Source organism: Chaetodon trifascialis, chromosome 13 (genome assembly GCF_039877785.1).
Source record: "Chaetodon trifascialis isolate fChaTrf1 chromosome 13, fChaTrf1.hap1, whole genome shotgun sequence".
Lineage (NCBI taxonomy): Eukaryota > Metazoa > Chordata > Actinopteri > Chaetodontiformes > Chaetodontidae > Chaetodon > Chaetodon trifascialis.
In genome coordinates, this window is record NC_092068.1 from 22213565 (window position 1) to 22322736 (window position 109172).

A 109172-nucleotide genomic window follows, 5' to 3' on the forward strand; every position below is an offset into this window, starting at 1 on the left:
ATCGTCTTATACATGAAAAGTATCACCCTTATTTGTATAAAATTAATAAAATTAACCATTTCAGAGTATCTCTGGATGAAGACCAAAGCAATTTCTCTTACAGGAAGGTTGTTGTATTTGTGTGTTGTTTGAGTATTTTGTCTCATATGAATATGCCCACTTTCATATATATTTTACACATCATTGTACTTTCTTTTTCCTTCTGATAATTTTAGTACTGCACATTAAGAATATAACATCAGAAAATATGTATGCAAATGGAGATAATCACATGAGACAGAATGGAAAAGCATCGTATGTCCATACACAAGGCAATGGCTGGACATTAAAATAATCTGTTTAGTGTAAAAATACGATAAAAGTGGCTTCCCCAAAAACTGTGTGTACTTACAGTATGCAAACGTGTGTGTGTGTGTGTGTGTGTGTGTGTGTGTGTGTGTGTGTGTGTGTGTGTGTGTGTGTGTGTGTGTGTGTGTGTGTGTGTGTGTGTGTGTGTGTGGTTATGCCAGCTGTATGTGTGGGGACTGACTGAGAAACTCTGAGTTTCCCTTGGGGTGAGGTGGAGCCTCCTCCACAGTCTGTAAAATGTCTGAGGGGCCGGCAGGTCCCTGGGACAGGAAGTTGAAATGTTCTTCCGCTGGCTCTAGTTTGCACTCGCTAATGAAGAGTTCGGCTCCATCCCAGTTGCTGAGGACGCCGTGGGCGTTGCCACGTTCGCTACTGTTGCTGCTGCTGCTGTTGTTGAGCGCTGAGGAGAGACCAGTGGCACGGTTGGTCAAAGGCTGGCTGAGATTGTGCACGGAGACGGATTTCCCGAGACCACCTCCCCAGTCTGAAGGCGTTCCGTCCGGGCTAGATGAGAGAAGCAACAGGGGGTTGACCTCCAGGCTCATGTGCCTCCTCCAGACCCCCTCAGATTTCAAGCTAGGCTTCCCCCGCAGCTGCACGCTCCCCTGGGCAGGGCCTGCCTCACTGTCCCCTTCCTGGTCAGCGTCCTCACTGGATCCCACAACTACAGAGGGACCCAAGCCGCCCTCATCCACGGCCACTTCACCTGTCATATCATCTGGGACGGGGTCAGCGGGGCATCGGTGGTGGGAGGGGTGCACCATGGGGGGCAGCCGGAGGGTGAAACTGCCTGTTGAGGCAGGTGGGGGCGGCAGGTCAGGGAAATGTGCTCTTTTGGAGGTACCATTAGGGGTGACCAAAGTTGGGTAGGGGCTGTCAGGAGGCAGCAGGGGCGATGGGGAGAGGGAGGCTGTGGACGGGGGGTAGGATGGAGGAGCTGAGTCTGGGGGGCCGTCATCATCGGCCGGTGCCAGGATGAGGCGCAGGCCTCGCGGGTTGGCGCTAAGAGAATGGCGTATGCCCCTGCTGTTATCTCCTCCGCCTCCAGCTGGATCGCCTCCCTGAGGAGAAGGGCCGTCCCTGCTGATGATGGAGGTCTGGTAGTCCGAGTTGTGGTGCTGGTGGTTGTCCAGCTCGAACAAAGGCAGGGACGAGAGGGTGAGTGCTGAGGGGCCTTTCTGCAGGACTTGGCGGTAAACGTCCAGCAAAGAGTCCAACTTTGATTCAATGGAAGTTACCTGCAACCAAAAGAAGACAATGAGCCAGTGAGAAGAGGCGAAAGGAGAGCGAGACCGAGCGAGAGACTGAAGCTTAAAGGTCCGGTGTATGTTTCTACGGTAGCCCAGGACAGACAAACCAAACTCTGACTCTAATTCCCAACTCACTGGTATTGATCACCAGCCCAAATCATCTCCCTGCAGATATATCTTTAACATTGCTGGACAATGAAATGCTGCAGTTCTAAAGAAAAGTGCTGATGTAGTTTCTTTTCTCTTTTCCTTAACTCACCTGTCTCTCCACTTTACACACACGTCCCAGCATGCTCATGCCCTCCAGCGAATCTCCATCTGGGTGCAGTTTGTCCCTCACTTTCTTATCCACAGGAATCTGACCTTTTCCCAGGATCTGATCCACCCTGATACACACATACATACTGGTGTTAACATACGAGAAAATAATGATGATGCAACATTAGTGGGCACCCAAGCCTCATTTCAGGTTATCCCAAGTCAGGCAACAAACCTAAAGCAGCAGCAGGGTGTTAAGATTAGGGTTAGTAAAACACATGACACGGCTGCATAACTGCTCTTATATGAAAACTCTGTATCTTTCATGGGTTTCATGGAATTTCACAAATGAAAACAAACATGCACCAAAAGAAAAAGAAAAATCACAAGTCATGAGGAGAAAGAGCGCAATCACAAGTCATTTATGAGCACTACATCTCAAAATCAGGCATAGAAACGCAAAGTAAACATCATCCTGTTGCTGTCGGCTGAAAACATCTCAAGCTTGAAACTGCATTTCTGAGTTTAAAGAAAACCATCAGAGCAAGTCTTCAAAAAACCCACACAGGATTATCCTTCATCTTAAAATACCAGCACAAACATAGAAATTCTCATTATGTTTGAAGACATTTTAAACCAAGTGAGATGCTACGTGCATCTCCTTAACACTGCAATAATGATGAATTAGTGAAGTTAATAAAGTTTGCACATCCCTAACATGCGTCTATTAAGGAGAGGCTAACAGCCAGGAACACCACACACACATTATTCTGCCTTATCTACCACAAAACAGGTGAATTAACAAGTGCACACAAGTTAGCAACGTTCACACGCAATGACGTTTCCCTTTTCTGTTGATGGGAAAAGGAAACTGAGGACGGGATCTAGAGTCACAAACGGGGGTGATATGCTGGGGCTTGTGTGTGTACACGTTAGGCCACATTTGAATTAAGTCCAAACGTTTGTGTGTCAGACCTGGTTAATGAAAACCTCACCAGATGAGCGGAGATCAACGCGTTAGAGTGATTCAAATGTCTAATGCGCTGTCTCCGTCCATCTGGTGCCATACAAGTTAACAGATTTCACAGTCAGTCGGGGACTGTTGGGAGGGACGTCGTGGACACCACAGGGGCAGCTAGTGGGATTCTACTGCAGGTAAAACTGAAATGAAGTGAAACGAAAGTAACCCAGATCCAGGAAGCTTCCTCCTGTGGTTGGTGTAATAATAGTGCAGGGCAGGAGAGGACATGTTCCTGGCTCGGCTACTCAGGCTGGGACCAGAGCCCACTGCACTGGCCAGTCTGGAGACAGGAGAAAGACTGGGTCAGATACTCTCTCTCTCTCACACACTCACACACTCACACACACACACACACACACACACACACACACACACACACACACACACACACACACACACACTAAAGCATGAAGCACAGCTGTACAAATGAACAAATCCATTCTGATACCAACTGACCATAAATAACGCCGACATGTAGATAAACACAGAGGATGTGAAGGAAAAGTAAACATCTCACAGACCCGAAAGGCTGATTCTGATAATGGTCACGCTTTGTTTTCTAATACATATTTTCAATTTGATCACGTATTGAGTCTTAATCCCACATTTATATTCATGTCAAGGCAGAAGAGTTTATAAAACAGCAATTAGACTGTGATGAGTCACAGTCGATGGTACAGATTTCCTCTCATTTAATGAAATCATACAAAATCAAAGCATCAGTATTTTCTTGTTATAACACTGGCCCTCAGGTTTGCTTCTCTGTTTCTATTCTCAGGGAGAAAACCTGTGAAAATGCAATATTCATAAAGATGACCGACATTTTCAAACTCTAATGGCCGAGCTGAGGTTCTTTAAATGCATCACTCAGGTGTTCTGTGTGTATCTACAGCCTCTGACACACGTCATACCAACACTCAGACACAGAAAACGAGCACTGTGTTATCCCCCCGGACGGCACCAGCACCGCTTCTCATTCCGCACGGCAAACACTAGATGGCAGTCAATACCAAGAGCTAAAACAACCCTGCTTTTAACAAACACGCCTTGAAAATGTGAAAGTCCCAGTCCAAAACTGCATCAGTCAAATGCTTCAGATTTGCTTTCACAAAAAGACTTTTGGTAGAAGAACGGAAAGCCTCTATATGCGTCTTAAAGCTGCAGACGGCTGGACGATCAATCATGCATCTAACATGATAAATGGAGTTTTAGGAGTTCAAATAAATTTTGGATTGGAGCTTTTACATAAAGTTAGTGCTGAGTAGCTTGTCTTTTGTCTACAGTCACCTTCAGTATGTTATCTGACAACATCTTCCAGTCAGATGAGGTCCTCAAGGTGCCCAAATCAAGATTATCTCACAGTTCCCAGAGTGAAATTCATGAATATGTGTTAGATTACCTTCCACCAATTAAAGGATCACTTAAAAAATGTGGTAGAAAAAGTGACCGATGCTTGTTTCTTAACGCACATCACTGAAGCTGAGTGCATCAGTTTTTTATCAAAAACTTGAGATTTATCTTTTTTTCTTGAAATCTTTGTCGATAATCCATTGCTTGAGCTCCTTGATGACCTCTACAGTCAGACCTGAGTCAAACAGCCAGTTTGATCATTTTTTTATGTTTAAACTTACCACATATTGCCTCAGATTCAGTAAACCCCACCTCTCTGAAAGCAGACTAAAACTATTAAAATATCACTTCCTGGCACTTTCAACCAATTTTGTCCAAATACAGAAGGCAAGTGCGCTGAAATGAAAGCCTCTCTATTAAATTTATATGGGCGACTCATGTGAGTAATTTTCTGATAGACGGAAAAGTGAATGCACGCTGCTTGACCCAGGTGTGACATCATCGAGGTTTGGTTATGTTAGCGAGGAAGCAGGTGGCGAGCGGATCGGGACAGGGGAGGTCTAACCCCGGCGCAGACTGTTTCCTCCGGGCTTGGCTGTAATATAAATGCAGAGAGGGAGAGGAAAAGGTCTTGACGCGGCTGCTGAAAGGCCTCGGAGGGGGACCCACTACAGTGTCTAGTCTGGGAGAGAGAGGGGGACACATATACATATACAGTACAAACACACAGACTGGGTCAAAAAGACAGAGGTGGAAGTGAGATCAAGGTCAAAGTCGGTTACATTCATTTCAAAGGATTATCTGTAGAGCTATGGCCTCTGTAGAACGAGCAGGAACAGCAGCAACATTGGCTGCAACATCCAAATATGCAAGTCGTTGGTAAAGAATAAAACCTCTTAAAGGAGCTTATAATTAACAAATAATAAATATGAAGATAAGAGCAAGTAAAGAAGGGGCAGAACATTACCCAAGTGCATACAGAACGATGATTTTCAGACAAACCAGTTCTGTGGGATTTTGCTTTTTAAAAGTGTGTGTGTGTGTGTGTGTGTGTGTGTGTGTGTGTGTGTGTGTGTGTGTGTGTGTGTGTGTGTGTGTGTGTGTGTGTGTGTCTCCAGTGCGTCCTGACCTGGTCTGAAGGCTCTTGATGCGACAGAGCATGTCCAGGTGTCCTGCAGAGTACTGCTCTATGACATCCTTCACGTCGTACGGACGCAGTGTCTCCTTAAACTTCTTTTTTGCCACGTGGAACTTCATGATCCTACACACACACACACACACACACACACACACACACACACACACACACACACACACAAACAAACAAACAAACAGACACACACACGAAGACAAACACAAACAAAGCAAAAAGAGTGAGAGAGACGGCCAGGGAGAGGGATGCTGAATTAAGTCACAGGAGGCTTGAAAAATAAGGATGCAATCACTGCAAATAACCACTAGATGGCAGCAGCAACTATGGGAACTCCAGGGGACAATCCTCGACAGTTTCACTTGTTGATCTTTCCATTATAAAGGAAACATTATCAAAATCTCAAATGCCTCGAGGAGTGTCTAGCGGGAAACTAAAGTTCCCTGCTTCTCTTGTCAAATCCATAACAACCAAAATTAATGTCTCTGAAACTTGAGCGTAATCCTCTGTCTCCTCCTGTTTGGTGAGCAGAGCCACTGCTGGGCGAATAATATTGATACAGGTAAGGGGATCTAGGTACTCGGTGCATCTGGATTCCCTGGTGGCTCCTGCTTTTCTCCAGTTGCCTGTTTTTCTCACTGTCGAAATGGAAACAACGGTGACAGATGACCCTCTGTAATAACAGTCCTGACAGCGAAGGGGGTGTCCAGCCCTCAACCCGACACCCTGGGAAAGCCCTGGGCCCTGGCTGCCCGCGGAGGAGGCGTGCTGGGTGTGCAGGCGAGCCGCGATAGGGTGGCAGTGTGGATCTTTGTGTGTGTGAGAGAGAGTGTGGAGACACAGAGGGGCTGGTGATGGACGGGTTTTGACTGATCAGCTCAGTTCCTATGCAGGTTAAAGTCTCATCATGTTGCATCTAAACCAGCAAATATGATAATATATATATCTTATATAGAAATACGTTAAAGACACAACGTGTTTGTGAAAAAATGTACGACTTAGTAACAGATGTGTAAGCGTATATTGCCAGCGTTTCACTCTGAGTGTGCAGATGGGACAGCTTATTTATAGAAAATAATTTGTGGTCCATATGGGCAACATCTGTTCATGTGTTGAGAATATTAGTGTTACATTAAGATTTAAATGCATGTCAGTCCATATATTAGTCTCTTTAATAATCTATCTTGAGTAGAATCAAGGCCGGATCAATTCTGTGTCAGACAGGTGATTTAAGTGTGGAAGAGGAAGAAAAATGGAGAGCGAATTTAAAAAAAGTGAGATCAGAAAAGGGAACATTTTCAATAACTGCTCATTTTCTCAGGAGACTCAGGAGCTAATGCCATTAATGAAGGAGGATCAGTAGGTGCAAGACAGCAGATCACAGTGACCTTGGCTTCCATCTTGCATTACAATTTCCAACCTTTCATATGTGACGCAGCACTGTCCTTCACGCTGCTGAATCCAGGAAAACAGCTGATATCTGTCTCTTCACTACATGAGAACGGTCAAAATCAGTAAAAAAAAAAAAATCAGGAAGGCATCTGAACTCTTATTAAGCTGCAGAACATTACAGCAACTGGGCACCAAAATCAATTTTCTCAGCAGCCTGTAATTTTCTGATGGAAAACCTGCGTTCCTGAACGGTTGAAGTGACCATTTTTACGCTGAAAAATACGCCGAGGGTGAAAAGAAGCGGTGGAGTGAGAGAATCAGTTGGCGCCAGTTGGATAAACATTCACTCACGGGGTGCCGGTGCCAGTGTAAGAGAGCAGGGTGTGCTGAAACACCTACACACACATTCGTTCACACACACACACACACACACACACACACACACACACACAAAACAACAAACTGTGCAGGGCTGCTCGAAACCCCCCGCAGACAAACCCTGAAGCCCAGCGGCAGGTCATATGGATAAAGACAGAGAGAGAAAGCTTGAACCAAACATCATGTGAATCCTGCTCTCATGGGTGAAGGTGTGTTTTTTACATGTACGGTGCAGCGAAGACAGACAGGTCTGTGTTTGTGCATGGATTCAGTTCACTCCCTGGAAACTGTAGAGCGAGGGGATGGATGAGGACTGAGGGGTGTCAAGCTAAAAAACTACAAACAAAACCCCAAAAAAACAGCCATAATGTGGGATGAGCTGCAACTTGTTTGGATGCATGAAACCAAACTAAAAAAGCAGGAATACACTGGTGGACCGCTCACACAGTGAAATGAAGTCGAGTCCTGCACACTGAATCATTCATGAACTTTCTGATCAATAGAAACAGATCATAAACAGCCTGTACAGAAGGACGGACGGCCGATACGTGAGACGTGATGCGACTTCAAGATTGAATCACGCATACGATACAAAAACAAGCATCAGAAAGGGAGGAGGCAGCAATCAACAGATTGTCAATAGGTAGCTACAGCTGATCAGAACTGACCCAGGAGAGGAGGACGGGCTTCGATCGTGACAAAAATGTGTCGCTCTGAGACATTCAGTCCATGGTGATTGAAAATAAAATATTCTGAAACAAAGTATAAATACTGAGAGATAAAGGGATAGTTTGACATTTTGGGAAATGTGCTTGTTTGTACGGTTAATATGAATCAACAGCCAGTTAGCGTAGCTTAGCTTACAGTAGCTTAGAAATGGGAGACAGCTGGGGCAGCTCTGTGAAAAGGAAACAAAACACACCCATCAGGACGTCTAAAACTCACTAATTAACACGCCAGGAAGTCACAGCTCATGAGTAAGAAATAGTCTGGTCACCATTTCCGCTTGTTTCTAGTGTTTATGCTAAGCTAAGCTAACCAGCTGCTAGCGGCAGCTGTGTAATATTTACCGCACAGACATCCCTTTAAGAAGGAGGCAACAAATGATCAGGATCAGGAAAACGGGCCCCGACTGACGGCAGGTCCTGACGTCGTTTCAGGACGATAGTTTTCAGTTAAAAGCTTATTTTTGAGCGCAAACTGCGACTAACTCCCCCTTCTGTGTCGTCTCAGTAATAGTATTTCTTTCATGCATTCATATGAAACAAAGAGTACGATTCTCCCAGTGAGAAACTGGGATTCAAGTGTGCAAATGTTGTTGGTCTTTTTCACAGTGAATCCTCCATCACCGCTCCTCAGACGTTTCTAAGATTCTGGCGATTTCCAGGTGTTTTGGAAAAGAGCATCAGCTGAAAGGCCCGAAATGTAAAGTGCAACTGGATCTCACCTGACAGCTCTGATGACAGCCTTGAGGGGAGCCGATAGGTCCTCCACCGTGACATCACAATGGCAGCCTCTCTCATCAAAGGAGTCCTCTGTGGTCATGCCCGTGTCCACTGAGGAGACAGACCGCCGTTTCATCAATAAATGTAGCCCCATGAAAAATCATTTCCAGTCTTTTAACTCGTAAAACACTCCGTGCGTAGCAGGTCCTGACAGGAGTCTTCAAGAATTCTTCAAACTGATACTATTTTGGCTTTTAGGAGGTGAAAATTTATGCCCTGCTTGGATGGGATCTTTGGGAATGAGCAGCGTTTTGCCAGCTCAGCTATGTAAGGTGAGAGAAGAGGGTATATATATCCTTAATACTGCCAATAATTATGAGAGTGGAAGACACGGACAGAAAGACAGACGCAGGAAAAAGAGACAGAGGACCTGAAAAGCATAGGGGAAGAGGCAGAGAGCGTGTGAATAATGATAGAGAGGTTATGAAATCAGCTCAAATAAATGATACGGGGGAATAAGAGGAGAAACAGGAGTGCTATTAAAACAGCCAGCAATCTCATTTATTACTGTAGTGCAGGAGTTTCTGGGAAATGTGAGGCAACACGCTGTTGCACATGTACTGTGTGCAGGTACACTATTTTAGGTCATAACAATGAATTCATGCTCCCTTCAAAGTGCAAAAAGCAAGAAAGTAAGTAAGTGTGTAACTCGAGTCTGTTAAGAGTTTTCCTAAAATGAAACACATCCACCTGGATAATGAACATAAACGTATGACAATTCGTCAAATATACACAAGCAAAAACTGCAGGAGCTGGGCTTCACTGAAGAAGCTGATGTGTGACATCTCGTACTTCTGTGCACCAATCAGAATTCACTACATCATCAGATCAGTCAAACCTGATCAAACCACACCTGCACAGTCCCAGTGAAGCAGATGCTCTGCGTCTGTTCTAAACTCTGGTTGTTCCATTTTCAGCCCTGAATATTGAAATTCTCAGAGAATCAGTTAAGATTTGAAGTTTTTGGAGGCTTTAAAGATTTATTATCTGAGCTCTTGTGATTGTTTTTATGAATTCTTGTTATTGATTGACTGTCGGTCGTCTGACTCCAGGCTATAGTTTCTTTCTGTGGTGTTTTCTTGTACACTGGTTGTATTGATTCTGTGTGTAAATCTTCTCTAAATTAGAGTTCTCGATTAATACTTAAACATAGATTTTCTCTGCCTGTCTGAGAAGCTCCACGTTGTCCGAACAAATCACAACCTGTATATAATCTGAAACTTGTTCCAGCTCTTCAATGAATGAGAAATATTCAAACCCAAGACAGATTTTTTTTTCCATTAAATGCACCTTTAGATCAAATGGAAATATTCTAATCAACTTGTTTAGATGATCATGCACAATTTTGTGCAGCCTGACACATGAAACCTTAAGGATCTCCACTTGAATATACAATAAATTTCTATGCATTTGCACAAAGGCTGGCTGCACAGCATGTGTCTGTGATGACTGGCTCACTGTTCAGTTTATGAGATTAAATAAAGCTGCTGTATGTAGGGTATAAAATGGCAAACTGTGCTGAAAAGGGTCATTCGCCAAACGCTGCGTTGAGCTGTTGCCATTTACAGTAAGACCGACGTACACACACTGCGTGTCTCACCATCTGGGACAGCAGAGCGAGTCTGACTCTTCAACCTCAGCGACGGCCTAAAGCGGGTCCGGTCGTTGAAGCTCCAGCTCTTCTGCACTTTGGCCGGGCTCCCGCCCATCAGCTCGGCGCCTCCCACCACCTCGTTGCCAGGGGAACAGCGTTGGCGGTCGCTGATGGACGTCTGCCTGCTCTTCATGCTCTGACCCCGAGGACTCGCCATCCGGACCCGCTCCTTAAAACTCAACTTCTGACTGCAGGGAGGGAAATAAGGAGAGGAGAGGGAGGCAAAGAGAGGGGGGTGAAGGGAAACAGAGGGAGCAAGAGTAATGGCAGTGAGGAAGAGCAGGGGAGGGAAGAGGAGAGGGGCAATCGGGGTAAGTGAGTTAAGGATGGAGTGTGTGGCAGAGGTCGGGGGTTGATGGAGAGACAGACACAAGGAGAGAGAAAAAAGGGATGCTGTCAACACCTATTTCCCCTCGGAGAGTGAGGAGAGTTCAGAGCGCAGACACAGGGCAGTGTTCTGTCTCTTCCTTCAGCCCAAACATCATCCATCCAGCTGACATGCCCAAAACACCCGAACACAGCCAGACTGCCCGCCAAGCCACCACGACTAACCTCCAGAGCTGGATCCTGAAGCGCCGCAAGCCTCAGCCCGTCGCCTGATAATCTACTCACGGATTCTCTCTCCAAAACAGAGTTAATGAGATCTTTAAAGGCGATACCTCGAGCACGGTAACATTAATACATCACCACCACGTTCGTTTTGAGACTACCTTAAACAAATGAGACCATTATTGAGAGAAGCCTCAACGTGGAGTTTTCCATTGCTAGATTTTCCTTTTCTTTTCTTTTTTGAGTTTTTGTACTCAAGAGCAAAGGAGCTAAATCTTTCCGGGACTGTGGCTGCAAACCACTTCCAGCATGTGAATCAGTGCAGATTATGAAATCCAAAGAGCCGAAGATCCAACAGGAAGCGACAAGGTTGATCAAAAATGTGGTTTGAATCTGTTTTAGTCTCAATTGTTCACTGCATATATCTGCGGATTGAAGTATAAATACTACTGTATTACGATAAAAATCACAGAATTAATCTTATCATTGTCGATCTGTGTCTTCCTCTATCACTGGATTTTCTTCAGCTTCAACACATAAGACATAATGTCAGCCGCTTTATAACAGCGGGAAAGAAAAAAGCTTTTATCCGCATGATGTTTGGACGTTTTCAGCGCGGTTGGTGGGGACGCAGTACGTTCTCATTCACTGACACTCGCTGCAGTAAACCATTATGTTGCCGAGGCAAATAGACCAGCATGCAATGCAGCAGACCAAAGAAAGAGAGATGCAGGGTTCCAACATATTTTCCATGCCACAGTTTCACATTTTTAGCGTGTATATTTCAAAACCTTTAAAGACCTTGTGTGTTATTTCTGTTCATTTGCTGATTTCCCACCTACACCTGAGCAGAAACCTTGTTTCCAGCACATAGTTATACATTTTCTCCAGTGTTCAGGGCAGTAGATACTGAAACAAGCACAAATCCTTTCTTTAAAACAGCAGATAAGGCTGAACACATCTTAATAATACTTTTATTACCATTCTTTGCAGCTCTTATGGATAAAAATGACTGAAAAGAGAAGCAGTGATGCACTGAGCATGCGACAAAGCTTACAACCCAAATCTGTATTCTGACATGTGCATGACTATGGTATATGCTGTCAGGGCATCATTTACGGTAAACTGGGTCCAGCCCCATGATTGCTCATTTTATTTCAACCCCTTTGGACTACAGCCGATAGAAACTCCTCAAAATGACCAACGTCTGCTCCCATGAATGTAGAGAAACAAAAGATACTCATGTGGCTGGACTCAGAACAGTTTCTGGGCAGGGTGGGGACATTTTAGGTGGGCTAGGAGGCACAAATGAATAAAAAAATATATATAAAATAAAGGGGAATTTGGACTTTGTAGCTTTTTATTTTTTGCTGGTGCCAATCCATAAATTGGTAGTAGACTCTGCCTTTTAAAGCTGAGTCTACTTTCAGAGTGTAGATACCATTTTCGGTGGAATTCCCCTTTAATTTCTAACATGGGAACAAAGTCTTTGCTTGCATTCGACAGGCAGCAGGCAGCAGCTCTCGTCCTTCGTGGGATAAACGGGATTGAGGAGGGAGGTAAGAAGGAAGTTAAGTTTGTTTTCTTTGTTCTCCTCCATGCTATTAGTCAGTCATTCCCACAGGTAAATGTTGCTAAGGGCAGGGCAGAGAGGATGCTGGGTAGTACTGTAGGTACCTCCTATATTTCCGCGTATACCTTCTGAAGAGCCTCCCATTACTGAGACCCTTACTAGAGCGAAGGAGGGAGAGACGGATGGAGGAGGGGATGGAGAGGAGAGGAGGAAGGACATTAAAAGAGGAGTTCAGCAGAGGAAGGAGAAGAGAAATTCTCTGCTGTCAATATTGATGCAAAGTAAACACACAGAGAAAGGACAGGGGACATATTTCAGGGGAGGATGGGAATGAGTGGGCGGGGATGTGCTGGAAGGTAAACCCACCTGAACTCTCCGACACGCTTCATAATGGTGCCATCACACTAAAGGTTAGGTCCGTTTAAAGCATCGCTCCTGCTCGTGTCCAACCTGGACTCTATTCTTTCCAACAAATTTGACCAAACGAGAAACTATTTACATTTTCTCGACCGGGTTTGCCTCAAATGTCTCGACTACGCCTGCGGTGTTGTGTAAAGTAGCGCCTGACAAAAAGCTAAAGCTGTCTGGCCAACGCGACGCTAAAAATCAGGCTGCGTTCACATTCAATTTGGTGTTGTTTAAATCAGCTCTGGTGTGTTTCCCAGCTCAGTCTGGCTTGCTTAGTTTGGTGCGAATGCTGTTATTTGAGCCCTGCGGTGGATTAAACAGCACTCTTACCAACACAAACACATGTACAGTAAGTGCAGCATAATTTGGAATAAAGCCTGTCTGATTTTCCCATAAGGCAGCAGGCGAAGCCCGCTCAGGTTTGAACACGCCCTCAGCTGATGACAAACAGTGTCCAGGTTGAAAGAAGCGCGAGAAAAAGTGCGAATCATTTGTTTATTACTGCTGATATTGATCGCTCACTCAGTTTACCCTTTTCCTACCACATCACTGGGCTTGAACTAAACTGTACCAGAAGGTGCAAACACACACACACCTGCCTGCACATAAGCTCCACATTAAAGCCCCATTATCCTTTATTCCATGTTGCCTCTCACTGCCAATATCCAGCACGCACTCAGCATGATGCCCACTGTGGCACTTTGCGGTGCACCAAATGTTTACTACTGCTGGTGTTTACAAGTCTGCTTAAACGAAAACCGCCACCCGTTTACCACGGCACCCACCGCCGCCGAGCAGCCGACAGTCTGTAAAACCACTAATAACACGCAGGGCTGTGTGTTCTCGTGGTGGAGGGGAACACACAGAAAAGAAACGGTGCCATAAAAGAGGGCATAATTATGGTTTCACGAGTGCAAATTGGACTGGCCGTAAGAAAAGTTTCTAAGAAAGGAAAGGCTAATTAAATGCAGGCCTTTAAACAGAAGGATTTCTGGGGGATGAATGCTGTCGTGGATGCGACAAAGCCTAATTAAATGCTGTTTTGTTTAAGGATGAGAAGCATGTTTGTTTGTGTGTTTGACTGAGAGAATAAACTTATGCTTTATGTGTGTGTATGTGTGTGTGTGGTGGTCTTAAGTTTAAATGCCTCAGAGGCTGCTGACTCAATATAAGGCCCCCGAATGTTTCCAAAGAAGTGCTGCACTGTAAAAACTATACTAGCATAATTAAACTCACAAATCTCTGTCTTCTTCCCCTCTCTGAAATCCCCTATCTCCCCTCCCCTCCCCTCCCCCTCCTCCCCCTTTTTCAACTTCGCTCTGTCTCTCCTAGACTTGTGTTTGATGAGTTATATAAATACCATCCCAATGGAAAAAGTGCGTCATGGTACAGACATGGTACAGACTCCTGTCTTGGAGCTGCGCACACACACACGCACACGCGTGCGCACACACACGCTGAACAAAGACAGAGGAGCCCATCACCCTTCCCTGCCTGAGAGTCAAGTGCAGAGGCAGTGGAAGGAAAAGGATGGAGACGCGCAGGGAAAGCTGGAAAAGTGAGGTCAGGGAGTGTGAAATAAAGAAAGGAGAAGAAAGGCGGGAAGGACTGCACATCGCACCTTTGCAAGAGGTCATCTAAAAGCAGCTGTTCTAGTTCTTCATCGCTCAGTCTACTTAATCAATAACTACTTGAGCAGAGCAGCTGGGAGAACGTATTAGAAACCACTAAGCAACTCCTGAACACACCTCATTACTACTATTCATTTTATATGTGATCGCACTGCAGCGTACCAATGAATCAATATTTCCCAACCCTGTGATGGCGTCTTCAATCGATCCTCAGTATAGAATCACTAATCATTCACTGTCACCTGGTGAATCTGTAACCAAACAATGAACTAAAACAATTGATTAAACAAGCCCACAAATCAGATACGAGCAGTTTGAAAGATGTTATGAAAACATGTAATTTAATCATGAAGGCATCACATGTGGAGTGTGTGTGTGGGTGTGTGTGTGTGTGTGTGTGGGTGTGTGTGTCTTTGGAGGAATAAGCTGAAAGTCGTACAAACCTGTTAGTGGTCTCGCCCTGCTCTTTCCTTCAAGGGTTAGTGGGATAAAGAGGTGGAGACAAAGGGAGAGAAATCAGTATTCCAGCAGATTTAAACAGCATTGTACAGACGTTTCTAGTCATGGATATGGGAGGCATCAAGCCAAAAGGAAACAAAGAGAGAGACTTCAGAGAGGTTAATTATGTCCAAGCACATGCAAGCTATGGCCGTGCACAGTGAGGGTTAAGCGTCCAGATCAGAATGGGAAGAACCTAAAAGTTAGTGAACCGCTGAACTTGAAGAAATGCCACAACTGAATTTTGTTTGGAGCTGAATTACGTCAGCATTTAATGAGCTTTAAAGCAGATAAAAACCTGAATGAACACCATGCCGTATCAGTGTGAAATGCTTATTATCGCTGAGTTTGTTTTCTCTTCCCGCACATTTCACTTCCAGTGTGCCATTCAGCAAGGCATTTGACTGTCTGAGGGGTGTCACTGAGCATGCGCGCTAAGCAAACAGTCCCTGATTGGGGAAAAAGAAGGTACGCTCATGAAAGGGTGGCTGTGAAGCTGCAGAACAGTGAGTCATACGGTGGGAAAAAAAAGAGTTGAAGCTGCACTGATGAAGATGAGCTGAGGAGGAAGAGGAGGAGGAGGGCTGAGCAGCAGCAGCCATGTTTGTAAGCCTGTAAGTTGTTACCTACTTGGCGGGGCTGCAGGTATGCAACGCCTTCAAATGAGGCTTCCAGGTAGCAATGGAAACCGAGTTCTCATCAGCAGCATAACTACGCCAGACACACTACGTGCAGAGTCGACAGGACAGATCAAATAATGATAAATGAAACGATTAACGGGGTAAAGTGTGGGAGGACAAAGGAGGTGAGGGAGGAACGTATAAGTCGGGTAGGAAGTGAGAGAAGGAAGGTGAGGAGGGAAGAAAGAAAAAGCTGATTAGTTTTTGTTGGGTAATGTTGATGCATTGTGGACGGGGGGTTGTCGGAGGGTGCGGGGGGCTGTGATGGTGGTGGTGGTGCTGGTGGTGGTGGAGGTGGGGATACATGCCTGAGGGGGGGGAGGGCGCTTTGGTAGTGGTGCCAGGTGGCTCTGAGGTAGGGACGAGCACCGTCGGTGGAGTACAGACGCCAAGCCGCCTGGGTGGAGGAGGGAGCAGAGATGGACGGGACGCGCACACATTCACATGTACACACACGCACGAACACACGAACGTGACACAGAGGGGCAATGGCACAGAAATGGTGAGGAGACAGGGAGTGAGATATGTGTGAACATGTAACATACACAAGGCGTTTTAGGAGGTGTAGCCGGCTGGCAGCCATATCGGAGGTCCTCAGCGTGGAGGTGAAGATCTTTGCTTATCAAAGTTAGCTTCTTTTAAGAATGGCCACCATCTATCCCAAAGATTAACCGAAAGGTCGCTCACCTGCGTCGCTCTGGAAGGCAAAGACAGCTTATTTTGACTTTAAATTTAAATCTAAAAACCGGCCAAACGCTCAGCGACTATGAGCAAGTTAAAGGCTGGCTGTGACGGATGAGTTACATTTAGCAAATAGAACCCAGATGGACTTATTAGTCATGTTTGCTTTGCTAAACGGACTTGCCGATCCAGTTATGTGGCAAATGATATCTGAAGCTTGACTGAGTGCAGCATGCAACTCCAGTGTGCTTGCTGAGTGTCTGCATTACAGACATGTATGACCTGCATGTACAGTCTGAGCAGTAATCCTCACTGGGAAACAAATGTACCAGTTGTTCTGCAGAAATGCATTTTTACAGGTTGCTTCCTTCACATTCAACCGGCTGACTGAACCTCCTCAATGGCGCCAGGTGTGGTTACAAGACTTATGACACGACTGGAAAGCCTTCATAAAAACGCTTCAGACAGACAGGGTGGGAAATGAGCACCAGCCACCTGCCAAACGCTGGTCAATTCTGGCTGCTGGATGTTCGGCTGCTCTAAAGGCTGCTTTGAAGTCATTTGGAGATGCAGTCTTGTTCTAAAAATACAGTCAGTCGGCTAAATAGTTATCGCAGCAGGTGAAATTAAGAATTGACCAGCTTCTGAGGCTTGAAGACAGTGGTAATATCCTGCCCTGCACACACACGCACAACACACAGTGGCTTAAAGCAGGGAGAGCTGTGTGAGATGGGGCGGTGAAGTGACACACAGAACAGTAATGTCATCCACACATTTAAAACATCAAAGCTGCTTCCAAGTTTCCTTTTACCTGTTGGGGAAAATGTTATGAGCTTGGCGGAGAGCAGACAGTGACCAGGTGCTTGACACAAAGCCAGTAAAACAGAAACAAGCTCGACACAGCAGCAGCCCCGGCTCCTCGAAATTACCTCTAAATACAGCTCGTGGGGAGCAGGAAATACGTGTGATGGAAACGCAACAACGGCCGAGTTATGCTTTCTGTTAACTGCTGTTAACAAACCTGCCAAGTCACAAAATGTTGATACTGAACGAATTTTGATTTGTTTGGTGCCAAAACAGGCAATCGTACACTCTGCACTCGTAGCGACTGCAGCATTATTCATCTTTTTATGGTTATGTTAAGGCTTGGCAGCACTTGGTCAAGGTCAGGGAAAGATCACGGTCTGTTTTATTACAGAGGACGGCAGCAGTGACTGTGAACAGTGTTTTTTATTAACATTTAACAGAAATCACAATTTTTCCCTAATTTAACCACAGCGCTTTGTCGCTTCACCATGGACTTAACCTCAGTGAAGCTACATCAGACATGTTAGCTGGAAAACTAGCAGCAGACGTTGACAAGACAGAAACTGCGTGCTTTGCTTTGGGTTACTCTCTGCTGGCTCAGACAGCTCAGCGCTGACAGTGTTGGCTGTAGTGCGCTGACAATTAAAAAATAAAATTTTTATACTAAAACTGTGCAAAATTCCCCAAATTCCTGAGCTTAACATCGCTTGGAAATTTAGCGACCCTTTGCAACCCTTCCTGCAACACACACAGCACTAATTGCTCCCTTAGTGGGTTACTTAGGATCACTTGGGATCCAACTGGTCTTTGTCAAGAAAAACAACTGATGCATATTGATAACAGGAAGGACAGGAAAAACAGGATTTAAGAATGGAGGAATTACTCACATAAATATGCATGAAAATATGTTAGAAATTTCATCTGGGAATGCAGACAAACCTTAAATAAATCCTCAGTTTAACCGAATCAACTGAAGCGCCAGTGAACACCCCCATACTGTCCTCATCATAAACCACTGTTTTATAATGCAGGCATGTCCATCATTAAGAAAGACGAGTGGGGACAAAGCAGCTTTGACTTACGCAGATTTGTAAGTTCGTCAGCAGGAAGCTGCCTTCAAACAGAAACTGTGGCGAGTTTAATGACCCTGCGAGCTATGATGCGTCACTTCAACACATGATTTAAAAATGTAAATATACTCATAATAATTTCCATTTACTGTAACAGCCTGTGATGAACAGCATACCCAGACCGTTAAGACAAACAGTGAAGTTTATGGCATCCATTATTTACACCCTGCATTGACTTTTCCGTTGGTGCAGTTCAAGCTGCGTATTTGCTTTAAAAGTTAACGAGGATCGCCTGATTGCTCCATTACACAACAGCCGCGTTGGACTATGGGATATCGAGGGCGGGAAAACAGCTTCTTGGCTAGCTTTGTTTGAAAAGGGCCAGGCCTTGCCAGCCAGCTGTGACATTTTTCAGCAAAGATCTGGACTTTAAATCTGATTGGCTGCTTGTGTTGTTCGCCCCAAGACGCCTTCAGCAGCAGCAGCTGGTAGAGCAGATACTATACATCCCCATATTTGGACAATTAGGTTAGTCGGTGTTACATCATCATAACTGATAGAAATGATGGGAAAATCTAAAACAGTGAAGCTCAGATTGCAGAAATTTGGATTTTCTTTAAGGACAAAAAATAAAATAACACAGCAGGAGCTTCATTTGGTGGAAAAACTCAGAAAGTAGGTCAAGGTAGTTCATAACGTAGAGGAAGGGGAACACACACGCACACACAGAGAAACAGACACTCTCAGAGACACACACATGCATGCAAACACTGAGAAACACACACTTGTGGGCACACACACACACACACACACACACACACTCCACAGCAGGTATTTATTGTTCATTAGAAAGTGATGCAGCTGGTCTTGTCTATTACAATGAGTGACGGTTTGGAGGAGCGTCGGCCCGGGGAATGATCGCCATGGAAACGGCTCATAAATCCCAGCAGTGTGTGTTGCTGTTGGACCTCAGAGACGACAGCACGCCTCACACACCGTTAGTCATCATCAGCTACACGCCCTGACAGCCCGGAGAAGGGCGAAACACACACGCACACATATTAAATACTTAATGAAACACCTTCACTCTGATAGGAGGAGAGATGGTGAACACACACACACACACACACACACACACACACACACACACACACACACACACACACACACAGTTCAACATCATCCCAAGACACACGTCAAAGGGGTAAAGAGCGCTCTTACTCAGACACACAGACATGAAGCGCACACACAAAAAGCTGCAGACAAAAGGTGAGACAGCTCCCTGCGCTCACACCGATCCTCAGCTGCTGCTACAAAAAAAAAATCAGTGGAGGTGAAGTGTGTTCGTTCGTTCTCTGCATGTGTGTGTGCGTGTGTGTCTACCTGGATGAGGCTGGCAGCTGGGTTCCTCCTCTTTTCAAAGTGCTTCTGTCGATGCTGCTCTTGAACTTTCAGAGCAAAACCTGACCCTAGGATGCCCTACACACAGAAACACACACGCACGCACACACAGAGTTTAAAGCAGAGTGTTAGCGTTAGCTTTCTGGAGCTGTGAGGACCTGACAGTCATCAGCGTCGGAAAGCGCTTGACTCACAGCCGGCAGGGCGAAGAAGGAGATCCCCAGCAGAGCAAAGCCGGCTGATAACAACCGTCCCGTCCACGTCTGCGGGGTCTTGTCGCCGTAGCCGATTGTTGTCAGGGTGATCTGAAGGGTCAGAGGTCAACACTCAGGTAACCAGAGCTTTATCTGAAATCTGTCCCTTGCTCACTCTTCCAATACTCCCTGTATAACAGACAACTAAATCACTTCCTGTACGAATCACTGGCAGGTGAAAACGTTGCATTGCATGCAGACACTCGTATGAAATGGCAGACAGTGAATAGACAGGGAGTCAGACACAGCCCAGGTTTTTAACACTGACACAGCAGCACAAACCAGCTGTCTCCTTTATATTCCTCAAACATAAAATAGGTGTGCTCTGTGCACTGACTGCCTCCTCCTGGGTGTTGTCTCTTCAATTTGAAGCTCACGCAAAGCTTCAGAGGTTTTTCTGAGCGAATCTTGTGCACGGCTGGATGAGTATCTTGCAGCTGTCCATGGCCTCGTGCTACATTCAGCAAATTAAAATTTTTGCTCCACAAATTGCCTGACTGTGGCGGTCAGACGGAAAAAAAAGAGGTAAGAAGAAAGGAGAGAGCTGAGATTACAACGTCCAGTATTTTTTGTTATGTGCTGAGACGTCCGATGCAGCCACAGTGGATTTTCTGATAAGTTTGCTAACCTTGAATACTTTCACCAGCTAAAGATAAAACTGTAGCTTGGTGATCTTGTGAATGCCGGGGAGTCATGATGAATCAGTCAGCTTTTGTCACTGGCACCACATTTAATGAGTTTTCAAACCCATGCCTCAAAAGCATTTAGAAGCTTTTGGCAATCATAATCAAATACACGAATAGAAGTCCTGAATCTGTTGAAGTGTGACTGTGTGCCACTAAATCAGCGTCTAAAGGATGAAGTAAACAGAATAAAAGACGCACAAATGTGTAGAAAATTGCAGCTTAAGAAGATTAACGTCAGTGTTGACTCGCACGTCTTTTAAGTTTATGTTTCAAATCGCCACCTTGCCACAAAAATGATCTAACTCCTTCTTATCTCTACCAGAGAGAAAGATGCCCCGAAGCCACGATCGCGGCTGCAACCGTGTCTGAGTGTCATCCCCACAACGGGCCAGTCTCACCTGGCAGCAGGAGAAAATTGACTTTATTGATTGGGCTGTTTCTTGTTCGTGTGTCGTCTGTTTCCGCGTTCTCGGGGCATAATGGGTTTTAGATTTAGGAGGAAACAGTGCAGTGCAGCCAGCAGAGTGTGACTTCAAAGGTCCTCCTGTTGGGTTTTGTATTGCAGGTGTCATTAAGGTCACACAGGAACTGTAAATAGAAATATATCACTGCTGACATAAAAACAGCACAGCTCCAGCTCTGCTGCTGTCTCTGCTTTTTGGGTTAAAGGGAGCATTCTGACTATACTGGATGAGAAAACTTACTCACTTCGTTTGTACTTGTTTTAAGTGACGTGATGCAGTGCAGGATGCATTCATTTAGCCGACATTAGTTTAGTGACTTTCAAACACAGTCGAGGCAGTTATCACCAGCGCAATGTGATTTCATTTAGAAGTTTTAAAGGTGTTTAGCATGCTCGAGTGTATCTGTGCATAACGTGTGTGTGCGTGTGTGTGTGCACTCACCGTGCCCCACCACAGAGCGTCGGCGTAGGTGGCGAAGTCCTTGTTGAATTCTTTCTCCACCAGATAGACCAAGAAGGAGGAGAAGATCAGCACCAGGAACCCAATATACCAGGCTGTCACCAGCTCCTGGAAGAGACACACACGCACACACACACACACACATTCTATTTCATAAACAAAGAGTTATACTTCACACAGTTTCAAGGATTTTTTTTGCCACTTTACCTTCTAACTTTATAGTAACAGAGAGAAAAAACACCCTCATTATCTGTTTGGGATGTAAATGGAGCAAACTGAGTCAAATGGCTACCAGCATACATTACATAATATACTATTTTAAGCAGTGAACACGTGCATGTAGTGAACTCACGATCACCTCATATTGCACATATTTCCAGTCAGTCATCTTCTATCACACCTAGTAGTTGTTGTAATTTACATTTTAATTGCTAATTTATGATATTTTATTACTTACATTCATTTGAAGAAGGTGATCCCACTGTGGGCGTGTCTCTATGCACACAGTCTGACTCTGTTCTTGGATTTTAATTCTGCTTTTCTTTGCTGGATCTGTCTCCTGCTTGCTGCTGTAACAGCTGACTTTTCCTGACACTTTTAATTTGTCCCCGAAACAATGCTGCTGACTGACAGGTGATCGTTTCAGGAGAAGCACAGCAGCTCTGTCCGACCACGACGTCAAACATCTGAAGTTCAGGAGAGGAGAAACCGTCCTACCTTACTGTGTGCATAAACTACAGATCCCAGCAGCTTCCAGGTCCCCCCCCTGCGGTCCATGCGCACCATGCGCAGGATCTGAAGGAAGCGGAGGCTACGCAGCGCAGAGGTGGCGAAGATGTTACCCTGGCTACCGGCTGAAACCACAGCAACCGAGGCGATGAGAACGATGATGTCTGGGGAGTAAAAGAGTGGGAATTAAAGGTCACGGGTTCCACAATATTAGCAGCAGGAACTGTGGTTGGCTCCCCGACGTTCCAGAGCCATCCAGTCTTCCATCCATCACCTTTAAAACAACTATCGATTGACTACAAGCTGCTTGTTTGCTTTTCTACGTCTATTCGTCTTCTTCTGTCATTCTGTCCACAACCCTAAAATTCCCCACTCTTCTCTTCTCTTATTTCCCAGCAGGCTGACTTCCTCGCTGCTGGAGCACCGTAAGGATGATGGAGAACCGCTGTCATGTAAATGTGTGTGATAGCAGCGGCTGGACACTGAAGAGGAAGTTTTATCTACTTTCAGCAAATAACAGCATTACATGAGAATATTAAAAATGACTCTGTAAGGTGCAGCAGATGTTGTACTTTAACAACAACTTTAACAGGATGATAATGTGAATATCCAACAAAAAGACATGTTTCTGTCAAAATTGTTGCAAAAAAGTGTATTTTTCTTGATTTTTAATCTAAACCTGAAGTATTTTTGTGTAAATAGTGACATGATGCCATTTAGGAAACAAATGCAATAAATCTGTTTGCAGTGTGAAAGGCTTCATTGATAAACTCAACAGTAAAATAGCGACAACAACATCTATTTTTCATCCAGACATCACAGACACACACACGCGCGCACACACCTACCGATGACACAGAACGGCTTCCTGGCGAAGCGGAGGCGCCCCTGCCAGCCTCGGTAGCGGCAGCAGCAGCCGGCGCTCCATATCCTGATGATGTACTCCAGACCAAACACTACAATCATCACAAACTCCTGCAGGACACACACGGAAAAACTCGCAGACTTAAACCTCTAAACGCTACAAATGCAAACAATGCAGACAGTCAGAGCAAAGGGTCGAGGAAGCCAGTTAGGTTTGTCGCAGTGAGCTGTAAAATAAGAAAAACCTGCATTCACAGGAAGAGTCTGACATTTTAGGGAAACACACTGAAACACTGTCTGCAGTGTCACATCAGAATAACCAGCTTCTGGCCGTAGCTTCATATTTAATTGGCAGATATTAAAAGTGGTATCGATCTCCCCTGGCCCTTTGCCTCAGAGGTGGCAGTTCGATCCCTGTCTTTGAGCTAGAGAGCGAACCCTACTGATGGGCAGCTCCGCCGCCATCGCTGTGTGAATGAGAGCTCGTACCGCAAAGCACTTTGTTCATTAAGGTAGAAAAGTGCTTTATAACTGCAGTCAATTCATTTCTATCCATCATTGCACAAATGAAACCAAAACTCCCACCGTCTGCCTTTTGACCCGGTGCTGTGTGTTCATGCCGGGCCCCTCTGCATCACTCAGACAAATGAACAAGCGTCTCTGCATTCGGTCCCTGTGATTGGCTCTGCTGTTTTGGAGTGATGGCGGCAGCTATGGAGTTGGCTGAGAACAGATTTATTAATCACCATGCCATCAGATTTATATTCAACCTCACTCAGGCCTTGCTGCACATGCATGAACCAAAATAGGAAGTGTGCTTGGAAATGCCCACACAGTCCAAGACCTGCAACGCTGCACTAGTTGTTGTGTTTGCATGATTAAAATAGATCCTCTCAGCCAGCTCTCAGCGACGAAGTGAAGCAGTTTTATTTCCCAAAATGTCAAACTATTCCCTTCGAGCGTCGCCCAAATTGCAAGGAATAAAAATCCTTCTCTCTCCACAAACAATGGCCACATTAGTGCGGATAATTCACAGACCTTTGCAGATTACTTTGGAATGACTGCACCAAAAAAAAGTCCCTATGACAATGGATGACTGCGTGCTCTGTGCATTACCCACAGCAAGTCAGATCGTTTTTGTTCATTGCTTTCAGCAAAACAAACAAAATGCATTTCCTCTTTTCTTTGGGTGGAGGCAGAAATTCAGAGACGAATGTCTCAAAACCTGCACAAATGAAGACTAAACTGTCTTCAAGGCTGAGACTAGAGGTGAGGAAACTGTGATGAGACCCTGTGATGTCTCCATTTGTTTGCGCTTCATTGTTTTTTTTTTTGTTTTTGTTGTTTTGCTCTGACTGATGCTGATTGGTGTCTGAGTCACAGACTGTTAACTTATATTGTAACGATGTGATTTTGACTGTGTGTAGCAAGAGACCAACCATTACAGTTCATGACAGTGCTGAGAATGCACAATGAGCATCTCTTATGCAGATATGAGCGTCACTGAGCCTCATACACACACACACACACACACACACACACACACACACACGTACGTACGCACGCACGCACGCACGCACGCACGCACGCACGCACGCACGCACGCACGCACGCACGCACACACACACACTTGACAATGTTAATTTAACCATTTGACACCCTCACAATTTGTCACTGTCGAGTAATATGAACGTGATAAGGTCTCCCTGGGAGACGCCTCCTGATCGAGCAGGCTTGTGTGAACATGTGTGCTCGTGCATGAAGGTGTGTGTCTGTGTGTGTGTGAGAGTGTGTGTGTGTGTGTCCTACCAGGATGAGCAGGCAGTGTGAGGAGAATTCCTGGTGGGCAGGGATGGTGGAAAACACAGAGAGAACAAGACATCCAAACACCAGTGTGAACCTGCGGAGACAAAACAAAACAAGACACACACGCACGCACGCACGCACGCGCACGCACGCACGCACGCACGCACACACGCACGCACGCACACACACACACACACATACACACACACACACAGAATTGCTTAAGTGAACCTGCAGGCTACAGAAGGATGCGATGACTCTACGTTAAGCAGGATCAGAGCTGTTAGGAGCATCATCAGGACCAGGACGAGCACCGTTAAAGCTGCAGGAAGCTGCTGTTACTGCGGCCATTCAGCTGATTCACACACTGTATGAATGGACTGAAGGCAAACAAATCCTCCTCACAGGAACATGAGTTGAACAAGCAGTTGACACAGAGCTGCAGGCGATGATAACAGTGTGTGTGTGCGCGTGTTATTCACTTAAAGCTGAAGAGGGAAGATTCATTCCTTTAAAGCAGTAATCTGCAGCTTTCTTGGCAGCCTTGTGCTCACTGCTGCCATGTTTTTAGCGCCCTTTCTGCCTGGCAACAGCCGTCTTCAGGTTGCCTTTCCGTCCAACCCTTTCTTTCTTTTGAACGCGATTTCTCAGGAACGTGTTCAATAAATTCTTCACAAACATTAATTTAGACTCAAGGACGAGCTGCTAAAACTCGTATTTGGCCATAACTCAAAAATTCATTTGATAATCTGGACAAAATTCCAAACAAATGTCTCAGAGGATAAACTGATGAAGTGAGGGTGCTTCGTATCCAAAAGGTCAAAGGTCAACTTCACTCTGACATCATAATGTTCTACAAACGCCATTATTCATCAGTATAACTTGGTGCCACTAATCCTGAAACTGTGCTGATTGGACAGATCGTCTGGTGGGTTGAAGATGTGCGTGAAGAGTCCATGTTTCACCGTTTGTTTGCCTCTCTGCAGAAACATCCATATTTGCAGCACTGCAGTCACCAAAAGCTCATTAGTTTTGCTGATACTGAGCTTCAGGTGACTGTCGTTGCACCATGTGATGAAGCTCTCTATCAGTCCTGTGCAGCCGTGAGGCAGAATACCATCATTTGGCAAAAGATTTCATATCCAAAGCAACTTACAGGTCTTATTCAGGGTCTTTCTTTAAGAGCCTACAAATACTCATCAACCCAATAAAACCAGCAGAGTGGCAACAGCCTGCAGCCAACACTTTTCTGTGATCTGCTCTTGCTGCTCCTGCATTTCATAAAGGGTCAGTTCACTTAGATTACGTCACATTTATCTCTGTCTATCGGAGCTTTTAGCTTTGGTTTTATTTGTCGAGGTTTTTAGATATCGATGGACACAACAGAGGCGAATGGAGCTCGACATATTACATATAAAGAAGAAGAAACATCATAATTGCTGTTAACAGTTTTCACTACTTCCTGTGTCAGGGTGCAGAACAGAGCCGATATCTCAAATCCTGGAAACGTCCAACCTAAACTACCATTGCTGCATACCAGAGGAGGTAAGTGAGAAGATATGCACTTTGTGATCGAAGTTTCAATGAACTGCAGGCACGACACTTCTCGTAACACTGCAAATGGTATCAGGATTAAAGCAGAAGTTCGGAGCTACGATAACGCTGATGCACTCACTATGAAATGTTTGGAGAGCCCTCAGAGCTCTCCTCATTGACTGACCCAAAGTACCCCACCTCTGCTGCCCGCGAGGAGACCACTCAGTTCCTTCTAAGTCATATGGTAACTTGGTTAATGAGCAAGTACAAATTAAAATTCATGAGGAAGCTTCCAGGCAACACATGAACTGGATAGCAGCCCCAGCCTGCTGTTCTCTCTCTCTCGACTGTTTTTTTTAAAGATGCCATCTGTCTTTCTGATATTTACTGTTTTCTCATCTCCGCAGACCTTTGAGTGTTTGTTGTCTGTGTACAGAATGTGCTCCAGCCTCGTCCCCCTTTCATTTCCTTTCCTTTCCTTTCCTTTCCTTTCCTTTCCTTTCCTTTCCTTTCCTTTCCTTTCCTTTCCTTTCCTTTCCTTTCCTTTCCCCTGTCTGTCTTACTTTCTCTTTAGTTTTGTCTCTCCTTCTACCTCCCTTTTTTTCATCCCCTCTCCCTGCTTCGGCTCGCCTCCTCCTCTCTCTGGACTCCCTCACCATCACTGTCTTATTTGCTCTCCCGTATGATTAATGCTGCCATTTATTTTCCACGGGATCCACGACGAATATGAAAGGTGGAGGTGTGTGTGCGTATGTGTATGAAGAGTGTGTGTACCTGCGGCTGCGGAGGAGGACTGATGGTTCCTGACATCCAGCCCACATCTGCCTCTGACACTGGCTCCCTCTCTAATAGCTCTTTACTGTCATGCAGATAGACGTTCAGCACGGAGGGCGGATTTATAAACAGCATCCAGTTGCGGGAGTGAAGTTTGTGTGCGCACAACCACTTATCCTAACAAATAACCCCTTCACTCACATTTAAACAACTTCTCAACATGCACTCCCGGAACAAGCGACTAAGTGGACCTTGAGCAGGGACTGTTTTGTCCACTGCTGTTTGCAGAGTCAAGAATTAACCGTCAAGCTCAACTTTTGACTATTTTGTGCTTTTTTTCTTGATGTGAACATTGAAAAGAAACTACTTTTGCAAAAGCAGCGTGGTCCGTTCGAGGCCGTCTTTATTTATAGGTTTGTCTTTGTCCATTTAAAGCTCTGCCGTGCCTCCCCCTGACTTAATTACGGCTGTTCCGGTCCATGCACATGATGCATTTTGACATACGAAGAAGAAACGGAGGATAGCGTACCGGCAGGTGAGGCCACGAGCCACGCCGTGAGTGCAACTGAGGGACGTGCTACCATCCACATGGTCACAGTGGGCAGTGAAAAAAGCCTGCATCTTCAAGCCAGGGAATGAATGTTTTTCCCTGCTCACACATCTGTGAGTGGCTTTATCTCTCAGGTTTCAGCGTATTTAAACAATCAAAAGATTACTGGCTTCCCACCTTCGAGTGTGGCAATTCAGATCAGGTGTAAACACTGATGTGGTCAGGCAACACGTCCTACAAACTCAGGGCTTCTCTTCTGTGTGAAGAGAAATATGCATCCACTAGCACAAGTGTTGCACTGGTATCATGTAGTGGGGAAAACTAGGCTATATTACTGTCTCTTGTCCTATTCGTCAGTTGTTGTTGGGAGTTGTAGTTCTAAGTGTGTCCTGTCCTACTCAATCCGAATACAAAAGAACTACATTTCTGGGTAAACGTTCCCGCCTTTGCTGATCTGTGCCGGGAAACCGCAACTTCTGTATCATTTTTGTGACAAACCAACCGCAACAACTAAGAATAACAAGAAGACTCAAGCAAAATGAAGAGGTATTTTTCTGTAGTTTCTACCTCGGTAGGTCAGGACAATGAGGATAAAAGGCGGTATTTTGGGGAAAATAGTACTACTACAACATTTACGGTGTCTGACGCTGAATCTTCGTCACTCGTCACTTCTTCATTGGACCGGTCTGTCTCCTCAGATACAAAAATGAATCGATTCAACCCTCATCAGTATCAAATTAATTTAGCCTATAAACACGTTAACTAACTGTCCGACTGTGTGTGCTACTACATTTTTCTTTGTGCTACTAAAATTTTTAACTTACTAGTACTAGTGCTACCACCTAAAAAAGTAAGTGTACAGCCCTGAAACTACTTCTTTTTATGCATAATCAATCCGTCCCTCATAATGCAAGAACCCCACAAATGCCATCCTGATACATGCATGCGAATTTTTTTTTTCTGTGATCCGACTGAAGCTCGACTGGAACCGATCTCAGAATACCTTATTTTTCGGTGCATATGTGGGCACTGAACAATGTTCAAACTCACACTGCTATTCTATCATTTTCCAAAAAGCACTGCTGGATTTAGGCTGAACTACCAGTGCGAAAGGGCCCATGGAGGGGGTTTACAGGCTTTGGTGTTGTAGCAGTAAAAAGCAGAATATCAACTACTTCCTTCCATGGAAAGAAAAAGTCTGCGACTCCTCAAGAACAAAGCAGAGTTCACGGATCGTGTGGATAACAGGCATTAAACCAAAAGCTGCGCAGTGAGGCTCTCGCATGTCTGCCAATCAGAAACCGTCCAGATTTACAGCTTTAGCTGGAAACACAACTTCAAATGTGCCTGTGGAGTCAGTGTAATTGTTAAGCTGAGTGAACAAACTTATTCAAGAGTGTAATGAAATGGTGAAAACAGAACTGGCAATAAAAATTGATTTATAAGGTAAATTTTGCAGCAAACTGAATTTTCCTGACTTTTCTGTCCAACCTACAAACAGCAGTCTTTTATGCGGTGAAATTAAAAAGCTCAGCTGAAAGGAAATCACTCTATTATGTGAGTGTGCATACAATTGTGAAGTTAATCATATTTGGAAAAAAGGTTTTTTTCTCAAGGTCTGATAATAAAACGTCCAAGTATCTTTTTTTAATTTCACTATTCACACTGTGGCAATTTGAGGCCTTGAGTGAAGGAATAAATAGTGGAAGAATACAAACCGAGCACAAAAGTGTGCACCTGAATGTGGGCAATGAAAAGAGCGGAGCGTTACTCCGGCGTGTCCATTCATGTGAATTGTGAATGAATGGCCTCTGCAGCTTCCATTCAGAATCTACACGTATAACTGCAAACACAGATTTTCTTTAACAGCAGTAACAACACAGGCTGCTGTGACTTTGTGTCACATTCAAAATTACATTTACTATGGCAGCATTTTCCCCTCTGAGGGAGCAACGCGCAATCGCCTGCCACAGTGGAGTGGTGGTCATCGAAGTGGATAAGACGTATTTTTACCCATTAAATCATTCCAGCATGCATTCAGCATATTATCAATATCACTTCATGCACTCCACATTTTTTCCTTGCTGAGTATCAATTGATGATGGAATTACTCAGCGGGTGCAAACAGGCAAAAAGAAGCTGCTATTGACTGACGGGAGCACGATGACACAAGTGATCAATAACGCGTCCACATGGATCAGTCCCTCGGCGAATTAACCACTTGATCAGTCATTCACAGAGGCGAGCTGCTGACACCAACAGCTGTGTGGTCATGTGTGAGGAAGATGAGGGCGTGAGGGCGTGGATCTAATGCAGCACTGTGCATCAAACACAGTTTTTAGATGGAAACAGCAATAATACTGAGCTCACTAATTAACACCTTTGATTTGTTCTCAAACCTTAACTGGTCATTTCTGAGGTGAGTTTGGTCATGTGCTGGAACTATTTCTCGGCAAACAACAGAGCTGTGCAGTGATTTCACGCAGCAACGTGACGTAAACAACCAGCGGACTCACTGCACAGACGCCTGGGGGGACAGTTCTTCTTCTTCTTTCTGTTTGTGTGTAGATAAAATAAACAACGTGCTAATTGATTCAGAGGTGCTGGAGGTTTGCAGACAGGCTAGCTGTTTCCACCTGCTTCCAGTCTTTATGCTAAGCTAAGTTAATGGTGCTAGACTCCATCCAAAGCACAGACATGGGGGTGGGATTTATGCTCTTATCTAACTCTGAACAAAAAGGCAAGAAAGCCATTTTGCACATTAACAATAGTGACTTTAAGTGTAAATTTTAAATCCATAAATCATGTGAAATGCTTATGATGGAACATGGATCTGTAGAATTTCTTGTCTATGCACGTTCATTTTAGAAAGCATGAGCGGAAACTAAAACTTCCCCAGAAGATGGGAAATCAGTTTCCAAACTTCAACAGAAACGGAAAATATTTCTTATTTTCAGGGCTTAATATTCATGTGGGCTCCTTCTTAAGTGCTCCCCTCCAAATGCCAGTTAATTGCTTTTATTAAATATCTCAGCTGAGTGTTCGCCCGCTCTGTCGTCTGGATGTCAAACCAACTTCTGGCAAAACTGGTGCTTGACGTCCTCAGCGGACTCTGGACGAGATGCAGGTGTAAGAGTGTCCCGCTTTGTTGCAAACGGCAGAGACAAACTGCCTCTGACTTTATGCTGATGGACGACCCAAGGACCCACAGACAAAACCATATACAGCCAAAAGGCTGCACGACTCCTCTGAAAAAAAGACGGCTGAAAAGCCTGAAGTGTGTGTGTGTGTGTGTGTGTGTGTGTGTGTGCGTGTGTGTGTGTCCAGCTCCCTGGAGATTTGCAGCCTGGGCTCATAAGACTCACATAGAAGCAGACAGAGGCAGCAGGTGCACGGCTCACTGAAAATGGAGCGATTCCAACTTACAGAAATTGGAAAAGTGTTCCTTCTTGGACCGTAATAAAACCGCCCGTTTTAAGTGTTTTATTTAGCAATTTTTTCAAACAAATGTGTGAAAATGTGTCAAAATTCATTGTGAGGGTGGTTGGTCTGACCACTGATGTGCATGCATGTCCTCTGAATGTCAGCTTGTGTTGCTCTTGTGGACGACGGTGGACAACACGATGGACACATGTGGACGGTTTGAGGAGAAAAGGTCGGTCTTAATCAATAAATCCTACAGAAGGGACGTGACTTCAACATCCACTGAAGCGTCCTCTTCACCAGAGCGTGGCCCATGAAATCATCAGATCTGTGTGAGCGATGAGGAGGCTGTGACCTTCCTCAGATTAATACATGAAGCAAACATAAAGGCCTCATCTCCATTACGTTACATTGATTTCCACTGTCTGACACTCGACTGCCGCTCTTCTAATTACACCGTTGCATCTTGACTGGTTAATTAGTGCCATCTCAAACTCACATGAGTTCACTCTTTTTTCTTATTCACACTAAATTTGAATGAAAACTGGAGGAGGAACAGTGAGGACACACACACACAATACTACGCTGCTGAAAATGCTGACCTCAGCACTGTCAAAACAACGTATGCGACAGTCTGTGTGCAACAGTTACAAATGCAAAATTAGCAAAATTTGGGGAGAGAAAACACTGCGACAAAAACAAACCAAAGAGTGAGTCTTGTTTACACTGTCAGGCGTAATAAACAAATAAATAAACACACATGCAGCCAATTAAACACATCTTCAAAGAGAGTATTTGACTTTACTTCTTCGTGTTGATAATAAATTGCCTCTCAGACGACTCGTCAAAGTGGAAGATGACTTAAATCATCGGACTTTCGGCAGAATGTGTGACTGTGTGTGTGTGTGTGTGTGACTGCACATCCACTCCTCTGCGGATCTAAACTGTGTAAGTGTGTACTGTAGCATGCACATGTAAATATGTTTATGATAAAAAGGAGGAACACTATAAAAGGGTGCACGTGTTCTCTGTGTTTATATGAAATAAGCATCTGAGAGTGGGGAGGAGAAAAAGTGTGTGTGCGTGTGCGTGTGTGCGTGTGTGCGTGTGTGTGTGTGTGACAGATTGGGTACACGAGAGGTCAGGGTTTTCCACACAATGCAGTCTGGTATCATTATCTATTTCCTTCTTTCTTTCTGTGCCAACCGTGCATACCCTTTCAATCAAGACGGAGGGAGGGAACGGAAACAGAGAGCGAAAAACTGAAAGAGAAAAAGAGAAACTGAGAGAGTCAGTGAGTAAATGTCTCGTCGTGTCAATGCAACAGAACAAAAGAAATGATGGAGGATACAAAAGGAGAGAGGAGGCTCTGAAAAGAGAAGGAGCAGCAGCAGAGACCTCCACGCTGGCACAGAGATGTGCTCATACTCTGCAGCTTCACATTAGGGTCCGGGTCCACCTCGACCCAGCCCAAGAAGCCCATCAGACAAGTGTCTGTACCAAAGTGTGAAGCACAGATCATCATAAACAAATCCTCATATACTATCTAATTATAACTTTTAATTATTAAGGCAGGAAATGTGCAAATGTGGTGGGAAAGCAGGCGGTTCTCATGAGGGTCGAGGTCCCCTTTGAACTCACTGCTGGTGGAAGCAGAAGTAGCAAATACTCTAAAATACTCTTTTACAAGTATAAGTCCTGCATGCAAGATTTCTCTCAAGTAAAAGTACAAGCAGCAGAACATACTTAAAGTATTACAGTAAAAGTACTTGGTGGAGTGGCCACCTGCAGAAAGTTCATTTATTATATGAAGTATCTGATGGGAGTATTATTACCAATGCTTTAACACATAAGAAGTATTTTAATGTCACAGCTGGTGAGATGGAGCACATTTGAACACATTTTTCTACTTGATGCTTTTATGAATTGATCATGTTTTGGTTGTAAAATGTTAAGTGCAGCTATAAGGTGGCATAAAGAACTCAAGTGAAGTAAAAGCCCCTTTGAATTGTACTTAATTACAGTATTGAGTGAATGTACTTGGTTGAACATGACTGAATGTTACAGGAGAGGCGAGTTCAGCAGGTTCTCCTGGATGAAAGCAGCGGAGCAGAGGTTGTAACGTGAAGACAAACACTGAGCTTAGCTATAAATAACGCTTCTCCTTCTAGGAAAGGCTCAGCATAAAGAAAATAAAACAAGGGAAAGAAAGAAGAAGCATCAGAAGAAGAGCGAGATCAAGAAAGAGATGACAAGCTGAGAGAGCGCACCGAGCACAGTCGGACTCCTTTCAAGTTTCTCTTTGGAGTTTCTCTCATGACGACAGCTTTCACCGCATCGATCGTGCTTTTAGGTTTTAATCAGTGGCTGTTGTGTGTGTGAGAGAGTGGGCACAAGCACTGTGCTATCTATCTGGGATCTTTTCTGGCATAGACCGACCCTCTAGGGACCAGCAGGCTGCATGTTATCTCTGAGGTCCTGGTCCGGGTTCGGATCAGGTTAAGGTTAGGGTATTCATAATGTAAACGTATCAGGACTGTTGCCACAATAATCCGTATATACTGTGATTTTGTTGGTCTGTTCTGAGCAGCGACGTCTATTGCATGTCTGTCTGTCCGTCCCTGGAGAGGGACCCCTCCTCTGTGACCCATTTTTCCCCATTAAAAAGGCTTTTTTGAGGGGAACCAATCCAGAGGGTGTCGTGCACCCCACAGATTTCTGACTTTGGTTAAAGCTAGGCTTAGGGTTAAGCTGTCCACAGTGAATGGAAGTCAATGCAATGTCCTAACAAGGGTGTGTGTGTGTGTGTGTGTGTGTGTGTGTGTGTGTGTGTGTGTGTGTGTGTGTGTGTGTGTGTGTGTGTGTGTGTGTGTGCCTCTCATTCTGTCACATCTTGATTTGCAGACGTATTTGATTCAAGAAGGAGGGTTGAGTGAAAGCACACTGGTAGATAAAGAGAAGAGAAGGAGAGAGGATAAAAAGGGGTGAGATGGGGGGGTGAGAGGGATGGAGGGATGGAGCCAGGTCGACTCCCTGCCAGCAGTCTATTAGTTAATCCTTGTGTTTATCCAGTCGAGTGCAGTATCTTACCTGATGACGGCAGCGATAAAGCATACGGTTTTATTTCTAAGCAACTACTTGACCAAACAGACCCGGGCCAAGGACACAGCGCTGCACAGGCCAGCTCTCTCTGCTCGCTCCTCAGAGGGTTTTCTCCACCAATAGAAACGCTCAACTATAATAACAGTCATTCTTGAATTCACCTCAGAAGCTTCAAAGAGCCGGGCCGGCTGGAGGTGGAAGGAATTTAATGCCTTGCTTTGGGCAGCTTCAGAGAGGCGAATCTGTGCTGATGCGAAGGCTTGAGCCGCGGCTGAAGGCTCGTGGCTCCGTTCGTTATGCCGACCTGTTGCTCTTAAAGCTACAGTACGTAACTTTTTACTCTGATGCAAGTGTAGGACTTGACTTCCTCTTCCTTAGTTGGTCAATTTAAGGCTCGCATATTCAACTGTAGCTCTGTACATTTAAGAAACGAACACACCAACAGCAGCCGTGCTTCCATCGAGGTGCTTTTATGCACATTTTGAAATATTGCATTTAAAAAGCTTGATGGAAACAGCAAAGTCTGAAAAAACGTCCTCAATTTCGCAAAAAAGTCTTTACACTCGCTTGAGGGGGTTGTTGCCATTTATGAAAAACTGTAATGGGAGACGGAAACAGCTTTTGCCGAATAAGTCCTGACGTAGTGAACATGAAGGATCAGCCGTTTCCACCATAAAACCAAAGAAGAAGAAGAAGCTGTTTCTGCCGTCTCGTATTTTTTAGCACACATAATGTGGCTTATACCACCAACTTCTAACAAAACTGCTTTGTGTAATCTAGTTTACTCGCTCCAAACCAGTTTATGGAAACGCGTCTAAATCGTATTTTCTTTGTTTTTTTTCCATTTTATGACATTTCAAAATGTTGCTTGATAACAGAAGAAAACACAGCTGATGAGAAACGTCTTATACACTGCTGTCCTTTCATCTCGTCCCAGAGATTTAACAGCTTCACAGCTGGCCTCGTGTGACAAGATTAACAACTGTTGCTCACACAGACAAGTGGTTTCAACGGCCGCGACCCCACAGGGGTTAAACACCTGAGACCCCGGCAGCCACTCAGAACTGAAGAATCCTCTTGGACAAAAGCGTTGTCACGTTTCTACAACTAAGTGCAGCCGTCCTTGATTCAACCCTCCTCGGTTAACCGCGATGACGAAGACGCAAAGCAGCATTTTCTGCATTTGATTTTGACCTGTTTCTTTATTTAGCTTCCTCCCTACTTGTTTTGATCAAATCAACCCAGCTCAGTAAATCATGGCTACTCAGAAAAAAACAAAACTCCAGCATCTAACTCCTCAGGACACAGCAGCCGCACACAGCGAGTGAACCACACAGGCAGAAGAAGCAGCAAAGTTTTGGTGATCGGTGGATGTTCAGGCAGCAATGATTATTATTATTATTAAAAAGTCATTAAATAAGTTTATGGTTTCTGAAGAGGATGGAGGCAGAGGTGCAATATACGTAAATGCTCTCATTACTGCCTTCTGTAAGGATTTTACAATGTATACCTTTAGAGATAAAACCAATGTGCTTACTTTGCAGCTCCCCATTCCCATAATTAAGTTTAAATCTTCACAAAAAATTGATGACGGCAAAAGAAAAAGTTTAATGCAGCAAGCTAAGCTGACTCAAAGGCATTGCAAAGTGTAAAACACACCCACACAGAGCAGCAGAGAGCGACTCAACGCCGAGCGCTGACGACATGTGTGAAGATGACTCGCGACCAGAACGTCAGCTTAAGAAGCAGCTGTTTGCTTTCTTATTCCACATCTGAGCCGTGCGATCGCAGCGAGGAGGGATGGAGGGAGAGAGAGGGAGCTCTGGGAGAGGGGTACGGAGAGAAAGAAAGAGCCGGACAGCAGCCAATTTTCCATGATGTGGGATGCACCGAGGATGGGCGACGGGTGCAAGAGTCGGAAAGCTTTTAGCCTGTCTGTGTGTGTGTGTGTGTGTGTGTGTGTGTGTGTGTGTGTGTGATCTCACTAACTAGACGCAGATTGACATACTGTTGATGAAAGCCAACAGCTAACAGAGTTCACAAAAACACGGGTTCACCAGCACACATGCACGCACACGCAAACATACATCAGATTCCTATCAGCACCCATCGCAGCTCTAATATCACTCCAAGACTCCTGTTCAGAGTGCTGCTCAGCAGATGTCAGAGGCAGACGGAGACGGAGGCAGACGGAGACAGAAGGAGGAGAAGAGGAGGAACTGGGTTTGAAATTCTACATGTATGGAGTATTTGGTTTATATTAATGTAGAGCAAACCGAGCCCGAGACGAAACATCAAATGTTAAAATCACCAAAAGATGTTGACAGGGCGTGGAGGGGAGGCGGCTCAGTCTCCTTTTCCTTCAACTTCACATCAAACGGCTTTCATTGTTTGATTTTCAGAGAAATCAGCGTGCGCGTAAACACAGTCTTATCCGAATCAAGTGAATGAGAGGCGTAACTCTGCATTTGCTGCAGTTTAAGACCTGAAGTTAGCTTTTTTCTGGTGGCTGTGTGGATGCAGCAGATAAACTTTGCCCCTTCCTCTTGCTGTGCTCTAAACGGTGCCATTTCCCACTTAGCTTAGCCAGCAGTATTGTGCCACTTATGATAGAAGGCATTGCACCTTTTGTGTTTTAGGAAATCCACTGGGCTTAGCAGGCAGCCTTGATTAATGCCACTTAACTGCGAGCTAGCGGCGAGTGCACGGAGGCTCATAACTCAGGACTCGCCGGTCCAATCCAAAGAGAGCTATGATTGAACGGGTGCAATGCCTGTGCTGCTAACTGAGCTCAGTTAAGCCAAGACCAAAATGTGGTTTGTCAGAAGTCTATTCTTGCTTTTTGTCTGTATTTGGGGAAGTTGTGAAGCTGGGATATATTTGAGGCTAATTTGGAAAGCTTGTTAACTCGCTTGGCAGGGGTTGAATCAACCAGTATTTTGTTTAATATTTTAATTGGGGTGCACTTGCTTTAGTTTGTGTGCAGTGTCCTCACACTGGAGGCAAAGAAAATGTCTGTTAAATTTGAGCATTTGAAAGCACCATTTTTCCCTACGAGTCAGGGCTAGTATGAATAGTTCTTAATGCATGGTGAACACGAGCAGCAATGCGACACTGAAGATGTGATATTTTAAAAATAAGTCACATTAATGCTTTGTTAAATCTCTGCAGCACTGCAGACAGTGTTGCACCAGTCGTTCTTATTGTTCTTGCCATCGTCTGCTCTTTGTGAAAACACTCTTTCATGCTGCTCAATTAAAGAGGAACTCCATTGATTTTACACATCCGAGTTCACAGGTCTTGGGGAATACTCCAGCATATGTGATAAAGGTTTCATGAATCACTGTGAGGCTCCAGGCGGAGTTGTTGGGTCTGAAGACTGCAAGTTTGGAGGAGGTGTGGAGTCAAAAAGAAGTGAGTTCAGCAGATTTCTGTCTGCTGAATCGCTGACCGAACTGTCGCCGCTTGAGATGTATTCTGGGTGGCCAGATTTTGAAGATGAGTGCATTGAACGGTTAGAGAGCTAAACCATGAGATACAGTCAGGTTAGAGCACATTTCGGCACATTTTTTATTAACAGTAGAGAGATGGCAGGAAATGAAGCTTCAAACTAGGCCGGGCTCCTTGGCCTGAACCGCCCCATGGCACCACATGGTCTACATTTTAATTGGCCCACACGTACCCAAAAACTACTAGTTCATTCAACACTTCTTCCATTGAAAAGCCGAGCTCATCTTTCTTCTGTCTCACTGTCACTTTTCATGCACATCCATGTGCATTTCAAGACATTTTGCCCCTTTGAATAACATGGAGACGACAGCGTAATGAGACAGCCTGACATGACAACCTTTCCTCACAAGAAGAGAAAACTAAACAAGCGTCACACGAGTCGACGAAAAACAGAAAACATGTCAAGAGCTGTGCGTAAAAGCAGTGCTGAGGATGAGAGGCTCGAACGTACTGCGGTGCTCTGAACGAGGGAATTAGAGGGCTGAAGCTGTGCTGCTGAGCTGCTTTGGTGGAGTAGAGTCAGCTCATTAGGCCAACAGATGGCTGACTGGTTCCCTGAGCAGAGACAGGGCAACTTAACTGGAGACGGGCTGACTCAGCGCTGCTTATGGCGATGTAAGTGTGAGTCTATACTATATGTGCTGCTCATGAATTTGCTGTTATTGTACACCGAGTCTGGGCCGCAATCAAGTGCGTCAGCGCATACGTCGGCCCACGCAGCTCCATCTGCCGCGCTGCCTCCTGTCCTCTGACTGGTTAGGTTACAAGTTTTAAACGGAAAAGGAGGAACGTTTTAAGGGTAAAAATTGGAATCTGCTTCTTCGATTTTGTGTCTGTTTGTAGGTCTTTTCCTTTCCTGAGGTCCAGGCTCGGTGAAGGTTAAAGGGATGATGAGGTGTCCGTGTGAAAAGGTCTGACTGACGCTCCAGGTACCAAATCTACGTCAGCAGTCAGGGCATCTTAATACTTTTTAAGACCTCTTCGAGATCATTTTAAACCAAATTAGAGACTGATTTTTGGACAAATCGCCTTTTCTTATTCAAGCTTTGCAGGTAAGTACAAAGTAGTGTTGTTTTTGGCGGCCTGTTTTAATTTTAGTCTTAGTCTAGTCTTTGTGTCAAGCTGTCATTTTAGTTTTTATTCGTTTTAGTCACGTTCATACTCTTTTTATTCTAGTCAAGTTTCAGTCGACTAAAAGTCTGAGTATTTTAGTCCTATTTCAGTCAGAATTATCTGTGACTATTTTCGTCTAGTTTTACTCGACGATAACTGAAGACATTTTCGTCTAGTTTTAGTCAATGAAAATTGTATTTTAGTCTCTTTTTGGCAATGAAATTCTATTTAACCCAGTCAATATAGCATAAGTACCTAGTAGTATAGACGAAACCAAAATTTTCTTTTAGCCATTTCACAATTCAAACAAGGTTGTCTAATTATTATATTATTGTTAGCTTATAGACTCAAGAATAGATCCATTCCAGACACGAAGACGCTCTGATTTGAAATCACAACATATTTATTTTACCAACCAAAGCCGGCTGGCCGGCCATCAGTCCCGTTTTCTGTGTCAGCTGTCTGTCGTTAACGCTAACCTACCGCAGCTGCATCTTCTAAATAACGCTGCAAGTGGGAACTAATGGCGTGACGTCACCTGCAACTGCAGTGTGACCTGATGCAGCCCCTGAAGTGAGACACAGGAAACAGAAATACTGCAAAAAAATAATAACAACGCAACTAAACGAGACGAAATAACGTGACAACATTTCGTCTCGTCTCGTTTTAGTCAACGAAAATGAAGAGACATTTTAGCAAAGTTTTTATTTTGTAAACCACATTTAGCCTCGTTTTTATTTGTCAGCAATATTGCATTAAGTATTTAGTTATAGTTATCGTCACATGACCAGCATTTACGTTGCGTCTCGTTTTCGTCACGTGATAAAGGTTTGTTGACGACGATATTTAGTCTTAATTTTCGTTGATGAAAGCAACACTAGTATAAAGGTGGGTTTGAATAGAAATATGGACTTTCATGCAAAGAGCTTCATTCATTTTGGCAAGAGGAAATTAAAAGATGGATGAATGAAATATCAGAAGAGAACGACCTGAAGGAGAAGGCGGAGTGCTGACTGGCTTTCAACGCCTCCATCTTTGGTGCTCAGCTCTCATTACTGTACATTACTGTACATTTTTGCAAACACTTCACTTGTCTGGCGATCAGTGGGACCTGCTCAGTGACGCCTTCCCGCTCTAATTTTCAACTAACGAGGTTTGAGGGTGATTCGTTCCCGGTTACCTGCTGCTGCGGCTGCTCACAGGAGAAAACACACCATGTGTTTCAGGAGATTAACGGCCTTTTCATTTCATTCCATTTTAATTAGAAACTCTCAGGAGCAATTTCAAAAATCCACTGAAATAATCAGTAAATGTTTCCTTATGAACCCTGAAAAAAGCTGGGACGCTGTGTAAAACAATAAAACAGGGTGTGATCTCAACTTTCTAGGAATCAGCGTTGTAATAATTCTGCAATTTTAAGGCCTTTATCACATCTCTGTGCTCTTTTTGATTCCATTAATGTGAGCGTTTGAGCAACTAATCAAACACAGATGTCAACACTAAATAACAAAATGCCTACGTTTTAACAATTTGGGGATGAGTTATTGTGGAGGCAAATATATGATGCTTCAAAGCACCCTGGAGAGAAGCTGAGAGGGCTTAATAAGGAATAAGAGGCCTGAAAAAGGAGGAAGAGAGAGTAAGAGATACTTAGAGGGAATGAAAGTTGGACAGAAAAAAAAAAAACAAAGACAAAGAGGAAGAAGGAGATTTTCCCCCATTTCCAGTCTGGTGGAAATGGGACGCAGTCTGCCTGCAGGCCACAAAGAAATCAGCTATACCTCCTGTTATTGTCTCCTTTGTCTCTCTTTTTCCAGAACAAACCAAAAGAAAACACACCAAGAGAGCCGTGTGTGTTTGACGGAGCCACACAAACAACACACACTTCAAAATAAACGCACGGTTTTAACGTCACAGCCCGAGATCTGTGTGACTGCTTACAAATGACTGTTTTCAATAGCTTGACATATGGAGTCGTATGCATACATCACATTTCTTAAATTTACAGCATTGAAACAGCACTTTCTTCTCCTGCAGTGGAGGAAGTTCTGCATCCTCCATCATGCTCACTTAAATTATTCTTTTGACTAAACATTTCTCCCCAAAACAACTCCAATATGATTTAAAAATGTGTCTTTTATGTACAGAAATTAAAAGAATGTTAAAATAGGATCCACAAAACAGCCCAAAATAAAGGAACTCAGACCGCTAAATTTAAGAATATCAAAAGAGAAGATCATTCAGTTGAATTAAATTTAATAGCTGTTCTGTGTTTGGCAGAAATCTGTTCACACTGGGGAAGTGAAGTGGAGGAAACACTGCCTTCCTCACCATTAGTGGCAGACAAAAGAGGCCTGATGTGCAATTGGAGGAAAATACAGCACTCTGTTTCCTGAATGCATGCTGGACTCCATATATCTATGCTGCTATTGGCTATTGGGTGAAATAGAGGCTGGCAGGTCATGCTGACTGCATGACTCTGGCCTGCACAGGATCACTGCTGTAAGAGCAAAGAGGCAAACTACAACTGTTTTTCACCAGTTAGCTGAGGAAGCACAAACAGCTGAAAAGCCTGATGAACGTAACTCAAACCAAAAGCTTCAGATGGGCAATAATTTGAGTGAAGAAGGCATAAAAATTAAAATAAAAAGTCAAAATCATCACTGAGCTATGAGCCACTGATGAAAGTACCGCAGTATTTTATATATTTGCAGTACTATGAACTGTGTGTCGAGCTCATCACTCCTGGATGCTGTCATAAGTTACTGCTAATGCAAACCATTCACTTCCTGCTGCAGCTTCACATTAAAAGCATTTTCCTGCTTCTTGCTCACAGAAAACGCAGTGCATTGGTCAGTGAGCTTTATGCTATTGTTCTTTAGAAAGAGTAATGGAAGACGAAGGAGCAGCTCAGTGGGCTGTTAAATGAAGGCTGCGCACCTCCAACTTCTCAGCGAGGTAACAAACTCCCATCACCGCAAAATCAACCACGAGTGAAATCTTCAGGAACGCCACTTTAACGTTTCCGACATTATGCGCTGTTATTGATGCTATATGCACGATGTGAAACTGAGCAGGCGCTGAATGCGTAACGCTGTGAGGATTATTACTGAAACAGGATCGGACAGAGCAAAAACAGCACTCAGAAATACAAAGCAAAAGAAGGGGAAAGTGTGCGGCTAGAGCCAACATCTTAACAAGCAGCAGAAATGCAGACATTCCACCAGCGAGGAAAAGATGGAATTCTGGGAATGTCCTAATCAGCCAAGCTGATGGTCTCCAGATAAGACGGATAATCAGTGATAGGGACAAATGGCTGTTTGCTGATGGAGGGAGATGGGAGAAACGTGTGCCCCAATGACACCCATTTAACCAGATCAAAAGCTCTGGATGGGAACCCTCCGACTGCTGTTTGATGTCTGATTGGAGGGGAAATTGTGGGCAATCTAACGTGTGCGGCTGTTTGTGTATAATGCGTCGAACATAGTTGTTTATGATTGAAGGCGTGTATCAATGACATGTGCACAGTGTGTGTGTGTGCGTTTTGTGTGTGCATATGTGCAGCGCATGCTCATGCTCATGCTCTGCATAACAGCCTGCATCTGTTCCTATCGCGTCTGCCTGTGTGGCACAGCACATCTGTGTGTACGCACACTTCATGTCTTTGGTATCGATTTGATATAATTAGCGAACGTGATTAAGCTGCTTAATGTGAGCAGTTGGTTTGAGTCTTTTAACGTCACCTGGTTTCTCATACTCCTCAGGATGCAAACAACTTACTGTCAGACTGAAGTACTTCTCGCAGCTAGGAGGAGGACTGTCAGCAGACAAGTTCCTTTAAAAACGTCAGTGCTGCAGGAAAAGCCAGGCTTTGGTGTCAGTTCGTTAAAATCGAAGTGAGGGCAGTGTGACTGTTGCCGTTTGCACCAGGTTTAAAAGTCATCCATCACAGATGAGATGGAGAGCCCGATTTCAGCACCCACAGCGGCCTTGCCAGACCAGAATGCAATGCAGTCACAGTTCTCGTGATTGTTGGTGCTGCCTCTTTCTACTTCAACACGTTCAGCTTCAGGCAAAACTTAAACACAAAATTACTACAGTAGCTACAAGTGGGAGGGACAGGTGCATCGAATAAAGAGGAGAAAAACAAGAATTTTTGTTTTTACATCAGACTGGAAATGTGAATGAATGTATATACAGTTCAAAACTCTCCCGGCCGTGTGATGCACTGAACACCATAATTCATATTTATCAGTGCAAGTCTGTATAAAAACTGGATTTCCCCCTTTAATAAGGTGCTTTTAAAGGGTGTATCTGTGTCTGACTTCTGAGTTTTAGGGAGGATTAACGGCTCTCTCCTCACCGTGGACCCCTCCCGCTAAAGCTAACGCTAGGCCAGCACTCGGTTGGCGCACTGGTGGAATAAAGCACACGTTTAATCATTGGGGTAGAAAGATGCCAGCAACAGAGACTGGCACAGCAGACTTAACTTTTTCTGCTCTCTCCATGGATTTTCATGCTGCTTCATGATGGTGTGCTGCTTGTGTGTGTGTGTGTGTGTGGGGGGGGGGGGGGCTGAGTGTTCTGCTTTGCTCTGGCTGGTGTCTGCCCCCCAGTCTCTTGCCACACACACCTCCCACCCTGTCCCACGGGGCTCTGTCGCAGCCCAACATTATTCCAGCTGATTATTTGCCAATTCCCATCAAGAGCAGCCTGTGAGGCTCGTCCCCACCCTGATTAAAACGAACCACCGCGCACTGCGATGTCTTCAGTGTGTGTCTTTTTCCATCGAATCCTCGCTGCTTTCTTTCAGCTGCATTTTCTATTTATCTCCCTTTAATTTCTAGCTTGAATCGATCTCTCCAGGCTTCCTTTATCTCTCTTTTCCAGCCCTCCAGTCTTCTCTTCCTTACGCCTTCCTTTGTTTTGTTTTGTTTTTTTTCCATTTTTTACCGTCTTTGTAATGGTTTCCACATCATCAGCTTGCTCTGGATTGTAACCGCCAACACGGTAAATAAACTTTAAAGAAAACAGACACAACCTTGTCTGGAAAAGGATGGCGGGGGCTCGCAGAGTTTGGCTTGGTTTGGATTTCCTCGTATAATTTTCTATCAATTAGAAACAACAAAACCAGTGGAAAACAAGAAGAGGGGGAGCGGCTGTTGATGGTTTGTGAAAGCGACATGTGGCCTCTGCAGTCACTGCATGAGCCGCGAACACGTCACAGTGAGCTAACACTGCAGCTAACAGTTTAGCAGTTGGTTGATTGACAGAAAATTAACGGAAATTCATTAACTAAGTAACAACAGAACTCACATGTAATTTTGTCATTACACTCGTCAAAAAACTGAAAGCAATAAATAATGAAAGTCACAACACTGAAGCTTTGAGGTTGGTCGAGACGTACGCTGGCCTCTGAGGTGACGTTCTGAAGATGACACACACAAACGGACCACATGCTGTGTGTGTGTGTGTTTGTGTGTGTGTGTGTGTGTGTGTGTGCATCATTTTAATCTCACTACAGTCACGGTTGCTGGTGGTCTCCACAAACACACACAATCACACACAAGTGCTGCAGTGCCTTGCGGCCACATGCCTTTACGCTTGCGTCTGTGACTTAAGATGTGCCCAGCTGTTGCACGCTGACAAGACTTCAGCCAGCAGCGTGCATGCGTGTGTGTGTGCGTGCGTGCGTGCGTGCCTGCGTGCGCCCATGACTGCTTGCTATTTCCTGAGCTGTCTGTTGTGATAGCAAGTGCAGCTGCTTTCCTTTGCACATTTAAATACTGACTCCCGTGTGGCGGGAATATTAATGCTTCCCTGGGCATGTAATGTGTGCACTGGGACAGCATGGGATGATGTGCTGCTCTGATGTGTGAGGCACGGTGACACTGGTCTGACGTGTGCAGTCCCTCATTAGCCAATGATGCTATCTTAGAAGTGATGCAGCTACATAATGGAGGGCAACACGCATTCAGTTAATCAAATTTAATCATCTATTGACTAAATACAGAGTTATGAAAGCTTTTTAGAGTGATACTGAAGTCTTAAGAGTTTTTCAATTGATTTCCCATCTTCAGCCATCCACTGGGTTCCATTAAAGTCAGATCCACTCGCATGCAGCATCTCCACAAAATGACACACTGTTAAGGCTTTGCCAAAGTGTGAAGTTTTTGCTGAGAAGTACAACATGTTAGCAGTAATTTGAGTGGAGACTGGCAGAGCATCTACGAAACACTGACTTTCAGTAAACTGTCTGGGTTTTCACCAGGTGCCACTTGCGTGAAGACGTATTTGCTTTTTGGAACCATGAGGCTTCAGTGAGAAAGTGCTCAGTTTTCTAAATGCGAGAGCAGATTATTTATCATTTCTGTAAAGAAACGCGAGCCTGAATGTCGCTTGAACATAACTGAGACGACCTCTGCGTGACGACGCTTCTGCAGCCAGTGCAGTGAAACAAAGACGAACTACATGAAGTCATCTTAACTATCGCAGCGCTTTCTTTACGTTGACTCATTTGAAAGCTAATCTTCCACGACGCGAGCTCCATGCCAGAGTCTCTCACTGAGAGAAAAACAAAACCATCACTGAGCGAGGCACTTTTGGCTGAAATAACTTTATTAATAGCAGGACTTGGACTGTGACAGTGTTCTTTGAGATTGCCAAAAGAAGCAGGAGACAGAGAAGAAAAGTGTGTGTGTGTGTGTGTGTGTGTGTGTGTGTGTGTGTTGAACTGATAGAGAGAATCAGAGTAAAAGCGAGTTCAAGTCACACAGAAGGGAGAGTGAGAAGAAGCAGAGAAAAAAAGAGCGAGAGCGTGTGTGTGTGTGTGTGTGTGTGTGTGTGTGTGTGTGTGCGTGTGTGTGTGTGTGTGTGTGTGTGAGCACCCGGGATGTGCTTCTATGCACGTGTGCAGATTTACTCTTTGTGTGTTTGTGTATGCAAGCAAGGGATGGTTTGATCCTGTGTTGGAGTGTGTAAAGAGATTTTCCATCCATTAGGGTGGATGCACTCCCAGACACACACACACACACACACACACACACACACACACACACACACACACACACACAGTTGAAGGTGTCAGGATAGTCCCTCCAACGACTTCAAACTCAACTATGTAAATTCACTAATGACACAGTCTTTTGCATGATGCGTCAGGATGCACTCGGGTGGGTGTTCAGTGTGTTTATGTGTGGATGTGTGTGTGAAATGACCGCTGACACTGAAGCAACGAGGGGTACTCACCTACTCATCACGCAGCAGGGAGCCCACATGGAGAACAAACAGCAGCAGAGAGGAGAAGAAAACAGAGGAGAGGAAGTTAGTCCAATGAAACAGCAGTAAAATTCATGTCTTTCCTGTATTCTTACGGCTCCTAAAGAAACCCACGTCCACACAGGTCCAACACTTTGCTCAACGGCATCTTAAAGTAGTGAAACTAATGAAGTTTTGAAGCCAATTCCCTTTTCCTGACATACTCTATGTCAGTTTTAGGCTTTGAATTGCTGCCCATACACCGCTTTATGCAAAATTGTGCATATTTATTAACTGGTTTAATAAGTTTCTACATGATTAAAAAACAGATTGAACATAAACTAGAATTACAGCCTTACGGTTGTGTCTCCTCTGTCCAGTCAAGTTGCAGTTTACCTCCATGTCTGTCCAGACTCATAAAGGTATTAGGTGAAGAATGGGAGGGAGGGACGGACGGACAACCGGAAAACATAATCCTGTCGCAGGTGCAGAGGCAGAAAAACAAACCCTGTGGAGCTGCTTCACTTCTCAAAGCAGAGCTCTGCAAACATTTCACAGACTGAAAACATGTAACGCTGTTGCTTAACTGTCACACAGTTGCATCATGAGCTCAGTTAATGAATTTCAGAGCGACAAAGAAGTTTTTATTTACGCTGATGCAAACTAGTCTGACTGCTGTTTGTTCACTGTTTTCAGATTAAATTCTGCCTTTTATCGCAGTAAAATGTGATGATTAATCACACAATGACCATGACTGCGCTCAGCACAGAGTACTTGTTAGGTTCACCACCCACTGACTGAATCTTATGACGCCCTGATGCACTTTTTCTTATATTTTCTGCATAAAAATATCAACTACATGCCAAAATATTATTGCAGAAATTTAAGTGTATTAAGTGATTTCACTCTCTAAAAGCAGACAAGTGAGAAAATAAAGTTTGGACTAATGGATCGTCTTATTTCCCAGTTTCATGTGAAGGTGTCATAGCTTTAGATTAGAAAGGGTTCACAGAGTCAGTTCGTAACCTGCTTTGACTTAAACCAGTGTCAGACTTAGTGAAGCCAGAACGCCACAAAGACTCTCAGACTCCATCAGCTGTCGTCTGATGATGATTTCACCTCTGGGAGCAATAACCAGTGTTTCGGGGCTTCTGGTGTAGCCAGCAGATGTCTGGTTAACGGATATCCAGGTCAAGACTTCCTCTTCCGTGCAGTCACTGTTTACAGTCCGACTTTCAAACTTTCTGCAGACGAACACACATTTTAAAAAAGATAATAAGGAGCTAAAAAGTTGTCACACGACAGCTGATGCAGCCAATGCACTGACCGTTCACCTTCATGAAACCGAAGCTTGCTCAAACCTGATTGGTCAGTAATCCTGCCCCCCGCCGACAGACCCTGCATCTCTACGCAGATATCTGCTCGTCGCTCAGAGTCTGACTCAATTGATCTTCTTTCAAGATGCTAAGCTAAAACTGAACTACAGCCTGTAAACAAACTCACATGACTCCTCCATATACTTTGTTTACTGCACAGTTTTGGTAACTGTTGTTATGCTTAGACTTCCAAGCATGAGGCGATCAGATGCCACCATCAGTGTCCCGTTACCCATAAGCCCCGGCAGTTGAGAACCAGCGGCAGGACTGACATCTCTGGCCTTCTCTGTGATTATTTGGTGCCAGCTGAGTTCAGATGTTGTTGTGATTTTTCAAACTAAACAAATTAAGCGAGTACACACTCCCCAGTCTGAATAAACCGCTCCGCTTTGTGTGAACTTCTGTTCTGGATCAGGACCTCAGCTCCACGTCTCAGAAGAAAATGTAAGAATTAGAGCTTGTTTTATTGTTAGCGTCATTATAAATCCTTCTGGGAAAGACTGTCAGCAAAATTCCTAAAAAGTAAAGTAAATGTAATCACTGTCTCCCTGGAGGCGACTAATCTACAGACTAAATGTTTAATCATGGCTGTATGATGTGACTGCGAGCCGCCTGCAGCCCTTGTTGCGGAAAAGAGCACTACGTAATGGAATATTAGTGAGTCTCGTGTCTGGCTTACTACTGTAGCTGTGCTTCATCTCTTGCTGGAACACACACACACGCACGCTCTCACACACACACAGTAGTGGTGTCTGTGAGCTGCCTGTGGTCTGGACAGCATCACAGGCTGTGGTCAACACTGCGGTGTCTGAGCTACACACAATTTACACTTGTCTTCAAAGACACACAAACACACCGATACCAAGAGGAGCCGGCGGCCGAGTGCAAGTGGATTTTACAGTCTCCCAGCGGCAAGTTAAGAGTCAAATACAGCCCAATGTGACAAATAAAAAATGTGGCTCAGAGGGCTTTACAATCTGTAACATCTGTAAGCCTCGATTTGGAAAAACGTTGTTAAAATTGGAGGGAAAAAGGCGAGAAACTCCGGGAAGAGCAACGATAAACGGAAATAACAATAAACAACACCACAAAGGAAAGAGCTGCGACTTATCCTGACCTCCAGCTACAATAATTCAAGTGATAGAAGAGTTTTGCATAGTAGCATAAAACAGAAATACTGAAATTAAGTACCTCAAAACTGAAATTCAATGCATTACCTGAGTAAATATATTTAGTTCATTTTCCAGCAAAGTGACAGCTGAACCAGTTTGACTGTGATCCGCTGTCACACACGTGATCTCAGACACGTGTGTGCACGCATGCACAGCTCAATCATGTACACATGAACATTCAGCACAACACAAAAATGTGATGAAACCGAAGTTTGAGTGGAGGTCTGCAGCCTGATCCTCCAGACGGGACCTGATCCTGTGTGTGTGAGATGCAGGATGACAAGTGAAATAAAAAGGCTTCAGTTTGCACCTTCAGGTATTTCCTCAAGATTCTCAGCACCTGTGCTGTAACACATCAAGCCCACTCGCAGCGCGCAGGATGCGTGTTTTTCCCTCTATGCTTCGGTTTTCTGTTACAGTGGGGACCTTGTAAGGTGATACTAGTGTTTAGCTTTTTGGGCAAAGCCATGCTTAATTTAGCTCTTTAGACTACATTTTTTTTAGCATCTGCAGTAGCTATGTAGTATACAGCTCCCTGATTGGGAGCGCGGGGAGAAATCCCACTGGGCCAGTCGCTCTGGAGACCACTTGAGCGGCATATTATATAAAAAACAAGAGTGATAAAGATGTGTTGACGTAAGAGAAGCAACTGAAAGGCACATGTATGACTGAAAACACTGGTCAGGTAGTCTGGGTCAGAGGAAACAGATTATATTTAGGTATATAGACAGTGAAGGGTAAGAACCATACAGCAGAACTGGTCACAACCAGTATCTGGCGGCCGTGGTGCAGATCCAGTTTAGTTCAATTCCTCAGTGATCGCTGTAAGTCATTATATGTGTATGTGACAGAACGAGAGGCTGGGATGCAGACTGTGTGTGAAGTTTGTGAGTGGGCCTGTTTATCTGTCCATGCAGACAAAAAAATGGTAAAGAAAGATGACATCAGGGTCTCTTTATGAGTTTTTTGCGCTCCTATGCGAGTTCCCACTTATGAAAAAGCCATAATCACCTGCTTGTATAACCTCCTGCCGTCCCTCTACTGCAGCATCTCAACAGCTGCTTTGGAGGTATCAGTGAGGAGTATCAGTCTCTTCCCACTCAGTGTATGTAACAGGCAGGGTGTGGTGGTGTAAAGGATACACCTTCCCTTTTTAACTGCCCTAGATTCCCTTTCTGCACACACACACACACACACACATGTACAATGCTGTCTGTATATGAGTAATGACCGGACGATCTCATGTGGTCTTTGACCCTTGACCTTTCGTCTCCAAGCAGGCTCAGAGCTCCTCTTCTCCGGGGCCCACACTGTTAGAGACTTCAGCATGTGTGTGTGCATGTGTGCGTGTGCAGGGCTTTTTTCTTTCTATATGTCTAAACGTTTGTGTGTGTGTGTGTGTGTGTGTGTGTGTGTGTGTGTGTGTGTGTGTGTGTGTGTGTGTGTGTGTGTGTGTGTGTGTGTGTGTGTGTGTGTGTGTGTGTGTGTGTGTGTGCGTGCGCGCGCTTCTTTCTCCCGCAGCATCTGGAACGTATTGCCACTTCGCCACCGTTTATGGTAGAGCCATCACCAGCAGGATGCATGGACATCTATGGAGCTCCCAGCCCCCAGCTCTGAGCATTTAAGAGCCCCTGGAAGAGAGGCCCCCGCTCGGGGGAGCAGCCGGCCGAGCCATGCCCCCACAGGCGCACCCATTAACAGGCTCGCCAGCTGGGGTCGTGGCCCTATTTACCAGCCTTAATGGCTAGAAAGGGTGGGGGGGGGGGCATTATGCTTGGAAGAAATATGACACTGAGGAGCTTTGGGGGTGCCAGGTTAGAATCCGGTCACTGGGCTCCCTGTTGTCTCAGTGCAGGTGTTCAGAGGCTGATACACAGTGGAGGACTGGCAAAGTGGGTCTACTTGTCAATAAGGCGATGTGTTTTATGACACCTCTTATTTCAGATTGTTTGGAAATACATACCATAATACCACCAAGTAGTAAACAAAAGAGGAGCTCAATTGTACTAATGAGGGCTCACTGTGCTCCACACGCCTCCGAGTCAACAGATAAAAAGTGCAACTGCATGAAAAGCAGCCAAGCTTGCTTGTGGTCATGTCACAATACTTGTTAGCACACAGTGAAGCACTTTTAAGGCACTTGTAACGTGGTGTAAACATCATAAGTCTTTGGCAATAGTTGCCATGGGAAAATTAAAAAGAGCAAGGGGGGCATGACACACTGGAAGAGGCCGGAGAGCAGACACATAAATCAGTGTGTTTGGTTAAACAGTGAGCATCGCTGCTGGTTAACGCTGCATATGATCAGACATGGTGCTGCTGACTGTATGTTTTATCACATTCTGTTCAGTCCGGCTGTGTTCTGACTCAGTTTTGGAGAGTGTGTTTCACCTCTTGGAGGGGTTTCAGCAGGGCAGGGATTTTCCACTGTGGGATCAGTGCTGTTTTAAATCCAGTACTAATTCTATACTGTAGTATCTACGATCAATCGTACTTCCACTGCTACTGCTTTCAATACAATTCCTACTTTTACGGTTAATGCGACCACACGCACCACATTATTCTAGTTAATTCTGCCGTTCGATTCATAATTACGACTATTTGGAGCGCCACAGAGAAACAGTTCATCAAACTTTACACCAACTGAACCACAGGTGTTTAAAATCTGGCTGCAGAGTAACTGTATCGTGGCTGTAGCAATATGTCACTATATAACAGTCTGTCCTGTACAGAGTGTCAAAGTTCACATTTATATGAAAGACTAAAGAGTAGCCACTGGTTTGACAGACAACTATTCCTAGAAAAGTGCAACAAACTTGCAAATGAAGCACAAAGTTCAGTCCACAGAGTCCCTCAACACAGTCAGTGTAAGTCACTTTGGATTGCACCATCAGCTAAATGGTGAGTGAAATGAAGTAACCAATTAATGTCAATTCTTGTAGTGATTGCACAGCATAATATTACATTACACACTAACAAAACATCAGGCTAAACAAGACCATGTTTGGCAAAAATGCAGAACTGATTGTATAACCCCGACTATAAAAAAACTGTTGTCAGTAAGCACAGTTTGTTTGCAAACGACCGAATTCTGGTTTCATTTAAGTTGTAGACAGCGGGGCAACTTTCTAGGAATCAGGGTTGTAAATAAATTATACTGTATGTTAGAAGATGCCAGCTGAAGCTAATGTGCAACCCTATACAGGACAAGTGGTTCAGAGAAAGAAGGAGTGGATGGAGATGCTAAATGATGACCTGCAGTAATGATTTGTGTCAACATGGATTTGGACGTTCACGGAAAAGAAGAGTATTTGTTTGTCTCAAACGGCTGAAAACAGAAGCTATCAGGGCGTAACTGTGGGTGTTCATAAAACACAGCCAACTAGACCACTTTGAGGTAACTGCAGTTAAGATCTGTTTCCAAACAACCTGTTTCCAGGGCACAGCGCAGAGGTTTGGTCTCCTCTGGATCTACTTTCACTCTTTTACTGACTCCATTTCAAGCCGTGGTCTCCGCTGAACTCGGGATAACCCCTCTGGCAAGTGGAGCGCTAAATGCAAAGCTTTGTCTTGTCAACAAGGCTGTTTGTTTGGACAGTTTCTGCAGATTGGGCTCATTAAACTTTAACGCCAGCAGTGAGGGGAATGAGGGAGTCTGCCAGTGAAGGGCAGAGGGAGGAAGCTGGGTCGTGTCTGCAAACTGTGCCGCAGTCAATTATTTGCGTGCGGCTGAACTGACAAAAGCGCCTTCCTCACACTCTGTTACCCACTGTTCTGACCTTTGCGTCTTGTACTGTATGTACTCCAAGCTTTTGATAAATGATTTAAGAAGACTGAGGGTTCTTCCGTACACAACAGGAGTAAGCAGTGATGACAAATGTGATGCAATATGCCATTTAAAGCCAGTGTGTTTGCAGAAAAGCACATTAAAGTGGTTCTTTGTCTTCATTAGGCAATTAGAAAACATGACAAATAAGCATAGCCTCAGCATGCTAACGTGCTAAGCTCACAGTGACAATGTTATGCTGATGTCTAACAGGTATAACATTAGCATGCTAACATCGAGACATCAGCACTAAACACAAAGTACAGCTGGGGCTGATGGGAATGTCATTCATTGCAGGTATTTGCTCACAAACATTCTTTACTGCCTCAATTTCATGGCAATAAATCTGATGGTCGTTGACATACTTCAGTCTGGACCAAAGTGGTGGACCTACTGACCGACAGGTGACATCATCATTCCTGAGGCCACGCTGCCATCATGGCGGGTTAGAGGGAGTTGGATGACAGCCGATGTGCCTGTGCAATGTCTTCATTCACACTGAAAACGTCTTGTTAAACGTGTGCAGCAGAACGGTGTGAACCAGCCAGCGGGGCTCTCTGGAATATCATCTGGGATGTGTGTATGACACAGATGCTCACACGCGATGACTGAGATGCACCGGCTTTGACAGAGAAGTTGCCGTACGAGTTCATTCCCTCCACACTCTCTCACTTGATGGAGATAGCATATTAGATGAGCACTAAGTTATTATTACGTCCAGGGAGGCTAGTCAGATTCCGACTTTTGCAGCAAGTCAGTGCGGCGATATGAGTCACACAGCAAATGAAAGTGTGACTCACTTTATGAGGCTGCAAATATCATGTGCGTCTCTGAGGCAGATGCTGCCGTTGGTATTCCCACATAAGAAAAGCTTATGTTCTTTTTGCTCTGCCGTTTATCAAAACGGCGCCGGCTGAGGAAATCCCTGGAGTGAGCTGAATGATAAAGATTACTCAGCCGGCTTAAACTGAACATGTGAAAGCGCTGTTCTGTCGTGGAGGAGTATCGTTGCAGGGTGCTGCTGGAGGGAAATCATTTTTCTCCTGAGGACTATATTGTACATTAAGAGTGAGCCTGTAGATTGTGACTGGTGGTGCTTTACTCCACACAGAAATATAATGTCAGTGGTGTGCTGACTGTATCTTTTGTCTGCTTGGTTTCTGCCTCACTGTTGACCTCAGTGTGGCATTAAGGAAGATAAACTACTGATAAACTACTATTTCAACTACTTTCTTCTACAACTGACCCGCTGTCAAGAAAATGGCCGTTGTTTTGTCGATGCATTTTGATGAATGATAGCGTTAAGTGCTAACTGTCTGACAACCGCAGTGCATTTCCTCTGATGACTTCATGATAAAGGTCAGCTCATGTTTCGCCAGTTAAAAGCTTTTAATGTGAAAGTGCAGGAGTTGATCAGTTTGCACTGGCAGTATCTTAACACAGCCTTTGTTCCCAGAACGTTGAGACCACCACTGAGTTCATAATACTGCAAATGCACGGGCTTTCATCAGTGGGCCGTACGCTCGATCACCACTGTGTTCTCTCATCCGACGATAGTGATTTAATTTGATAATTTGAGATAGTGAGTTGGCCTAAAGCCCTTTGCAACGCACAAAAGGAGTCCTAGGTCAATATCTTTGTACTCAACAACGGCTTAGCAGGAGTTATACGACTCAATGTATCACACTCCATCCTCATTGAGAGTGTATTTACAACTGAGCGGCCAAAAATCCATTTAAATCCATCATTCTGTGTGATGTAATGCAGGGTCCAAATCTGATCAACATCACAATTCCTCTCATTCTCCTCGTCTGAGTGCGGCTTGCTCTGCTTGAACGCGGTGATACAGATACTCAAACATGATCATACTGTACGGCACTGCTAATAAACGGAAGCCCAAAGAAGCTGTGGCCAGCGCTGACGGTGGGCAATAACATGGAGGCACTGTGAGCTGGTAGCTGTCTTCTATGAACAACTCTCCACTGGCTGAGTCACGGCGAAGGATTCATGGCAGCAGCTGCTCTGAGGCTTCAGCTCTCAACACGCACGCACGCACGCACGCACGCACGCACGCACGCACGCACGCACGCACGCACGGTAAGCCAGTTCACAAATGCATTGACACACACACACAAACACACAAGACAAACTGAATACACATACGAAGATAGATAATGTAAACACTTGTGTGTATAAACTTTGAATGCACTGGCTGAAGGCGTGCACAGAGGCGAGACTGCATGTGCAGACACACACACACATATATATATATATATATACACACACACACACACACATATACATATATATATATATACACATACATACATACATATACATACACAGACACACAATGTGAAGGATGGTCCCTCAGTAAATTGATATGTATAATAACCTGTACTGTGCCCTTTCTCTGACAGCTGCTTTCTCCTCCAGGATTTCTATTCAGCATTTCAACAACTTTTAAATTAGAGCACACGCACACACATTGATGCACACACAAATAAATATGCATTCACATGAGTAAACCTTCACATCTTGATGCGCACACAGCAGCCGGTACAACACAGACACTGCATTACATTAAGATGTGTTCCTAATACTTTCCCCTCCCCATTTACAAACATGAGAGAGAATATTAGGATCACATTTCAGCATAATGCAGTCCAGTACACCACCATCACCAACTACAAAGCCTCAATAACTAACATACAGCTGTATTAACACCTCTCTGATAGCGCCAACAAAAACTGAAAATTGTAATCTTACTAAATGTGTCAGATCTGTTGTATTGGATTGAATTAAATTGTATAGGTGTACCAGAAACCTGACCAGGGAGTGTATGTTCACAAAGGCTGGATTTTCTCTGCAGGTCTGGGGTTTGGTTAAAACTGCTTTTCACCTGGATGGTGTTAGCTCACGCATGTTGGTTGCACATACAAACCGCTCAGTAGGACTCAGATGCTCAGAAACTGCTTCCAAAAATAGCCGGTGAAGTGAAAAATTGAGGGAAAATGCAAATGATGTGCTGATTAATGTGCCAGATTCCCTCCAGGCTTAAAAATGAATAACAAGTATTTCAACATGGGTGTGAAGGGGGTCTGTGTGCAAAATGTTTGCTGTTGTCGTGCTTTCTTCTGGTAATTCTTCCTTTTCCTCTTCCCCGTTTCCCCTCTCAGCCCTCCTCCTTCCTCTCTGATCTCCATCCTACACAGAACTTTCCCTCCTGGATGTATTTATAGCCCGTCTGGGTCCGCTGTCAGAGTTGAACTCTGGATGTGACAGTCATAATGGATCTGATCAGGTTACACACAGCAGCCTCCTCTGTGCATGTGGACCAACATGCTTTTCACATCAGCTTTCCAACTTGAGCTGAAGGTTCCCGAGCGTGTGTCTGTAACCTGCAGGCTGCTGCTGGATGCTGATGAAAACCTGGACGCTAAACTAATAAATGCATTGATAATAGTCAACACTGCTTTAAGTCATGGAATCCTTCTTGGAAATGAAAAGTGTACAGCTACATATTGTTAAAGTCATGCTTACTGCTCAAGCATGAGTGGATTTTCATTATGGAAAATTTCAAAACATTACAATCATCCATAAATCCATGTTATTATTATTATTGACTCATAACCAAGTGTAATAATAAACATGTTTCTCTCTGTCTGAGGTGCTGACAGTCTCTCTGGCTTGTCAGTGTGTCGCATTCAATATCTATTGTTGGTCATCCATAAACCCTGAGGAACTCCCCACGTACACACACCCATAGCATCAAGTTTCAAAGACATAGAAACATATAAATGAGCTCGTGCTTATTATACCTGTGAAAAGATAACGTGTGGAAAGGAAGCCTCGGCTGGGCCGGATGGGTTCAGGTCCTTCTTCACATAACTCAAAAACACACACCCAGTGATCAACAGAGTCTGATGTGGTGGATTTACTGCGCACAATAAGCCGAGCTGGTCCCGGGAGCAGAAACGTAAATCACTTATTCTTATTTTAACTCCTCCTGATGTGGAGCTGACACACCGTCCAACGTTCGACATAACACGTGTTTGATACAGCATTGTTTCCCAATTGTCTAATTTTATCTCAGAACATTTCACTCTGGAACAAAAAGATATCCAAGTGTCCTTCACCCTGATGCCTCGGCGCATTTCCAGGAAGCAAAGATGCAAGTATGTTTAAAAAAATCTTACTGAAAACATCAAAAATACGTGATTATACATTCATTTGGTGGCCAATGCCAAATGACTCAAGCTGTGATACTTCGACAGGTAAACATTTCCCACAATGCACCACCGTTTCCACTGCTGGATCAGAATTGATGAAGCGCCTGCTCCCAGTGCAGGAACAAACACGATGTCATCAGTCAAAGGTCATATGTGAGCTCTGACATCGCTTGTTCGTGTCTGAAACATCCCTAAACATCCATAATCCTGGTGGGATTAGGAGAGGCTTAGCGAGGCAGGACAGAGACTTCAACCTCCGCTCTGAGAGACTGTATCCTCGCTCCTCTCATCACCCTCCATCCATCTCTCCGCCTTCCTCCGTCGCTCTCTTCACCCCTCAGTGCAGAAGCTCAGGGCCAAAGAAGGAAACACAAAATATCTGAAAAACCCTGCCACATACTTTATATCAGCCGCATGTTTTCTTTTATTTGACACATCGTTTGCTGTGCGGGAACATTTCCCTCCACTGGAAACACTCAGAGACCCCAGAAGCAAAACTACCAAATCTCAACTATTGATGTTACCAAGATGGAAGAAGTGCTGTGAAACTGTGACAAAGTTCCACAAACAGAGGGGCCAGTTATAGCTCCAGTCCAAACATTATTCTTGTAATGACCAGCCCAATGGTCCATGAGAAAGACAATGAAGCCCGGAGCTTCAGACGCAGAATTACAGCAAGCGCAATGTAAATCATCAGCGGGTGCATTATTGTGCTCAGCAGTAACTATGTTAATCCACCTTTACGGCTCAGTCACATTATTGGCAGTGAAAGTCATCCGTGGGTTTTGCGAAAATATGGTTCTAGTTGCTTGGTGATACAGTGACCGCATGCAGCTGGCGAGCTCTGAGGGGACAACAAGTTCACTGAGTTTATTTGAAATGCATATTTGGATTTGTACCATAGACGTATGCAGAGCACGCCTCCTCAGCAGAGCAGCTGATAGCACGTGTTGGATTTTGCAACAAAGCTATTAAACTATGATGGCTTCCTCCATTTTGGACTCTTCGTCTGTGTTTCCTCAAAGATCAATGCTGTCAAGGCGGTTTGCTGTTGGTCAGTGGTGCACATTTGTGTGTGGATTCATTTGCATAATTGAAATAAAGAAATTGGGCTGCACGGTGGCGCAGCAGGTAGTGCGCGTGCCTCACAGCAAGAAGGTTGCCGGTTCGATCCCCCTTTCTGTGTGAAGTTTGCATGTTCTTCCCGTGCATGCGTGGGTTCTCTCCGGGTACTCCGGCTTCCTCCCACAGACCAAAAACATGCTCATTAGGTTAATTGATGACTCTAAATTGTCCGTAGGTGTGAATGTGAGTGTGAATGTTTGTTTGTCCTTGAATGTGGCCCTGCAATCGGCTGGCGACCGGTTCAGGGTGTACCCCGCCTCTCGCCCATTGTAGCTGGGATAGGCTCCAGCCCCCCGCAACCCCGAAAGGGATAGGCGGTATAGATAATGGATGGATGGAAATAAAGAAATTCTAAGATGCACAGATCTCACTGAAACCTGTTCTGGTCTAAACTTTGCTTGATTCTGGGCATCAGTGACCAAGAGTGCGTGTCTCTTGAGATATGAGGCACCTCATACTTTTATCTCCTGTCTGGTATAAATGTGTGTGTGTGATGCCATGTGACAGGTAATGTCCTGGGGCTACTAAAGGATTAGCTCTCCTCATCCCTCTGCTATCACAAGCCTGAGACCACACCACTCAGACCACTAAACCCAGCCCATTCACATGCACTAATCCTGTCTGTGAGACCTGCTCTGTCTGTCTGTCTGTCTGTCTGCCTGCCTGCCTGCCTGCCTGCCTGCCTGCCTGCCTGCCTGCCTGCCTGCCTGCCTGCCTGCCTGCCTGCCTGCCTGCCTGCCTGCCTGCCTGCCTGTCTGTTGAAGTGTGTGCTGAAATAAATGGAGAGCTGGGTTTTCCTAGAGAAAGATAGATGCAGGTTTCAGGACAGGATTAAAGTCTCATGTTTGCATAAGCCATTAGGTTGTGATTTCAGTGTCATATCAGACTATTTTCAAACTTTTTTAATGACAATATTTCACATAACTAACATGCATTCACCAATATTCTTTTCCAGACCACCAACAGAACAAAACATCTGGATCCATATGTTTTTTGGCTACGCTAGCAGCGCAGCTCTAAGGTTGGCAGTGTCCATCTGTTGGTTCACCACTTTGGTCCAGACTAAAACACCTCAACAACGAGACTACTCAACGGACTGGCACAAATAAAGGTGCAGACACTCTTATGCCCACTCTTACACCCTAACCCCTAAGCCTAATGAGGTTCAATTCAGGAGGAATTGTAATGTGTGATCCTTTATGCTCATCTAGCGCCATCAACAGCTGGAAACTTTCATCTGTCCAATACAAACGGCCTCTGCTGTACTTTGTGTTTAATGCTAATTAGCATATGTTAGCATGCCGGCACGCTAAATTAAGATGGTGAGCATGGTAAAGGCCTTATTTGCTAAAGCATGTTAGCTTTGTCAATGTGAGCATGTTAGCCTGCTGATGTTAGCGTTTCGCTCAGCAGCAGTAAGATGTCTGACAGGTTATCTGAGGTAAGCGCAGCCTAACCTGCTGCTCTGTGCGGCGTGCTGCCCTCTGCTTAATCTCTCTGTTGTTAAAAAGGACATGATAGCGTTCACTACTCTGTTAGCGAGGAGACTGATATTGTTAAAATGGAAATCCTCACTTCTGCCTATCCACGCCAGCTGGATTAGGGAGGTGCGGTATTTCCGCAAAGCAGAAAAGATTAGGTTGATTCTGTCTTTTAATAGACCTGAGGAGGCCTGGGACTCCTTTCTGTCACGTCAGTAGCATTGCCTGTCTTATTGTTGTGGATCTTGTCTGACTTCCTGTTCTGCCCTTTGTAAATCTGTGTCTTATCTTTCGCTTTGGACAAAGTATGTACTCTGTGTGTGTCATGAATAAAAATTGTTTATTGACTATTTGTGAATGAAATAACTGTGTGAATGAAGTGAATGAATGAAGTTAAGAAAAACCTACAGTGGCTGCAGACTCGAGTCTCGTTACGTCACGCAGCTCTTTGTTGATGAACGATGAGTTTAAAACATTTTAGAACGTTTTAGTTTCCCCTCCTCTCTCTGTTCCTCCCATCTTTTTACATTTTGTTTTACTTCCTTTCGTTTTCTTTTAAGTTCATTTTTTATCTGTATGTGTGTGACTGTTTTAAGTCAGCTGGCTAAGACGCTGTTTCCATGCTGGTTTTCTACCATCACTGGGGAAGTTTTCTTGTTTTTACTGCATATTGAATGGATCATCACTACCATCTCCAGCATTACCTCCACCGTGTGCAACCTCAGCTTCTCCTGTCATTCTCCTAAACAACACTACAATACCCTCCTTCAAAGTACTGTAAAACTCAGCAGGAATCAGACAGTGTGGCAGTCAGTTTGAAGAGCTGTAAAAGTCCAGTAAAATAGATTTACAAGCCTCTGAGAATTTTTACACACTTCAGACCAGATTTTGTTTCCACTGTTAAAAAGAGAAGAGCAGAGATGAAGGGAGAGAAGAATGGGAACATGAAAAAAAGATAACATTTAATAAAAAGCGAGTAAATGATTTCAATTAAAGGATAATTTTTCCTCACAGCCTGTGAATGATTCATGGATGCCTGAAATGAAAAGAACAGGGAAGAAGTGCAAAGATGGTGAAATTTAATAAAGCGGGGAGGCAATGAGGAAGAGCGTACAGTATCAAGCTCAAGCTGGGAGGAATGACGCCAAGGCGTACGTACACCAACGCACGGGCACACACACACACACACACGGGCGTCATGCTCGTACAGGTGGGAAGGAAAGAAAACGTGAGCTGAAATAAAGAAAGAAATGCATGAAACACGTCAGAGCAGACGAAAGCAGAGGTGCATGAATGAGACCTCACGGGTTGCTGCCTGGAGCGCCTGTTGTACGTGAGGAAAATGTAGCAGGAGCCAAATTATAGTGTTTTCACTACCACCATACCGGATATAATGATACCTGCAGGTAGACCGCTGCACGGGAAAGATTTCTGATGCATGAAAACACACTCCCACACTCAGCCCGCAGCGTGTCGATAAATAGCCGCCAGCTTCATATAGTGCAGATGAAAGGGAGCCGGTGGAGAGAAGCCCATGGAGACAGGATGACTATTTCTGGACTCCACATCAGTCAGCTCTCTCTCTCCCTGGCGACCGCAATATTAAAGGCAGGCAGGCAACTGGTGGCATGAAATATGTACAGCATCATTAAGAGTGACCAACGAGTCCACGGAGAGGGGGCAGAGGGAGGACGTAAAAAGGAATCTTCACACTCTGCCACCCTGCTGCTCTGCTGTTACAGCTATATTATCATATCTTCTGTTCATTTGTCCTCTTTTCTACGCAGCAAAAACTGGGGAAACTTGCAGTTTATCTCATTCTTATGACCCTGAACATGTGTACAGGTGTATCAGTGTGACTGTTTCTTTTATATCAACACACCCCTGCCAATTTTTTAAAGTCATGTGCTGAGAAAAAAGCACCAAAAATGCCTTCATCCTATGATACACAACAGCTTTTATGGTGGCAATCATCACGAATACTGTGAATTGCATTTTTTATGGCTGCTTCACATAAAAGCCCCCCCTTGGTTTCCTGGTGGAAAGCTTCTCGTGTGAAGCTGGAAATGTTCAGTCTGCGTTAGCAGGAACTTCACAGAAAATGCTGCTCCAGTATGACAGCAGAAGAAAGAGGGAGGCTGATATTTGTGAGATGAAAGTAAGAACATGAACATGGGAACAAAACCCCAAACCACAAAGCCTCAGTTACAAGTTCATAAAAGCATTAAACACTAGACTTTAAAGAATGAGCTCTCACCTTATTCGCCCTCTCTCTGTAGTCTGCACGGGAAGCGTCGCGACACGTAAGTCGTGCCACAGAGGTCAGGTCACAGCCATTTACCTGATCCTGGAACTGCTCCTGAATGTAGTCAGACTGCTTATTGTTCCTGCATTTTCAGAGAAGCGCCTAAAGTTGTGTGGAGGAACGACTGAATTCCCAAATCACAGTCTGGTCTCGCTCAGCAGGGGGAAACATGCACAAACAGGTGACACAAGAGTCACAGGCCCTTTCCTATTGGCTGGCCTTTGGGGCCAGGTGCTGATCAGCTAATGGGAAAAGACCAGCTGGCTGCTCTGCACAGAGAGTACGGCCCGATTTGATCCTTAAGTATCGCACTATATCAACAGCACACCACCTTTTACATACCTGGACAGCTTTTACTCCTCAGTCGACACAGGTGTTAAGTTAAACAACGGTCTGCTTCACGTCTTGACAACACAACTCAAAATACGACAACTCATTGCTAAGTATGTGAAGTGTGTGGAACAAACCTACGCTAACTGCAGCAGCTAGCCAACTACACCAAACTCTGATACAGAGAAAATATTGGTCATCTATCTGTCGTGAATATCTGAAATCATAACAAAACAAAAGATCGTGCCGTTCCCCACCATGTCCTTACTACCACAAACACCTCAGCCGGCGGCGGGGATGACCAGCCGCGAGTTGCTTCGCAGGAACACAAACTGTCACAGTGACAGAGCGCAGGCCGCATTGACATTTGTAAAAGCACAGGCAGTACTGGTCAGCTGTAATGTCAGGCAGATAAACTGCATATGAGGACACTAAATTCAGCGGCACAAGCGTCCGGACCAGATAGCGGGGAGGTAGGCTTTAAACGTCTGAACAGATGACGTAGTTTGTGATTGTATTTTAATGCTGTTTCACTGGACTACAAGTGATAACATCTGTCTTGTTTTAATCACGGTGCAATTAGGAGTCCAGGACCGACTCACAGCTGGATGTCACAAGACCTGTTTGTGTAAACAGCAACACGACTGGTCCAGAGTTCAAGCAAAAGTAATGGCAGATGCTGTGAAGGCTGTGGCTGCGTCCAGTTCACGGCTACTGCAATGCAGGTGCATCTGCTCGTTTGCAATGAGCTGTCAAACAGTATAAATATAGTTCATACTGCAGATACCCAATCAAAGGTCGCCCAGCAAACACAGTTAGCAACCAAACATGCACACAAATCAGACGCTTCGAGCGACACAAGACTGCATCACCTGAGAGCTCTGGGCTGTGGCAAAAACATGTGTGCTAGGTCTCCAGTCAGCTTTCCTACAGACACACATTTGTTTGCCTCATGAATAACGTCGATTCATGGCTTTACACTGTGAGTGTGTGATTCCCTCATTGCCGCCACACTTGAGAGCCGTACGTAACATGTGAGCTCTCGGTGTAAGCCCATCAAAGCAGCTGCTGATAGAAGACATCACTGGGAATTTTCGACAAAGGTGCCAGCCAATCATATCAAGGCAGCCCGCCTTTGAGCTAGATAGGCAAAGAAAAGCCCGTTCCAGTCTGAGGACAGGCTCACTGCGTACTTCAAAGTGCTGGCGATGGCTTGACATAGTTTTCATTTTCAGTCCTTACAGCACGTCCACTGAGAAAAGGAGGTTGTACCGTTGTGTGCCAGTATCCCATTATTATAAATACAGGAAGCTTGAAGTCAGCCTATAATACCTTAGAAAGGTAACTAGTTAATTCTGTGCAGGCTGTGAGGCTACGAGGCAGAACAGTGTAGCAGATGTGAAATATGTAATTAACATTTAAACAAGGGACTGCGAAGGTCAGAGGGATACACAGCAGCAGATGATGAGTCTGGACTCGATTTAATGACTGACAGGAGCGCGCCCGGCTCGTATGAGCACGCTCACACACTAAAGTTAAGATGATCTTCTATTAACTCCACTCATTCTTTGTCTCCAACCTCTTATCCCCGTCTCTCCTGCACCAACCACAGTCTAAACCACCCACTGGCCGATTTAACATGCAGGTATGTACACAGATACTTATCTGTTTTACATTTTACACTGAATATAATCATATTATTTCATCTCATTATGAATTATATATCAACATTACATTCTCAGTGCTCATAATAAAAGCCAAGAGCAAATTTACGCATGCATATTTAACTCAGAATAGATGATTAGGAGAAAAAATGCGAGTATGTTAAATATTTACAGTGTTGTTAAACCATTCAGTGAAATAAATTAATAATAAATAATTAATCTGAAGAATGGCGGCACGGTGGCGATGCACATAGTGCACGTGCCTCACAGCAAGACGGTCACCAGTTCGATCCCCGGGTCGGGCAGGGCCTTTCTGTGTGAGGTTTGCATGTTCTTCCCGTGCGTGCGTGGGTTCTCTCTGAGCATGCTTCCTCCCACAGAGCAAAAACATGCTCATTAGGTTAATTGGTGACTCTAAAATTGTCCTTAGGTGTGAGTGTGAGTGTGAATGGTTGTCTGTCTATATATGTTGCCCTGCAATCGACTGGCGACTGGTTCAGGGTGTACCCCACCCTCGCCCGTTGGCTCCAGCCCCCCCGCAACCGCAACCCCGAAAAGGGATAGTCAGGTATAGAAAATGGAAGGATGGATGGATGGATGGATGGATGGATGGATGGATGGATGGATGGATGGATGGATGGATGGATGGATGGATGGATGGATGGATGGATGGATGGATGGATGGATGGATGGATGGAATCTGAAGAATGACATCCAGAAACTCAAACTTTATCAGAAGGAAACACCTTAGACACCCCAGAACAGCCCCCACACTGTTTGACTCATAGGTGACGAGCGGCAGTGTCAGTGCAAAAAACGTCAATTTAGAAGAGCTGAACACCAACGAGAGACAAAATATGAGCTGAGGATCTCACAGATAACTATTTCAAGCCTTACCCTTTTCTCAGGGATAAGAGAAAAGTCACAGATGTGACCTCTGATGTGAACTTTTTAATAAAAACTGAATCAACCAGCCTGGTTGGGGCGAGGACAGGATTTCGTTCTCCTGCTGCACTTTTCATAACTTCAAGACAGAATAAGAACCTCAAATGTGACAGCAAGTATGAGCCAAACCAAAAGAGCCATGAGATATAGGTCGCTGCATCATCCCTTTCAACAGACATCCATACAGATGGAGACATGGAGTTTCTTTCTTTCCACACCCTCTGCATTTGAAAATCAGAACAACAGGTACAGAACACGTACATGAGACAGGGACAGACAGAGACGCAGAGGGACGAGCAGCTGGAGGGCAGGAAGTGTAACCCAATAAGCAGAGCAGTTAGAGGGAACAAATTGCCTCAGAGTAAGACGCAGTCAGACCTGTTATGAAGTCTGCACATCCTTCAGCTGTGTATTTGCTGTCCCTCTTATCGCTGCTTACAGACCGTCGTGTTCTGTGAATGTTCGTCTTTATGCAGAATAAAAACCTAAATTGCCCCGCATGTGGAAAGATTCTTCAATTAGATTTGGACTTCAGAGGTCTCAGTGCTTTGCTATCCTGTGAAAATTTGATTTTGTTATAAGGTGAAAATGTGGATTTCAGATGTTTCTATGTAAGAGACAAGAACAGCACAACTGCAACATGAAATGTATTTTAATAGATGGTATCAGTAATTCATGATCAGATAACTTCATGACATGATCAGGAAACATGACCTGCACCTCCTTGCTCTCATTTCTAAATCAGAACTGGCTCTAATATAACTAATTTGAACTCCTCTGCCCTCTTGTACAGTTGTATTACATACTGTATGGATGCTCCTGCTGTTTCAGGAACTGTATGTATCTCTTTATGATTAATAAAATGAAAAATTACATTTATCTGACCTTGCTGACAGGCTTTCACCATGTCAACACCAGCTCCAATAACAACACGTTCAGCAGAGCTTACAGAACACGAGGTCCTCTTGCAGCATGATGTGCTTCCACTAATAGAAAATGAATACAAGATCGAAACTACAAAGTTTTATGTGCCCAATCAACAAAGAAAATGTTTTTGTATATAAGAAAAACCTTTTTCTGGTGACCTGATGTGCTTTCTAGGGCTAAAGGCTGCATGGAAACACTGTGCAAGCTTCAGCCTGCAGGAGTCAGATACTGAGAGGAGCACAGATCAAGGTGTCAACGTAACAAAGTCTCTTTCTTTCCAGCTGAGGGCTTAGAGGAGGAAATCCAGTGTTATGAACTGAGAAATGACCACCACACCTGAGCGGTCTTTTCGGTCCGCACACTAATAGACACACACATACACACACGTGAGCACCTCAGGTCCATCAAGCAGCGCACTGTCACCATTCATTGCAATTCTAATTGTTTTTCTGGTGAATATTCTTGATTCTTGTCCAAACTCTGCTTTGGAAAAAAAGCTGAGTGGGATCGAGGACTGGCTGAGCTCCTCACACACAGACGGTGGACAGCAGAAGGTGGACATCATGTAAACCATATAAACAAGGTTTGTTGTTTGCCAAAACTACTCCAAATTACTATCATCCTGGAGTTCAGTGAAGAATCTCTGGGTGCTGTGATGGGCTACATGCTGTTTCAGTTTTCCCAACTTTAGGTCATGATGACGTGTTGGAGACATCCGTCTGAACTGTGTTTTTTGTGTCTGCTGTCGTGTTTTGACATTTGTGTGACAGCAGACTTGAGTTTTGAGCTTGAACCTTCGTTTTGGTGGCACACATGTATATTGGTATATACAGTATGTCAGCTCAGAGCAGTATGGATCAAACTATGGAGGAATTAACTCACTAACACCTACAAGCTAAATCCCTTTTCCAGTATTACAGGGATTTATCAGGCGAGCTATGGCACATGCCTGGAAAGATACCACTGACATAAACACTGAGCTGTGAGCTGAAGTGCAGTGCGTGGGTGGTATCTGCCTTTCAATTTCATTCATCACTATAAATACTCTGATAGATCTATTTATTAAATGTGTTCATTATGAAGTATACTCACAAGAGATAAAGACTGAAAATGTCTGTTTGCTTCCAGAGGAAGAAGATGGAGAAGAAAAAGAGATTTGGACTCATCTGCCGTTTACAGTCGTCTCTTGGGCCTGACGTTTTATGAGAGCTTTTCATTACACGTGTATGCAGACTAGAAGATACGAAAAAAGTCAGCCAATAGCAGAGCAGAGAGATAAAAAGTGTGGCTTTTAAAAGATGGAAAGCTTAAAGTTCTGTGTTGGACTGCTAACAAGGCATTTTTAGCCACATGGTCATATCAATGACAAAGTCAGTTTGTTGATCCAGAATGAAATATCTCAACCAATATTGGACGAAATGTGGTACAGATATTTAAAGCACCCAGGAGATTAATCTTACAGACTTTAGTAATTTTCATGTAGCGCCAGCACCAGGTCAAAGTTAGCAATCATCCAGAGTGTTGGACTGGCTCAACTGTTCTTCTACCTCCATCATCAGGTCAGACTTAAATGCTAATTAGCAAATGTTAGCATGATACGAAAAGTGAGATGGTGAGCACGGTAAACACAGGTAAACATAATCATGTTAGCATTGTGACTGTGAGCGTGTTATCGTATGCAAAGCTGTGCCCAAATGCAGCCTCACAGAGCTGCTAGCTTGGCTTAGACTCTTATGAAAAGAGGCAAGATGCATCATCTGTTATCCGGATAATAGACGATGCATCCATAACCAATAACCATTATGGTTAGACCTCATATTTTGTAATGTATTCTCATTATCCTAATGAAATTGGATCTCTGTCTTTCAGAACAAAACCTGCATGTGACTAATCTGAGGTAAGAGTCAGTTTTTAAGTAGTTGAGTTAAGGAAAACTTAAGTTTGTGAAAAGCCATCTATGGAGAAAAGCCACAAATTGTTTACCTGCACAAGATCCGAACACACTGCGAGTCAGACTACCTCCAGATGAGGTCTGACAGATTCGATCGCATTCTTATCACAACCCATTTACCCTGCAGTAAAGTCTTCTTTCTGATCCAGACTCCGTCCGGATACAGATCACATTTTAACAGCAGGTGTAAATGGGGTCTGTTTCTTCTTTAATGATGTAACAAACCTGCTAATTTTCTGAATGTTTATGCTAAGAGGTCTCAGAGTGTGTGAAGCCCCCTTAAGCACAATTTCATGCTAGTACACATCTTTGTGCAATGCATGTAAAAGTAAATCCAGGTGAAGTACTGTAAGTCACCTGAAAACTGTGCTTATGAGGAACAGCCCTGAACTGAGGCACATAAAAGATAAAATCGTTGGTCTTATCATCTCAACCAGAGTGGATGAACTCTAATCTTCTTGATGCAGGGTATTTCCTCCTGTTAATAAGCCTGCCTCTGAATACTGCCACAGAATGGCTTTTGTCTCGCCACCGTCGTTTCCTGCGATCGATGAAGCTGTTCACGGCCGGCGGGTTGTATTTGGCGAGGCAGCTCAGCTGGGGCGCAGATCAGCAGATTTCCAGTAAGAAATCATCTGCTCTCTGAAGTAGTTTCATATCTAATTGCTTTTATTGACCTGGCAACGCCGAACCAGTGGCCACCCGTATTGGCTTACTGAGCGAAAGCATCAGGCATAAAAGTGAAGAAGGAAGAAAAAATAGAGATGGATTTGCTGGTGTCATCAGCTGCTGGCAAGCCGGAGCGTCTGATTTGGGGGTTTCCGGATGTTGTACATTTTGAAATGCTAATTGACTGTTTAAACTCTTTGGACTGCCCGCCACCCCACAAATATTAACGGCAAACCGTCTACAGTGGATGCCGGTTTTGGAAATGTTCTTCAAAGGTTTATTTTAATGATCAAACGTAAGCACTTGTCACAGCACAATTCTCATTCTAATCTTCATTTATTCAATTAACCATCAGTTTGGCGTGGCTGTAGCATCTGACAGGAACAATGTAGAGCACAGCGAAGAGGCCTTGTTTCCTTATTAGCTGGTGCATTGATCTATTGGTTTGTTTGCTCTATTTTCATGCACACCAACACAGACCTCACCCTGCAGCCAAGTGCTAATCAATTCCCCCTCTTAAAGTAGGAAGAGGGTCTGCGTTTTCACAGCCAAGGCTCGGAGACGGGGATGCTTCAAGTTCAGGAGACAGAGAAGCATGTTCATGTTTGGGCAGAAACACGTAAGCATTGACTGCACCAGACAGCTGTTTGGATCATTTACAACAAACCTGCTCACTTCTACAGTTTCTGAGGAGATCAGGCGCTCGTGAACCCTGCAGGGCCGGTGTAATTAGCCTCAGGAGCAATTGTGATGGAGGACTTCTCACTATCATTATGATTAATACTGCATGGAAACACGCAGGGAAGAGACCACAAAGCCTATTATTAATGTCTGTGATTGCTTTGAATCGATTTCTGAGCAGAGCTTCGATGTGCAACACAAACCTGGTTGGACTTCCCTAAACCCACAGACCGACATCAAACTCATCTGATCAATCTGTAGTTTTGTTAAACAGGGTGATAAATCATCGAACAAACAGTACTATCAAAGTATGAATCAAATATTCATGCGGAAATTGTTTTCAAATGGATGTGAAGCTCAGGAGGTTAGCACACACAGACAGACTGGCAGATGCTTTTAGATTTAATGTGACCAAACTCTCTTCTTTTATTATTATTTATGATCATCATTAATAATATTATTATGAAATTTTGCTATGGTCATCTACAAGCTGGTTTCCATTATATAGTTTTTATTCGACTAATTGATTTGCCCAAAGCTTTTCCTCAGATTTGCTGCCTGTATACGTTATTTTCCAGTCTGCATTCGTCATGGTTTTAGTGAAATAAAAAAAAGTGAATGCATCCTGTCTAATGCTTCTTTTTAAATATTAATGCAAGACCATCATCTTCCCCTGACTTCACCCAAGCGCTACGAGCCGCCAAAACGTGGCCATAAAAACGTTACTCATGCTTAATCTGCCAGGAGCAGATGGTGAAGGATGTACGTGAACTGTACACACTGACAGTGGCAGGCTGCAGATAATTCAACATGAAAGATTCCTTGTTATGTTCATAAAAATGTAATCTGGACAACAATGCAGTCCCTAAAACTGATTTTCTTATGCAAATTAGTTCTGTATTAACAGTGGAATGCTTCCAGAAAAATGGGATGCATTTACAATAAACCACCTAAAAGCCCCCAGCCCGCCGCTCCACCCTCTCCCCCATCAGTATGGATGTTTTGATCTCCTCCACTCATCTACTTCCAATAAGAGAATGGGATTATGGGCCAGCTGTATTACTGAACGGGGGTGTTTTTGTTTTGCTTTGTAGTATTAGGCTCACTGCTTTTCTTAATTATGAATAATAAAAGTGATTCATAATGGAAAAAGCATTGCAACTTCACACGCACGTAGAAACTGACTCAATCGCACACACAGTGGCTGCCAGAGACGCCGAGTTAAAAGGACATTTCTTGGCCGGCAAATGTTGTTTTTCAGCAATTATTTCAAGATTGATGGAACAAAAATGTTTTTCTTATTTCTGTTAATGCTTCCCAACACTTTTGTCATTGTTCTGCTCTTCAGCCTCTGTGGCACGAGGACGCTGAGAAACCCATTATAAAAAAGACACACAAGAAAACTGCCTCCCACTGCGTCTCACACGCACACACGCACAGTTTGTCGAGAGGCTGCGCTGAGCCTTGTCATTGCATACGGGAACATCTGTGTCACTGTTGTGGTAACAGTTATGGTGAGACTTCTATCCTCTTCCATATTTTTCCAATGAGCTCTCATAAATAACATGAGCACAAACTCTGAAACGCAGATTGCATGTTGTCAGTATGAATTATGTGAACATTGTGTTCCTCCACCACAAACCGGAATATGTGACAATCCCATGAACTGGACTTTCTATTTTCTATTGTTCGTCGAGTAAAAGGTTTGGTATGTTTAGGCAACTGAAATAACTTTGATTTAGGTGGTTTATTGAGATAACTTTGGCTGTGGTTAGGCTGGAGCTTGAGCAAATCTTTGAAGTAAAGGTTGGAAAAGTGGACCTGGAACACCACATTTAAACCAGATTTGTGCTACTTTTGACCTTTTTCTCTCTGTGTCAGTGCTGAACTTGGCTGTTTTTAACTGGACGTGCTCTTCAGACTAATTTAAGAAGCACTCCGAATGTCCTCCGTGTTGTGGGAATGCTTCACCTCCTCACTGCCCACAGCTCCACCATGTTGGTAAGGATTGTTTTGAACATAGTGAACGCTTGCATGCACGGTTCAGGAGGGGATACTGTTGCAGCAGTGGTTGGAGAGGTTTGTGGGGATGTTTTGATGCATGTGAAGCATTGTTTTGCCGTGTCTCTGGTTCGCCTCTGTAAAGATGACTACAGCTGCCATCGTCTGCGAAGGGACACACTTCAGAGGCGCCTTCAAAGCTTTCAGGGACTATTCAATACTCAAATGATTTTTGGTGGATTCCTCCTTTAAGTTTCTGGCACTGATGACATTTTTTGAAGATTTTAAAATCTGTTTAATCTTTCAGATCTCCGTATGTATGAGCATGTACTGGATTTCACCTCAAAGTCCATTTAGTGCCTGCTGTTTTGATCACATCACATGATCTTCATCAGCAGCTGACGTTGGCACAGGTGTCATGGGTAATCGGTCCGTCCATCATCGGTCTATTTCTTCTGACATATTGTGATGTAAGTTACTAAATGGACCTTGAGGTAAGGTTGTCGTGTCAATGGCAGATTCCATGGTGAGCACTGAAGTTTGAAGCTTCACCAGACTTTGTTTGAAAGTTTGAAAACATTTATGAAAAATGTTCTTTCAAATTGCAATAAAATGAATTGGAGAGTTAAACATAACATGGTCTTTATTGTATTTTACATCTGATTCTGGATTGAATCTCTATTCACATGATGACCAGAGGACCTCGTGACCTTCCACATCTGTATTTGGTGCAGTGAATTTGCACAGGGTAAGCAAAGTCATCCTCTTCTTGAACGAAAAGAGCAAAGAGCTTCCTAAACTGGAACTAAAAACTGCATAATTCTTGACTGGGAAAGAGGAAGACAAAAAGGTGTGGAGAAACAAACAAAAAATAAAAAATGACCCGCTCTATCACTGAGATATAACCACATGACCTCTGTGTTTGGCGTAAAGATAATCTACAGTGGAATTTTTACTTTGCAGATTATAGAGGTGGCAGATTCATGAGGATTGAGAGCACAGACGACCTCCACAATTACTGCAAACTACTAGAGGTCCCCAGGTAATACCAGTAGTGTGTGAATAGGGCTTTAATTGCTTTTTACCAGATTTATACCTTACACACTATTAATACAGAGGCACTGGCACTGTAGTACACAGTATTGATTAAGGTAGCGCTGGTTAGTGCGTCACACTGCCTCTGGCACAATGAGGTTTATATTGCACAGAACTAAGATCTGAAAAACAAAACTTGCTGCAAAAGTCATTTCTAGCTTCCTGCTAATGTACTTTAAGCATGACTGACTTTAAGGCTTCCATTTTAGAGGCGATTGCGTACAAAACACAAATTATGGGTGACATCATGCTTCTTAATCTGTCTGGGTTTTAGAGAAGAATGAATTAAGAGAGGATTAGATTAAAACATCCTCTCTGATGCTGCTGGGCCACTCCCATGATCACAGACAGCACAAAGAAGAGGAGAAGTGAGGCAAGGTGAGGAGAGAACAGAGGCAGAGCAGACGACAGGGAAAGAATGATAAGTTCAGGGCCACTCATGTCCAGGGGTACCGAGCAAAATTACAAAATTACAAAGCTCATTCATCATAATAACCAACAACCCGTGGCAACCAATGAGTCACGGAAATAGTGGAAACACTGCAGAACACAATGTGAAACACAATACCAGCAGTGACAAAGCAGGACAGAGTGTTACTTATGAGACTTATGTCTATCAGTTTGTTGCCCCAGTGCATGCTGGGAAACTCTCTCCACTGATACAGTATCTACGTGCTGTTTGCTGCCTTTATTTTTCTCCCTTGCTACTTTTGTCCACAATGAGCACCTCTGCATTAAAAGTCATGTGTTGACCATATATGGAATTCTAAATTAGCCTGTACGTGCACGAGCAGATGGATGTAGAACCGGTGAATTGTACAATGACAATTAAATATTCACACAGACTGTCCCTGCACACACACTCTGTACTTTTTCTAAGCACGCTTTGATACAAGAGGGCCAGAAGTGATGATTTGGACTGTCTGCACCTCCTCTGGCTGGAGCTCGGCCAGGTCTCGAGCAGGTCTTGTGTTCAGTGCCTGTCCTAATATCTTTAATGTGGCTGAGTCGCAGCATTTACCTCAGGAGCCCCGGCTGTAACTCATCCGCCGGCTTCTCCGAAAGCACGATGTCTTCTCCTCCTCTACTCCTCCTATCTTTACTTAACAAGGTCAGGAGACGGAGAGGAGGAAAGATGTTTGTCACTTGGCTGTCATGGCAGAGAGCTGCGGCCTTCGTCACGGTTCACATGTATTAGCATGTGTATATGTGTGTGTGTGTCTGGGTCTGCTAGTATGGAAAATGTATTGTGGTTGAGAGTTAAAGATAAGTTCATTTTGGGCCTGGAATCTGTGTGTGTGTGTATTGGTGTGCGAGTGTGCACAGCTCAGTACATGTGCAATCATGTGTGTGTGTGTGTGTGTGTTTTTTTGAAACGGCGTGAATACCAGTCGGTTTACATGTTCGCATGCATGTTCTTTTGTGTATCTTATATATTCATACATGGTTGAGCTTCAAGGTGAATGAGCTCTGTGCATCTCCATTCACGGTGTTTGCTTTCTTTAATAACCCTGCAGGCCAGGGTCAATGATGTGCGCGCTGTATTAGATACAGTATGAGGACCTTCTACCTGTCAAGGGTGGCTGAATAAATTTATACACAAGATTGCACAATAAGCCTTCATTCTGCAACGAGGGCCTGACAATGGAGGCCTTTGCATCTGCAATAACGTGCCAGGGACGATAACTCCTCCTCAAAAACCAGAGCTGAACCCAAACAACATAAATTATCTGAGTATATTAGCCCAGTTTCCACAGCTGCCCCTCTGCTGCTCGCTGTCATTGGGTTATGCAGCAGTGGTAGTCAAAGGGATCTATTTGTTTTGGTTAAATGCTCCTAACTGTTGTGGTTCCAGGTTTAGTTTTATTTAATGCTGGGCTTCGAAATTATTTTTGGGGCCCATTTTCAGGGCACATTTGCTCTCCTCACTCTGGACCTTTTCAATGACTCTCTTTTGAAATACATTACTATCTTGTGGTGGAAAATAAACATTAGATTTGTACCAGCAAATTTTTTTTTTTCTTCTTTCCCACAGTTGGAAACTGGCAGCAGGACTCACAGAGGAGGCTGGAGCCATTTCAACTTTCTCACCCAAAAAACACACGACAAGTATGTTACATAAACTCTGTGAAAGTAAATAACCAACAGTGGCTCTCACTGACAACAATGCGTGACTGCCTGACAGGAAAATCTTTAACATTTCAGTTGTGGTTAAATTAGCAACACCTGTCGTCTTAATAAAAAGTTCCACTATTTTGCGTCAGAAAACACCTTTAAAGCAGCTCCTCTGGCCGCGATGAAAAGTTTCAATATAAACTACCTTAGCTTTACTTTGTCCAACACATAAATCTGTTTCTTAAAAGCGCCTGCCAGATTATGTCATTATGCATTTGTTGCATTTTCTCTGTGCTGTTCTTCAACCTAGCTAACATGCCATCTATCATTTACGAAATTTGTTTGCTCAGTTGACAACAGGACAATATGCTACACAGACCATCAACTCCTGTTTCATTGCACTCGGAGTGAGTTTGTACTCCACGAGGAGGCAGGATGGTGCAGCACAGACGCAACACTTTGCATAATTGCAAAATTGCGCTTATTTGCTCTGGACTTCACTGTCAACGGTCTGATTGGACACTGTTCAGAGAGAGGTCTGAGTATTATCTGTCGAGCAGCTGGGAGATACGGATACTTCCAAACCTGGTCAAATAAAACCAAAACAATTTACATATCTGGTCTGAAACAAAAAAATTTACATCAACACAACTGCAGTAGCACACTGTGCTCCAGCAACAGCTCCTCAGAAAATCAATTAGACCCTACAGCTGATATGCATTAGCAGCACTTATGCAAAGCAACACCTGCGCAGACAAACGCAGGATGGACAACTTTCTAATGACGGCATTTCCTTCCTAACCTGCGCAGACCGAGGACACAAAGGTCTAAACTTCCTGCAAAAAAAAAAGGACAAGAGTCTAATGGAGCATTAAAACTGGCAAGTGCATTTATAAATCCATTAGTTTCTAACCCTTGTGTCTGTTCTGCAGCATTAATATCTGACAAACCGCTGCTGTCACACACACTGTGTACTATCATACACAGCGGATTTTGCTGTCGGAAATGGTCTCAACTGTAATGTCTTTTTAATTTCCAGTTCCATCGAGGAGGGCTGGTGGCGTTGTGCGACGTGGTGGTGATTTATACGAAGCAGAATTGTGTTGTGTACAATCCGAGAGAGAGAGGGAGAGAGGCAAAGAGAGAGATTTACATGTATTGGAGCTGGGAAGTGAATGGTATCATCTTTAGCCTTTGGTCTCCTTATAAACAGCCTCATGCAGAATTGGATGGAGTTGACATTTACCAAGTGTACAACACAGACTCACTAACATCCCTCATCTCTGCTCTCACCCTCGCCCTCTCTCTCACTCTCTCGCCTCAGTGAGTTTATGAGCACTTGTTTTGAACATCTTTTGATATTTTTCTTAATGAAAGGAAAAGGGCGCTCTGTTCTTTCTGTTGTTTAACGGCATTTTTTTAATTAACAAAACACTTAATCTTTCTGTCTCCATCAAAGAAAACCGAGACCGTTAAGTTGCACTGCTTGAGATTCCAGTCCCGGTTGATCTGGTGGTATCAGCAAGCGCAGTTTAATACCACAACAAACACTTGTTGATCAGCTACTTTGTCATAAATACAACAGAAGAGCGGCTGCTGCATCTGTTTGCAGCACAGCCAAACAGAGCCACGTTGTTTTTAAAAAAGTCAGTCAATAGCTGGCCAGTGTCCATCGTGCCATGAGCAACTGCAGTCTGAACACAACGTGAAGAGTTTTCTACACAACAGCAGGGCACAGTAAAAGGAGTCGGTTACCTCTCTGAGGAGCTGGAGCTGCCTGCGGCTCTTCATCACAGCTCGCTGTTGCTGCTCCTTCTTGTTCTGTGACGCTCTTCAATATTAATGCTGTTCCTCAAAATTATGTTGTCTTGTTTTGCAGATGCATTTTTGATGAACGATCACAGTCAGCACTAACAACAGCGACAAAAATGTCGCATTTCCTGTCTTTGTTTCACAATAAAAGCTACTCCGAGTTTCACCAGTTGAATTTTTCAGTGTTAAGTAGCACCAGTAGGAAATAGCTTTTCCTACTAGCAGTGACTTAATTCAGCTCTGGCACAGCTGCAGGAGAGTAAACAGCAGGGCTGATACCAAAGAGATGAAACGACAAAAATAACACTTGACTACACACACACATGAATTTCCCTCCTGCATTTACAATACGGGAGTGAGATTCAACTGAGAACAACTCCATCAATTGGAAAAATGTCGAACAAAGCTATTTGATTTCATGAAATTCTTAAGGATTATGACTTTAACCACTAAGCATTAACCCTAAAACTGACCGGCTTTCATTATGAAAAGTACAGAGAGAGAGGCGGACAACGTTTCAACAAAAACACTAAAACCCTCTGATTTCACATTTGCCACCTCTCTTGTGTGTGACGCACTCACACACACGTGCACATCTACACACATCTGTGCTAACCTGTCAGCTGGGTCTATTTTAGTTTAATCAAATGTTAAAAGGCTCTCTTGTTTGCTCTTTGTTTCTTTCTCTCACACACGTGCGCACACACACACGCACACGCACACACACACAGTGAGAAGGTGTGATGTTATCCAAACAGCCAGCTGTCTTGTTGTGTCAGGCTGGTTGCTCTGTTGGCTGCAGGCCTGGGAGAAGGCTTACTTAGAGAAAACAGAGACTCACTCTACATTAGACTGACTCCCGTCAATGGACTGGACCCAACGCCTGCACACATACAAACACACACACACACTTCCTCTCGCACTCTCTACAGTGCAAAGAAAGTTTCGCACACACATGCATTCACAGGGACATTCTCTCTCCTCCTGCTTCATTCCCTCTCACACCCATGCACACACACACACACACACACACACACACACACACACATGACCACAGAGGACTTTTCATGCAGCATAACATGAGTTTGATTTTTTTCCAAGTTCTGGTTACTAGGGGCAACATGTACTTAATTGTTCTGTACACACACACCTTTAAGTGCACATACGCATACACAAACACCAAAGCGTGGACAGCTGAAGCACTTTCAGAAACTGCTGAATATTTGCAGGAGTGACGTTCGATCAGTCATGTTGCTGCAGACACATAGCTTACACACGCACCCACAAACACACATACACACACACACACACTCCAGCTGATGAGGTCACATGACAGAAATCAGGTCAACCTGCCACCTCATTCCACCTCTACTGGCACCCAACGGGAACTACAACGAGAGAAGCTCTGCCTGTCTCTCTCTCATAAGCCCCACCTCCACCCACGGCATCCACCTGCATGCATTAAGTCCACGTTCCCCAGCATGGAAGTCATTATTGTCACTCCACAGCACCTGCCATGCTGACCTTTGTGCACCGTTTGGGGAGTGATGTGGTAAGAGTCTTAATGTCAAAGCGCTGTACATGTTCTGCGTTCTTTACTTAATAATCAATTGCACACAACTGAGTCGAACTGACTTTTGAAATGGCTGGTGAACTAAGCAGTGAGGAGAAACATAATGTGGGCCATGCAGTAGTGCAGGCTTGCAGAAGCGTGGGCAGTAATGAGTGTCAACATAAATCTATATCAAGCACAAAGGAGCCGCATATAGAAAGAGACAGACACATTATCACAGGATAACTGAGCTTTGATCCAATAGACGTATTGTATTATGGCCAGTTGTAAAATCAGTAAAATCAAATTATGGCCCTTTAAACATGCCAAAGCAAACATTGTGGCAGTTCACGTGTGAGGCAGTTGTTTTGAACCTGTTTTAGTGTCGGGATACTGAGTGCAGCAGTGTGACGCATAATTCTCTCAAGTTTAATGAGGATGCGGCAGTCCAACAAACAAACGAGGGATCCCTTGATTTCATAGCAGGGGACAATAAAAATTCCTCACTCAGTAAACAAAGAGAAATAGATGATGGACAGCGCTCCAATGGGACACACGATCCAAGAAGGACACCTTCTGGCTCCTGATAGCTTTTAACAAAAAAATGGGGGAAAAAATGTAATATGCCATGGCAAGTGTCATTAAATTCATGCACATATATCATGGATTCTTCCACTCAGAGCACTTCAAACGGGAGCCGAGGTCTGATGCCTCCACAACAAAACAGCCATCTTTAAAAGGCAATAAAGGAATATTGATTCAGAGCAGGCCTGAAAACACAGGGTCAGGAGGAGGGAGAGAGGACGATATTAATCTTTAAATCAAAATGAAGTCAAAATGTTGAGGCCACATTCTCAGTGGACTTTTCTTTGCTGCTTTAAAAGCATCTTCTCTACATGTCAAATGTCTGTTGCGTATCAAAATAAACAAGTTCAGCGCAGACAGACTGGATGAGCTGCCTACTGGCGGGAGCTAACAGATTGTTCAAGGCCGCCTTCAGAGGAACGCTCTGGCCGTTTCCACCTCTATCAGAGGAATTGTAATGAGTTCACACCAGAAGCCAAGCCAACTCACACGCCTACCCGCGTTAGCTCAGCGTTAGCCGAGAGATAGAACGGAAAAATGAGGAATGCATCGTACCAACTTTATTTTATACTAAAGTTGCTGTTGTCCTGTTACATGTGTCCTTTCTTCCTAACCCTGTCTTTCCTGCCCCCATCTCCTCTTCTCTGCTGTGTCATGTAGGTTGCACATTGACGCTGAGCTGAGCTAAGTACCAGCAAGACAGGCCAGAAACACACCAAATTGGTCTAATTTGCATAAAAGCCCTGTATGTATGTCTACTTTGTTGCCTGAGGTGTTGTCAAGGACTCCTTAGATATCTGAGATTTAATGTCAGAATTATTAAAATGGCATTTTGTTCCCAGCTGTGAAATGTCATTGCAATTTTCCTTCTTTCCGCATTTCTCAAATGCGGAAAGAAGGAAAATTCATTTGCAGGAATTTAGGGGAAGGAACTGGTGTCACCCCCCCCGGCCCTCAATATCCCACAATCAGGCAATCCCTACTAATTTGGGAAATGTTTTGCTTCACTGTCTCCATTTCCAACTGTCACTCACACATTGCAAATGAATTTGCAAATCCTGCAGGATCAAAGCAGGAGCATGAAGGCGTTTGCGGATGGGTCTCTAGTCCAGAGCTGTTTTGATCAGAGGAAGATGAATGAATGTTAGAAATTATCACCCGCAGAAAATTGCAGATTAAGTGAAATGGGGCCCTGGGCTTTACATCGCAGTACGACAGTGTGGTTCGGATGAAGCAGAGGCTGCAGTCGAAATGGAATCTGGCCAGTGACACGTGTCACGTTGGCTTTGATAGCCGCGCTGTGCGGTCACATGGCGGCACACCATCACCTGCAGTTTTTCAACCATGTCAAGCCAAAGGTTAGATTTTGTTTTTGTGTCTCATTTACATCCTCTGTTGTGTTTTTCTTTTAACTCCCATTAACTTCTGCGTCCATTCAACAGGACATGCCTCGAGTCCACGTGTGTGTTACACTTTAAACCTGAGTCAGGACAGTGCCAATGAGAGGGCAGACTGCCATGTACCTTACAGCGGTACACTTGGAGAGCACACTCCCTCTATGATCTCATTTTGCTTCCCCTCTCCTCTCCTCTCCTCTCCTCTCCTCTCCTCTCCTCTCCTCTCCTCTCCTCTCCTCTCCTCTCCTCCTGTTTCCCTCCTCCTCTCAATGCCTCCATCTTCTACAACCCCAATTCCAATTATTCCAGCGGCATGACAAATGAGGTTCCCCGAATCCTTGCACAGAAGAAAACATGTCAAATGAAGCAAACACCTGTTGGTACAGTGTTCTGTCTCACTCTGTCTGAGAAACTTGGCAGCGTGGGTGAGCTGGTGCCGTTCTGCCTGTATCAGTATGTCACCTGGGAAAAATGTGTATGACTAACCAAGATAAATTATTCACAATATGTGCTGGGCTGAGCTGGCTTGTATGTTTTTGTACACGTACACACACACAGACACACAAACCTACTGAAATATTCACACTCTCACCCCAGGTGGTTAAGATATACCACTATATACAGCTCATAAATCTCACTATATCTGCATTTCAGAGGATATCTCAGGGCCACAGAGCAAAGAGTAATTCAGAGGAATATATGGAGAGCTGTGTGTGTGTGTGTGAGAGAGAAAGAGAGAGAGAGAGAGAGAGAGACTGTTGCATGGAGTGTGTTTTTTGAGTCTGTGCATACACAGCAGCTGTGCAAAGTAACTACATACATAACTACATTTACTGAAGTACTCTGCATAATTCCACAGTACTGGTACATTACTTTGATTGCATTCATTTTCTTTTTGTTTTGTTACTTTCTCCACTACATTGCAGGGGGGAAATATTGTACTTTTACGCTGCTGTAGTTGTTTTACGTTACGTTGAAAAAATGGTTTACGTGAGAAGATCGGGACCACTCTCATGTCTGGAGACAAGCAAGAGGGGTATGGAGCTAAAGTCAGGAGGTGGTTAGTTTAGCTTAGCTTAGCATACAGACAGGAAGCACAGGGAAACAGCCTGGCTGTCTGTACTCACCTGTAGCAGCTTTAAGCAGATGGTGTCATAAAAGTTAGCACAGGGATTTCTGGCTTCTAGTGGCTACGCTTACCACTCTCTGATCGTTCAGTGACGCTCTTCCTATTGTCTCATCTTCTCTTGTGAAGGGTCAATAAAGAAGTAATAAACAGAACTTAGAAGTGCTGGATTGTTCATCCACTAACAGGGAACCTGAGCTGGGTTTGGACTGTCAAGACTTCACTCTGTCTACCTTGTTTCTTTAATCTGTACTCAAAGAGTCAAGTGAAAAGTACTATTTGTGGTTTTACTGGGTGTCACATGCTATAAAAGCTCTGGGTGGATGGATTAAGTGTTTGTGCTCTGACACGCGACAGCAAACACCAGTGGCATTTGTTTTGACTGCTTTGTGAAGCAGATGCACGCAGTTATTTTCTACACTCATGAGCAACGCTAAAAAACTTCAAACTACATGGAAAAACAGCTGACTGGCACGGCCAACAACTCCCAAAATTTCTATGACATCTCTATCTTTGAACAAGAGACATGGAAGGAAAACATCGCTTGGGAAGAAAACTCCAGCAGAGAGCGTGATACTACAGATGGACCGTGAATGAAGCAAAACAACCGAGCATGTGTGTACATGTGTAAAATAAGTGCATGTGTATTCATGTGTGTTAATATGCGTGGGTGTGTGAGTGTGTGCTTTTGAGGTGTGCTGACAGGGCGACGTCTGAGGCGTACGCGGCGGGGCAGGAGACCCTGGTATGACGTAAAGCCAGCAGCGGTGCGCTCTGTGTGGGCAGCGGGACAGACGAGCTCAGCCTGTCTCCGTCCATCAGCGCCGGGGTCTGCTCAGCAAACTGGCACCTCCGCTGATGTACGAGAGGGCTGCCGGATGACTAACGAGCAGACACACACTGATGCTGACACTCACATCCACACACACACACACACACCCAAGCGTACACACATGCACGGAGCAATAGATACACTGTGTAATCCTGCATGCTAATACACTCGTAGGAACACCTGTACAGCAGTTGTGTGAACTACACCAGCGCTGAACACACACATGCACAATTGGTCTCACAACCACTTGAATTCTTTCCTTTGCTCACACACACTAACACACACACACACACACACACACACACACACACACACACACACACACACACACACACACACACACACACACACACACACACACACACATTCAAGTATGTGCCCTGAAAGAAACCTAATCTTTTGCTCGCCCTTCCTCTCTCAAACCCTTCGACACACACACACACACACACACACACACACACACACTGAGACCTACAACCTACACACTTCCTGTGTGAGCTGCTCGAGTGTCACAGTGTATTTGTCACTGCAGTCTCTTCCGATCTCGCAGCTTCTCACCAGCGAGCTCGGACTGACAAAGCCGACTGGTTCTCTGATGAAACTGACATCAAAGCTGATCTGATTGCACGTCAAATCTCCCCACATTGACGCAGGCTAATTAGCTCCTTTATTACACGTTTGCAAGTGTACTTAACGCAGGATTTTTGAGGGGAATACTCTGAGTGTGATGAAACTGAACGCTCATGGAGATCTATGCATAAGCAGTCCCAGTGCTGTGGAAAGATCTGAGACACTGAGGGTTAAAACTGTAGACAAATACAGTGTGTTTGGTTTAACTTGAGAAGGAGAAGAGGGATTTTCTGATGATCCACTGTGCGTCGTGCGGAGTGATGCACTGATTCATGCATTAATCATCACTTTGAATGATAAATCACACTCCCTCCTGCCAAAATATTCTCTTAGCTGCTGATGTGTTGAGCTTCACAACATCGGCCGTTAACTGGGAGGAAATCTGGGGATTTATGAATGCTACTGGGAGTTATTGAAAAATCCAGAGGTACACTATTAACTGCATACCTATTAGCAAAGTTGTTGGAAAACAGATTTTTAAAACTTTCACGGTTGGCAGGTGATTCTGAAATACTGAAGACTGGAGCGTCTTTAAGTGTAACTTCCAAACCAGTGGATGGATTGGATGATGGTGGAGATGGATTATCTCTACCAGTAGAAAATGAGGACTTCTCCCACAGCTGCTAACTCCTAAGTATGTGCTTTGAGAAAAATGTTCAATATACAAGCATTCTGGTGTTGACAAGATCTTGACTAAGTGAACGTGTATTTCTTGTATATCATGTATACCATGATGTGTTTGCATATCTTGCATGCAGAGCTGTCTGTGAAATACTTGTGTCTAGATATGATGACTTCACATAAGTGCTTTTTTTTTTCTTCATTTCAAATCAGGGTAGACAAGCAGATGTTGTATTTCCTCGAGAACGCGTGGAATAAACAAAGTGAGACTGAGATTCTGCCTCTGTGTTTTCCTGCACAGAAAACTTCAACTCTCGCCCTCTCAGTCTTGTTTCCCATCCATGAAATTATGCCAACTAGTGACCTGGACGCACAAATCCACACTGCGTCTGTGCAGACTTACACTCTCCAGTAAAGACATAAAATACACACACACAAGCACACACACTGCCTTTAATGGGGTACCCACTCTGTACCAATTCGTGGAAACACCGGAATACATCATGACAGTATTTATACACATAAACGCACACACGCAGCTCTCTGCTTTTCATACTATCTAATAGGTCCTTAGCATTTTCCAGCATTTTCCATTGGGCACTCGCCAACATCCTCCGCCTTACCTGGAAGTAACTCTGAGCCTAAACACAGAGACTCTTTTATGTGCTCAGGTGTCTCAAATGTCGTCTCGTTCTCGGGAAACAAAGTGCAGTCTCTTCAGGACGCCTTTGATGTTCTTCAGATCTGACTGAATTTTACTTTTTCTTTTTTCCATCAATGCACCTGCGGTTTGAATAATGTCTGGGTGAAGGAGCCTTTTCTAGTGTTTCAGGTAGATGGCAGAAACACACTTCTTCACTTCCGAGATGAACAACTTAACGATCAATCAAACCACCATATGAACCGTATCAGTCACTGCTTTGATGTCGCCTCGTCTCATGATTCACTCCCCTCACCGCCACAAACACAAGCAAGGCTGCAATGGCTGGTTTGAATTGGACAAACAGAAATACTACGAGGAAAACAAACAAATATCTTAAAAACAAACAAGGTCATTAGATGATTCCTGAAACACACTAGTAGACACTCAGTTGGTTGTAGATTTTGAAATATGTCCAGAAGAGTGACGACAAGTCTATCAGTTCCACAAACTGTGAACAACATGTGGGTTGATCAAACCTGGCTGGGACACATCCAGTAAACCGAACACAACAATGAAAACCTGGTTTGGATGAAAGAAAACTGAATGTGCTGTGTCACAATTCAAAGAATCAACTCTATCAACGGTGCATTAAAAACTCTCCAAATCCTCCACATGCACACAGATCATCTTCTATATTTAACATGTGCTGAAGCTGAAAACAAGATATTGTTTAATGTTATTTAACAAGCAGTAGCAATGATTCCAAACTGTATTCCCTAATGCTACTCGTTAATGAAAAACACATTGTACACAAATAAAAATGTTTGTTGGTGTCCTCCAAAGTACGACCGTTCAATGTACTAACAGGGATGTTTTCCGGTGCCCCACCTCTATGGTTTAGACTAATTTAATTATGGTGAGGGAAAGAATGGGTTAAAGACAAATCCAGAGTCTCAAGTTGGGACTAAATAAAACAGAAAGTGATCATTTGTTTACAGCACAAAGACAATATATTTAACGTTTGACCTCATCAGCTCCATTGATTTTTCTAAATATCTGACTTATTCTGAATTTGATGTCAGCAACATGTTGCAAACACGTTGGGACAGGAGCAGCTAAAGACCGGGAAAGTCCAAAAACACGTGTTTGGATCATTCCACAGGTAAACAGGTTCATTGGTAACAGGTGATGGTATCATGATTGCGTATGAAAGGGGCATCCTGGAAAGACTCAGCTGTTCACAAGTGAGGACGGAGCGAGGTTCACCACTTTGTGAACACAGCTTGTTTGCGAATGGTTGCGTTCTGTTTTTATTTACGTTTTACACAGCAGACCAACCTTTTTGGAACTTTGGCTGTGCATCCAATCGTTGATCCTAATCCTCCGCCCTCTGAATTTGTGGTGTCCAAACACCATCACGTTGCTTCCACCCACCACAAACCACGAAAGGACACGTGTCAGGAAAAGTACTTGCTAAGGTCAGTCTGTCCTGTAATACCAAATCCTCATTAGTGTAAATGCTGCATGGCCGTTCGGAGAGAAATAAAGAGTCATTCCCTTGAAAGAGCCAACTGCAGCTGACCGTTAATGCATCGCAGACTGCACAAATTTGTGTGGTTAAAGGGTAAAACTGGACCGCGGTTGATCATTATTGTGCATCCACCTTGTGGCAAATCATCAGGCTGGCTGGATGTGCTACCTGTCGATAGACCAGAACGGCCCTGAGATCAATCACTGACGCACTCGGGCCGTGTGACTGAATCAATCTCTGCCTCACACACGCACACACATATTTCTGTAGCTCATTCTCAAACACAAAAGCAGACACGTGGACACATACACTCACGCTGATAGCGCAGTGTGCGTTGAATACACACTCTTATTCGCTTTCACGACACTGAAACATCCCCCCACAAGCGCACACACACACACACACACACACAGCAATGCATAGACAAGTGGCGTACATCGTCGTCACATTTGCAGAACATTCAAAAATGTTGAGTAAACAGATTGAAAATTGGGTGAAACACTACATTCATACACACACAAACACACACACACACTGAGAGGAATCATCTTCTGAGTATAGCACATAATGCAGACTGTGGCTGGAACCCATTTCAGCAAATGTGATTAGCCCAACACACGCCATCTCATTAAGAGATTGAATCTTAATGCCAGCAGTGTTTCAGAGCACTATTTGGCAAAAAGCAAGCCCAGATGCTTATCAGTGTCTTGATTCATACTGAAGCCCATCAGCAGACATCAGCAGCACATCAAGGGTTTCCTACAGAGTATACAGAGTGGCATAAATACATTATATAGACTTCAAACATCTACACACACAGACACACACTATCAAGCTGTTTTCTAACATGTTTGCACAGCACGGAACACAAAACCACACAGCAGCATCTGTTTCGACACAACAGCTGACTAATTAAATGATCAAAGGAGACTTCTTTCATAAATCTTGTGCTTTCTTTTGTTTGTGTGTTTGTTCATCTCCTACCACGTGTTAATGTCTTTGTGTGTGCGTAGCCATGTGCACACAGTGCGCGTGTTTGTCGATATGAGTGCGTGTGCGCATCTGTATCTGTTGCTGTATAAGCTTACAGCATGGCATTTGTGAATGTGTGTGTAAATCGATTGAATTTGTATCTGTGTGTTTTTGCATGTTTGTGTAGTTACTTCTGTCTTCTCTGTGCGTGTTTATCTATATGTCTACATGTGTAAGCGACTGTTCAAGCGTGTGCGATAATGTGTGTTAACCGCTCCCTGCCACCACGCATGAACATGCGCGGCAGTGATTGATGAGGAAAAACGAAATCCATTCACTTAAATGTCATCTGACACACTGAAATAACAGTAAATCAATACAGAACATGAAGATGGTAGTGGATGGATCACTGGAGCAGAGAATATGTTGGCCAACCATGAAGTTACATTACAGGGTTTATTCATGGTGGAGCGGGATGCCGCATTCACTGACTAGCTTTCATCTGCAGTCTGGATGGACCCAAACTACCCACATTAAAAGTTATTGCATAAGAGGTGTGACTCACTATATCCCAAATAAACCTAAACTTGAAAGTATTACTGCAGCCTTACATGAAAATCATTGAATAAATTCTGCCAAAGCAACTCAGATCAGTGGCTTTAGTTTTGTGTTGGAGATGCCGAAATGTTTCGAAGGTTTATGACGAATTCCGCAAATGAGAAAAGATCTAGAAGCTGACTGAAACCCGAAATGACCGTGGCATTATCAAATCAACAAATCTCTGATGGGTGCGACATGAATGTAAAAGTACAAATCAAAAGCTCTGTGAAGCAATAATTCACATTGTAGCACTGAGCAAAATGTCTCCCTTTAACGTGGTGTTTCTTAGTGCTATTGTTCCCGCGGAGGATCAGTTTTCAGCCATTCAAGCCATTCATAAATAACTATTGGCAGCTGCTCCCAGCACGACCTCACACAAGCGCTTGTGTCCAGAGAGCGAAGACAATGAGTGACTGGTGACGACAGTCCAACAACACAAGGAGACCTGCAGGTTTATCGAAGTTGGCAGATTCCATTGAGATGCTAAAGTTGCTGCTTCTTTTGGGTAAGAAAGAAATTGTTTGCTTCCAAATAAGCTATTAAAACATTAGTCCGGTAATTGAATATATACGCTGTTATGGCTCTGTTACAGCGAGTTTGTTTTTGTCTGCCGTCAGTGGCCAAAAATCACTCAATAGACCATGTATGACTTTATTTACATGAGCCATTTTAAATATCCAAACCCTCTGACACGCTGCAGCCAAAAGAAGTCCTTGCCAATTAAATTTTGTTCTAAAAAGGAAGTGCCTCAGACTCCCATTGTTTTTAATTGAAGCCAATTATCTTTCTACAAGCTAAAAATGTGCGTGATCACTAATGGTAGAGTACTTGAACACAATTGCATCAGTCCTCTTAGACACTGAAATGGGGCATTGGCAAAATAGTGTGTCGCTGCAGACTGTTTTTGGCATAATGACATTTGACGTGTCAAGGCAGCAACATGTAAGACGTGCAGGAGCAGACATGAAAGAGTGAAGGCTCAGAGACCACAAGTGCCAGAGCAATAGAAAAATAGCTGGAAACTAAATGCAACATGCTTTTTTGTGATTAGCAACACAGTCTGCACTCAAATGAAACTACCTCTATTATCTGTAAAGTCTAAGTCTAGACCAAGACGGCTGCAACAAAACAGTGTCTTAAACCCTCTAATCCAGAAGCCGCATGTTCACTGTGACTGCTGAAAATATTCTAAAGGTGTCTCCAACATTTTGACACCTGCTGTCCTTACAGCAAGTCGACTTTTGGGTGATTACGTCATTTGCACAGAATCTCCTGCCACCTCTAGAGGCTGTAAAAGTGAAAAGGGGAAAAAAAGCTTGTGTGGCTCAAATGACTGGTTGTTCTGATGTGGTGAAGAAAAGAAACCCTGCATCCACTGCTGCTGCTGCTGCTGCTGCTGCTGCTGCTGCTTGAGAGATCAATCTTATTCTGGGTTAGGGTTGCATTTAATAGTAGTGATACTGAATGTGGGAGATCACATCTAAATGATTACTGCCATAATGTCAAGATCATTCAATGCATAAATACTAAGCATCACAGTCTAAAATGTGTACAATAAACTGCACTGAAACACTGCTATGTGTACCGCAGACACATGCACATCTGTGACTCCAGTCTGAATCCTTAAACTTTATTTTTCTGCCTCAACGTCCATAAAAACAGGCTCACTTTCAAAGTGAGATTACAGTACAAATCTGACTGAGGTTTCTTTATCTCACTTAAAGAGTTTGTTGAAGTTAACTGTGGTTGTGAGCAGATGTAACAACTTAACCCCCGCGACCTCAGCTGTCCCGCCTGAGCAAATAAACCGGCAACATCCGGCTTCACGGTCCCTCCTCTGACAGCTCCACTTCCTCCTTCTCACAGCGCTGCTCGTACAACACGACAGTTGGAACAGGAGGGGATGTGGTGTTTCATCACACCAGCCATGCTGTGGTCCTCTGAAATATCCTCAGCCTCAAAGGATATGATGCATTTTACACAGTGTTTCAAATACACAGAAAAATACCTAGCTGCTTCCACACCTGAACATTTATAGAAATCCATACTTAATCAAGACACGGCACCACCTACATCATTTAACTGGCAGGTGGTCTCTCGGATCTGCAGCACAGAAAAAGCACAGCAAATAATAAACACTGCAAAAGGATCTCGCAGACTAACCAGTTCATCAAGCAACAACCTCTTCAGATATGATCACAACCAAGATAACAACTGTTGTCAATTAATACAGTTTACAGTAAGTGTGTTCGTCATGTTGACAAGCAGCCCGTGGACTCAAACAGTTTAGACAGGCACAAACCAGGAGCGCTCACGCTGAATGTTAGCAATAATCTTGAAACTGGCTGCATGAAGAAAGTCTGAAATCTGAAATTCTGGCCATGACGGAGCATTTTCACACCAGAAGAACCAAGCTGTGGTCAGCTGAGGGCTGTTTCGAATGTAAGAACTGAGACATGTCAGCTTTACAAGAGTCCCTCCAGGACTTTTCCCAGACGCGCTCCCTGTCCAAACCAGTGACGGAAGACTCAAAATCAGCACGGGAGTCGCAGTTAATGTGACGTTCACCCTTTTCAGCTGACAGTTTACTGACATTCTCTAAGAGCTCCAAATCTGCTGGAGCTTCCAGTCTTACGCAAAGATTAGGAATATAATACTTTGTCTGATTTACTGATCCTATGTGCAGGGTTTTTTGAGTCAGGTGTGTAACTTTCAAAATACATTCACATACCAGCACACACACACACACACACACACACACACACACACACACACACACACACACACACACACACACACACACACACACACACACACACACACACACCTATAGTCCATGTTTTGTCATTTCTGCACACTGTGGCTGGAGCAACAGGTGATCACATTCAAAAGAAATCCTGTGCTGACATACAGTGATGCAGCAATAAATCAATCAACAGGTCAATGAAATTAGGGCAATAACAGTCACATGACAGGACATCTTTACCCCCAACATCATAAAAATTACAAAAAATGTTTGTGATCATGCGTGTTCACCTATGAATGGGGAGTAGACGGTGAGGGAACTGCATGTGAGAGTGAGTAGAAGAAATTAAGAAATTAAACACAACTTGCATGAATTTCATACCAAGATGTGTGTGTGCACCATGACCCCAGTTGGTCATTACAGTCAGGTGAGCAACATGCAGTACAAACTTAAGGGAAAAACAAAACAAAAAAAAGCTGTGGCATGTCTTAACTTCGTTCTTGCTTAAATCAAATGTTTATTAGTTTTAATAAATGAATTGATGTCCCTTAAATTCAGCCTTCAGACGTGAGAAAACTAGTATTCCATTGAAAAGAATGGAGCGAAAAAGGTTTTGAAGTTGCTTGTCCCGTCTACCTCTCTGCTGTATGATAACTAAAAGTACTCACACAAAAGCGTGGTAGACGAAAGCCCATTCCCTCGGTCTCTCCAACACGTTGTAGAGATAATTCTGGAGCCGCCGGTACCGCGCGTTCCTGCGGCCGCTCTGCGCGCTGTAGGTCAGCGGCTTCCCCAGCAGACTGAGCCGGGCGCCCTGCTTCCTCTCCGCTCCCACCGCACCTGCAGCGGTGGGAGACAGGAGACCGTCCCCGACTCGCACCGCGTCACTCATCGTCCTCCGCCCAGACTCCACATCTTTCAGTGGGTAGTCCTGCACCCGGCGTCCCGTTGAGGTCTTCAGCCAGAGCCCGGTGCCGCCACTCTCGTCGCCGGTGTGACTTCTCGGCATGGCATCACCAGCGCAGTGCGCTGGCAGACCGGCAGACATTCACATGTAGCCAAGTGCTCTTTCTTTCCAGAGGGTGTTTGGCTACTTTGACTTTCGCTATAGACTAAATAAAACAAAGCAGTAGGTGAAGAGTTAAATACTTAATCTGCTTTCATCTTGTCATCCTGTGGCCGTTTGTGCTGATTCACAGTCCGGTTTGGACACTTTGGCCATCTGCGCAAGGCTGGAGAAGAGTTGGGTTATGAAGGAGTGGATCCATCGAGACATTTGGCGGGGGGAGGGCTCTCTCCCACCCTCCCACACTCTCTTTCTTCCCCCAATCACTCTCACTCACCGTCTTGCCTCTTTCTGTAAAGTGTGTGTGGAGCCTGCCGGTGCTTCCCCAACGCATGGTTCAATTTTACGCATGAACAGAGAAGGACGCAGCACGGTCAGCGCCATCAGAACCACTGGATTCGTAGGTGCTCTGGACACTCGTGGCATCTATGGATGGATTTCAATTGAAATAAATGCTAATTGAAGAAACGTCAAAAGACACCATTGCATCGATGACGCAGGTTTTACGCAAGCGGGGAAATGGCCCGATGCCCGACACAATTATGGTGCTTGATCGTTTTCATGTTTGCTTCAGAGAATAAAAAGGCCAGCACGCCGCATTAACTCGCCATCCATCCAAATCTGTTTGAAACACTCCTACACAGAAAAACAACTGGCTCTTCTGCGCGTGAAGTCAGACTTTGGGATGGAATTAGACACTGAATAGTATTATGAGTACTGTGTGATTATCATTTGCCTGACTTCAGCTTCATTTGGTTTAAGTTTGAGCGTCACTTCTAGAGAATCAGACTTTCCACTGAGGGTACACCGCTCGGTCTCAAACTATCTCCGCCCGGAACCGAACACGCGGTCATGATGTTCACAGCAGCGTCAGTCGCTTCCTTACTGACGGACCATGTCGGTACGCTGACGGCCGGCGTAGCCTTTTTTCTTTTCTTTAATTGTGTTTATGTCTTTTAACCTGTACTGAACTAAATACCAAACAAATATCCAACTTGCACTTTTGTCACCTTTGTAAATAAAGAAGTGTATTTTAAAAAGTGAGACTGTCTTCGGTTTCTTTCGCCCTTCGTCTGAGACAAAGGTGTTGTGATATAGTGGTGATGTTTTTAAGAGAGGTTCAGCTCACTCGTTGCAGTCCTTTAACAAAAAGTTTATTTGGGGGGGATCTGAACTTTTCCCACTTCATCCATCCAACGCTCGTGATGATGTCAGCAATGTGACGCCATCACGTGCATCACTGCCCTGCTATAAAATGACGTTTACTGAACCTTATTTGAACCACAGTGCTGCTTTTGTTCGTGTTGCAATCAAAGCCTGACCTCTAGTGGTCAAACACGGGTATTACATGGGTAGCACAGGCATGTTAGAGATCCTCTCTACAGAGAGTTTAAGGTGCATATAAATCACTGTTCTTTGACTAACAATGTGTCTCTCATGTGGTTTCTCCACAAAAAAAGTTATATTATCTTGTTAAAATCCTCATTAGAAAAATCTGAAACTATAATTCTGCTAATGTGTAATTTCAAAAATGTAACTTCTTTACAGGAGAGGTCTCCTAAACTGATGCTCGTAGGCCCATTTCTTTAAAAGCAGATTTTCAATGAGTACATTGAACTTTCCACTTTAAACAGAACAATGGCGGTACATTGTTACCTGGGTTGCAAGGCTGACCTAGCCACATAACACACATATTTAATTTTATTTGTGTAGAAATCACGTCGACTTATAGTCAACTGTACAGCAATCTTATATTATAACATCTACTCATACAGATGTTATCAGTAGAGCTTGAAAGATGACACATGGTTATATTTTCTTCCTCAACCTTTCTGCTGAAATTGAGCAATATACAAACAAGGCAACAGCGCCATCAAGTGATGACACTGGAGAAACAGCAAGACATACTGACTGAAGATTGATATAATAACAAAAAAGAAAAAGGAATAATAGAAGATAAAAATAAATCAGTTGAGTTTAAATAAGCCGTGTCTTGACATGAACACATTACAATCTAATCACACACTCCAACCTTAGCAGAAAGCAGAGGCCTCACAGTGCAAAAAAGACATTTTCCAATGCAAACTACTGAACAAAAGCAAGAATGTTGCTGTGCAGCTCATTCATTGAACCAAAACAACTTAACTCACGAACCTGAGTTTAAATGCGTTTGTAATCTGTCCTGAAACCACCACAGTAACACTGCCAACTCCAATTCAGTTTTATACAAAAGACTTTAGTGCTAATACATAAAACTGGGCAAAAATCATCAAAACTGTAGCTCAGTATCTTTTGCAACTGAAATTGTGGAAATAAATAACATTTTCCCAAAAAGTGTCGGTAATTGCATGGAACGTAAACAAACTCTTCGGTGAAAAGGGACAATTTCCGAGTACTTATCAATGAATCATCACCAACATTAGCTATCACAGCAAAGTCACCTTGGAAGTGAATTATGCACACATTCACCTCATGACTATAAATGGTGCACACAGGCATATTCAACCAACGCTAATGCCTTTATTATGTTAAGCAAACATCAAGTCTGAGTAAAGTGTCAATCATTTAGTTGTGCTGCACGTGTAATTTACCTGGTAACAGCTTTCTTTTATTGCATATTCATACAGCATACTGTATAGCTATGCTTGCTTACAGTGAACAGAATTATGAGTGTTCGTTTGATTAAAGTGCAAGCCGTTTTATTACAGTCAGCTTTCTTTCACAGTGGGTGTCATCATGAGCAAGAGGAAGGGTGGCAGTGACATTTGTTTGTTATTCGGCAAAGTATGCTGAAAGGAGGGAGAACATGAGTCCCAGTCACATGACAGAAGTATACAGTTGTGCAAGAGATGAGTTTTCTCAACATAATAATCATTGCCTTTCAGATCAGAAAAGAAGCTCTGGCAAGAGATTATTCAGAAAGACTATTCTCTTACACGCTTAGCCTGTAGTTTATTTCTAATACCATCCTGCCATTGGTTCCTTACATACACAATCACTCATAATTTCCTTGCTGTCAATGTCTGGGGCTGTCTATTGATAAATCAGCTGTTCTCATCAGGTATCCCATCCTACAGCATCAAACCTTTCGTTATTAGCCTATCATCTTGCTGCTATCTCTTTAAATGAGACCCTCTTGCTGCCTTGGTACAGTCATGCTGCAGTTATGTGCACCCCTCCACCTCCCCATGACCGCCCAGTCTTCACAGATTCATCACCAGTCTCAGCACAGTCATCAGCCGCCACCACCATCATGTTACAAAATCTCCCCGTAGAGTTTAAATGCCAAAGACTTCCTGACTTAATTATCATGTCATCTGGTACGAAAAACATTCACTTGTCTCTCCTGATTGAAATTAATAATCCATTCCTGAAGACCATGGCAAGAAACATCACCTGTTTACTGGTGATATTTCCTTCATGTTCACTCTGGTGTGTTCAGAGTAAGTTCAGGGAGGGGGAGAGAGGGCAGGAAGATGCCGACGGGGCAGGGAGAGTATGTGAGGTGGGGGTGAGTGAGAATAATTATGGTTAAAGTGGTACTGCTACCAAAAACCGACTTTTGCAGTTAAAAATCAATGCTGTGAGTTTGAATATGATCCTGGAGCACTATTTTTAGAGAGTCTCATTTTACCTCACACACGGAGGGAGGGAGGGAGAGCAGGGTGGTCTTGGGTGTGGCCAGGTACTGCCTATGCCCCCCCCCCATATTGACTCCATGACTATGGCATTGGAGTGGTTCTAACAAAGAATACAGCTTGTTGTGCCAGTTTTTGCAGTATTTGCTTAAGGTCCCAAAAATAGCTAATTACACTGGCTGACAAAGGCAGATACAGTGCAAAGTAATTCTTGACGTTTATGCTTAAAACAATATGTTTTAAAGGTGTGTCATAAAAATAATATATTTTAAAAGCTACTACATTATGGATTCTACAAGCTCCAGCCATCTTTTTTACTATCTGAATTTGAAAAAATATTCACATTGCCAGTTGAATGTTAGCAAGCTAACATTAGCAACAAACATTAGCTAGGCTAATGACACGAGTTGGCTAACTTAGCAAACACCTAGAAAACGACGCCAGCCTTTACAGAAGTGTGTTTTTATGAATATTAAGGCTAGCTAACTTTACTTCGTGATTAATGGCACTCCACACACGGCGTACTTGACTTTATGCCAACCTAACAGCCTTAACGTTGGTTTTCTAAAGCGCCAGCTGCGACCCCTCCAAAGTAATGTCAGTTACGAAGCTAGCTTAAGCTAACCGGTACAGACGTTAATTCGGACACTGACGTCTGAAATAGCAAAACAAGCTTATAGCTGAGAGTAGCAATAAAGTTTTGAATGAAAGCACTTACCGTGCCTCACTGCCTCAGGAGCCAGGGGGTATGGTGTAAGATCGCTGTCAAAAAGACGTGTCCATAATTTAAGTTTCGTATTTGTAAAGTTAACAAATAAAAGTTGTTTTACACAAAATTCCGCTGTCATATACGTGAGTCTGTGAAATTGGGTTCGGGTTACGAGTGTTTTTATACGAGTATGAGTCTAAAAGCTGTGAGTGCAAAGTCTTGAGAATACGACCCATTTTTCTACGACTACGAAGTCTTCACTGTGCATACGAATTCAAGTTTACGGGTACGACTCGAAAAGCGCTGAAATGACGTCACTGAGGTCACCGTCAAGTCGCAGGGGAAATAAATCGATCGGCGATTCCTCCAACTGCGCATGCGTATGCCCCAGACGCAAACACGCAGGGCAGCGCCACCATCCCCGGAGAGACTTCACTAGCAAACCTCTACAGTCTCACCCATTGGGCGTGAGACACACGCACTTCAACCCATTCACATGCTCACACGCCAAATCTTATATTTCTTACACAGAGAAATTACCAGGATAACGCCCAACAAGTTGCGCCACTATTTTTAAAAACAGTGGAACAGGTAGAGGAAGTGGTGATGTGTCGGTCGCGGACGAAACGGCTCGTAGAGCCGCTCTTTGAAGTGAGCGATCGGAGCAGTCTCCTGCCTGGGAGCCGGAGCGGCAGCCGCGTTGTGTTTTTCTTTATGCACTGAGCAGGATGGGGAAGGGCGGGGGTTACACACACACACTTGCACTAAGAAATGCTGAATTGAATTCAATTGAATTCATTCATTATTTGTACCAATTTATGTGTCATTTATCAGATCAGACCCCCGTCCCCACCCCAACCCTCACTGCCGCTGCCAAATCTCACTCTGAACTCAGTTCAAAACTTGAGAGCCTCATCGGCATGTAATTATCTTTAGCTTGCAAGCTAAAGCAATAAGTATGTGAGTCCAAGAAATGTATATTGTATAAAATGTTTCGATTTTATGAAATCAATAATAGCTATACACGTTATTATTGACATTACCAGTGAAGTCTCTTCGAGGATGGTGGCGTTGCCCTGCGTGTTTGCGTCTGGGGCATGCGCATGCGCAGTTGGAGGAATCGCCGATCGATTACTTTCCCCTGCGCTTTGACGGTGACCTCAGTGACGTCATTTCAGCACTTTTCGAGTCGTACCCGTAAACTTGAATTCGTATCCACAGTGAAGACTTCGTATGAATTTTGTGTAAAACAACTTTTATGACACACAAATTGTTAACTTTAGAAAAACGAAACTTAAATTATGGACACATCTTTTTGACAGCAATCTTACACCATACCAGGGCATACCATGTTGATATATATTGTTATAGTAGGCTCCATTCATCTTTGCAATCACCTAATAGTCACTGAGTAGAGAAAGATAGTTTGTGTTAGCACCTTTCACACATTCCTACTCCATATTTATCTGTGCTAGGCTTTTAAAAAATATATTTATTTGTTACTTTTGCAGTTGCCTAGCATTGACTACTTTCCACTTCCACTATCAGTCAAGTCATAGCCAACTACTTTCAACAATGGAGAGCAGGTGTTTATTTTATACCTCCTTTTCCCATCAGAGAGTAGGGAACCTTTTATTATGGCATAGAACAACATGAAGTACCTAAAAACACATCCACCAAATACAGAGGTTCTTTCACTGGTGATGGTTCCTTAGAGAACCACAAGTGCTTTACTTAAGAGATTTTTCCCCTGTGAGTCCTGCTTGTTAAACACATATTCAAATATACTAATCTGTTGATTTATCATTTTAGATTATTTATATTTGTTTTGCTCTGCTATATATATATATATTTTTTTTATTTCATTTGGGATGATCTTACTCCCATGCCATTATATCCCAGTCCTTCCAGGATCAATTAAAGTAATCCCAAGAGTCATAATTGGCAGAATTTGAGCACCGCGGACAGCGACAGCCATCCCAGATAGCAATCAGACCCCGCACCGGATCCGATCCGGAGGCTTCATAAGGTCCGGAACGGATCCGCAAAACACTTTCGGATTGGAGTCCACGTCCATGGCGGGACAGATCCAGATAGGATGAGGATCCATTCTTGTCCGATTCAGATCTGATTTTAATCCGTTCATTCAGTCGCTAATTTGCTATTGACCCATTCCAGAGCCCTTGTTTTAAAAAGTCTCATCTGTCCAAAATTAGTTACATAAATCTAATCCAACATCACACTGACCAAAATCTACATTTTATATAACTAAATTTCATTTTACCACTGTGTGCAATGGCAATAAAGCTTCCTTATTCTGATAGAGAGCTTTAATACTTGTTATGACCAGTGTATCTTAATTCTCTTTAACTTTGTAAAACGGTGCTCTACATGTGTATTTTGCATTCAGAGCTGACAAATGATGCTTCCAGTGTTCAAGCACAAAAGGAACAGAATCCAACATGCATGTGAATTAGGAATTTGCATTTTGTGTACTTTTACTCAGTTTTGTGTACATAATACACTTTGCATATATATCTATATATATATAGATATATTCAATGAGAAATTATCTGACAACCGTTCATTTCTTTGTTTTGTTGTTCATATAATTAAGTACATTGAATACATTTGCATTATCAATGTGGTTTCTTGTGCTCCTAAATCGATAAAGTGGCCCGTTGTCATGTCGTCTTATCGTGACCATCGTACGCAGCCTGAGCAGCTGTCTGTCCCAGCCACGTGCGTGCACACAACCATCCGGCCTCGAATGCATCATGATGACACAAGAACGGACAACAGCTGCCAGCGTGTCGTGTTTGTAGAGACTGACAGTGTGTGAAGGAAGTCGAATCCCTCCACCAGCTTTGTGCTCTTTTCTCTCTGCTGTGACACCAAATGAAGTCGCTTGGCCTTAAACTCTTAAACCACCTTCATATCTCAATCAAACAAAGATTTGAACGTTACACCAACATTTCACAATTAAAAATTCATCAACCGACCTACAAACAAACAAGCAAACCAACAATTATTTCTGATTATTTTGATTTGATTTTTATTCTTTTATTTTCTTGAATGCAATTATTGTCAATTTTGTTGTATTTTTTGGTTATCTTCATCTTCTTTAGCCCGATTCAGTTGAGTAATTATTAGTGCAGCTGATTGTGTTGCTGTGGAAAGTGAAGGCATTTGAGTCTCACTCCTTCTGATCTTCTGGAGCCTGCTGTTTGAAGATTCTCCACCACTTCTTCTTCTTCTTCTTCTTTGTCTTGGTGACCTGGCTCTCAAGCTTTTCCACTCGCGACCTCATGGAGCTCTCCATCAACTCCCACTGCTGCTCCTTGTCTTGCATGGTCTGCTTGAGGCCAGTGATGGTCTGAAGGAGGAATTCCTTCTCCTTCTTCCAGCCCTGTTGCACAGTCTGCAGAGCAGCCATGAGCCTGTCATTCTCATGTTTCTGCGCGTCCACTTGAGCCAGACAGGAAGTATTCTGCTGCTCTAAGCGCTGGCGTTCAGCCTTCAGCAGACTCTTTGTGTTTTCCAGAACTGCTCTCATCTTTTTGACCTCCGTCCTGTGTTTGTCCAGCTGTGCTTGATGGGAAGCCTGGCATCTTACCATGCTCTCCGTTGCCTTTTCGGTCTCTTTTTGTAGAGCTTTCTCCATGTTGCTCACTTTCCTCTGGAGCTTGTGAGCTTCAGCACTCTCAAAAATCAGGTCTTTCTGCAGCTGTTCTACTCTTAAGAGAGCCTCAAGCTGTGCAGCATCTTTGTCTGAAAGCTGCGCCCTCAGACTCCGAGCGCTCGTCTCGAGTTTGTCTTCAGCTGCTGCATGGGACTGCTTTTGAGCAAGGAGCTCCGCCTTCAAGGCCTTGATCTGCTTTTCAAGGCTGGCGTTTGCTTCCCTCGTGCGCTTTTCAGCGAGGAGCTCCGCCTTCAAGGCCTTGATCTGCTTTTCAAGGCTGGCGTTTGCTTCACTCGTGCGCTTTTCCGCGAGGAGCTCCGCCTTCAAGGCCTTGATCTGCTTTTCAAGGCTGGCGTTTGCTTCCCTCGTGCGCTTTTCCGCGAGGAGCTCCGCCTTCAAGGCCTTGATCTGCTTTTCAAGGCTGGCGTTTGCTTCACTCGTGCGCTTTTCCGCGAGGAGCTCCGCCTTCAAGGCCTTGATCTGCTTTTCAAGGCTGGCGTTTGCTTCACTCGTGCGCTTTTCCGCGAGGAGCTCCGCCTTCAAGGCCTTGATCTGCTTTTCAAGGCTGGCGTTTGCTTCCTTTGTGTGCTTTTCGGCAAGGAGCTCCACCTTCGCTGCCTTAAGCTCGTTTTCAAGCTTGTCCTTCACTTCCCTCATGTGCTCCAGTTTGATTGAGATGGCCTTGGTCAGCTGATCCAGATCATCAGCCTCAAGCTGTGCAGTGTCTTTCTCTGAAAGCTGTGCCTTCAGACTCCGAGTGCTTGTCTCAAGTTTGTCTTCAGCCGCTGCATGGGACTGCTTTTCGGCAAGGAGCTCCGCCTTCAAGGCCTTGATCTGCTTTTCAAGGCTGGCGTTTGCTTCCCTCGTGTGCTTTTCGGCGAGGAGCTCCCCCTTCAATGCCTTGATCTCGTTTTCAAGGCTGGCGTTGGCTTCCATCATGTTCTGCAGTTTGAATGAAGGGTCCTTGGCGTCGCCACTCAGCCTCTGGATTTCCTGCTGTGCAGCGTGGCCACGTGGAGCCGTGGCCTCGGCAAGCTGGACTTTCAGGCTGCTGATCTCCCACTGCATGAGCTCTCTCTCCTGTCTCCAGTTGCCCGTTCCGTTTCCTGGGAGGTCATGGAGGAAGGTATCCAGCCAGTCCTCCCGAACGTCTATCAGGACTCTGTTTTCTTCAGGACTTGCAGTGAGTGTCGCCTCGCTGTCCTTCAGGTGGACCCTCACCTGTTCTTCCAGGTAGCTGAGATAGAAATCAAGTGGTTGTTCAAGCTTCATTGCCCAGAATTCTTTGTCTTCCACGTGTGAAGCAGTTGCCAGCAGTTGTGTTTCTTCTGAACGCTGTTTTCTCCGAACAGTATTCTCTCACAGGTGTTTTCTCCGAACAGTATTCTCTCAAAAGTGTTTTCTCCGAACAGTATTCTCTCAAAGGTGTTTTCTCCGAACAGTATTCTCTCAAAGGTGTTTTCTCCGAACAGTATTCTCTCACAAGTGTTTTCTCTGCAGTCCTCTCTGAGTGCTGTGTGTCTTCAGTGGTCACTCGTGGTCTTAAGACAACCTCTGTTGTCTTTGATGATGATGTCATCACAAATTCCTTTGATCAAAGATCAAAGGAATCAAAGGAATCAAAGGAATCAAAGGAATCAAAGGAATCAAAGGAATCAATCTTGATTGGTTCTCCTCCACTCACACTGCACTTTGATCTTGTTGCCGTGGATACCATTTGTTTACGTTTGAACATAGGAATGGGATGAATGGGACCACCAGTAGATGTTATGCATATGTAGGCCTAGCCTACAATTACCACATATAGGCAAATAAAGTCTCAAACCAGTGACAATGTGTTGTTTTGTTTCAGCAGATGATAATGTCAATAACCCTGGAAGTCATGCCAGTGGTGCAGCTGTGCTGTGAAGATGAGATATAGTTGAAGCCACTAAAATGTCAATAATGTCTCTTGTTGTCTGGAAATGAACCTGATGCATGACAATTTTCTTTTCTTACAGTATGTTGGTCTTACTGTAGTTACCCACCAAAAGAATGAAATTCATCTGAATGGCAGTAAGAGAATATAAAGTTAAAAACAAAAATTTCCACAACATATCAAGTGCATGTAATTGAAAACTTTTACTGGCCTTTGATTATTGATCACACTTGCAGATAAAGTAGCCTAGTAGGGCCAGCTAGGTCTTATTCATATTTAGAGAGCACCGCTGTCCAAGCTTAGTAACTGCTGAAAACAAAAGCGCTGCCTGCTAACACATCTCCTTCTTTACACCCTTATGTTGCTCCATGGGAACTCACACTTGTTTCCTTCCCGTTAGCTTGTAATGTGAAGCCTAGCTATCTGCTGGACTGAACCATCTGCGTCAGGATGACCAGCTGGAGATCAGAAGGATACTGATTGGTCTGAAATATTAAAATCATGAGAGTGAAAGGATTTGCTATAGAGTTTGAGCATACCAAAGCTGGTTTACACCTGGCTGAGGGCAGAGTGTGTCTTGTGTGTAACTTGTATGCAAAGAGAGAGATAAAAAGGACAGATTTGAGTGGAATTTCTTCTTAGTCTTAGACTGTGTTTTATTTTTGTAAAGCTCTTTCATGCCTCCTTTGTATTATACACTAGTGTATTTGAGTAGTTTGGCTTGTTTTTTCTAAGAATATTCCAAAATGTATTGTTTTGTACTGCAATCTCTCATTTAAGAGATATACTGTACAGAAAACTTTATATACACAATATCAATTTAATTTCATCAATTTAATCAACACCAAATACTATTTTAAAAAACTGTATTTCAAAAAACCTAGAAATTTTAACTTGAAATTGCCACCGTATGGCACGTCTTTGGATCTCGTCATCGGTGGCAGAACGGGCGGCATGATTTTTTCACACAGAATCTGTAATCACACAAAAAAATATGATTTTCATATTGCAAATGACAAAAAACCTTGGGAGCACCGACCTGTCAAATTGACAGGCCAGTCACGCCTTCCGCTGTGAGTTCGCCCCCTCTAAGATGCCGCTCCAGGTAGGGCAGAGCATACTATGCTCCCTCGTCCCTGCTGATGGTCTTCTGGCCCTGCTTCCTGATCTCGATGGCCTCCCTGATCCAGCGCTGATGTTTGTTTACTATGGTGCGGGTCACTCTGGCGTTCTCCCAGTCCATGATGTGATTTTCCTGTTTGCAGGGGTCTGTGATGGCTGACGTGAACAAGAGCAATAAAAGAAAAGGCACAGCAGGATAACTACACGTCAGCCGTTCATTCAGTCGCTAATTTGCTATTGACCCATTCCAGAGCCCTTGTTTAAAAAGTCTCATCTGTCCAAAATTAGTTACATAAATCTAATCCAACATCACACTGACCAAATCTACATTTTATATAACTAAATTTCATTTTACCACTGTGTGCAATGGCAATAAAGCTTCCTTATTCTGATAAAAGCTTTAATACTTGTTATGACCAGTGTATCTTAATTCTCTTTAACTTTGTAAAACGGTGCTCTACATGTGTATTTTGCATTCAGAGCTGACAAATGATGCTTCCAGTGTTCAAGCACAAAAGGAACAGAATCCAACATGCATGTGAATTAGGAATTTGCATTTTGTGTACTTTTACTCAGTTTTGTGTACATAATACACTTTGCATATATATATAGATATATTCAATGAGAAATTATCTGACAACCGTTCATTTCTTTGTTTTGTTGTTCATATAATTAAGTACATTGAATACATTTGCATTATCAATGTGGTTTCTTGTGCTCCTAAATCGATAAAGTGGCCCGTTGTCATGTCGTCTTATCGTGACCATCGTACGCAGCCTGAGCAGCTGTCTGTCCCAGCCACGTGCGTGCACACAACCATCCGGCCTCGAATGCATCATGATGACACAAGAACGGACAACAGCTGCCAGCGTGTGGTGTTTGTAGAGACTGACAGCGTGTGTGAAGGAAGTCGAATCCCTCCACCAGCTTTGTGCTCTTTTCTCTCTGCTGTGACACCAAATGAAGTCGCTTGGCCTTAAACTCTTAAACTACCTTCATATCTCAATCAAACAAAGATTTGAACGTTACACCAACATTTCACAATTAAAAATTCATCAACCGACCTACAAACAAACAAGCAAACCAACAATTATTTCTGATTATTTTGATTTGATTTTTATTCTTTTATTTTCTTGAATGCAATTATTGTCAATTTTGTTGTATTTTTTGGTTATCTTCATCTTCTTTAGCCCGATTCAGTTGAGTAATTATTAGTGCAGCTGATTGTGTTGCTGTGGAAAGTGAAGGCATTTGAGTCTCACTCCTTCTGATCTTCTGGAGCCTGCTGTTTGAAGATTCTCCACCACTTCTTCTTCTTCTTCTTCTTCTTTGTCTTGGTGACCTGGCTCTCAAGCTTTTCCACTCGCGACCTCATAGAGCTCTCCATCAACTCCCACTGCTGCTCCTTGTCTTGCATGGTCTGCTTGAGGCCAGTGATGGTCTGAAGGAGGAATTCCTTCTCCTTCTTCCAGCCCTGTTGCACAGTCTGCAGAGCAGCCATGAGCCTGTCATTCTCATGTTTCTGCGCGTCCACTTGAGCCAGACAGGAAGTATTCTGCTGCTCTAAGCGCTGGCGTTCAGCCTTCAGCAGACTCTTTGTGTTTTCCAGAACTGCTCTCATCTTTTTGACCTCCGTCCTGTGTTTGTCCAGCTGTGCTTGATGGGAAGCCTGGCATCTTACCATGCTCTCCGTTGCCTTTTCGGTCTCTTTTTGTAGAGCTTTCTCCATGTTGCTCACTTTCCTCTGGAGCTTGTGAGCTTCAGCACTCTCAAAAATCAGGTCTTTCTGCAGCTGTTCTACTCTTAAGAGAGCCTCAAGCTGTGCAGCATCTTTGTCTGAAAGCTGCGCCCTCAGACTCCGAGCGCTCGTCTTGAGTTTGTCTTCAGCTGCTGCATGGGACTGCTTTTGAGCAAGGAGCTCCGCCTTCAAGGCCTTGATCTGCTTTTCAAGGCTGGCGTTTGCTTCCCTCGTGCGCTTTTCAGCGAGGAGCTCCGCCTTCAAGGCCTTGATCTGCTTTTCAAGGCTGGCGTTTGCTTCACTCGTGCGCTTTTCCGCGAGGAGCTCCGCCTTCAAGGCCTTGATCTGCTTTTCAAGGCTGGCGTTTGCTTCCCTCGTGCGCTTTTCAGCGAGGAGCTCCGCCTTCAAGGCCTTGATCTGCTTTTCAAGGCTGGCGTTTGCTTCACTCGTGCGCTTTTCCGCGAGGAGCTCCGCCTTCAAGGCCTTGATCTGCTTTTCAAGGCTGGCGTTTGCTTCCTTTGTGTGCTTTTCGGCAAGGAGCTCCGCCTTCGCTGCCTTAAGCTCGTTTTCAAGCTTGTCCTTCACTTCCCTCATGTGCTCCAGTTTGATTGAGATGGCCTTGGTCAGCTGATCCAGATCATCAGCCTCAAGCTGTGCAGTGTCTTTCTCTGAAAGCTGTGCCTTCAGACTCCGAGTGCTTGTCCGAAGTTTGTCTTCAGCCGCTGCATGGGACTGCTTTTCGGCAAGGAGCTCCGCCTTCAAGGCCTTGATCTGCTTTTCAAGGCTGGCGTTTGCTTCCCTCGTGTGCTTTTCGGCGAGGAGCTCCCCCTTCAATGCCTTGATCTCGTTTTCAAGGCTGGCGTTGGCTTCCATCATGTTCTGCAGTTTGAATGAAGGGTCCTTGGCGTCGCCACTCAGCCTCTGGATTTCCTGCTGTGCAGCGTGGCCACGTGGAGCCGTGGCCTCGGCAAGCTGGACTTTCAGGCTGCTGATCTCCCACTGCATGAGCTCTCTCTCCTGTCTCCAGTTGCCCGTTCCGTTTCCTGGGAGGTCATGGAGGAAGGTATCCAGCCAGTCCTCCCGAACGTCTATCAGGACTCTGTTTTCTTCAGGACTTGCAGTGAGTGTCGCCTCGCTGTCCTTCAGGTGGACCCTCACCTGTTCTTCCAGGTAGCTGAGATAGAAATCAAGTGGTTGTTCAAGCTTCATTGCCCAGAATTCTTTGTCTTCCACGTGTGAAGCAGTTGCCAGCAGTTGTGTTTCTTCTGAACGCTGTTTTCTCCGAACAGTATTCTCTCAAAAGTGTTTTCTCCGAACAGTATTCTCTCAAAAGTGTTTTCTCCGAACAGTATTCTCTCAAAAGTGTTTTCTCCGAACAGTGTTTTCTCCGAACAGTATTCTCTCACAGGTGTTTTCTCCGAACAGTATTCTCTCAAAAGTGTTTTCTCCGAACAGTATTCTCTCAAAGGTGTTTTCTCCGAACAGTATTCTCTCAAAGGTGTTTTCTCCGAACAGTATTCTCTCAAAGGTGTTTTCTCCGAACAGTATTCTCTCACAGGTGTTTTCTCCGAACAGTATTCTCTCACAAGTGTTTTCTCTGCAGTCCTCTCTGAGTGCTGTGTGTCTTCAGTGGTCACTCGTGGTCTTAAGACAACCTCTGTTGTCTTTGATGATGATGTCATCACAAATTCCTTTGATCTTTGATCAAAGGAATCAAAGGAATCAATCTTGATTGGTTCTCCTCCACTCACACTGCACTTTGATCTTGTTGCCGTGGATACCATTTGTTTACGTTTGAACATAGGAATGGGATGAATGGGACCACCAGTAGATGTTATGCATATGTAGGCCTAGCCTACAATTACCACATATAGGCAAATAAAGTCTCAAACCAGTGACAATGTGTTGTTTTGTTTCAGCAGATGATAATGTCAATAACCCTGGAAGTCATGCCAGTGGTGCAGCTGTGCTGTGAAGATGAGATATAGTTGAAGCCACTAAAATGTCAATAATGTCTCTTGTTGTCTGGAAATGAACCTGATGCATGACAATTTTCTTTTCTTACAGTATGTTGGTCTTACTGTAGTTACCCACCAAAAGAATGAAATTCATCTGAATGGCAGTAAGAGAATATAAAGTTAAAAACAAAAATTTCCACAACATATCAAGTGCATGTAATTGAAAACTTTTACTGGCCTTTGATTATTGATCACACTTGCAGATAAAGTAGCCTAGTAGGGCCAGCTAGGTCTTATTCATATTTAGAGAGCACTGCTGTCCAAGCTTAGTAACTGCTGAAAACAAAAGCGCTGCCTGCTAACACATCTCCTTCTTTACACCCTTATGTCGCTCCATGGGAACTCACACTTGTTTCCTTCCCGTTAGCTTGTAATGTGAAGCCTAGCTATCTGCTGGACTGAACCATCTGCGTCAGGATGACCAGCTGGAGATCAGAAGGATACTGATTGGTCTGAAATATTAAAATCATGAGAGTGAAAGGATTTGCTATAGAGTTTGAGCATACCAAAGCTGGTTTACACCTGGCTGAGGGCAGAGTGTGTCTTGTGTGTAACTTGTATGCAAAGAGAGAGATAAGCAGGACAGATTTGAGTGGAATTTCTTCTTAGTCTTAGACTGTGTTTTATTTTGGTAAAGCTCTTTCATGCCTCCTTTGTATTATACACTAGTGTATTTGAGTACTTTGGCTTGTTTTTTCTAAGAATATTCCAAAATGTATTGTTTTGTACTGCAATCTCTCATTTAAGAGATATACTGTACAGAAAACTTTATATACACAATATCAATTTAATTTCATCAATTTAATCAACACCAAATACTATTTTAAAAAACTGTATTTCAAAAAACCTAGAAATTTTAACTTGAAATTGCCACCGTATGGCACGTCTTTGGATCTCGTCATCGGTGGCAGAACGGGCGGCATGATTTTTTCACACAGAATCTGTAATCACACAAAAAAATATGATTTTCATATTGCAAATGACAAAAAACCTTGGGAGCACCGACCTGTCAAATTGACAGGCCAGTCACGCCTTCCGCTGTCAGTTCGCCCCCTCTAAGATACCGCTCCAGGTAGGGCAGAGCATACTATGCTCCCTCGTCCCTGCTGATGGTCTTCTGGCCCTGCTTCCTGATCTCGATGGCCTCCCTGATCCAGCGCTGATGTTTGTTTACTATGGTGCGGGTCACTCTGGCGTTCTCCCAGTCCATGATGTGATTTTCCTGTTTGCAGGGGTCTGTGATGGCTGACGTGAACAAGAGCAATAAAAGAAAAGGCACAGCAGGATAACTACACGTCAGCCGTTCATTCAGTCGCTAATTTTCTATTGACCCATTCCAGAGCCCTTGTTTAAAAAGTCTCATCTGTCTAAAATTAGTTACATAAATCTAATCCAACATCACACTGACCAAAATCTACATTTTATATAACTAAATTTCATTTTACCACTGTGTGCAATGGCAATAAAGCTTCCTTATTCTGATAAAAGCTTTAATACTTGTTATGACCAGTGTATCTTAATTCTCTTTAACTTTGTAAAACGGTGCTCTACATGTGTATTTTGCATTCAGAGCTGACAAATGATGCTTCCAGTGTTCAAGCACAAAAGGAACAGAATCCAACATGCATGTGAATTAGGAATTTGCTTTGCATAATATATATCTATATATATATAGATATATTCAATGAGAAATTATCTGACAACCGTTCATTTCTTTGTTTTGTTGTTCATATAATTAAGTACATTGAATACATTTGCATTATCAATGTGGTTTCTTGTGCTCCTAAATCGATAAAGTGGCCCGTTGTCATGTCGTCTTATCGTGACCATCGTACGCAGCCTGAGCAGCTGTCTGTCCCAGCCACGTGCGTGCACACAACCATCCGGCCTCGAATGCATCATGATGACACAAGAACGGACAACAGCTGCCAGCGTGTGGTGTTTGTAGAGACTGACAGCGTGTGTGAAGGAAGTCGAATCCCTCCACCAGCTTTGTGCTCTTTTCTCTCTGCTGTGACACCAAATGAAGTCGCTTGGCCTTAAACTCTTAAACCACCTTCATATCTCAATCAAACAAAGATTTGAACGTTACACCAACATTTCACAATTAAAAATTCATCAACCGACCTACAAACAAACAAGCAAACCAACAATTATTTCTGATTATTTTGATTTGATTTTTATTCTTTTATTTTCTTGAATGCAATTATTGTCAATTTTGTTGTATTTTTTGGTTATCTTCATCTTCTTTAGCCCGATTCAGTTGAGTAATTATTAGTGCAGCTGATTGTGTTGCTGTGGAAAGTGAAGGCATTTGAGTCTCACTCCTTCTGATCTTCTGGAGCCTGCTGTTTGAAGATTCTCCACCACTTCTTCTTCTTCTTCTTCTTTGTCTTGGTGACCTGGCTCTCAAGCTTTTCCACTCGCGACCTCATGGAGCTCTCCATCAACTCCCACTGCTGCTCCTTGTCTTGCATGGTCTGCTTGAGGCCAGTGATGGTCTGAAGGAGGAATTCCTTCTCCTTCTTCCAGCCCTGTTGCACAGTCTGCAGAGCAGCCATGAGCCTGTCATTCTCATGTTTCTGCGCGTCCACTTGAGCCAGACAGGAAGTATTCTGCTGCTCTAAGCGCTGGCGTTCAGCCTTCAGCAGACTCTTTGTGTTTTCCAGAACTGCTCTCATCTTTTTGACCTCCGTCCTGTGTTTGTCCAGCTGTGCTTGATGGGAAGCCTGGCATCTTACCATGGTCTCCGTTGCCTTTTCGGTCTCTTTTTGTAGAGCTTTCTCCATGTTGCTCACTTTCCTCTGGAGCTTGTGAGCTTCAGCACTCTCAAAAATCAGGTCTTTCTGCAGCTGTTCTACTCTTAAGAGAGCCTCAAGCTGTGCAGCATCTTTGTCTGAAAGCTGCGCCCTCAGACTCCGAGCGCTCGTCTTGAGTTTGTCTTCAGCTGCTGCATGGGACTGCTTTTGAGCAAGGAGCTCCGCCTTCAAGGCCTTGATCTGCTTTTCAAGGCTGGCGTTTGCTTCCCTCGTGCGCTTTTCAGCGAGGAGCTCCGCCTTCAAGGCCTTGATCTGCTTTTCAAGGCTGGCGTTTGCTTCACTCGTGCGCTTTTCCGCGAGGAGCTCCGCCTTCAAGGCCTTGATCTGCTTTTCAAGGCTGGCGTTTGCTTCCCTCGTGCGCTTTTCAGCGAGGAGCTCCGCCTTCAAGGCCTTGATCTGCTTTTCAAGGCTGGCGTTTGCTTCACTCGTGCGCTTTTCCGCGAGGAGCTCCGCCTTCAAGGCCTTGATCTGCTTTTCAAGGCTGGCGTTTGCTTCCTTTGTGTGCTTTTCGGCAAGGAGCTCCGCCTTCGCTGCCTTAAGCTCGTTTTCAAGCTTGTCCTTCACTTCCCTCATGTGCTCCAGTTTGATTGAGATGGCCTTGGTCAGCTGATCCAGATCATCAGCCTCAAGCTGTGCAGTGTCTTTCTCTGAAAGCTGTGCCTTCAGACTCCGAGTGCTTGTCTCAAGTTTGTCTTCAGCCGCTGCATGGGACTGCTTTTCGGCGAGGAGCTCCGCCTTCAAGGCCTTGATCTGCTTTTCAAGGCTGGCGTTTGCTTCCCTCGTGTGCTGTTCGGCAAGGAGCTCCGCCTTCAAGGCCTTGATCTGCTTTTCAAGGCTGGCGTTTGCTTCCCTCGTGTGCTTTTCGGCGAGGAGCTCCCCCTTCAATGCCTTGATCTGCTTTTCAAGGCTGGCGTTGGCTTCCATCATGTTCTGCAGTTTGAATGAAGGGTCCTTGGCGTCGCCACTCAGCCTCTGGATTTCCTGCTGTGCAGCGTGGCCACGTGGAGCCGTGGCCTCGGCAAGCTGGACTTTCAGGCTGCTGATCTCCCACTGCATGAGCTCTCTCTCCTGTCTCCAGTTGCCCGTTCCGTTTCCTGGGAGGTCATGGAGGAAGGTATCCAGCCAGTCCTCCCGAACGTCTATCAGGACTCTGTTTTCTTCAGGACTTGCAGTGAGTGTCGCCTCGCTGTCCTTCAGGTGGACCCTCACCTGTTCTTCCAGGTAGCTGAGATAGAAATCAAGTGGTTGTTCAAGCTTCATTGCCCAGAATTCTTTGTCTTCCACGTGTGAAGCAGTTGCCAGCAGTTGTGTTTCTTCTGAACGCTGTTTTCTCCGAACAGTATTCTCTCAAAAGTGTTTTCTCCGAACAGTATTCTCTCAAAAGTGTTT

The 109172-nt window shown here is 44.1% G+C and overlaps 1 protein-coding gene across 1 annotated transcript; it reads right to left on the reverse strand.

Annotated features, from left to right (window-relative positions):
- Window positions 1–500: 500 nt before the first annotated feature.
- On the reverse strand, window positions 501–90121 carry kcnq5a (potassium voltage-gated channel, KQT-like subfamily, member 5a). The gene is made up of 15 exons (XM_070977594.1): window positions 89742–90121; window positions 24870–24960; window positions 23045–23171; window positions 22185–22360; window positions 21450–21575; window positions 19799–19909; window positions 19587–19682; window positions 15596–15690; window positions 14911–14937; window positions 10253–10494; window positions 8595–8703; window positions 5357–5488; window positions 4793–4909; window positions 1858–1984; window positions 501–1586 (listed from the first exon to the last, which is right to left on the reverse strand). The coding sequence occupies exons 1-15, from the start codon at window positions 90119–90121 to the stop codon at window positions 501–503; spliced, it is 3042 nt and encodes a 1013-aa protein (XP_070833695.1).
- Window positions 90122–109172: the final 19051 nt, after the last annotated feature.

Excerpts from the sequence above, each read along its gene's own strand:
- kcnq5a (XM_070977594.1), bottom strand. The coding sequence starts at position 90,121 with ATGTCTGCCGGTCTGCCAGCGCACTGCGCTGGTGATGCCATGCCGAGA. Across the intron at positions 15,691-19,586 it reads CAGCTGCCAGCCTCATCCAG|TGTGTCTGGCGTAGTTATGC; the intron begins GTAGACACACAC and ends CTCTGCACGTAG. Across the intron at positions 14,938-15,595 it reads CATACCTGCAGCCCCGCCAA|GAAAGAGCAGGGCGAGACCA; the intron begins GTAGGTAACAAC and ends TAACCCTTGAAG.